This window comes from Photinus pyralis, unplaced genomic scaffold (assembly GCF_008802855.1).
Source record: "Photinus pyralis isolate 1611_PpyrPB1 unplaced genomic scaffold, Ppyr1.3 Ppyr1.4_LG7, whole genome shotgun sequence".
NCBI lineage: Eukaryota > Metazoa > Arthropoda > Insecta > Coleoptera > Lampyridae > Photinus > Photinus pyralis.
The window spans coordinates 27,480,390-27,624,568 of record NW_022170738.1 but is presented as its reverse complement, the minus strand read 5'-3'; the positions used below and the strand labels follow the sequence as shown (position 1 = coordinate 27,624,568).

At 36.3% G+C, this 144,179-nt stretch overlaps 5 protein-coding genes and 1 long non-coding RNA gene across 13 annotated transcripts; 3 read left to right on the top strand and 3 right to left on the bottom strand.

Moving 5' to 3' along the window:
• The first annotated feature begins 7,358 nt into the window (after positions 1 to 7,358).
• On the top strand, positions 7,359 to 9,152 carry LOC116176146. The gene has a single exon (XM_031494620.1). It carries the CDS (start codon positions 7,359 to 7,361, stop codon positions 8,760 to 8,762), a length of 1,404 nt encoding a protein of 467 aa, XP_031350480.1. The 3' UTR covers positions 8,763 to 9,152.
• A 25,489-nt stretch (positions 9,153 to 34,641) lies between these two features.
• Positions 34,642 to 37,854, top strand: LOC116176296 (uncharacterized protein DDB_G0292186-like). The gene is made up of 4 exons (XM_031494789.1): positions 34,642 to 34,733; positions 35,370 to 35,551; positions 35,603 to 35,747; positions 35,801 to 37,854. Exons 1-4 carry the CDS (start codon positions 34,703 to 34,705, stop codon positions 37,669 to 37,671), a joined length of 2,229 nt encoding a protein of 742 aa, XP_031350649.1. The 5' UTR covers positions 34,642 to 34,702; the 3' UTR covers positions 37,672 to 37,854.
• A 10,135-nt stretch (positions 37,855 to 47,989) lies between these two features.
• LOC116176293 lies at positions 47,990 to 112,615 on the bottom strand. 3 transcript variants are annotated; one of them, XM_031494785.1, is made up of 6 exons: positions 112,477 to 112,615; positions 96,780 to 96,826; positions 66,827 to 66,885; positions 51,449 to 51,625; positions 51,012 to 51,120; positions 47,990 to 50,960 (listed from the first exon to the last, which is right to left on the bottom strand). In XM_031494785.1, exons 2-6 carry the CDS (start codon positions 96,796 to 96,798, stop codon positions 48,070 to 48,072), a joined length of 3,255 nt encoding a protein of 1,084 aa, XP_031350645.1. In that variant the 5' UTR covers positions 96,799 to 96,826; positions 112,477 to 112,615; the 3' UTR covers positions 47,990 to 48,069. The 3 variants fall into 3 exon arrangements, with proteins under 3 accessions (XP_031350645.1, XP_031350646.1, XP_031350644.1); XM_031494786.1 differs by lacking the exon at positions 112,477 to 112,615 and adding an exon at positions 102,193 to 102,210; XM_031494784.1 differs by lacking the exon at positions 112,477 to 112,615 and adding an exon at positions 97,920 to 98,035.
• Positions 112,616 to 124,711: 12,096 nt separating this feature from the next.
• Positions 124,712 to 131,088, bottom strand: LOC116176295 (glutamate [NMDA] receptor subunit 1). 2 transcript variants are annotated; one of them, XM_031494788.1, is made up of 13 exons: positions 130,800 to 131,082; positions 130,625 to 130,747; positions 130,448 to 130,576; positions 130,209 to 130,403; positions 129,886 to 130,160; positions 129,580 to 129,841; positions 129,320 to 129,533; positions 126,356 to 126,490; positions 126,152 to 126,312; positions 125,723 to 126,106; positions 125,518 to 125,675; positions 125,045 to 125,471; positions 124,712 to 124,999 (listed from the first exon to the last, which is right to left on the bottom strand). In XM_031494788.1, exons 1-13 carry the CDS (start codon positions 130,941 to 130,943, stop codon positions 124,763 to 124,765), a joined length of 2,844 nt encoding a protein of 947 aa, XP_031350648.1. In that variant the 5' UTR covers positions 130,944 to 131,082; the 3' UTR covers positions 124,712 to 124,762. The 2 variants fall into 2 exon arrangements, with proteins under 2 accessions (XP_031350648.1, XP_031350647.1); XM_031494787.1 differs by having other exon boundaries at positions 124,712 to 125,471; positions 130,800 to 131,088.
• A 63-nt stretch (positions 131,089 to 131,151) lies between these two features.
• Positions 131,152 to 137,376, bottom strand: LOC116176299. 5 transcript variants are annotated; one of them, XM_031494794.1, is made up of 5 exons: positions 137,213 to 137,376; positions 132,245 to 132,528; positions 131,892 to 132,200; positions 131,424 to 131,841; positions 131,152 to 131,377 (listed from the first exon to the last, which is right to left on the bottom strand). In XM_031494794.1, the coding sequence occupies exons 3-5, from the start codon at positions 131,904 to 131,906 to the stop codon at positions 131,208 to 131,210; spliced, it is 603 nt and encodes a 200-aa protein (XP_031350654.1). In that variant the 5' UTR covers positions 131,907 to 132,200; positions 132,245 to 132,528; positions 137,213 to 137,376; the 3' UTR covers positions 131,152 to 131,207. The 5 variants fall into 5 exon arrangements, with proteins under 5 accessions (XP_031350654.1, XP_031350653.1, XP_031350655.1 ...); XM_031494793.1 differs by lacking the exon at positions 137,213 to 137,376 and adding an exon at positions 136,892 to 137,048 and having other exon boundaries at positions 131,892 to 132,528; XM_031494795.1 differs by lacking the exons at positions 131,892 to 132,200; positions 132,245 to 132,528 and having other exon boundaries at positions 137,213 to 137,375.
• Positions 137,377 to 137,505: 129 nt separating this feature from the next.
• Positions 137,506 to 138,238, top strand: LOC116176307. Its single transcript, XR_004146426.1, has 3 exons — positions 137,506 to 137,607; positions 137,923 to 138,044; positions 138,094 to 138,238. It is a non-coding gene; the product is annotated as an uncharacterized LOC116176307 (long non-coding RNA).
• Positions 138,239 to 144,179: the final 5,941 nt, after the last annotated feature.

The window sequence follows — 144,179 nt, the reverse complement described above, 5'->3', positions numbered from 1 at the left end:
ACGGAAGACATGACTCAATAAAAATTACACACGAAAAAATAATGATCAACCTGCTAATATGGTTAATTTTAATTATTCGTGTAATTGGCTAGAACCTTCAAACTAAATCTCGTGCACCTCTTTTACACCGAATTCAAATAGGTTTGGTCTTAACAATGAAATGCCGTCAAAATATTTTAGAAAGTATGGGTCGAATGAAATTTTTTAAGTTGCTTCCAATCGGAAATATTTAATCCATAATTATTTTAAACGAAGGATTTACTTTAGCACTAATAGTCTGTAATGCAAGAGTCTTCGGCATTAAGTAAGACACAAGTCACGACTTCTCAAAACGTGAATAACATCTTACACGATAGAAAAACAAGGTTTGCTACTTGAAATCTAAATTTCCAATTTAAATACCCACATGAAAGCTCTCACAGTTTTACAAATACATACCGGCAAGGTTGCTATTTTTTTTTCCTTTACGATTGCCATGAATTATTCAAATTGATTTCATATGCCTACCGGGATTACTTGTTGGTGTAAACCACTATTGATTTGGCGGAAATGTGTGCGAGTGTTAATATCTGTCGAAATTTGGAGATAATAATAACCATAATTTAAACATTACGCAGGAATAAGTATCCGTGTAGAACTGTTACATCTTTTTTAATGTGTGAAATATGAATAATATAATCTTTGCGTGTAACATTTTTTGCCTTTCCTCGAAATTATATGGTTAGTGGAGAAGAGCGAGTGATTTGTTTGTAACGCATGTACGTTGTTTTGGAGCGTTTCATGCCTGCGACTGTCGGTTTTTTGGGAACACTATGCGGTATCCAAGAATCGAAAATACTGTGCAGTGGAGAGACTAAGTTTGAGTAATATCTGCAAAAAAATTGCATGTAGTAATATTAGGTTCTATATTTAAAATTCAGGGTTAAAACCATATAAAATTAATCATTTTATGCACGTATGTATCATAAGTTACAAACACGGAACGTATAAATATCGGTGTAGTTAGTGGGAGGAGATTCTTTAGTCTGTAGCCGGCAGTCATTGGTACCGTATCTAGGCTGCGTCTCGAACGAAAAGAGTGAAATATCATCTCCATCAAGTTACCGCCGTGCCGCGGACGAAGAAGATATTTCAAATTTTCTACAAGACCAAGTCTATTACGGATTTTATGGGCGGTCCGTGCAGATTAAGCTGACCAGGCTGAATAAGGTGGGGCCAGAATCATTCTCCAGATCGAGGAAACGGTTCAAGCTCATCTTGCTCAAGCTTGCCGGGGGGGAGGGGGGTATGGAATACCGCCCTGAGGAAGGGGGTCCGGGGAGCAAAATTTTAAGCACTTCGAATGACTGTCACGCGGCGAAAGGGAGAGGAGGAGGTCATGCACCGGCGAGCGCGAGGTTCGGGCTCCGTCACCCGTCATCTCGCCACCTCTATCAAACGATGTTTTGCATATGCATTCGTGACTAATGACAATCTCGTTCGAATGAGAATCTCGTTCGCAGGTTTTTAGTTCATCAATAATTGAACATATTGCGCGGGTAATCAGACAGATATCTTAGGCACGTATATCATTTCATTTATTCAACCAAAACTTTTATTTATTTTTTAGTGAAAGGAAAAGGCGTTCCAAGTTAATCGGTGATTGCTAATAAAGAGGCGATTTATGGAAGTTGCGGGAGATATTCCTTCTTCTCTCGACTGTACAAAGCGGTGAATGGTAAGCAGCGTTTCATACGGAAAAGGAGTTCTAAGTTAATCAGTGATCGCTAACAAAGAGGCGATCTATGGAAAGTACGAGAGATATTCCTTCCCTTCTCGATCGTACAAGGCGGTGGATGCTAAGCAGCGATTCATACGGAAAAGGCGTTCAAAGTTAATCGGTAGTCCATACGAACGAATTGGTATATGAAACACGCAGAAAGTGCCCGAGTTTCCTCTTGGTGATCGATACAGAGAACTCGTGCAACATGTAACATTCTTCTTCCCTACAGCATTTATGTTTAGACTGACGCTTCGAAAAGTGGTCTTATTAAAGTGTATCCACATGCGATATGGAAGCTTATTTATATTCAGAAATCGAACAAAAACTAAAATTGTATTGTATTGTATTGTGTACCTGTTATACTACTTTTACTACATTAACTGTTAATATACATATTAAGCCCAGCATAATTCAATGACGAAGAAGTTAACATAACCTCCTACAAAAATTATCTGTCACCTTTGTTTATAAATGAATTTAATGGTTCAAGAAATGGAACCTATCCATTAATTATGATAAATGCGTTACAAAAATATTCACACTACGACGTATTAATAACCCACCAAACATCAACATTAACGGTCACATCATTCAATGGAACGCCAATGAGGAGCCCGTTAAATACTTAGGTATATACCTTGACAGTAAATTCACGTGGAAATACCATATACTCAAAAAACTAAACGAAGGACACACGAGACTAATCCAGCTGTATCCACTTCTAAACCGAAAGTCCGCCTTACTTCCTCAATGCACTATTATCCTGTACAAAGCACTGATACGTCCATTAATCCTCTATGGGTGTGTGGTATGGGGAAACACAGCCAAAACAAATCTTCAAAGACTTCAGATACTCCAGAACAAAATCCTCAGAATTGCATTCAACGCCCCCTGGTTCATCACAAACCAACAACTGCATTACGAACTAGACATCGATACAGTTGAGCAGCATATAGCGAAACTTACTAAAAAATTTCACGCCAACCTCAACAACTGCAGTGGTGCAGCCCACTACACACTGGGACGACGAGGTATCCATGTACGACTCAAGCGTAAACTACCCCAAGATATATTCCTTAGCGACGACAGCGACCAGTGACCAGTTCCAACAAATCCAGTGCTCACAAGTGAACGTAACGTAACATTTAAACATTCTTGCGGTCATACATACCGCTCATGTTAGTTATATACTAAACACATCCTTGTTAACAATGCCTTGTATAACAGTGTAAGTAAATTGTTGAGCAGGCAAAAGCCTAAATAAAAAAAAAAAGAAAGCTGTCACTTAAAATTTTTCAGTTTCGCCAACTTAATATTGACGAAATATAAGTAAAATTACACCAGATTTCGAGGAAATGAAGTGAACTTTTAATTAAAATTGTGGAAAATTTAGGGCTTCTTCCGCAAATTTTTTTATTGAAAACGTTTAATAAGGTGTCTAGCCATTTTTATTAATTTCATGATTGTTTCTGAGGGGCTTATTACCCCTTATCAATTTTGCATACTTATGTAAAGACAAGTTAACCGCTTACTTGCGAGTTTGTATCAAGTTGGTGTTGGTGGATACCAGTTGCCAGTAGAAATTTTAGACTTGCGCCTGAACATACTTCAGATATACTAACCCGTTGCAGTTCGCCCTATTATTTTATTATATAGTGTGTGCAACCCAACAGTTTTGGCACAGACAAGCTCACAGGTCAGTTTAGTGAAGAGCTACAAGCGTGGAAGAATTATGAATCTTCAGCAACATCTGGTCAAGAGTTTTAAATTTGATGAATCCAATAATCGAACGTATGTAATGGTGACGTCGCATTTTACTTATTGGGACATGGGAAACTGTAGCAATCGATAAAGTTCGTACTGGCATTTGCCTATATTTTATTCCTATATACAGAGTGCCCCAATGAGAAGTATACAGAGGGCTTTAGGGTATTAAATTTAGAAATTTCGAAAAATCCTCGAACACGTCAATTTTGTATTCGAGGGGGACAACTTTTGGAATACAAATCCCGAACCCAAGTCTTCACCCCCTCTACGTAGGGAGCTTAACCCCTAAAATTTTAAATGGAATCCTATGGCAAATGGCACATTATTTGAAAGCCAATCTAATCTGCTTTGCTCTTTAAATTGATTCGTTTCAGAGATAAATCGCATTTGAAATGTTTTTTTCTAAAAAAACCAAAGAAATGCGATCTAAGTCATCTTTATTAAAATTTTATTCTGACACTTCAATTTATTTATTATACCTTTCTTGTTCTGGTCCCTCAACAGGCTTGCGCCCAATTACAGAATGACCCGCATAATGCTTTTGTTTGTTTGTTTGTTAAACTTAAGTGAACCTGTCAGTTCTCCGAAACGAATCAATAGAATTTAAAAAGCAAAGCAGATTAGTAATCACGATTAAACTGGCTTTGTAAATAATGCGCCATTTGCCATAGGATTCCATTTAAAATTTTAGGGGTTAAGCTCCCTACGTAGAGGGGTGAAGACTTGGGTTCGTGATTTGTATTCCAAAAGTTGTCCCCCTCGAATACAAAATTGACGTGTTCGAGGATTTTTCGAAATTTCTAAATTTAATACCCTAAAAGCCCTCTGTGTACTTCTCGTTGGGCCACTCTGTATAATAAGCTGATGGATTTGTGTTTGTGTTTGAATTCTCTAAAAATACTGAAGAGGAAAGTCAAGAACCTTGTAACGAGTCCATCAATTTCTTTATTAATTATTAGATTAATACATACTTTAGTAAATGGGTCAAACGTAAGGCCCGTCCATATAATCTTAGCTTTCCTGTTTTGCTGTTCGTGACGCCGCGCTGCCCGCTGGTACCACTCAAACCTGTGACAGTTCGCGAAAGATTGGCATTTTCTGGGAAAATCGTTGTTCGCGGAACAAATTTCCCCCTACGTGAACCGAGCCTGCACAAAGGAAGAAAGGGTACCGATATTATTTTGGTGCCCGGTCTCCGTGTTTGTAAGAAGGGAAAAATTTTTAAATAGTTTGTTTGGACGAAGGAATATACGTTCAATTCCCGGTAAGAGTTACGGCCAGGGTTACGGCGCTTATTTAAAGTTGAACAAATTGTTGTTTATTTATTCCTTTCAGCTACTGTATTTCTTCTCAACGGGCCAACAGTTTCATTAAGCAAATAGTTTTGTTTGATTTACCTTCATATATTATGTCATATATGAGGCGTAGAATTTTATCAAGCACTATCTGGGATATTCAAATACAAAACACGACTCCATTCCCACTACTGTTGCATTTTGTCGCGCAAGAGCGACGCTCGAGTAAAGATACCTGACTATTCCGAGTTAACAATGAAACTATACCTTTACACTTTGACATCCATCTACCTAGCGTTGCAAATTTTGAAATGATTGGTGCACGTCCTAGGAGTACTGAGCAAACTATTGAAACTATTAGGAACGTTTTTCACCAATATTTTAATAGAAATGGTTTGCAAGTAGGTAATCTCAATAGTGGCAACGACTGTTTCCTTCATATAGTAATATAATTGGAATTGATTACTCTTCATATTTCAGCAAACATCAAAATTTTACCGCGGTTAAAAATGTGGCAACATTTGTTTTGCTAAGAAGACATACTTTTCGTCAATTTTTCACCCGTTACGTAGCTCCCCGTTGATCTTGACTTGAGGTACTTCGATTATTAGACATTGCCAATAACCTTTTGAATTCATCATGATATTCCGATCCAAAAGAAATACATGGTAAGACGTCGATGGGAGCCACAAAGTCAAGGTTAAAGGCAATAGATTAGTCATGCACAATTACCGTTGATTAATGAGTGTAGATTAAATAGATTTAAATGTAAAATTTTTTAGTATTAAGAAATAGACCGCTTCTTCATGCGTTAAGCATGCAGGAGCTATGCTTGACCAAGATAAATCTAATGACCGAGAGCTTTTCTACTAATTGCCGTAATTTGTGAACGAAAAAATGAAGGGATGAGTGAAAGTATTTCAAGTTAAAAATCTGACTCCAAGATGTTGTAAAACAAGATTGTTTCACAGTACAATACAGATGTACCATATTTTTTTTAAACTCTAGGACAAACATAAATAAAGAAAGTGAACAATACTCTGTATCAGTAAAAAGGAAAATTGTACTTTTATGTAATTTATATTATTTCAACGAGGTGCGAACCTGCTTTAAATTAGAATTCCGATTGTGAAAATGTCTAAACTGTGTCTATAAAATCTTTGTATTTACATGTCATCGGTTACATCATCAACTTTCTCTTAATACATGTTGATGCGGTGATGCTAACCTAACAAAGGTGAGGAATTCGTAAGTTAACCGCTACCTAAATCTTAAAGAAGTTAAATGTCAACGGTTAATCTTCAACCTTCAGTAGCTATAATTTTAGATTTCAAGTTTAAAATAGTAACTTTACTTGGTTTATTTGCGTACGGTGAGTAATGGTGGCGAAAAACTGACATTTTCGCAATTAAAACCGAGACTTAATTACAGGAAGAAAAGGAAAATTACACTATTAGAATTTATTTGGTGAGAAATTAAAAACGTATAAAAAAGGTGCAATTAACGCGAATTCAGTTTACTTTCTTCAAGCTAAGATGGGAACATCGTTTGCTTTACAACTACTAATTGAACGTTACTTATTAGGTGGTTACGACATTTCTGATTGTTACATGAACTAGGAAATGCTAATTATTTCCTCAACATATAAAGCCCAACGTGTGATGTGCCTTTATTGCCAATTTAACTCGTGGATTATTCATCTCGAGCACTCGACTTTGTCATGCTCGCTGAGTTCTCTCGAAACTAAAATCTAAGGTTAAGTTCTTACATTCAAAGATCGATGTGAAATCTAAATCGTGAACACTTTCTCAAAGAAATTGCACACTTTTTTTCGAATTTCAAGCGGCACGTAATTAATAAGTAGTAATTATTGCCTTAGGCTAATCCGGAAAAAGAAATGGTGGAATATGGTTAACTGAAGGTGCACGAGCGAAAGATTAAATTCAGTTGAAATTATATGCTTGCAATACAGGAACAGGATAATAGTCTCGGAAGTCTGAAGTGCATACACTGGTATTCCGTATTGTACTACTAAAGCCTATCCTCCAAATTCTTCGACGACAATTCTTCGAAAGAAAATTAGTTCTTCGAATGAAACTCTTCGAAAAGGAAAGTTCTTCGAAAATAAAATTCTTCGAAACAAATGCATCGAAAATAAAATTCTTCGAAACAAATTCATCGAAAATATAATTCTTCGAAACAAATTCATCGAAAATATAATTCTTCGAAACAAATTTTTCGAAAATATAATTCTTCGAAACACATTCATGGAAAAGAAAATTAATGGAGGGCGATTGGAAAGTGTTATTCCTAATTAAATAATGACAGTTAAGAGGCATGGGTCATTTAGGGCAATTAGCCTAAAGAATTACATTTAAAAGGTAATTACATACTTTTCAAATTACGCTTATATTTAATATTAACGGCATGTTTCTCCTTCTAAATTTAATGATCCTTAATTAAATCATTCTGTATAAATTCTCAAACGATAGATAATAGGGTTCTAGTTTAATTGAAAACTTCGATTCGTTAAGATGGCTTTACAGTTCATTGAAAGTGAAAAGCGAAAACCAAAATTGTGTGTAAACAATCATATTTATTATAAATACAAGGTGGTGGATGAAACAACATATTGGAAATGTGAAAAATTCCAAATTACAAAGTGCAAAGCTCGAATGAGCACGCAAGGCGAAAGAATTGTGTCCCATGGGAAGAAAGAACACAATCATGTCGCTGATGTTGCGAAAGTGGAGTGTGACAAGATACTAAATAACATAAAAGACACTGCAAGAAATACTCGAGACTCTCCCCATGTGATTGTGTCAGATGCTTCAGTAGGAGTGAGTTTGGCTATCGCAGGAAGGCTACCATCAGTTGACTGCATGAAGAAAACCATTAGAAACGTAAGAGCAAAGGAAAATCCAGGTCCTGTGCTTCCTTTACATCGAAGGGATATTGTTTTTCCTGAATTGTACACTCTGACAGAAAACCAAGAAATATTTTTAATGTTCGATTCCGGTCCTCAGGACGATCGAATTTTGATTTTTTCTACCAGACGAAACTTACAGCTATTGGCACGTTCTAGTCACTGGTATGCTGACGGCACATTTAAGGTATCTCCACCGCTTTTCGCGCAACTATATACCATACATGGACTTAGACACAGCAACAGCATACCTTTAGTATACGCTCTCTTGCCTGATAAAACTCACAATACCTATGTGCGACTTCTTGGACAAATTAAGCAGCTCGAGGCAACTGTTAACCCAGAAACGATATTAATAGACTACGAAAGTGCAATAATCGGTGCCATTGAAAGCGAATTTCCTGGAGTTGTTGTGCGTGGATGCTTTTTTCACTTTTGCCAGTGTATTTTTCGTTCTATCCAGTCAAATGGGTTACAGCAACGATACGAAACTGATGCTGATTTTGCACTCACTATGCGCTACCTGTCAGCACTAGCATTTGTTCCTCTTAACGAGTTAGTGCAATCCTTTGATCTGTTATTGGATAACAACGTCTTTCCACCAGAAGCCCAGCCAGTAATTGATTATTTCGAAGACACCTGGATTGGCCGCCCTGACAGACGACTGCGTCGTCGTGCACCACGATTTGCGCATGTCATGTGGAACTGCTACAACAGTGTACTGGAAAACTTGCCAAAGACTAACAACGCTCTAGAGGGATGGCATCGCGGCTTCCAGGAGATGGTAGGCGGAAATCATCCAAACATATGGAAGTTTGTTAATGCGCTTAAGAAAGAACAGAGCCTCAATGAGTTGAGAATTGAGCAATACCATAGTGGGCAGCAACCGCCAGCTAGCCGAAAGAAGTATCGCGATTGTGCGGAACGAATACGACGTTTAATATTAGATTTTGATCCAGCCAATGACGTAGTGCCATACCTTCGAGGAATTGCCCACAACATTACCTATTAGAATACGTATTTAGTTTGTGAAATGAAAAAAAATATAGAACCAAAAAAGTGTTGTCAACCGCACATAGTGCACGAACTGCCCCAAAACATTGTAAATATTGTAAACAAAAAGCAAAAAAACAACAAAAAAGTATTGACAACCGCACATAGTGCACGAACTGCCCCAAAACATTGTAAATATTGTAAACAAAAAGCAAAAAAACAACAAAAAAGTATTGACAACCGCACATAGTGCACGAACTGCCTGCCCCAAAACATTGTAAATATTGTAAACAAAAAGCAAAAAAACAACAAAAAAGTATTGACAACCGCACATAGTGCACGAACTGCCCCAAAACATTGTAAATATTGTAAACAAAAAGCAAAAAAACAACAACAAAAAAGTATTGACAAGCAAAATTATGGAAGACAGTAGAGCCAACCTCCTCGTGGTGTCTTCTGGGTAACGCCGATAGGCTCTAATGGGTAAATGTTTATTTAAAAAATTAGCCGAAATGAATCATTTTTTTAAGAATGATATTTATGGTTCAAAAAATTTATTTCGAATAATTATATTTTTGGGGAACTTTCCGGTGCAAATAATTTTATTCGAAGAATTTATTTCGAAGAGTTGCATATTCAAAGAACTTTCCGAATCGAAGAACTGTATTCGAAGAATTGTTTTCGAAGAATTTACTTCCGAAGAACTTTCCGAATCGAAGAACTGTATTCGAAGAATTGTTTTCGAAGAATTTACTTCCGAAGAACTTTCCGAATCGAAGAACTGTATTCGAAGAATTGTTTTCGAAGAATTTACTTCCGAAGAACTTTCCGAATCGAAGAACTGTATTCGAAGAATTGTTTTCGAAGAATTTACTTTCGAAGAATCGTTTTCGAAGAATTTTCCTGGGAGAGGTTTGCATGTTTAAACTGCGTGAACATTTTTGTGTCTCAATTTTCGAGACCGTGAGATACCGGCATAAAATATGTATGTCACGCCGTCTTCTAAATAGGTTAACGACGATTGCTATTTAACGGAGGCGGGCAGAAAGCACGGATAAGAATTTGAGTGATTCGCGCATTGTTTAGCGTCGAGCAACCTAAAATGATTATTTGTTTCATAAGTACGAAAAATGCCCGTTTTCGGGACGGAAAAAGGTTTTCTGGACGATGCATATTTTGTACGGATCAAATGCAATTCCTTTCCTTCTACCTCTTTCACATATTATGAAATACCGCCACAGTGCGTGTTTCCTGTATGACAGTTCCATATTTTTTAAGTTAACGTTTATATAGATAATTATTTAACGTAAGATTGAATTTTGAAATCATACATCCGGTGTGAAGACTTTAGAATGAAAGTTTACATCAAGATATTTACTTCATCCTGTTATCTGAACGTGAGGATTTGATTGCATATACACTGTGTCCAAGATAAAGATGTCTATCATGGGGATCTCCGAAACCATAGAACTTTACTTCATCGTGTTCCTATCGGAAAAATTTTCCATCTTCCAGGAAATGAATGCGATAGATATTATCGCACGATTTACTCACGCATTGTGCACGAGTGCACCATTCTGTCGAAACCAACAGTTTCCACCTTCTGTTTTTTTTGTGGCCATATATCGTTGTTCGGATCGTCGAGAGACCAGCTTCAGTGTTACCTCATTATCATATGCAAATCCCCTTCCAGCAAGTTTGTTTGGAAATGGAAACCATAACCCGAGCATGGTCATATTGGACTTTGTAAAGCGTTTTGGCCAACCAGAAGTAGGACGCCACAGTCAATGTGTCTTTTAACCTTCTTCAAAGATGCATTCAAGATATATGCCCGTGAGTTGTATATGTTACAGCCAATCTGTATGATTCAGGTATTCTATACAATTCCTAGGAAATGTATGCAATTCCGAGTCTGTTTAGGAAATGTTTATAATGCCTGCTAATTGTGATAAATTTAGGGTGCATTTTCTTTTAAATCTTAGGGGAAAGGAAACTACTTCTGTCATCAGGGGGCCTGTATAAAAATTGTTCCTCCCCTCAATTATAGACATTTCGTACGACAACATAAAATATGCAAATATACAAAAAATGGAGAAATGTGATTCAATATTTGGAATACTGATGAAATCTAGCATGCCGTGTGCAGTCAGGATGCGCGATGTCTGTTACATGGGTAGGTCGTATCGCCCAAAGTAAACCTTCAAAACGAAACATTAAACAAGTTGATGTAGGTCATAAGTTTTTCTAGTCACACATTTCTTCATTTTACCAACCATATGCATATTTTATGTTATCGTAAAGAAAATCGAATACTATTTTAAAATAGATTGAAAAAACATAGGCATTGCATTCGAAAAACAAAAGTTGCATCGATTTCCGGTTATACCGGAAGTAGCGCCGGTAGTTTCAATTTGCGATCGGATAGATCGTAATGTTACATATCCAATTATATTTAACAATTTTTTTGTATCTCGCCAAATAAAAGAGATATTCAGGTGACTCTCTCATCTAGAACGCGCTGTATACTCCTAAAACTCAGTTGATTTTCATTGAGTAGAATTAACCGACCGAGTCTCTTGTCAAGAGCTTTCTCAATGATGCGGCGCAGAACGGAGCAGATGGATAGTGGACAATAATTTTTGGGATCTTCCTTCGGTCCTTTCTCACGCACCAAACAGACCAAATTCCAATTTGATTGAGAAAACAGTTAAATAAGGGATAAAAAAATTGGTTTTGTTTGCGACCGTGATTATTAAGGATCCTCAGATCCTTTATAGTTTTGTATTGTCGTCCGTCCGTCCGTCCGTCCGTCCGTCCGTCCGTCCGTCCGTCCGTCCGTGTGCGCTCTAACTCTTTTTAAAAGTGGCCGATTGTGTTGAAATTTGGTAAACGGGTACGTTGGACATTAAGAACGGACGCTATTGATTTTCAGGAAGCTGGTTCAACAGGAACAAAAGTTATACGACTTCGAGTGAATCGGGAACAGGAAAAACTGCGAACTCAATATAATAAAAATTAACATATTTCATTCCCTAGGTCATGTATCGAGTTCGGACTTTCGCTAGATTTATTCCCTATGACTCTTAGATGTGTAACAATTCAATATAACTCTTCTCTGTGGTCTCGGTCAAAAGTTTTAGAGCAAAATGTACCCAAAATTATTTTTTACACATGAATTTAGAGTTGTAAAAGCTTTCAAACGCATTATCTTGATGCTGAAAGAGTTGATAACGTGCACGTTTGATAACCGCATGTGTGTGATTCAAAAATGTTAAATTATTTTTCTGAGGCCACATGGATTTTGATCAAAATATGTAAAAATCGTTAATTATGCACCAAGATCGTTGGGAAAAAGACTACGCGCATTATCTCAATGCCCAAGACATGAATTTGTGCATTTTTGGCGACCACGTGGATTTTGATCAAAACATGTCAAAATCGTTATTTATGCACCAAGATCGTTGGGAAAAGACTAGGCGCATTATCTCAATACCCAAGACATGAATTTGATGCATTTTTGGCGACCACGTGGATTTTGATCAAAACATGTCAAAATCGTTATTTATGCACCAAGAGCGTTAGGAAAAAGACTAGGCGCATTATCTCAATGCGCAAGACATGAATTTGATGAATTTTTGGCGAAAACGTGGATTTTGATCAAAACATGTCAAAATCGTTATTTATGCACCAAGATCGTTGGGAAAAAGATCAAGAGCATTATCTCAATGATCTAAACATGAATTTGATCTATTTTTATGGACCACATGGATTTTGATCAAAACATGTCAAAATCGTTATTTATGCACCAAGATCGTTGAGAAAAAAACCAAGAGCATTATCTCAAAGCCCAAGACATGAATTTCATGCATTTTTGTTAACTATAAAATGTATTTTGTAAGATTAAAATAAATTGTCGTTAAAAGTGATTGTAATACTGAGGATCCTTCGATATTTCGTTGTATCGGTTTATTTCTTTAGGCCATTATCAATATGCTCGTGTTAAAAAACAGATTGCCCATGCGCAGACCCAACTTTCTTATTTATGAATGGATTTTTCAAAACTTTTAAGGAAAGACGTACAAAAAATGCGCCGACGTAATTTCATGTTTGTGAACCATAAAATGAATGTGGTAGAAACCTGGAATCAAACAGACATTTTTTCGAAGAACGTTTAAAAGCTTCAATGTTATTGAAGTACTTAAAAAATACACTCCTTCTATAGATATTATGTGGCCAATGTATAATTGTTCCTTGTATGGCACGTGCAGACTTAAATAATACTACATTGATCTCTTCCTCTTCACGGAAAACTAGACTTCGGGACGCACCCCTGTGAAATACCCCAGGTACGAAAATAACGCGAAAGTATGCTTGTATTCCTACATATCCTACATATTAACCTTCGCATCGTAACTAATTATTTAAATAATAAATAAACGAGACCTAGGTCCAGAGTTTACACCAGCTGTAAATACACCGTCACTCATCACCGTGTACCCGAACACTAAGGGCGAAATAAAACCCGTGGACAGTGGAAGATGCTAGCCGTCGGGTCGCCGTTTGTTTACTTGTTGTATCTGCCGCGCAGGTGGCCCGGGTTCGATTCTCGGTCGATGCAGATTTTTTTGTATTTTAGCATTTCTAGAATTCTAGGGGTGGAGGGAAACTTAATCCAGGAATGAAATTCGTATGCTGTCCATGACCCCTTATCTTATCATAGTATATTATACGATTTCAGGTGGAATTTCATTCAATTCACGACGAAATTTTGTAGGACAAGTGGAGTGCGCATCTCCAAACAATATACCAAAGTTTCAGAAACGTTGCATTTTTTACAAGTTCCAACTCACATACCGAAAGGACTTAAAATACGAATTTTGCTAAAACTTACTGGCGCGAATCTATCGGAGGTGAATCTTACGGGGGCATTCTTCCAAGGGCGAATTTTGCGGTACGAATATTCCCGGTACGAATCTTCCGAAGGCAAATTTACCTGGGGGCGAGTTTTTACAAGCTGAATTTTTGGTGTCAAATTTATCGAGTTTAACTTGAACCGTTATACCTGTATTAGCGATGGAACACTCTGTAATGGATTTCATTTTTTTGTTTTTAGGCGTAAATGCTAATTTTTAGGCTAAACGTAAATCCAATCATATTATTTGAATTCGAGGTGGATTTTATTTTGTATCAGAATTACTTATGTAAATATTGTTTAAATAATAGCCTTTTTTTGTTTTGATTGATGTTGTGTTACTCGTTAAGGAAGGAACCCCTGGAAATATTTGTGTATTATTTGTAATTGTTATCTCCGGACGTAGATAAGCAGTTTCGTTATAGCTGTGTAGCTAATTAGTTCCAAAATAAGCACGTGGTATCACCGTTAAGAAAACACAGGTGGAGTTTAATATTCAATATCAACACAGATTGGTTTGATACAAGAAAGTAGAGGGGAAAGGAGAGGGAAGTAAGTTTTTAAATAAGCGAACCGGACGTTAATCAGGGCCCTTTGTCTTTTTTGTGTGGTGGACGTTGGAAGCGTAGCTGTTTGTTTGGTGTATTTATTTTATTTATTTATTTATTTATTATCCCTCTCTTGTTCTGGGCCCTCAACAGGCTTGCGCCCAATTACAGAGTGACCCGCATAATGCTTTTTAGAGGTGCCTCTGCAGAAGGTCTTAAGTTGTTCTATACTACTCCGGTATTTACCTTACGAATTAGGAAAACCTAATTCGGAGTAGCCGGCAGAATGCTCGAAACTGTTCTAAGTTAATTCCCATCTCTGCCATAGATGAAAAATTCACCTCAACCCAGGTTCGAACACCCGACCTCCGGATTTATAGTACAACGTACAGTACAGTCTGTCTTGTTTAATTGTAAAGTTGTGTAGAAGACAGCTAGAGAGTGTTTAAAGAATTTTCTTTACGTGAACCGATTTAAATAGAGTTAAACGAAGGCGTATTTTTTCACGTATACGAAGCGAAGTTTAGTCGAAGTAAACAGTTAAAGGGAGTTTTTTCACCATCTAAGGACCAATACTATAATTGTAATTACAACGAAATCTGTGTCGTCTCAATCATGTTTTAAGTGAAGTAGTGTGTTAGTGAGTCTCTTTGCTGAAAAGTGCAATTATGACCGGATGATAAGGGATTTAAACTTTTATTTAAATATAATTTGTTTAAACGATCCCTTGTTGCGTGGTATGTGTTATTCTAGCCATGAGTGCCATTATTAATCCATCGATGTTCAATAACTTTGTTTCATCTGTAAATTAGTTTTGCGTTTAATCGAGCCCATGTTTCGACCTAGATAAGGGTTTTCATGCGAAAATTTTTTATTTCGTATCTGGAATTACAATCAGGTGCTAATTAAAAATCTGTAAATTACTTCTTTGAACCTTTGGAGGGTGTTAAGGCTGCTGAATTGACTTATTCCTACTTAAGTAACGCGCATTTCATTATCAAGGGAAGGTTTTTCATTTTGAAGAAAAGAATGATATAGAGGAAAATAAAGCCATAATGAGGTGACAGCCGTGATATAGTTTGACTGGGTTGTTTAAAAAGCATAAGAAAATGTTTTGCTAGGAAAAATAACCCCCTTACCTTTTTTACCGAACTAATACATAGTGGTCATTTTAAGCGTGAAAAATATAATCAAAAGGGATTTGAAAACAACAAAATTTATAAAACCTAAAACTTTATAACGAGTGCGAATCATTACCAATCCATCGGGTTAGAGAACTAGACAGTGTTGTCCAACCTAGACTCATTTTGGTTTCGCAACTTTGGATACTTGATGGAAGTAGGGGGAGAGGACGCAAAATTGTTTAAGATTATAAATGCGCTGAGTATGCAAGTGAAAACCGCTGATCAATGCAGAGGTATTGAGATTTGAGACTGTAATGAGTAAACGTTTGAATTTTAGGAAACGTAGCACCCAAGTGCAATTTGTTAAATTTTGGACTTACGTTATGTATTTATATTGTCCGTAGTCATATTGCATGTTTAACCATGGATTTTATTAGTTACTTTTTCGGTGTATGTTTGCTGTATTTTTAGGGTTGCAAGTTTTGTAATTATCTTCCGAAATATGTTCTATTTATCCCTGTATTTATCGAAAAATTACTTTGGGTAGGTAGACTAAATGGTTGTGCACCTTTTAATTGACATCATGTCATCTCAATGATTCTTCAAAAAGTGTAACGAAATTCAGTAGAACTTTCCCCAAAAATGAAGATCAATGAAGTTGTTCCGATTAGAGAGGTACGAATTTACCATCATGCCGGTAACAGTCCCAAGAATCTGCAGAAGTGCAGTTCTTCACCTACCACCATAATATATCACAAACCACGCTACCAGACACTTCCGAATCCACAAATTTTAAACATTTTCGATTTTGGCTTGTGAATAGCAAATGCCAACTAATGTTACTAATGGCATTAAAATTAATTCAGCACGCGACCGCGGTCAACATATTCAGTGCTTCTCTAATTTTCACAAGCGTATGTAAATCATCTCGACCAAAATGGTACAATAAATCTTGCCACACATGGCGTTTTAGATATAAAAAAGTGAAAATTGGCTTCCATTTTAAATAATTACTTCCTAATCCAACCCATCTTATATAAACGGTACGTAATTGATAAACCTGTTGAAGGTAACTGTAATTGTTGTGGGAAGTAATTGGCATATTGTTGATGGTCTTTGAATGTTTGTGAAGCGATGCTGGGTTTCATTTAACAAGTGCGCCGTTGGTATGGGATTTTAGGTCATTAGTTTAATGGGTGTCGTAGGTTGCGTAAGAATGCAATTATGCGAAACGATTTATCTTTGTTTATTAACAATTTAGTGTTTAAAGATCTTCGTTCTAGTTTCTTAAGAGGAAGTAAAATTCCCATTTCCTTAATTAAAAGTCTCTCAAGGTCCTTGGCGGATTATACGTTTACGCTCTCTGCGTTCGTTCTAAAGAAAGGTGAATCTTCAGTTCATGGGAACAACGATTGAATAATTTATTGGTCTATAGGACTTCTTGAATATTTGGAGGGTTGATTGCCAAAAATCTGTAGGCCACAGTCTGATACCAGTCTAGAACATCTGAGCGAGTGATCATGCAGTACCGATACATGAAAGGTCAAAACGAAAAAAGTGTCACTTTAACAGCGATGAATGTAAGTATGCGTCCGGTGGCCTGGGAAAGGAATAGAAGGTTTGGGGAACGCTTTAATTTCTCCAAACACGATGCGCGTTATACTGCATGACCGCCTGTAGAACCGGCGACGATTCAAAATTGCGCCTTTAAATCTGAACTCGGCTCTACCGGGCCACCCCCTGGCTTCGGGTCTGGGAGAGGGTAACAAAAAGCTCTAGCATAGTCGGTTGCAGTATGTAGGAATGGATTATGTTGATTGTGCGAACACTGAGTGTCAAAACTTACATAATAATTATCCAGCATTTTGTTATCTCCGATACTATACCCGTCGTATAGGCAATACAATTTTTGACATGTGTTATCAATTCGTTTTTATAAGACGCATCTTCTGTTTCAGAAGAAGTAGTCCTCAAATAAGAAAGTTAAGTCGGTGAATGCGCAATTCATTTTTTGGTAGGTACCTACGAAATTTCAATTTGCTTTTATTGGAAGCGTTTTCCGCGAAAATGTCAGAAGAATTGAGTCACAAATAAGAAATGACAGTCTACTCAGGTGTAATAACTTTCCGGCATCTTTTAGTTTGGGGATTGCGGTTTACCAACATTTCAGAAAAATCCGATCTCAACTAAGAAAGGTGTTTTCTGCGCATTTAGCAGTTTCCTCAACGAAATTGGGATTTGGATTAGGATTTTGGGTCTGCCTGGTCCAAAATGGTCGGTAAAACTGAGCAAACATTGACATAGCCGTATAGGGACGTACGGACAAAGGAACAGACTAACGGACGAACAAAATGGTAATATCGCCTGTTGTTATTTTTGTGCTAAAGGTGTATTTAACGGCTATATCATTTTCATGTTGTCTTACTTTCTCCAAAAACCGTTCAGTTTTGATATAGGGCTGTAATTGGAAGCTACCATTATTTTTCAGTGTAAACAAGCCTCAGATGATGAACAATCGTTCCTTTTCTTGACTTTTTTAAGTCGACAGTGTTTGCCGGCATCGCTACTTCATTGTTGGTCCATGCAAAATGTAGAAGTTGGGAACTTTTCACTGCATCTGCGCAGAAAGTTAACAAGTATAAATTGTGCACTTGTGCAGATAAAGCCCATTTTTTTTAACCGAAATAGCTTTTGTTTTGACATCACCAATTGATATATTTCTTACAGACGTCTCAATCGCCCTTTGTGATTACCCTCTTCCGACAATCCGCTTGAGGTATAAGGGAATATACCCGATCACGATAAGAGGTCGAGGAGGAGGGGTATGGTTGGTAGAAATTAATTTCTTTCGATGAGATCTTTCATTAGACTACCATGAAGGAGAAAACTAGTTCCACTCCCCTCCCCTCCCCCTCCACTCCGTACTTTGATAAAAGGACAGAAAGAAGGGCAGTAGTTGGTAGAAAACGGTTCCTTTCGTTGAGACCTTTAATTAGAATACAGTGAGAGATAAAATTAATTTTTAACACCCCCCCCCCCCCCGGGGTCGGAGTCGCGCGGGAAAGTTATAGTTCATACAAACCAATTTATTTCGATGAGACCTTTCATTAGAATACCATGAAGGGTAGAACATGTGTTTAGCCCATTTTCTTTCATTCTTAAAAAATGCGCTGAAAATATTAGTCACTTCTTATTGCCTAAAGATCGCCATCAAAAGAAACATTAAATGTTTAACTTTTTTATGACAGCAATTAGACAATTTTCAAATGCTAATAATATGTTAAATTGAATTATTAAATATAAATTGACTACCATTTTTATTATAATAAAGTACAAGGGATGATGAGCGGAGGTGTAAAATGTTACGTGATTAACCCACACATGAAAACAATCACGAAACGTAATAATTTTCCGGGAAAAGCGGGAAAATTGAAGGTAACAGTTCTCTGGGATTCTGTCGATTGAGAACATAAAAAAAGGCACTACAATTAAAGGCGATGTTTGTACAGATAAATCTTAAAGTTGCCATTCAGGAGAAACGCCTTCAGATTTTTTCCGACATTGCCATTTAAAGGTACGCAAAAAGTTCGATGATTGAGACTTTCAGGACTTAAGACATCCGCCAGATATTCCTAAATTGGCACTTTTCTTCAAGTTGAAAATACACGAGACGAAAGATCGGCTTCTTATGAGGACCTAACAATTGCTGTTGGTGACTATTTTCAAAAGCTACTAAAAGATTTTTTTGTGGTGCTTAAATAAGTGTTTAGAGATTGAAGGTACATATTTCGGAAAATAAATGTTGGTAGATTACATGAAAATGTCCCCTCGTGTGAGGGATTTTCAAGGTGGTTCTAGTGACGACAAATTGCCAAACAAAATTAAAAGTCTTTTATTTGATACCAAATTCACTCTTCCTTTTCTGTCTAAGAATGTGTATTAAATTTGGTTTCATTCGGTGCAGCTGGAAATGGAAGTACAGACCGACAGACCGACAGATGGACGGACACCATCGAGATTTTGTTTGATTTGGATTCCTGGTGCATCAAAACGTGCATTTACGTAAATAAAAGTGGGGAGTCAATCTCCCTTTAGTATTGATTATATGAACATTGACAATTTTATATTTTTCCATATTAGAGTAAAACATAAAGAAATGTACATCATATCTCAAAACCCACAAGGTTGGTTGGCAAACTTAAGACTCACCCCTAAGAAATAAAACTACAAAAATTCCAAACCACACCAAAATTTCAAGGTAACATGGGGAAAAGTGTCTCTGGTAACTGTAATTGAACACCGTAACAAAAAATATTGGTTTTTGTAACGTTTTCAGTGGACCTGTATGAAAATGAATTCTTTATGAGTTTATGACAAAGCTGCAAACGCTCAGGAGTGGAGCGCACATTATGACCATCATCTGCCTTTATGCGTTTAAAAAGTGAACAGTTTGATATATTGGATTCTTTTTCACTGCAAAGGCATTATGATCTGTAATTCTCAGGGAAAGTAGAGAAAGTTATTTATATCAATTACTCACACTTCCATTTTATGTGGGTACATAATAAACCTATTACAATAGAGCACAAAGTCTGTACGCCATGTGCATGGAATGTAGACCGATGGCCCGATCAAAAGGCACGATAAAAAATAGCGAAATTAATAAAAGTCGACCTTAATTGAATAGGAAATCCAACATCAATAAATACACACAAGATGCGTTCACATAGTATAAAGTATACTCATGTGTGCTAACGGAAGCACAGGCAGGAAGCATAAAAATGTTGCCCCTTAGTTAGGACACAGAAACTCGCGCAACTTAAAAATATCGCCCACCGTACACAATTCGAAACATCAACTTTCAATTAATGTACTTATCAAAACACTTTCGCCCATAAAGGTTCGCATGACCCCGAAGTTGGCAAGGCTTTTGACCTTTTTTGAGCTTTTCAATGGTGCTTCTCAATTGTTTAAATCTATCAGTTAGTGCACATATCAATTTTGAACACATGGGCTGCGAATTACTTTTCAAGTATTGTTTATCGTTTCAAAAACGTAATTTCGAATTTTTCAGTTCGAGCTTTATAAGTTTCTGTAATGGTGCAATAAAGCCCTCAAGAAAAAGATTATATTTACACCAACAAATAATTGATTTTTTAATATATTTGTATTTATATGGGTCACGGAGCAAGACCAAAAATACAATTGTTAGGTTTCTGCGTCAAAGCAGTGTGCGAAGAAAAAAATTAAATTTAATTGTGGCTCAATGGTAGGTATTCTAAAATATACGAGTACCTAATCAACAAACCTCTAGAAGTAGTCACCTTAAAAGGCCCCATACACGGTACGATCGATCTGTCCGATCCGTCGTTTCAGACCGATCGAAACGACGAATCGATAGTGTATGTCAAGATCGTTAACGATTTACTTCATCGAATTGAATATCGGACATCGCAACAAAAACGCATGCAATCGTGAATATCGTAACGATAAATCGACAGTGTATGGCTCATTGCGATCAACGATTCGACAGGGCACGTATGACTTCTTAAATTATTTAATCACGATCGCTCGGTTGTAAGCGATCGATCGTAACGACCAATCGTTTCGTGTGTGAGTGGTAAGCTTTGGGCGATCTATTCTCACGATATCGCTTCAGATCGATCGTGACGACGGATCGTTCCGTGTATGGGGCCCTTTAGACCACATTTTCATTAACGATTTATCATATGTGCGTTTAAACGAAGTTTCTGTTAAAAATTTGCACGTTCTAACGACACTGTTGAAGTGTCTTTTGTTGCATATTTAAATTCGTAACTCAAAACCTTCCTTCTAGCGTAATAGCATTGAATTCAATGGTAATAGTTATTTACATAACAGTCAGGACAATGACACACTACTGGCGAGGGAATGGGGCCCAGTAATTTAATTTCCGAGCCAAGTAATGTTATTTTCCAAACGAGTTTTGTATTAAATTTTTACTCGAAATTGTAATTTAATATAAAATTTCAATTTTTGATAAACTGTTGATAAATGTCAATCTGTCAGTGATGACAGGTGGAACCGCTAAAGTGACCGTGCGGCCGGTAAAGTGACAGGTGGCAGGAAACGTAGTCTGGGCTGCCTCTGTCACCGAAACTAAAATTCCCTGACATAAAGTAGGCATGAAAATAAAAGTTTGATGCCGATTTTGGGTAAAATTTATTTAGTTTATTTATTTATTGTTGCCTTTATTTTTGAGTGGGCGGGGTTTCAGTCAAGGCTGCTCTACCAACCAAACCCACTATACATTTACAAATATCCATGCCCGAACCCGGATTCGAACCAGGTACCCTTAGCACCACAGTCCAGCTTTAACTGAACTGCGCCACACGGGCCGGCAAAATAATATACTCGCACAAGTAATGGATTTGTTCTCGTCCTCATGAAAACGGAAATGTTACGAATCACCGCTAAAATTTCTTCTATTTTGGTGCATACAAAAATTGACACGTTGTAATTAAACTACTTCTCTATCTTTATTATCACAAATCACACTGGCCGCTTTTTAATATGGAAACCAATTTATCCGAATGAAATCAATCAAGCAATTAATTGCAAATCAAAATAAGAGTATAGAAATAGTTATTTACATAAAAGTCAGGAAAATGATACATTACTGGCGAGGAAATATTGAAGTGCGAAGCCCCTTTGGGGCCGAGTACTTTAATTTCCGTTTTGGGTAAAACCATTTTTGCGATAAGTGCTTTGAAAATGCTAAAATCCAATATGGCTGTCATAAGAAATAAAAAAGGTATCTACTGTAACTTCCATTTCTAGATTGCCTTGAATTTTTCGATATATTTGGATTCCTCATAAAAAGTGCTTTATTAATGTTTACCCAAAATCGTCCTTAAACCTTCATTTTCATGCTTTTTTCTGTCAGGAAATTTTAGTTTCCATGACAGAGGCAGACCAGCCTACGTTTCCTGCCGCATGTATCACTTTACTGGCCGCACCTGTCACTTTACTGGCCGCATCGTCACTTCACCGGCCGCATCTGTGACATTGCTAAATGTCTATAATGACTCCTGTCATCACTGACACTGACAGATTGACAATAATCAAAAGTTGAAATTTTATAATAAAATACAATTTCGGGTAAAATTTAATACAAAACTCGTCAGTAAAATGACATTACTTGACTCGGAAATTAAAGTACTCGGCCCCAAAGGGGCCTCGCACTTCAATATTTCCTCGCCAGTAATATGTCATGTTCCGGACTTTTGTGTAAATAACTATTTAGCTGAAAACATCCACTTTTTGTCGTTTTCGAAATAAAAGTGAAAATCGAAAATCTCGGCGACCTCCGAAGACACCCGAATTTTCGTAATGGTATATTATTGGGCACCAAAATACGCAAATTGACCCTAATTTAAACTACATTGCATCTCTTCAAATAACCGAGATTCCCATGTTGGAGCTCGAAAAACCGGCCACCCTGTATATATGTAACCCAATTATTTATTAAGCTATTTCGGTTTAAAAAATGCGCTTTATCTGCACAAGAGTTGTGCTAATTACTAGCTTAATTAAGTCGCCCATGTTTTTAATTGTATCAATTAAAATAGTTATATTCATGAAAACTCAAGAAAAAGACTCCGGTGACTTGTGAGCCGTAAAGGTAACATTTGATTTTAGACCAGGGGGTTACCGCCCAGAGCAACAACTTGGAGTCAAGATGATAAACCTGGAAAGAGTTTATAATTGCGTAAGCAGTACCCCCAGGCCCAGCCAGCTGCAAGACATCAAACATCACGTGGATTTTCGATCTGGTTAAATTTTAACCACAGATACTTCTAGTAAAGGCCGGCATATCGCATATTGTAAAAATCAGATGTGCGCATGTGCAGAGTGTACAATGCCAGTTTTCTTACTTATGGAGATATTTCTTTGAAATTTTAACCAAAGATGCAGTAAAAGCAAACTTGTTTAAATTTCTCATTAGAAAAAGTAAAACACTCCGAGGCACTCTGGTTTCGATAGCTACATTCTATTTTGTGAACAAATTTGTTTCTATTAAACTACCTGCGTACAACCTGTGTGGTCATGAAAAACTAGGTAAATGATGCAGAATTTGTGTACCGAAAATTTAAAGCGACAAATATTCTTCTCTTGCCAGTGGGCGTTTTAGATCAAATTCGTTTTAGATGTCAGGTGGTGCAAACTTAAAGGAGAAATTAAACCTGTGTAGACAAAGAGATCTATTCCTAATACCGTTACTTTGGCAGAGACACAATATTGTCGAGCATAGGCTTTCCTCCAACTGTTGATGAATAATTTATCGCGGACGAGGCGAGAATGTCAACCTCCATTGATTTTAGACAAAGCATCTCTGTTATTTCATAAAACAGTTTAAGCAAATCCGTAACCGTAAATCCTAATTCGAGAGAATTTCTAATTAAAAACTCATTAGAACGCTAATTCGTAACACTTAAATCGGAAACATCTCGTTCGTTCAAGGTAAAAAAGCTCGCCTCCCCCACAGTACAGGCTACCAAAATAATTACCATTGTCATGATGGCCATGGAATTAAAATAATGCAAAGTGGAAGCGCTTCGGATGATTTAAATCGATATTTTCAGGTAACTTGAGGTACAAAACCAAAAGACATCCTTGAATTAAAATCCGCATTCTAACCTCCAGTGGATTGCTATTTAGCGAACGTCCGTACGTAATTCACACGGGAATTATCGTTTATTCATCAACCCGGTTCGTCTTCAGCCTAGAAAAACTCACGATTGTTGCGACCTTACCTTTGCACTTTCACTTTCGTTCGGGATTCTATTAAATTAACGACAGTATTCTATGATGAACTATGAAATATTCTAATAGGTACATTGTTCGCGTAACACTGACATTTGATTAGGATTTTATTTAATAACGGTAAAGATTATTAAAAATCTACACAGAATGAGTAATTTCGTAAATGCCGTTTACCGTGAATCAACCTTTCGCAGTACGGTGCATGTGTACCTGATTATTAATTAGTGAAAGCCTAGTAGCTTAACGAATCGATTAACAAACAAGAATATTGCGCATTCTACATACAACCATTTGTTGCATGTATCAAATTTAGAGCCATGCTATTGGGCTTGTAACTCTGTAAAATTTGGCGAAGAAACGTTTTTTGGGAACGTAGTCTACCCAAAATCGTCCTGAAACCTTCATTTTCATGCCTACTTTCTGTCAGGAAATTTTAGTTTCCATGACAGAGACAGAGCAGACTACGTTTCCTGCCGCTTGTCACTTTACCGGCCGCACTGTCACTTTACCGGCCTCATTTTGAAATTTGTAAATGTCTATAATGACTCCTGTCATCACTGACAGATTGACATTAATCAAAAGTTCTATATAAAAATTGAAATTTTATATTAAAATACGATTTCGGGTAAAATTTAATACAAAACTCATCACTAAAATGCCACTACTTGACTCGGAAATTAAAGTACTCGGCCTCAAAGGGGCCTTGTCCTTCAATATTTCCTCGGGAGTAACGTACTTTTATGTAAATAAATTTGCTATGACGGATGACAATAGACTATACTATACAGTAGGAACCCAAAGAATCAGAGGAAGTAGGTAAAGTGCGACGAAGGCATACGGTTAGCTCCTAGGCTAGCTCGCTTCTAGGACTGATGAATCTGGTAAAAGTTAAAAAGATGGTCTTCAAATTTGATTGTTGCCCCTATTTTTCACCATCGATATGGGGCGGCCAAGTAATGCCCCACTACAGTTCTAACGAGAGCTGATGTGGCATCTATTATAGTGACATTACTTCGGAAGTATGAGACGTTATGGGTATGTTCCCGGAAGCGAGTTTTCTTTGAGAGGGAAAATCGGTAAATTTTATGGGGCCATTCTCCTGGGAGAAATTATTCCAGAAGTGAGTTTTTTCTTCTGCGGGAGAATTTTTTTCTGAGGGCGAATCTTTGAAGACAATTATTCTGGGGATGAATCTCGTTGGCAAATTTCCCAAGGACGAATCTTATGGGAGCGAATATTACGGGGTGAATCTTCTTGGGGACGAGCCCTCCGGGGGAGAAATTACCGGGACGAATATTCCGACTTCCGAAGCTAATTTAATAATTTGGAGTTTCAATTATGATATTTCTCCATTATTGATAAATCATGATAATTACAAAGATGAATCTATCTGTCTTAAGACTAATGAGAGAATGAACGCTTAATGCAAGTGTTATTTTGTTTAATTTTTCAATCGCCAAACATATTTTCCAGGCCCACACTCCTTTTAATTTTTATACTACGAAAAATATCTTCCATACGGTTCTTATCAGGAACTGGTCATCAGAAGTGGGATAATTCTATTCATATTCGCAGATTCAGAAAATAAGTACCGAGAGATTTCTAATTTTCTTACTGTAATGAAAAAAATTAGAAACAATTAGATATTGTGGGAACTTCAAAAGAACTTTGAGAGAAAATGAACAAGAAATTGAGGGGAACTTGAGATAAATTTGTGAAGAGCATGAGAACAAGTGAGTAATCTAGACAGCGGGCGGAGGAAACTATAGGGAATCTTGACAGGAACAATGAATTTTAATGAAATGGAGTAAGCTGTGGAAGAATTTAAGAAAAACTCAAGAGGAACTTGAGAATAACTTGGGCGTGATTCACGAAGAAATTCAGGACTATGACGGGAGTTTGGGAAGAACTTGAGAAGGGTTTTAGAGCAGCTTTAGGGGACTTACGCATAAGTTGAGTTATCTTTTGATAAGGAGAAATCGGGGAAAAGTTAAACAGGAACAGGAGAGTGAGGAGATCGTTAATACAACTTAGAATGAACTTGAGAATAAGCAAGAGTCACTTGAAAAGAATTTCATAGAAACTTGTGAGACAATTGATAGCGGCTTATTCATAAGAAAAAATTGAGAAAATGTTTACAAGAACTTGTGATAACGTTTAGAGAGATTTTGAATTTAGGAAAAAGGATTGGTGTATGCTCACACGGTCTTAGGACACGTATCGTTTCTACTGCCTCCTTGTTATTAGAGTTCTTTCCCCCAATGTTATGGACCAAGAGGAGTTACAGCCTAGCCCATATACGTAAGTTTTTTCTCGCCAGGCTACAAGATGGTGTTTTAATGCTCTCTCTTGCATAAGGTTTTGAGATCACCTTGACTAGCGTATCGCTTTTTCATTTCCTTTTATACCAAAGTGCTCCTTAATCCATACAATCTGAAGGATGTGGCTATATCACATTACTTCTAGTATATAGCTTGAGAGGAACATTGGAAGGAATTTGACGAACGCATAAGGGTAAGGTTGGAGGGACTTGAGACGACCTTTAGTTGCAGTAGAAATTGAAGAAGAATTGTCAAGTCAACGTGAACAGAATTTAAGGAAAACATAAAACACGAAAAAAAGTCAAGCGGCTGAAAATGTGAATTGTGTTTGTGGTACTGATATTAATTATATCAGTCAATCATGAGCAATGTTGGTTTCGCTCCTAGCTGCTCTTTTACGGCCAAACCATCTCATAGTTCGGACCTACTACCAAGCGGGTACAACCTGTTCCTGCTAGGAACTTCCCCAGTCAAGAACACGAGACGAAGGTTCTTATGAGAATTATTATCCTCAAAATGGCTACAAGTTATCGAACAATACGATGTTTCATCTACCTCGGATGACTGGAGCCACTAGAGGCCATGAGAATGGTATAGATTTCTTATTACAATAGTTCTTTGTTTTGCCGATGGAGGTCGTGCAGATGTTCTATCCTTTTTTTAAATTTAGTCTTGCGTATAAGCTGTACTTCTTCCTTTTCAGTGAAGATTCTGCCTTTGTATTTGATTACAAATTAATTTCTTCGGTCGGCCATTACTTTTTTACTGGCTTCGTGTCTACCTGGATAAGGTCTTAATAGTTTTGGCTGTCTTTGGAGTGAAATTTTCTTTCTCTCTGATGTATGTGGCTGGGCTCCATGGAAGCGCTCTACGCGGATTTGTATTTGCACATATTCAGTATGAGGTATCTAAATCTATGACATTTTTTTTGAAATTGAATAATGCAATCTAATTAATTCAAAATTTAACCAAATTGAATTATTGATTCTAGTTGAATATTAATTACGGTTTAATTCAAGCATTTTATTTCATTAGCTTGTCAAGACAACGATCTCTTAGTTCACATTTTTACCCTTTTGGTAAGTATTCTCTTTTCTCTTTTGAAATTTACTGAAGGCTAGGTGATGCCTATGCGGTTTACTGTTACCACTTCTCTCTTTTGTTTCGTTTTGCTAGTGTACAAGAACCCCGATATTCACCCCGACCCCGCCTCTATTTTGCCTGAGCTTACCGTGTGCTTATCTCAAGGTAATTTTGTTACTTTTGCCTAAACTGAACGCAACTTGATCTGCTTAGCCCGTAAAATTGGGCTTCTGGAGTTTACATTGGGGCAAAAGGCGACTATAATTCCCGAGATAATTCCGATTACTTTCGAAGATGCAAGAAAAACCGAAGTTTGCCGATTTGGTTTTTATTTTTTCTGATGTTATTTGAACCATGATAAAAGTATCTACCATCGACCACCAAAAATTGGAAACACATAAATCCTTTGATGCACCCACTACTTCAAGATATCCCAAACGAAGATTAAAAAGACAGTGGCCACAGTGGCGTAACTACAATGCCCCAAAGGTACGCAATGAGGACGAGCCCCGACTTAAAAGGCGCCCCGGCAAAAATATACAAAAAATTTAATTGGGAAATACGGAAGGAAAATAACACACTTAGTGAATTTGAATAGCAAAAGAAAGTTTATTTAAAAACGTGAAATGAATCAAAATGCCGAAAGAGCTCCTACAAATTTAGAGAGAATGCATTTAAAGCCAAAAAGACAAAAGAACCGAGCCGAAGAAACTTCCGAATCGTTATTCAAAGGGGGTAAATATAGGGGAAGAATTTGGGGCAATATCTACAATGTAGAAACATTAACAATCCGAGGAAGTAATTTGAATAGTTGAAATCTGACTTTAATCTAATACAAAATTTGATATGCTCAAAAGTAGCCAGCTCAAATATATTTAAAAGCAACTCCACTCCTTTCCCATTTGTGAAAAATAATATTCCGAAGACTTCTTCAATCCAGAAGGTATCTGAAGGTCCTGGATACGATAACTTTAGACTGAAGTATTTCGAGATGAATGTCGCTAAGTAATTTTAACACTCCAGGATTTAGCACGGCAAAAAACGCAGATTCATACACAAAGAATTCAAGTCGCTAATCAAACTAAACGAGCTTAAAGATCTTTAACAACTCGCCAATCTTAAAGAAATCAAAATAAGAATAACATTTAAAGTGAAACAAGCAAATAGCAAATAAATTCTTGGGTTACCTGCCGCTAGTTACAAGTAGGTGAAGGCAATACAATTCACAATCAAACGAAGAATTACAATTAAAATTAAGTGCATTACCTTTTGTAATGGCACAAATATTACACAAAACTTGAAAATTAAAGTTCGAACAAAATCAAATTTCCTACATATACAGACTAACATTGTTTAAAAATTGTTGATTTGTTGAAATTTTGAAATCAGACGTCTCAGAGTAGACGAAAATGGGACTAGTTCTAGTGAACTTTCATTTATATTAGTGAGGTGGTTGTTATTAGAAATCCAAGGGGTTAAATTAGGCGTAAGGGTAAGGGCCCCAAATATTTTTGAAGACGGCCCCTAAAATGAGGTTGCGCCACTGAGTGGCCAGTTCTCTTATAAAACATTCGCTGGATGAAAACTCATTATGTTCTTTAACCGATATCAACCCCAATTTCAGATTGTAGGCTAACAAATTAGCTAATAGAATACTGTGTATTTAGATTGCTAATTAAATAAACATTAAAATTTTTTTTAATTTGTTGTGAATAATTTAAGTACCTACTTACTCACCGATCAACTTCACGGACCTGCTACGCCCGAAGACCAAATAAAACCTAGAGGGAGAGGGTGGAGTGTACATAAAAATAAATAGATCAATAAAGTAGCACAACTAGACAAATTTTTTACATCTTTTAAAGGCATTCCTGAAGAGTTTTGATGTCACTAATAAACATATACTCACAACTCACTATTCAGAACTACTTCACAAATGCAAGAAATGCACAAAATTCGTAAAAAAAAGCAAATGTATATTCAGAATTCGCTCGCAACATTTGCATTTTTCATAGTAAGGATGCCTAACATTTTTGTACCATCCTCGAATGAAGGTGAAAGTGTCTGGGCGCGAGTAGGTACAACAAACTTAATTGAATAATGGTATGCAAACGGGTCACTGGCACGAAAACTTGCACTCCTTAATTTTAAAAAATATTGTATTGCACGAACATTTTTCATTCGTACCTAGCAATGTAGTACAACAAATCCTATTGTTTTTAACCTCGTTTAATTAAATTAAGTAGGTACATGCTATTATTATAAGAATAAACAAAGCGCGCTTACAAAATGCAACACCTTTTCATTGTTGGTGAACAAATATTAGGACAATGGCGTTAATTGCACGCATTACTTGTATTGAAAATATACAAGCTTAATTAACATTCATCATAGTTTCATAGTATATCTAAAAGGAAATTGGCAAGGAAATCATGTAAATAACGGGCGGGATGCATATAAAAATAAAAAGTAAAAATATTCATATAATTTCCTCTTCTCAAAATGCATAGGTACGTGCTTTATTCGCCATGAAATTGGGGAAATAAAACTTTCTACGTTTTCTACGAATTAACCTCTTTTAGGTCGGATTATGCTCAAAATACGCTTCTGAAGTTTGTTAACTGTTCAGCAAAAATGTTGCACTTCCTTTAAATCAATCACTCGTTCGCAGATCCACGATCCGTTGCCCGATCCGAGGTTTATCGCTTAAAGCAATTTCGAAGCAATCAAATGCCTTAGGTAATTAAATATAAGTCAAAGTTAAAATTTCATTAGCGAATGAATTAATTACTTAAGATTGACTCTTGAAAGTTTGAGATTGTGTAGGTACTAAATTCGAAATTTATTGGATACCTTTAGACTTGTCAGCTTCGCCATTTTCAAAAATAGTTTATATCAAAATGTCGACAATAAATCAGGGATCTATATCCTTTTGAAACCAACGAAGTCGTAAATTACGGGAATCGAGAAAATCGACAGGAAGAAAATGTTGACGGGAAAGGAACCGTGTGTAATTAACTGATTTATGAAACAATTTGGATTAGCATTTATTTACTAACTGCTATTATTAACATTCTGAATTAATCAAAACAGTAGATGTGGCTTGCGTTCATAAACTGCTTTTTACGATTTTTATAAAGAGTTATAAATCCGCAGTTTTGCATAGATTGTGAATTCACGGCCCAAGCTTCTGGTCAATTTTCTGATTTTGGTTGCCATTTCTCTGTTTCTTACAATTTGTCTGCACAAGCTGGCGGTGTAGCACAAGGGCATCAGACAGTTCTACAGTTTTTACTATGAATACAAGATGCGGCTTGTAAATCTGGCGGTGAGAATGAAGGTGACTTTTGCGTACCTATCTAGCTTGTATCCAACGTGTTTGTTCATTTGTTTAGTTGTAAAAAAGATTAGTTCCTAACATGAAATTGTTTATCAATTTGTTTTGTTAATTCATTTGTGACGGTTCAGATTTGATTTATTGGGTTTTCGTTTATTTTTATAAATGATTAATGTAATCGTCCGAAGTTAAGGATGCCTTTTGTTCGTTCGCAGCCCTCATGACGACATTGGAATGAGGCACTAAAGGTCAATAAAGTCGTTACGAATGATGTCCTCCCAAAGTGCAACTTTAAGAAGACAGTTTTAATTGCCAACAGTTAAACGCCCCCTGTGGTTATTTTCTGAGCGTTTGGTTGGTCTGGCACTAATTGATTCTCGTGTCAGCGACAACACCAAAATTGAAATGGTTAAAAACCGACAGAATCCACCAAAGGCTAATGCTAAGGTAAATTGATTAAGCATGGGAGTCCTTTGGAGCCACATCACACAGCGAACGACAGAACATTTTGACATCCTTCTTAAAAACAGAAAAGAAAACGCTACTTCCTAAGAAACGAATCCCATCCTTAAAGATAACAACAAACAAGTAACTATCGTTGCATTATGACATCCATCAGGTCGAATAAGAAAACCAAAAATCGTTTCATTTTGCGGCCTAACAGCGATGCTAGATCGAATAACACTGAATAACCTTAGCAATAATCATTACACAAAGGAAAAATAGCAAAAATTTCAATGGAAGGGAGGGAACAATTTCTGGAAAACAAGGTTTTATGGGATCGACACAAAAAATTCGTTAATAATTATTATTTAAAAAATGTTACGAGTGCCACAACAATTTTAATAATTGATTCAAAAAAGGTGTCTGGAATCTGCAAAAAAGAGAAAAAAGAACAATTTATAACTTACAGGACTAGAATTTTATTCCAGTGCTAGAATTATCAAGGTTCCTGGCGACTCGTTTTTTGGAAACTCAATAACGCAGAAAACGTGCTCTTTTCAATAGTATACAGATTATCCGTGTAAAGGAAATTATATTATGAATAAAAAAACTGCGCATCAGTCGTTTATAAGAAAAAATCATGATTGACTAAACAAATGAAAAGGACCAAGTGAAGTAAGGGGGATAGAATATCGTTTTGAAACAGTAATTTTTTATTAATTGGGGTCAAATGTAGCTGAAGGATACGTTTATGCTTATGTAGAGTACATGGAGAGGACTGTCATATCTTTCACAGACAAAGAAAAGGCGAGGGGGCCAAAGAGTTCTATCGATCGAGAAATTGTTTTCTATGAATATTAAAGTTTACTTTTAAAAAAACCTAACGTTATTAAAATAAGTCGTCTACAAAAAAGTAGCCAACGAAAATATTGATAGAAAGATGAGTGTGTATATTGCATAGAATTCAATAACTTGAGTGTCACACAGTAAGGAATGGATAAAATAAAAATAAACTGCATCAATATAGACAACGAGCCACAAGGTCACTTCCGGTCGACGAGTATTGACCAAAATTGTCCCTTGACCATTGTCTATCTGTTACTGAAAACAGTACTGGAAAATTGGAAACCGTTCGCAAGTTATCATGTACGACGGGCGGACGGTCTGACGAACAGAAAGTTCAAAATCATGCACTCGCTTTTTCAATAGTAAGCCCTAATGTGAAAAGAAAGTTTTTCGGCAATAGCAGTACAAATACTTTAACAACGTTCGGCTCCCTCGCCATACTTTTGTGATTTCAAACTGTATTTTGGATACATTCCATGCATCTGTGTGGATTATACCCAGAAATTAAGATCTCTTTTGAATTAGAATGTGAGAAATCAAAAATCGTCCGAAAAACCTTTTTTATGATAAAAGTGAAAAATAAAAATTCAGAACAGCAAAAATAAAGTACGGAAGCGCTGAAGGACCATCAAACCTTATTTTATCTCAACCGGTCGACTTTGTATCTCGACCGATCGATTATTTATCTCGACCGATCGATTATTTATCTCGACCGGTCGACATTTTATCTCGACCGTTCGACTTTTTATCTCGAACGGTCGGCTTTAGACTGCTAAAGCGTTTTCTCTTTGCTAAAAAATAACACCTTAAAAGAGCAAAATACAAGAAAACAATACTTCCTTCTTCTAAAATCAGTTTGGTACAAAAAGAACGTAATGGAAGTTAAACGAATGACGCCGTGTAGGCAAAAATGTAAGCGCAACAATAATTGAAAAAAGAATCCAAGGAAGAGGGACAGAAGTTGCTAAAAGATTTCTATCAACTAAAAAATTGCTATCCCTAAGAAAGACTGTAACGAACAAAACTAGTCGTCAGATAAATGTAGGGAGAAATGGCTAAATAGCACAAACTAACAAATGGAGGAATCTTGAAAATTACTTGTTCAAAGAGGGGAAGGGTCGAAAGTTACTAGGAATGTTATAACTTTGCTGATCTCAATCGTGTACAACATACTGGATCTTGCTTGGAATTCTTTGAAAATACGGAAGGGGCCGGAGGGATCGAAAATTATGGGAGTGACCGTTGCATATCAATAAAAATTAAAAAATAAGGGTGCGTAGAATCAAAAATTTTTGAAGGAATCACATCGTTCTCAAAAAAGTTACGCGCAACAAAAACTAAAAAAGCAAGAGACAGGGTGAAACATTGCTAATAGAATTGCTTTTCTAAGTGGGATGCGTTCTATCTGAAATAACCTTTTTGGAAAGTAGATCTAGATAACAGTAAATAGCGAAAATTTGAGAAAATGTGAAAACAGGAGAAAAAAAGTCCAATAAAATATGCCGTTAAATGGTCGAAAGTTGCATGGAAAAGAAATAATTTTTGCCAATTTGAGTGCGACTGGTCAACAAAAACTTAGGTATGAATAATAAATAAAGAAAATTGAAGACCAATTTCGCCTGAAAGGTTGCATGATATATACCAAATGACTTTTTGTATGAGAGTTGCATGTTGTATGAGAATGTAAAATTAGAGGGTTGCCCAGAATCCGAAAGCGCGCGACAAAAATTGAAAAAGAAGCAAGAAATTTGCGATCGAAAATCATTTAAAAGAATCACCTCTAAAACCGTTTCCTATACCGATTAGATATGTAAAGTATGTGGGGGTGGAAAATTCATTTTCGGCTCAATCCTGTGCACACTATATAAAACTGAGCATCCCTGGTGATGCATTTCCTGATTTGGTAAACAGTTCTCTTTTTACATGTTTAATAAGATTTGCATATGGCATGGTGTCCTAAGGGTGCCGGCGATTTTAATAAACAAGGCAATCGGCCAAAGAAGTGCGTTACAATCCTTACAGTGCGATCTTGCTCTATTATGCACATCCTTTGAGGCGGAAAGAAGAGACGAATAAAATGAAAGCAAAACCTTGTATATGACAAGAAATTATTATCCCGCTCTCGCAAACAGAAAATGTATTTTATGTGCGACGTTAGTCTTCGCAGGCAAAAAATAAATTCGGAACTTTATGAGGATACGGGAGAGATATCCGAACCACGCCTAAATTTTGCAAATAGCCACCTATACATAAATCACACGCTGCTGGACATCAAATTTCGGAAGTTTACAGTCCCCTAATTTATTAAACAGCAAAACGAGGTGAACTGTAAAATTATGTCTCGCATTATTACCGTTCACCTCACAATAAGGTAATTGCATAACGCTTGTTCAATTGCATAGGTACTGTATAACATTCTTTTAAGAATCCCCAGTTATGGAATCTGTAGCCTCAAGCAACGTCTTGTTGAGGATAATCCTTTCACTAACATGGTTTGAAGATGCGCTCTTAGGCTTCAGTCAGCGTCCGACCTGCAATCATGATAGGTGTTAGTGTATTTATTATAATAGGTGAGTACAAAAAAGAATTCGCTCGCCCGAGGCGTACGAGGATTCTCCCATTTAGTGCAGTGATTTAATTTTGTGCGTTTTTTTTCCCGCCAAAATCCGACGAATTTTGTGCGCGATTTTAAGGGGTATGTAATTAAATTTAGAGGTATTCTCAACTAGTGGAATGTATGTCAAATGCGAATTGGGATTTGCGAGGGTGCTCTTTTGCCTGCGTGAAATCTGTTATATAATTATTTGATACAGCGCTCTCTCAAGTGAAACAATAATGCAATTATCTTTAGTTCTCAGGCTTGAACCGTGCCTGAACCTAATCAAGTTGCAAAATTGTATTTTTTCCAGTTGCCTCCGTAATTCCGTTAGGATAAAAACGAAATCGAACTGTTTTCGCTTAATTCGCTCCCTCCGCTGGTACAGTTAAGATAAATTAGAAATTTTACGACGTTCATGTGAATACCATTAATTACTTATTTGGCATCGCAATCACGAACTAAGTTTCTCCATACTTGTAATACAACAAAGGGGTTTTAATTAACGATAACTTGTAAAGGCATTGTGCAAAGCTGCCTTGGATTACTATCAGTTCGTCGCTAATTTTAATTTTAAAACGCTTTATAACAATAAAATTTAATATTTCAGCGGTGTGCGCGGAATGGAGTTCCGCTCAATTTCTCAATCACCGGCCGTATCCAACTTACAGCTTAGAGAACATGCCGGATACGGGTTTCTCATGTAGGGATAAAATTTTAGGAGGCTATTACGCTGATCCTGAAACGCAGTGCCAAATGTTCCATGTCTGCGTAAAAGTCTCGGGTGTTGGTGTAAGTTTTATTGCGCTAACTATGGCTGTGTTTCACGGAATTATTGTGTAGGTACAAGATTTTCGTTTCCTTTGCTCAAATGGCACCGCTTTTGATCAGGATCATCAGATCTGTGCAGATTGGCAGGACGTGGATTGCGATGCTACAACGCTTTACTATTCGAGCGACAACTTCGACCTTTACCGTATCGGTTCAGGTACTTTCACTTTCGCAATCTTGGCATCGTTTAATATTTACGTTTTCGTTTAGGTTTTGAATCGAAAGCTGTGAAATACGGTGAAGATGAAGAACCGTTCTCGCTGCAGCGCGCTGAGACGGGTGACGTAAGGATAAACCGCGAGCATCAAGCGCAGAGAATTAATCAACAGCGCGAGAACTACAATTATAGGCCCTCTAACAATCAGCAACATAATACTAATCGTAACTCCTATAATAGCAATAATAGCGAAAAGGATATCTTTAAGAGCTCCAGCAGCTCGAATTTCTTTAACAACAGAAATGGTGGTAAAGAAACCGATGATGACGATTATGAATCTGGCGGAAACCAAAATCAGGATAATGACCAATACCAAAGGCGAAAATTATCCGGACGCAAGCAGAATCGGCGGCCTATTAACGAAAATTCGACTGAGAGACCTCGACCGAATGGCTTCTCAAACAATTTTGCCGGTAGTAGTTATTTGCCATCTAGCACAACTGTTCGTTCAACCCCCGTTGTCACTGAAAACCCCCAGTATAACCCAAGAACTCGCCCACGCGCTCGAGTTAGCCCCCAATACAACAACGCCGATAACTTCCGCCAATCGACAGGTAAAGGGTACGAAGATGATGGTAGATACCGCGGAGAGAATAATAATAATAATAATGGGCAGTATAATCGTAATTTCCCAACTACCCAATACGCAGTGAGTACCCCCACGCCATTTAAACAGTATAATGGAGAAAATAGTACACCCAGATATAATTTTAATCCCTCGACTTCATCGGCTCCACAAACTCAGGCGCGATCGACGGAAAACTACCCCTCAGCATTCAGTCAACCCCAACAAAGATACCAGAATGCTCAAAGGGTAACTGAAAATTACCCCTCAACTAACTTAAATAAACAAGAAAACTACCAGACAGCTTCTGTGCAAACGCAAACGCAGACTAGAGAAGCAGAAATCTACCGCAATACGGCTCAGCAGCAACAACAGCAGCAATATTACAAGGATCAATACGAAACGACGAAAGTGAAACCGTATGAAAGTTATCCCACCGCGTATAATACTCAAACGAAAAAACCAACAACCCCATTTAAACAAGCAGAGAATTATCCAACAACGTACTCGCCAAAACAAACCAAAGATTTTAAGAACGTACCTTATACGCAACAATCGAGCACATACTCTCCGGAAACCAACCCTACCTACACCCAAGGAAATCAGCAGCCAACAACCTACAATAGGCCAAGTGTTTCTATCCAACACACCCCTCCGGTAACTAACCATCAGCAGCAGGACACAGTAAAAACAACATTCAACACAAGTCCGCCCAGTAGTCAACCAACAATTAATCAACACCCGACTTTCAAACAAACACCAATCTACAACTCGGCACCAATTCAGCGTCAAACACCCCAATACACCCAATACACACCGACCGTTCCGCGCATCACAACCCCATACCACTCATCAACCACCCCCGCAATTCCTCGCCGGTCGAATCGCTTCGACGAAACGCAATACGACGACGGATCCTACAACTCCAAATACGACAACGAGGACGACAAGCGCGACGAGGAATTCCTGAAGGCGGCCCACAGCATAAACATCGCGAGCAGCCGAAACGAGTACAACCAAAACAGCAGGAACGCGCCGTCGACGACGCAAAAACCGCGACCGTTCTCCGTCACGCCCGCCCCCTACAAACCGACCGAGAACCTAACGACCCACAGGCCGAACGTCAGCAAACAATCGCCGCCGCCACCGGCGACGAACAATTACAGAAGTACAGCGCCCGCGAAAAAGGTTAAGGATGTCAGTTACGATTACGCCTATTACGACACGAACGTCGGCAGCGATCACGAGTACGATATAGCGGTGGATATCGAAAAATCAGTTAAAAGTAAAAAACAATAGATTTAGTATTATTAGTATAGTGATATCTTTAATTTCATGCATCTCTCTATTTAAAAATGTTTTACCTTGAAACTGTTTCAACTGTGAGTTTTTTTCCTTTTTTTCGTTAATTTAATTACTTTGTCCTAATTATTGTACATATTGTATTATTTTATTATAAAAAGTTTTTTTTACGTTGTGTTACGCAAGGGTCCACGTTTTTTTGAGTGTAATGTGTTTCGTTGGTACTTGCAAATGATCTTTCACACTCTACCCCTGATTGAATTTGGAATCAGTACATAATTAGAACATTTTGATAAAAAAATACACTACGGTTGTTGTAAGACATTCTTTCAGATCACATACTTTTTCAAAAGCTTAAAAGAAAACGGCTTGTTCAGATTATCTCTTGTCTTTCTTGGGGGGTCCAAGAACCTTTGACACGCGTACCTCTTTTATAATAATCAAGAAGCCCGCAGTTCTTTAGTGGAGTGTGTATAGTCTATCATTTGTTCCTTACTCTATTAATCTAATAACTCGTTTTCAAATTTCATGTTAATCAGGATACTTTTACTAAATGAACTGGTCTTTATGCGCCGTAATAAAGAGCACCAGGGTAGTGTCTTCCTTGTCTTCGCGAGAGAAGCAGTGCATTTTACAATTTCTCCAATGCGGTGAATAAGTCTCTGACGAAACTATACGTCTACTAGTAGAAAAACAGTCGCAAATAGCCGCTCACTGTAAAACATATGTTTTTTTCTTCACATGGGGTTGATAGAGATGAAGATATAATAGAATAATTTGTGGACACCTCACAGGCCACCAGTTTTGCAATGGGCGGCTGCATGCGATAATTTGCGTGACTGTTTTTCTATTAGAAGAGCAATAGTCACCCAAAGTTCAAGAGATTAAGAAGGATTGGGATATGCATCACGCAATTGCAATTGGATCTTTCGGAATATTTCATAGTATATGCAACTTGCATACCTCTTTACCTGTACTATCTCATTAAATGTCAAATACTATCCTAATGATGGCATATTTTTTATAGAATCTCTGCCAACCGACTGTTTATGAAAATTCCTATAATTTCACGCGTCGTTACCTAAACAGACAAGGTACCTACCTACTAGTCTAATATTTCCTCTGTGGTAACCGACTCTATGAAAGTGCCTTCTTATTAGGTATTTATTTGTTTCAAAAACATTTAACAAAATCGACGTTTTCTCCAATCGACAGTTGACTGTCACCTTTGGAGGATTTGGAAAATTGCATGGTGGAACGTCTTGTACACTACAATCGGACCGTTTGTACCGCCAGGTAAAGAGTTGGTTACTTGCTGAAAGTGAATCTCGAAAGATGGCTGAGAATTTGAATCCAGAACAAACCGGGCTTCAGGTTTCTCGCAACTTATTAGTTCCAATTTGGTTTATTTACTGGAAATAATTACCATTGTACCGCAGTGTCCAAAACTACCCTTATAACTTAGGGTTTTGATAGCTAACAAAAGCACAAATTAATTGTTTTTGACCTTTTTACTATCCACTCCAAGCATAGCGCAATGAAACGTTTTGCACCTTGGACCTCAACACTTCCGTGGTAACAATTTGTTTAAATATGAGCACGCTAATCTGATAATACTACGAAACGAAATTGTTCGCTTACGCTTTAAGAGGTTCGCACCATTCACGGTCGTCGCCGTCCATTAGTTTTCACTACACGACTAAGTTTCCTTGTTGCATACAAAAGTCTCCTATTATTGGTTGTGTGTTTCAAAAATGAAAAATTTGTTCTAGGGTTTCATAATAAACTAAAAATATCCTACACATAAAGTATCCGAATCTATAAAATTACCTACGCCGACAACAGTGAAGGGTGACGGGCTTTGACAGCTACTGTTTTTTACACAAAGAGCTTGAACAAAGACTGAGAGACGACACATGATATCAATAGTCGGAACACTATTGTGTCATAAAATAAAATAAGTTTAACTATGTGGTTAAAGAATTAGCAAAACCCACATGCAAGTGCTGAATATTGACGACAACGCCTAGTAATCGAGATTCTATTTAAGACACAAATTAATCCTAGGCATCTGGGGCGATAAATTAGACAGGCTTGTAAATATTGAAAAGTATAAATTGTGGAGATAAAGCGCATTTTTTAAATTCTTCACCAGTAGATGTGTCTCGTCTAGACGATCTTTCCACCTCTTCAGACAATCCGCTCTTGAGATATAGGGAATTAATTATCACAGGAGGATTATTGTATGGTAGAAATTAATTTAGACGTTAAGTTCAACAAAATTTGATAACCTTCATATAAATTGTAACAAATTCCATTTTTACCGAATTAATTTGTAAAGTAACTATTGGGGCCAAAAATTTGAGGATGATGCCAGAAAAGTTCGAAAAAGCTCATAAATATTGATCGCCTTATACTTTTTGTTTTCTTACTTGTCAAACTGACGTGAAGTTGTCAGGTGATTTAACAAATCTGATTTGTCAAACTCAATACCAATACATAGGGGTCTGTAAGATCCATTATGTTGCCTATAATTGAGCCGTTTTCAAACGTTGTTATAGGCAATTATGTCGCAACATGAAGATCCATTGTTGTATACAATATCTGACCATTAGTATAATAAAAATCGTCATGAAAGGTCAATGATTACCTTATAAAGGGTAGGTAGAGTTGGCGCTGCTTTCCTCAAACCCGCCGCATAAACGGCCATCTGTCTCAGAGTAAAACACAGAATAAGAGCTTAAGAATCTTCCACAGCGGTAGTTCGATCTGGGTAAACTTATATTCTTAACTTTGGTACACTTATCAAGGGTTGAGCGCCACACAACTTCTAATTTAACTCTCCCCGCATAAAATTGAGTACAAACGGGAGTAAAATCAATTCAAGCACCAAAATAGATGATGGCTTATTGTCATTAACTGGCAAAATAAAAATTGTCTCCCCAATGGGATAGCGTAACATGCAAATATTCTACTGTTCAAAATTATAACTTACGTCACACACACAAATTTAGATGAGAGAGAGAGAGAGAGAGAGAGAGAGAGCATTTATTTCAACCACGAATGTGGTGTAACTGTCACACAATAACAACATAAATAAAAAACACAATAAAGTACAATAAATAATATAAATATATCTATAAAAAAGAAATGTAAATAGGTATATATATTAAAATTTATTTATATTTTTTTTTTTTTAAATATGACTAGCATTTTTGATATTCGTAAAGAAATCATCCAGTGTGTATAGCACCATTGATTGAAGAATTTTTCTAATTTGGTTTTTAAAAGGAGCCAACATTGTAATACATTTGACATGTGCCGGAAGGACATTATAAAATCTCACCCCCATCTGTAGGTAGGACGAGTTATGCACCTTACTTTTTGATCTCATTATAGAAAAGTTATTTTTCGTTCTCGTATTATATGAGTGGTTATCACAATTTAATGAAAATAATTTTTTGTTTTTGAACACGAAACATAAACATTCAAGCACATATAATGAATAGACGGTTGCAATCTGAAAGTTTTTAAAATACGGTTTGCAGGATTCCCGTTTCTGTAGCGAAAACATTACCCTGATTGCTCTTTTTTGAACCTTAAATATGCTAGCAATTCTATAACTAGTAGCATTTCCCCATAATGAGATACCGTACCGCACCTTACTTTCAAATATTGAATAGTAGATTTGCAAAAGGGTTTTATGGTCACATAAATTTTTACAACGGGACAATGCGAAAATCGATGAATGTAATTTTGCTCTCAGATGGTCAATGTGATCTTTCCAACTAAGTTCTGTGTCTATAATAACTCCTAAGAAGGTACAGGATTGACACCTTTCTAATTGAACTGACTGGTAACGCAGTGGAGCGATATCCAAACCCATATTTTTCTTATAAAGAAGAATTTTTGTTTTTTCCAAATTGAGCAAAAGTTTATTTGCATTAAACCAATTAATAAGAGTTGATAACGCACGTTTTAAATTAATTTCTAACTCTTCTTCAACACAAGCCACACTCACACTAGTGTCATCTGCATATGTGGTGATATCACATGAAGATGGATCGAAGCAGTTAAATAGGTCATTAATAAAGATTATAAATAATATAGGACCAAGGATAGATCCTTGGGGTACACCATACTTGATTGGTTTTAATTCGGATGCAACTTCAATAATTTGTCCCGAGGAAGCAATTTGCTCAACTGCAACATATTGTGACCTATCACTAATAAAGGATCTCAATAAATTTAGCGTCACGCCTCTAATGCCATATGAGTATAGCTTGTCCAGTAACAAGTCATGATCAACCAGATCGAAAGCCTTCGACAAATCACAACTTATCGATGCTACAACCTTGCCATTATTATGCGCAGTGCGTATGTAGTGTAACATACTTTGTAAAGCTGTGGTAGTTGATTTATTTACTCTATAGCCATGTTGTGAACTATTAAACAATTTATGGGTTTCCAAAAAGGCAATTAATCTAACTTTTATGAGAGATTCTAGTATTTTCGATACGGAATTTAAGATCGAAATTGGTCTATAATTTTGTGGTTCTGATTTAGATTTTGATTTGTGAAGTGGGTTAATTTTTGCAATTTTACCATGGCTTGGAAAAGTCCCAGAAGAGAAAGAAAGGTTAATTAAGTAAATCAAAGGTTGATATATTTCATCAAACACTTCTTTATATATTTTTATAGGAATACCATCGTGACCGCAAGCTAACGTATTATTTAAATTATTTACAATATTGAACAATTCAGTTTTTGTGACAGGCAGCAAATAGAAAGAATTTGGTGATGATGGGATAACTTTTGTAGTTTCGTATGTTGGAGGTATGTTTTTTCTACATTCATGCGCAACGGAAGCAAAATAGTCATTGAAAATATTAGCAACGTGTTCAGAATTAGTAATAACCTTGCCATTTTGGTTTAAAGAAATAGATGTAGTTTTTTTGTTTGTTTATTTAGGTTTTTATTTATAATTTGCCACGTGGATTTTATTTTGTTTCTCGAATTCATTATAATTCTTTTAGTTTGCATTTTTTTTGCTTGTGCAATAACTTTTTTAAATATTTTATTGTAGCGCTTGAAGTGATCAGTGAAATTTGATTGAGGATTATTTCGCATATTTATGTAAAGCTTCCGCTTTACCTTACTAGAAGTTCGGATTCCTTTTGTCACCCAATTCCGGGTTTTCTTTCCAAGGTAATGTTTCCTTAAGGGAAAACAATTAAAAAATATAGGTTGAATAATTTTAAAGAAATGACTGGTGAACTGATCTACGTTGTGTATGGTGTATAAACGGCTCCAGTCAATCCTTTGTAGGTGGTGTTTAAATGAATTTAAATTAGTTTGATTGATAACACGTCTCCACAAGTATAGACTAGGTTTTATTCTATTAGTTTTCATAATGAATATTTGGGCGTTATGATCCGAGAAATCTACAGAAAAATTGAAGGTGCGGTAAAAAGTACTTGGAAGGTTAGTAATAATATTGTCGATACAGCTACTGGAGTTAAATGCAATCCTGGTTGGTGTTGAGATAGTAGTAGTGAAACCATATGTATTTAATATATTTAAAGTATTATTTAGTAACGGCGAAGGTTTTAGAAAATTAACATTAAAATCTCCGCATAAAATTAAAGTTTTATGCTTTTGAACAATATGTAGGGCTTCTTCTAAATTTTCTAGAAAAATGCATTGATTACGATCCGGCCTGTATAAAGATAATATTGTTATTGAATGATTCGTTAATTGAATTCCACATATTTCAAAATTCATTTCCACCGACAAGTCTCGTATTTCGCCAATGGTTTCAAACTGAATGTCCTTCTTTATGAATATCACTGTACCGCCATGATTATTATGGGATCGACAAAAATAATCCGCAATTACATAGTTGTCGTTGTCGATCGTTAATTGCAACAACTGTTCCTCTCTCAGCCAATGCTCGTCAATACATAATATGTCAACATCACCAAAATCTTGAAGTAGTAGCAGAAGGCTGTCCGTTTTATTCTTTATACTTTGAATATTTAAGTGCATGACTGAGACGGAAGAGTTGCTTATCTTTCTGTACTTAAGGAATGAGCTGACTGAAAAGAATAAGATAACACATTTTCTTCATCTTCGCCTTCATCACTGACACAAAGCTGGTTCTCATTTTCAAGATCACCAGTTGAGATAGTAGAGTCTGAGTACCTTGAAACAGTTTGTTCTTTAACAGCGTCCGCTTTGCCTTTACAAAAACTTATATTTTCACTTGGGTTTATGGTAATGTTATTATTTTTAAAACAGTTGGTGTTATAAATATTAGTGGTGATAAAACTGATGATATTACTTGCTAAGTTTCTCTTGCCTATTATATTGTAATGCAAGCCGTGTCGAGTATACATCGCACGTTTGTGATTATGATTAGTATCTATTAACGCCACCGACCCAGTGGCAACTCTATTAATTACATGATATAATTTTTGATTAAGCTTGTAAATGATTCCGTTTACTGACTGTGTATCATAGCGATACGGAATCGTGCAAAATAACAATTTAGTATGTTGGCATTTATTAATGATGCTTAGAATCTCGTTGACACTAGGATACAGACCGGAGTTGTCTACGTTATTTGAACCTGCTAGTATTACAACAAAATCGTTTTTAGTGTATGTTTTTGTTAGCGCCAGAATGTCTTGCGTTACATGGTGAAGCTTTCCATTTGGTTTGAAAATTGATTCTATGGTAAAATGTTTATTTAGTGAACTTATCTACCAACAATTTTGCTAAATTCCTGCCATGGCTGTCCGCTAACAGTAGAATTTTATTTTTAGGATTAGTATATTTAGTATTTGATACTGTTAATTTAGATTTGCCCGTTTTTGGAGCTGCTTGATGCTTTACGTTAATTTTTATGCTTGTGTTTAGCTCTTGCATCTCATCAAACAAAGATTTATTTAAAAAATTATTTTCAGTATGTTTTACTTTTTTGTTGCTGTCATTATTCGAGGTAGAATTTTGTTTTAGGTTATGGTTTTTTAATTTAGTTTTTTGGACTAAGTCGTCCTCGTCACGGGAATGTGCAATCGATTGTGATTGTTTGTCTGATGAAGTTACCCTTTTTTTACTTAATTTAGGTGATACAGTTTGGGTGGTTTTTGAAGAAGTTGTGAATGGAGTTTGAACAATCGCATCTTGAACTGTTTTGTTTGAAGTTTGAACAATCGCATCTTGAACTGTTTTTAGGTTTTTAGAAGAGGGAATAAGAACAATTTGCTGTTTAAGGTCAAGATTTTCTCTTGATAGATTTTTATTCTCAATTTTTAGCTGGTATATAAGTGTAACCATTTGAGAATTTTCCTCGCTGAGTTTACTCTCCATAGTTGTACTCTCATTTAAATTATCGTCGATTTGTTTTCTTAATAGATTATTTTGCTTAGTGAGTAGAGTTAATTCTGATTGCAAGCTAGTAATAAATTGTTTTAGTTGTTGCACTTCTATTTTAGATGCTTCCAGTTGACTTTCAAAGTCAACGTTTTTTCGATTTGACATTTTCAAAAAATGTAAGAGGTAACTTTAAAATATAATTTGCTTTTAATCGCGTGATAGCACTAGAAATATTTCAAGGTTCAGAAAACAGTTTGTTTAACTTACACACGTATTAGTTCGATTGATTGTAATAATCCATGCAGCTATCTATCCACCGTACTCCCGACGAAACGATAACACGATTTTCACATTTTAGTAAAAGTAACTTAAACTTTACGTCATACAGTATATTTTCATAAAAAATTTAAGGTCTACACAGTAAAGACTTGTCACAATTTACGGAGCCAAAAACGTACGTACGTGTTGGGTCGTGCAAATTCAAGAGCTTGTGATATCAGATATCATCCAAAGATGTGAATTCAGTACTCGGATCCATAATAAACCTGCAAACAAAAGAAAACTCTCAAGCGGCAGAGCTCGGAATGCAATGAACTCATCAATGCCTGACGGGCCTCGCCTTACTTATAATTAACTTCTATCAAGTACGATACTGATCCGGCCAACCTCTCCAGAAGGAAGTGGCCGGCAACCAGAACATAACTTAACATAACTTAAATAAAAACACCCTATTATAAACTAAGTAGGTCTAAAAATAACAGTCTAAGGGTCGACTTATACAATATCGTTCCTGATTGTATCAAACCTTACAATTTTTTTAAATTTAAAAGAATCGTTAAGGCGCACTTATTAAGTCATTCCTTTTATAACGTTAGTGAATATTTACATACGCCTTGGAGATCTATTCAATAATTTTAATATTTATTTATTTCATTGTTTGTTTACTTGAATTTTTTGTACCTGTGTAGTAGTATTTTCTTTAGTCATTTTTACGTTTACTTGTTTATATTTTATCTCTGTCTTGTCTCCCTTTTTAACTAAAATTTTAAACTGTTTATAATCTTTATTCGGTTTTAGCCACATGGTCTGTCTAGCTTTTATTTATTTGAAGTTTTAAACTGTTTTATAATTCTTTTTATATATAATGCATTGTACTAATTTAATATTTACTATATTTTCTGACGTGTCAAAACCTATTTATGGTATACGGGCAAATAAAGATTGATTAACAGTGTTCGCGAAGATAATAAACTGCACCAGTATTGAATTAATTGGTAGCTATCCATCTTATAAATCTTATAAATATTATAAATACCTGAAATAATTAAAAGAAGTATGGGGAAGGTTTAGTGTCTTTATCAATCCACTTAACCAGTATTGAATATTGACCAAAATTGAATCACTTAGTCCGTTGACCATTGTCTACCTATTACTGAAAACAGAACTGGAAAATTCGAAACCATTCGTGAGTTATCATGTACACAGATGGCCGGAGGGACGGGCAGAAAGTCCAAGATCATAAACTCCCTTTTTGTCGCTCGTTAATAAATAGGTAGACAACAATGGAATGCGGATAGCTTATAAGCCTGGAGGGGCAAAATAATGATAATAATTAGCGATCGAATCCGTATTATCAGATCTGCTGCATGACCCCGTGCCCTAATTTTAGCAAATGGCGGCTTCTTATCAGCAGATGGAAAGGTTGACAGAATGGTAGGTAAAGCGGCACCCAACCCAAGCTGGTCCGTTAAACTGGTAACAATTAAAACTGGACTTGAACTTGAAATTAGAATTTGAAATTAAAACTAGAATCCAAAATTAGCACTGGAAATTAAAACCCTAAAAGAAAATCAAAGGTAACTTTCTTCGTTGTTAACCTTAAAATGTACATACCTCTTTAAATAATAGGGCTAATTATAGATAAATGTGCAACAATCGTCGATGGAGAATTGTATAGCAAATATCAGCCAACCTAAAGAAAAATACACTTCAAGTAGATGTAAATGCAAATGGCGTACTTACAAAGAAGAAGCAAAAACTCCTTACTATTGGGGTTAGGGCGAATCCGTTCACTCAATAATGCGGAATCCCCAGTTAAATGAATTTAATCGCCAAACATTAATAACATATGGGTGGCGACAATTAAAATTCCATGCGTTTTCACTAATGCCTCAGCAAAAGTGCACTCCGTTACGGCTTGCAATCGAAAGAGGAAAATGAATGTTAACCATCGATATCGACTAATCGCAGCGCGGTAAAAATTTCCCGCTAAACATTGTGTGTTTAAAATTCCAAGGTTACGACTGTTACGAGGATCATTCAGCAAAATATACTGGGAACAACAACAATACCTGTAATTAATAAAATAAACCGTTACAACCTACATGGCCGCACTATTTCAAAAGAACGTTTCTACAATGCACAAGCAGTTTTTAAATCCTTGCCTAAAGATGTAGATGACTTTTCAAGTAAATATATATTTTAACCGCATTTATAAAAAATCCTATACGATTCTTATATTGAAAACTGTTTTTTGGCTTTAATGTAGTAGGGGAAAATTTTAATAATTTTATCTATAAAACTTAATTTTTAACATTTTAACTACATGTGAATTTAATTTTTATGTAAGTATTCCTTATTGTGTGTATTTACGGTTATTTTGTATGCCTGGATTTGTAAGTGCGGAGACACAAAATAACTTGAGTTGAGAAGAAACCATCAAATGTCAAAGCAATACAGTCTTAACCCTGTGGCGTGAACTGCGATTTATAATAAAATCAACTCTTTATGTATTTCGATTGTTGGATAAATTTTCTAGTAGACTAATGAGCATCAAGTAAAATGCTAATATGTACAATTTATTATCTAAAATATACATAACACAAATATTAATTTATAAGTATTTTAACAATCAAAGTAGTAGAATTTTCTTCATCAGTACATTAAATAACTATAATAAATATTCGTAGATACAAAAATAAAAAAAAATAATTATATACCCTATACAAGTTCATTTTAAAGACATCTGGCAGGTTTTTCTTTAGTACATATAAATTTCTCTTCGTTATAATACGTCCCTAAATCACAAACAAACTTCATATCCACTAATTGATTTTTGGTGTAACCTACAGTACAGTAATGGAAAAGTCTACAGTCTCGAGGATCCGAATAGAAACGATGTATGTGTTTATTAAAGCAGTTAAACGAATACCTAAGTTGATTGAAGTCTTTTTTTAAATCGACCCTCACGATTTTCGTTAGAGGGGTTGTCGATAGGACGATTCGTGTTATTCGTCCCTTGGTGGGATTTGCACTTTTTAATAGGGGCGCGTCGGTTAGGGGTGTTTCCGTGGTGAAATAGTCGGCGGTTTCCATTTTTCGTTGCGTCGCGAGTGTGGTGGTGACTTCCGGTACTGCAGCAACCGGTGAGGTACTAACCACGGATTCTGCTTGTGTCTCGAACTTTGCCTGTTCATTTCCTCCCTTCCGATTCTTAGAAGCAAATCTGTGCTTGGAGTGGTTTGAGGCGCCCTCTTTCACTTGAGAGGTTACGAGTTGAAGCGGTTCGGTAACCGTCGAATGGACACCACTGACTGTTGGAACTTCAGTAATTATCTCCGTGGTTAGGGTGGTTTGCGTGGGGACTTCAGTAATTATCTCAGTTTTTAGGGTGGTTTGCGTGGGTCCTTCCGTAACTATGGTTGTTTCAGGACTGAGCGTTGTTGGCACTGTTGTGGGAGTTTCGGTTACGCTCTTTGGCAAATCGATAATGACTACCTTTTCCAATTCCGTCGACGGTTCCATTTCTTTAAAGTTACTGGTTAAGGAATCATATTGCGGCGTGGTTAGCTGGATATCCTCATTTGCACTATTTACTTGATACGATAGCGGCTCATAATTGTCGTCAACGTAATCATTTATAGCGAACATTGACTCTTTGCTTTTAGGTTCTTGTCCAACGACTGAGTAGGCTTCCTCCACTTTACCCCCACTTTTGGTATCACTCGGCAGATCGACTGCGTTTTCTTTTGCGGTACTGTACTTCATTTGCTGCGTATTTTCAGTAACATTTTGAATGTCCTGAACTGTTGTTGGGACCGGCAACGTAGTCACATCTACCTCTGTGGAAACTGTTGTAGTCGTTACTAAATCCAAATCATCATAAACGCTTTCATTGCCATACGGCTCAAAGTACTCTGAAACATTCACCGCCACCTGATTTGTGACCAATTCACTTGGCTCGGTACTGTTATTGCTTTCGGTTTCCACTTCTGCATTAAGATCATCGTAATAGTAGTCACTGTAGTTGTAGTCGGAGGTGGGAACGGTTGTTGACGCAATCGGCTGATCAATTAGAGTAGTGAGATTTTGATCGGCATTACTTTCGTTTTGCAGGAAAGTGAAATGTGAGACGACAGTTGTATTTTCCGTCTCCGTCTGTGGAGCGTCAGGTTTGGGAATTTCTTTCGGAATACTCTGAGAGGACACAGCTTGCTGCTCTAAGTGATCATTATTCAGTCCACTGCGTCTTGTATGATTTTTTGAAGTGAGTTGCACTTCGCTACCGTCACGAGTTAAATTTCTAAATGCCGGCGGAGTAGCAACTGTACTCAAATCGACACTCCTACCTCGAGTCTCTAAAATTTGCCTAAACATTTCGTCAACTTCGTCGCTACCTTCCGCAGGCGCAACTGGTGCAAGTTGCTGATTGATGTTCGTTATATCTTCGGCGGATACCGGTATAGATATACCCTTCAACTTTTCACGTCTTTTGTACCAGTCGAACAGGTATCGTAGTAGATCCTCCGCTTCTTGATCGTCCCGTATAACGTCGTCATTATCGATACTTCTTCTCCGTCGCGTTTTCTTAAGTTTAGGAACATCGTGATAAAATGGATCTAGAATTACGTCCTCCTCCTTATAGTCGTCGTATGACGCCGGAGATGACCCTAAAAAGTGACTCGCACCGATCGTGCCCAAAGAGTAGTTCAATCGACGCCCGTTATTGTCACTAACACTAGCACTTGCACTGATTATAATTCTTGGCGGTGCCTGGTGATCCTTCGTGTAACGTTTGGTTTCGATGTGGTGTCCTAAACTAAACGGGGACGGCGAGCTGAATGGGAGTGGAGGTAACGTAGGTAAGAGCGGCAGGGGTAGTTGTAAATTTTGAACCTTTTCCGTATGGGATTGGTACGATGGTGACTTAGGGGAGGATGTGAAGGCGGGATGGTTTCTGTACGTTGTAGCCGGAAAATTCGATTTTTGCTGCCGTTTGTTCCCGTTTCTGTAGGAAGAGTGGTACGGATGGCCCTGAGCCGAAGGTGGTCTGAAGTTGTTCAAACTCAGTTGATATTGATAAGGATGCGGTGGAACTTCTGTGTGGTACTCGACGCTTTCCTCAGTTTGGGGAAAGGCGAACCCGTAATTGATTTCAGTCGGATTGGATCCCTTTAGGTGAGTTAGGCCGTAACTAACGACGGATTTTGGCGAAAGAGTAGATTCAGTGTTTTCAGTTATGGAATGAACTGGAGGATTTGTTGTTGACAGTATGGGAGCACGATTTTGCTTCTCGCTCTTGTATATGGTCGTATGAGTGGTTACAGTGACCCTTGTGTTCTTTTCGCTGAAACTTTGCTGCTGGTATGATATGGGCACTTGTGATCTGGTGATATCGGGCGGCGCGCCGGCTTTCAAACTGATATTGATTTCTTCAGGATTAAACCGTATATCGGGGGAATTGACCGGAAAATGGTGCGAAGTTATTACTTTTGAAATGTCGCGATTTGTTGTTGGAGGAGTGTTTGGAAAGAACGGTGCGAAAGTCGATGTTGCCGTCGATGACGTGGGTGGAAGTGTCGTTGAACTTTTACGATTATCTGAGGAATACTCGACTTCCGGAGATTCTGCAACAAACCAAAAGTAAAATTTGATTGCAACAAACCACCTGTATCTACCTTCTAAAATTGGAGGCTGCGTATTGCCATACAATTCCAAATTAAGGCTGTAAAACTGTTCAGATTTTGAGCAATCCACTTCATCAATTCGTTCGCATACGCGAGTTTCCTGCAATAAAAAACCATCTAGTTATATAAATCAGAAACTTGCATCATTTAAAGCTACCGTATAAAACTTATTTGCATATACTTAATTGAAAAGTGAATGCATTTATTGCTAGGAAAGATCGATAATTACATTTTTAAATTAATTCCATTATCCTTACCCGTACTACAATTTGAAATTAAGCACAATGTTGAAGTTATGCGCCATTCTTATCGGGTTCCCATACATTAAACTTGTAGGTTAAATAAGACATATTAATCAGAATAATTGAGTGAAAGTTGACATGTTTCACAAAATTTGCAATAACTCAGCTGGTAGAAATTCACAATACCTGATCAAAAACGGTGCCATTAAGACATAGAAATCGAATGTCCATCGGTTCGTCGAGTTGACCTATGGTGCAAACGTGAAACATTTGGCAATTCGTCTCCAGATCGGCATAATAGCCTCCGATGACCTTTCCGACGCATGAAAAATTTGTATCTGGCAAATTATCGAAATCCAAAAACTGAAACAAATCACAAACTTAGCAAGATAAGGCAATGACCTAACGGTGACTTTAATTATTGTACTTCATCGACGAGACTACAAAATGTGTAAATAATAAGATTTAATAGCGTCAAATTGCCCACTTATGACTCATTTAAGGCTAAGAGCTTTTCATTCATAAATGTTAAACGCTACCACCAAGATAGGAAGACGCAACCGGTTTTTTTAAATATTCTTTGTCTTCCTACACCAAAATTGTTCTTTCTGATTAAGGAAACAATAAACGCACTTGGCTACATAACTTCCTACTTTACATCTATATTTAAATTAATCCTCTGTCATTACGTAGATGAGTCACTGCATTTAAAATCAGTACGTAAGTGGTTAATTAGCCGAACGGTCTTCCTGAGATAAGCCAAGGCGGAAACTGGAATCTTGTAGGGTTCCTCCACAGTCCACATTTCGTGCAGTGCCACGAAATGAGACATGGTGTAAATGTAAAGCAAAGGCGACTTTCAAATCTCATGTTAAACACGTCGGTTTAGGCATAATTTGTAATTGGTGCGAAATTATTACAATTTGAGGAATGTGAAAGCATAAACTCGATCTGTAATATTACAAGCACGCACGCAGGTAACGTAGACCTCGTGTACAAAAGTTACGAGTTAATTTGTGGATCTCACAAAAAGTCTTGATTACATAATTAATGCTAAAAACAGGAGAAGACCAAAAGAAGTGATTTAGTCATGTCAGTAGAATGAATTTATTACCTGTATTATTAGAATTAATTTAAATAAGTAACTGGATGTTATGCATGGAATTAAATTGTACCTGTGCATAAATACCAAGGTCTCTTTAGCATTAGCTTTGGTATAATCAACAGTAATTCTGATTCGTGAAGATACTACAAAAAGAAAGTAGGTAGTATTTACAGCTTTACTTTGCCACAAAGTGCTACAAATCATGTTTTACTATAATTGCTTATTTTCACGTAAAAAATGTTTTTAAGGCCCAAACCACTTTTTTACCATTTTCTTTTTGTAAATTGTTATTACCTGTTGTTTACAACCGAACCTTTGAATAAATACGAAAATGCTTTGATCTCGTCTCGTCACGATGTTGATAAGTTCAATATCAAACTCCAATTTAGCATATAAACTGATGCTGTAAAATTGGAAATCCTCCATTTTGTGTAACTAGTTTGCTAGTTTGTGGTTCTCTAATCGTAGTGGAGTATTTGAGCTACTGAAAGGTTTAGATCGAAATTCTATCTTCGCTTTGGTGGGAAAACCACGTTTTAGTTACTGTTTCCCACCAAATGTGTTAAAAAATGAAAACAGGTTTTCGCCTTAAGACGAGTAACTTTGTCATTATCGCTCCTATTTCCAGACATATTTTTTTTCACATTCGCTATGAAGCGATGTATGTGCACATTTTCCTATGATGAATAAAACACAAATTCGAAAAAATATTTTTGAAAACGGCTAAACGACCACCCGTTACACTGTTTCGGTCTATGTGAATAGAGGAATCTGTTTTCTATTAAAAAATAAGATAAAATGAAATTCTTATCGTAAACATAAAGCGCTCTGAAATTTTTAAAACTGCATTCGACCTAGCACCATGGAGTATCGATACACCTAAAATAAATCTCACCCTAACTCACCCCCCAAGGAAAACCACCCTACCTCAAGAATACCAACGGAAATTCCAAGAAATTCTTAGCACATTTCACATTGCTACACTGATTGTAGCAAAATTGGAAACAACGCTGGTTGTGCTTACAACAAGAGCTACTAATTACCTCAGTGTGCGACGAGGAAGAACTAATGTTAATTAATCCTGTTCCTATTATAGGAGTTAAAATGTTCAATAGTCTGCCAATGACCATTAAAACGACCAACAACTTCCATACTGTAACGTGATTTATAAATTCGGGTTCGATTTATGTCAATATTTATTAAACAGAACTAAAACACTATAAAATCCGTACAATTTATATCGATTATTTATATCACTCACACTTCGCAATTTATATCAGATTTTCGCGCTCGATGTTTACGTACTCGTTCGGTAGTAGACTCCCGCGATGTTCGGTCCGCAACCATTTATACACGCAAGCAATGTAAGTCCCGAACATTCTCGAATACGCGTAGAAAATTCCAGAGCGCCAAAGGCGACGTCATGTCTGGAGCATTTCCGTTACAATACGTTCAGACGTAATCTATAGTGTATTCATTTTAAGAAGGTAGCGGTAGAAAAGCATAGGGAAGCTTTGACCTTCACTGTGATTGGTTAAAACATGAGTCAGTATTACAATGAAACATAAAATGACTGGTGAATTTTGTAAGGTGGTAGTTTATGTTGCCAACTAAACTGCCGAAGTGTCATTAGCTGTTATTGTCAAAGGTTTATTTCTGTTCGCAGTGCTGAATATTTCTACTTTACAATAATTTGGTGCCGTTTTATATTTTTCCTGTGTGTGTTTATGTGCAAACACAGCGCCATCTACTACCTTCTTATAATGAATGTAGTATAGTCAATTTTCTTTTACATAATATGTTCCATAACATTGAAGAACTCTTAAATGATCCTGGTGCACCACGGTTCGTAGCAAATCTCATAACTATATTTCTGTTCTTGTTTCATTGTTTCAATGTTTGTTTGTATTCACACTTGACTTTATCCTATACATTTTTATGTCGTAAAGCTCTTTGTAGCGAATTTTCTAAGAGCGATATCAAGGCGCCATCAAGTCGATAAAGGGTTAGTCATCGGCGATAAGGAATGAAAAAAGATAATCAATAATTAATTACATATCCACCGCTACAAATAAATGGAGGGTGGAAGAGATTGAAACATTCCCAATAGTTGCGTTATGTGGAGATACGGCTCCAGAAAGCTTTGTTGAGCAACAAGATTTGAAACTTGCGCGACATGAGAACTGGGAGTTTGGCACACTTGCCCATGCGCGGTTTAGTCCAAAAGCTTTTCAGCTCTTCCATTTATGTCTAAGACTATGTGTACCAAATTTGGTTCCAATCGGTTCAGCCGTTTATCCGAAAATGAGATTACAGATGGACCGACAAACCTACAGACAGACAGACCGACCCGAGATTTTGTTTGATTCGGCTTCCTGGTGCTTCAAGATCTGAAATAGTACGGCTTTAAGAAGAATTTGGTTTCGAATTTAAACATTTACCAGTATAGGACATTTTATACTTGTTGTACCGCTCCACAGTGAAAGAGAGCGGAACTAAAATGAAGGAGAATGAAGCGTCTTCGGATAAGCAGCGAGGGTACAAGCAGATAAAGAGTCAAAACACCTGCGTTGTCGGTTCTAAAGACTGCTGTGACGGGGCAGGGAGAAAGAAAATTTAAAGACAATTAATTAGTGCTTTTTATCTGTTAAAACCGTAAGTACGCAAAGGGTACATTGAGATTTCCATAATGCGGTATATTGGTAAAGTATACCAGTGAGTAAACATATTTCAACTACTAAATATCGAGAAACCCAAAGCACAGTTTGTTCCTGGTTTGAGTCGTCAACCATCTCCCAAAATTAACCTTCAACGAGGAGTCAAATTTATCAGGCGATGTAGGAAGCCTCATTGTATTGCGCAAGGTGTTGCACAATGCAATTTTTCGAATTGCTGCTACCTTTCATAAAGAGAAAACCGCGTGTAACTTGGAGAACTCATCGATAGATGTAACTTATTTGAAATTTTCGCATTGTATAAAAATTGGAGTCAATCCTTTTGGGGATTATGTATAAAAAATTCATGCTCAATGTATTTTAGCGTCACTTTGCTTTCTGCATCCAGTAAGTTTAGTTCAACTTGTTCCAACTGTCAATTTTCGTCTAAAATTTTTGCCATTTCAAAAAGGTAGTGTACTTAGTTTTAATAGAAATTGCTTATCGTTAAATTATGTTGCATTCAGCTATTTGTAACTCAGGTGTAAGGGATTCTTGAATTTGGTTTTATTTGCTATCAATGTAAATATTATTCCTATTTTGATTTGTTTGAGATTGGCCAGTTATTAATTTTTTTAAAATTATTTACTTAAACTCATTTGCATTGATTAGCGAGTTCAATTATTTGTGTACGAATCTACCTTTTTTGAATGTAATTAACTGTTTCTCTCGTGCAGATGCCGGAGTGATAAAGATACTCTCGAAATACAACTTTAGTCTAAGGTTACCGTATCCAAGACCTTCACATACCTTCTGGACTGGAGGAAGAAACCGTAAAAACCCTTTTTAACTGATTCTTATCTCCCAGATTCAAATAGAAGCAACATGATCCTTGCCTTTTCTTAGATTCAAGCCCATCCATCATATTTTAATAATATAAACTCCCAAGAAACCAACTAGATGAAGTTGAATCTGTACTTCGTTAGTACGAACTTTAGACGAATGTCTTGCCACGAACGCGTTTGCTTATAAAATGCTTACATAACACCATTTTTCAATATAACGAGACAGACATGAATATACAAGTGGACCAAATGTTAATGGATGTGTACATAAAAAGATAATCCTGACACTAATGGAATCAAAGGGGTTACAGTTACATTTGAAGGTCAATCCGCAGATTTACTAAACTATGGATGAGCACTGCGTTTGATGTTTTTAAAATAGCAAAAAGAATGGTTTATACAGGATGCAATTTGTTTCAAAGATTATCCTTGGAAAAATGTCAAGACATCTTTCATCTGTCATTAGTTATTTTTGGATATACTCCTAATTGCATTCGCGTGTTGTATTATAATGATCCCTATTCAAAATTCATAAAATTTAATTAAATAACAAGTTAGGTTAGATTTATTAGAAACCCGATTGTTTCTAATTGTATTTATGCTAATTATAAGACCATTTTTTACACCAGGTAAACCCGTCCTGTTTCGTAGGAAGTAATTACACAAAAGTTATCCGCGTTAAAAACATTCCGAACCAACACACATGTGAATTTAATAATTTTAGCAGGAAGATGATGCAAAATTGTGCATTCTGGAAGTAGGTGCACCAAGTAACCTAGTGCCGAATGCTTCATCTCGCGGAGTTTGCACCATAATCATCAACAGCTCGGCATACAAGTCAAGCTCGTTTACAAGATTTATGTAATGATTAATTATTAATAACTGTAACATACGGTCGGCAACGCTTTCCCATAAGGTGTTGTGTACGCAATTGCAGCAAGACATCATGTTGAGAAAGGAAATGCAAATTTAAATTGCCGTACCTACTAATGAGCCTGACATATTGATATAATAACATATTAATAAATATAAAATTGAATTCCTTTCCTACATTGTTATTGTTTACGCAACATACTGAAGCCAAATTAAAAGGATATTAATAAGCATTGGGGATTGCAAATTGCATTTTTGTAATGGCATAGCATATGCACCAACTGTTGGTATAAAAATTAATTAACTTCGAAGTGCATTTTCCGCGTTTCAACAGCCCACTGTTGCATTTAACCAAGCTATTAATAAATAATTCATAGATCTGATGAATATATGATTGGAAAACACAATTTCACTAATGGTTGGTGAGTGTCCCATATTTTGAATGGAAAAGTCGATTTCCCACACCATCAATTATTATTTAAATAGAAAAAATAGATAAACCTCTAAATTCTCCTAATGGACCGCTCGCAAATTTGTAGATGAAAGGATTATAATTACATTCCAACTTTAAATTGATAATCTGTAATTTACATTTATATTGCTTTATAGCGTCGAGTGAATCAGCCTAACATTTACATTATACAAAAATGTCAATGTGGACCCGTAGAAACGTTCATGGGGAAGAAAATCATATTCATCTCACTTAGTTTTTCCCTTCAAACAATACCATTGTTCAGCAGATAGTACAACTTTATTTACAGATCTTCCAAGTAGATTATATTCGTCGGAGGAATACGCCTCGGTTTCTCGCCTGTAAATCCACAATTAGTTTCATTTCCGTTTCGACAAAGGAATTGGCGAATAAATAAGCGTCTAGGTCCTAAATGATGGGCAAAAACTGCAAAGTAGATATTTGCTCATTGTAAAACTCCTGTTGTGTCAAGCTAAGAAACAGACCTGCTAGAAAGCAAAGTCCCAAAACTAGAATGTATGTCCTTATTGCATGTACAGTAAGTCGGAATAAGGACAATAAATTATGAGTTCGAAAAAATTGATCCAGGATTGAATCGGTAAGAAAAATGTGGCATTTGGGTAGTGCCGACATAAGTGACTACTTCTTATCGTCATAAAAACTTCCCTCTCGCCTCAAATATCCGCTTACCGCTAATTGTGACGTTATAGCTATCGGACCGCCCTATTTGTCATCGCTTCCACTGTTATAAATGCGACAAAGTAACACGGATAATCAACAATAATTTTAAGTGCATTTCATTCACTCCGAAACTATTAAATACGTTTTAAATAATGCGTATTGTTGTGTCAACGTCATGTAGACGATATTCTAATCTAATCGATAATCTAAATACCAAAAATTATGACGGGACACCTTGTATATGAAAATATTTCAATGTATTAAGTGTAAATCTGGGGGAGATTATTTATAAATAAGCACAATGTTGGTTTACTGTACTTTTATTTGTTATCCAAGTGTCTATTTTTCCTTTTAGAATTGTTTGTGGTTGCGTATTCTTGTTTAAGTTTGGTCGCTTTTGTAAATTATTTATTTAGATTTGTGTATTTAATTGTCAAACGGAAAATTGCGTGTGAAAATGTAGACACATCTGGTCGCGATAGCGATAGCACTAAAGAGTTTTTATCGGACGAAATTTAGTTAACGTACGTACTTTTATCTCTGTTAGGAGATGCAGATGTTTACAATGTGCGCGTTATTTCGGCGTCAATGGGGACGTTTGGCGCAGCGTCTAATTATGATTGGCTGTTGATTTGAAAAATCCCAAAGGGGATTATTTTATAGTGGAAGTGGTGTCCCCTTAAATACTGGAGGCAACGTAAAAACGAGGCTGCTCTTAGTTTCCGAAACGGTTAAAGAGCGTGTAAACTTGTCTGCGCCAATTTCTCGGTCAGTTAAATTGAAGACGCAGTTTGTCGGTTTCGAAATAAAGTGCGCCGAAGAAGTTAAGCAAGCTTAATAAAATAATTAAGGGAAGTAGTAAAAGTTTGCCGGCAATTTGAAAAACGGTTTATCCGCATTCAGAAAAAGCTAACTTTTGTGAATGTGAGTAAACAAAAGAGTTGTCAGCTTAGTGAAACCTTTCTTTTATTAAAAGTTAAAAGTGTCTATGTCCGAGCAGCCACAAAGAAAATTTTCATCCTATTTATCCAAGCCAGTCCGTGTCATTGCTTTCAATTTATTGAAGGAGAAGCCAAGTTTCCTGAAGCTGTCAGTGAGTGTTTTTGTGTGCGCTTGAACCTTTCGCCACCAGGTTATTTAGATTTTTAAAAAACTGTAAGTAATTTTAAGATTTTTTTTTCTTTTATTTATCGACCACCTGAGTGCGGGATATTATGTCCAAAGAACCTTTGTAAGCTTCTCTTTCTTTCAGAGATTTTGTTTTAATTGTTTCATGTGTAAGGGGATAATTTTTTGTCATCAATTAATTATGTGTTTTTTCGAATGCTTTGTGCGATCCAAACAGAGTTTTCATGTCAGTGTTTTCTATTCCTGCCCAAGAGTGCAGGTGTTGGTTAACAGTTGTTTAATGAATTCTTTGGAATTTTCGGAAGTCGAGTCTCTAAAATTGAGTTTAAGGGTTAGCAGATGGCGAATGTGTACGAGGAGTGTCGTTTTCTCCATTCAGCGATTGCAGTTCTTTTCTTACCATACACGGAGCTATATAAAAGTACGACTTGCAATCGAAAAAGCGCAGTCGTGTTCTTAACGCCGCTGCTCTTCAATCTGCAAATTCCGCGCATTGATTTACATTTACAAAAAGAGGTTAGCAGTGCTACGATTAATCTCCAAAAAAAACAGGTTTGGCATCAGACCGCTTTAGAAACCCTTATTACTTATTATTCGGAAAACAATCAACCAATTGCGAGCTACGCCACGCCTTTTGCGCATCATAAAGAATCTCAATACACGAGAAATCCACAGCTTCTCCAGACAAATTTTCATTTACGTGGACAGCGTCTGAGGAAAGTGATTTACCTCCTCTTCGCGCCGTTAATTTTTGAATTATGTTCCCTTAAATTTTGCGATGTATGTTTCCGCCTGATGTAGTCATCGCGTAGGTGATAAATTTTGTTTCATAGAAGCTGAGGAAGATTTATGCAATCGGACTTGGACAAAGTTCATGTTTCCTTTTAGTCCTTTTAGCATTGAATTTCATGGTCTATTTCTTTTGGTTTCAAGTTTCTGGTTTTTATCCATTTGGGTCCATCGTTTGTTACCAAATTTAACTGTGTATGATTGGAAAGTGTAACCCTACCCCAGAGGCACCGCGTATTCCAGAACGTGACTAACCAACGGAGGGTCCATTATTGCCGTAAGAGAGTGAATGAAGAAGGTTGTTCAATTTCTGTGAACGTCGGACATACTAAATTAAGGGGTGTGCAGAGCACATAAACAACTTCGCTGTGTTACGCTCAAAATCCTTTGAAGTGGCCACCTTTAAGGAAACTCTCAGGTACCTACCTTCAGTCAGCGTTTTTCTTTACACACATTTGCTCGTAGCGAGGTTCAAGCACTCTGACTATTAATATTTTTAGAACCTGCACTGCGATTATAACTTCAATTGTAAGTTTACCCCCACTGTTAAATTAGTACTGTATTAGTGATAATCACTACGTAGTCTTAGAATGTTTATTTAAATTTAGATTTTACTTTTTTGAGAATAATTGGTGTAGTAAAAAAAATTAACTGAATTCTTTCCTATCCTTATTCCTTTTATCTGAGCTAGCCTGGGAAGTAAAGTACAAAATATAGGTCTCAAGGTACTATCCACGAAAGAAGAAGAAAATTGTAAGAAGCGTTTAATAAATCTGGACACAATCTAATGTCACGCAAGAGCTAAGGTGAATGATGTTTGTTCGAATGAATTACCGGTAACTTTCATATTATACAAATTAATTACGAAGTCTTACTTTTATAGGATTTATGTGTAAGCTGACAATTAGTCGAATTATTAAAAATAATTATATTAACAAAGAAGGAATGTTACCAAATCCTTAAAATGCCAACTCCTAATTGCTGATTAAAAACAGACGACCTTTCGAATAAAGTACGTCCTACAGCACTAAAACTACTACTGGAAGTGTTAAAGGTTAAACAGTATCTGTCTGAATGAGATATTAATTATATTTCTGACCTGTCTTTTACGGATGAGTTGATAACAAATTATTGTTATTATACGGCAACCGTCAGGATTTTCGTTGTTTTTAATTAATTATGGCGAAATGATGTAGGTATATAAATTTGTACATCAAAGACTGTGGCTTCTTGCGGCATGGAGAAATTCGTTTATGTATAGCAAATTTTTCACATTTAAGTCTATGGATTTAATTAATGTGAGAAAAGTTATGGTATTAGATAATGGATGCGCCATTATTGATTTCAGAGAGCAATTTGTAAGCTGTTGTTGTTGCATAATTTCGTTTATGACCGATGCCTTCCCACGTTTGTTGTCGAGTCGCTCGAAAATCTCTATGATCGCACATGATTCTCGTGTGTCATAATTTTATGTTATTTTCGGAGAGAATGTAGAGCGCTCACGTAACTATTCCCATTAAGTAGATGTACGTAAATCACAACTTTCGTTACAATTTGCTGATTTGAAATCAGTTTCCATTCAACTTCTAGTGATTTTTGTATTCAGATTCTTCAAATTCTTCCCCTTTTCGGGATTCTTCCTGTTCTTCGCAAATTTTGAGATTCTTCTATTCTTCAGGCGATTCATTTTCAGATTCTGTTGAGTTTTCAAATTTCTTTCAAATTTACCGATTCTTTAGATTCCTTAGGTTCTTCGAATTATTCCAATGCATTCTTCAAATTACTCAAACAATTGAAATCCATAGTTTCTTTAGATTTTTCTGTTATACACCGTGTACATAAACTCATTAACTTATTTTGTAGTGCAAGAACTGAAAATTGTACAGACATCATATCAGTGATATTTATTAAGAAGTAGACATAGGGATTTACGAGTGTCGTTTTTCCCTATGTCTACTTTTAGATGACAAAATTCTTCTGCAGAACGCCTACTAATATTACTTATTAATAAAATAGTAGGAATGCACTCAAAAAGCATATAATATTTTTTTACAAAAAAATTAGTTACCGGGCGAAACCGGGTTTTTCAGGCAGTGAAATGAATAGAAATTGGGGAAAAATAATTAAAACAGCTGAATTTTTTTAGTTAAAACATATTTATCTTTTTTCTGCATTTTTACCGCAAAAAAGCAATTCGAAATAAAATCGGATTATCTTGCTTCCTGATTCTTGAACAATTTCTTTTTGTTCACTTACTTCTTCCTGCCTGTTATATAGCTGATGCAATTGCGCATGGCCTGTTGATAAACTTGCAAAATCTGCAATAAGAACGTTAGTTTTACCAGCCAAAGCAAATGATTTGAGATGTAAAACCTGGAATAAACTTTATGAGGATTAATATTCATAATTCCTGTAAATTAACAATCAAGAGATCCACCTTAATCCCATCAGCTGTAAAACATGCAGGAAGAAGAGTTAGTGAACAAAAACAAATTGTTATGGAAGCAAAATAATTTTACTTCGAATTGCTTTTATTGCGGTAAAAATGCAGAAAAGAAATATTAAAGATGTTTTAAATGAAATGAAAAAAAAATAGATTTTTCATCCCCTTTAAAAAGAGGTGGGTTTTTTCAGAAATCGTAAGATCTTGGAAACAGTTCAACTTTAAGGGCCCAAAAAATTATCTTATCATAAAACAAGCTATGTTTCCTCCAAATTTCAAACACCTACGACTTTTTTTCGCAAAAATAAGAATTAAAAACGAAAAAAACAGTTTTTCCGGTTTTTCTAGGAAAATTGGAGGTTATGTGAAAATAGTGCAGATACAAAAGTTGCTCATTATTTTAATCTCTATAACTTTTACATTAAACATTTTCGTCTAAAATTAATTGTTTTGCCACAATTTGCAAAACACCACTTTCCACCCCTTTCAACCCCCGGGATTTCACCCGCGGAAAAATTCAGCTGTTTTAATTATTTTTTCCCTTTTTCGATTCATTTCACCTGCCTAAAAAACCCGGTTTCGCCCGGTAACTAATTTTTTTTTAAATAAATTATTTTAGAGCTATTTAGCCTGGACCAGAAACAAAATGGCTTACGCTTTGGTCGTTCCTCTGTCAAGAATGGTGTTGAGAGGATGAACACCGAGACCACCTTATTTCTTCAAACAATTTTTGCTTGTGGTGTCAATTAAAGTTCACGTCGACAAAATCTCAGTAAAAATCTGAGCTTAGGTGAATATACTTCATTTGGAAGAATGTAAGACACTGCAATATATATAAGAGATACTTTTTTATTTGAAGACACTGTAAAAAACGTTTGAAAAAGATGTCACATGATGTGACTCAAGGAGGCCCTCAGACAATTTTTGGATTTCCTAAAATTTTAACAGAAAATCCAAAGAATTTTAAGAATGTTTAGAAAAGCAAAGATGGTGCTTCCAGTGACTCCCAAAAAAGTATCCAAGAAGATACTTTGAACGTTCACGTAAGGTAGCTTAAAAAAATGCGATTCTGATCAAATCCAAAAATGTAAGGAAGTTTCCTAGAAATTTCAGGATTATAGAAACATTTCTGTAATTTCGTAAAAATATTAGAAATGCTTTAAATTCCTTGTTGTAAGGGGTACTGTGTGACAAAATGCCTCCCTGGTGCACCTTCCTTGTTATGACTCTGTAACGTTATTCTCTCACCATTTGATATTCTTAATTTAAATTTCATTTTAATAACCCTCGATTTGTGCACTTATTTAAATTCTTGCTCAAATGTATAGGTATTTTAAAGTCACTAGATATAGAAAGTACCGCAATCGTCCGCCATCTTTGGGCAAATTTGCTGCCAACTTAAAAAAATTGACAAATAAAATCTGAATAGCTGTAATTTTTTTATAACCTAACTACATAGTACGGTCATGTTTTATAAAAATATATACAGATATCTCCAAACAGGTGGAACAATCCCTAACATTAAAGTTACTAGAATCTGGTAACTTCCGTCATTTTTGGGCAAAAATCATGCGTTCCCTCTCTAACACACGAGCCCAATCGATTGCGGTACTTTCTATATTTAGTGACTTTAAGGTATTTGATTGTCTAACGCCATCTAGGAATTTACACCACCAGTTACCATATAAATTATTCTTGTAGTAGATTTCTTATTGCAATAGTTCTTTGTTTTGCAGGTCGAGGTGTGTAGCATTTTTCTTAATATATTTTTTAGGGCTTTATCTTCCTCACATCTTCCCTCAACCTGCAAACTTTAGTTATAATTATCTCTTAAGTCCTCGTCGTTCTTTCTTTTGGATCAATTTATGTACGCATTTACACTTTTACACAACCTAAATTCTTTCTGCGTGTTTGTGATGTTCATAAATGTGGAAAAAGCGTTAGAGCAAATGCACAGTTTTGATTATAGTCCGAGAGCTAGTGACAAAAATTTAGAGAAGGTGTTTTTACCATGCTGAAATAATAAGAAAAAACAATATTATTATTACCTATAGGGGCGTGAGGAATGGTGCACAGCCTATTAGATTTGCAAAAAAATATGCCTAAAATATCTCTTGGGCATGTTAAAATCTTTTTATCGAGTAGCTTTAGTAGTTGTATAATACATAAATAACACTCCCAGACTAATTTTTGAGTTTCAAGTGCGAGAGAGATAGTTTATCCATACCTGCCGGCAGCTGACGAGGCCCCTGGCTCCTTGGCCTCTCATTGGTCGCCGTAAGACCAGGTGACCATTGCTTACCATGAAGTTCGCACTCAACGCATACACAGCAGTTATGTCGCGTTTACATGAGGTCAGTCAGTAGGTCAATAACTGGACTCCATTAACTGACTCCGTGCAAACACTAGTGGAGGCCAGCTACGATCTAGTCCGGTCCAAAAATGTTGCGCCAGTCCACTGGCTTCAAGAGTATCTAGTGAGCCAGTATCAGGCGCCCCTCACCACTCAAAGGAGGACTGGCGCCACCCGACTGCGTCATGTCTTTGAATATAAAACGCCCGACAAGACTGTACCTGCCAATCTACTTGGGTTTAACATTAGTTTAGTGCACTGCTGTGCAACAATGGTATCCCAGAAGTGCGGTACAGCTATGAGTATGGAATTCGTCGAATAGTATCAAGGCAAAAAGTGTATGCAGCCAATCCAACTGAACAACTGAGATGATGCACCGCCTGAAGTCTTTTCAACATCCATTTTCAGGGATAAAATCGTGACATAATTGGTAAAACACTGTAGGTATGGGCCGATTGAACATTCTGACTGGTCCCAATGAACTGGCTTCGTGTAAACGTCGGAGGCGTATTTAGACGTATCCAGTAGCTGGCCTGCCAATTCTTGGCTGGCAAAGCCCTGGACCCAGGTCGTTTACACGAGTCCAGCCAATCGTGGGTTTTGATTGCTGCATTATCACTTAAAAAATTAATTCGAGAAAAATTCGAAAAAGAAAATTGTAAAAAAGTGTATGTTACTAAAAGAAGGGCTAAGAAAGAAGAATTATTTTAACTATATACATCGATATTTGGTCCATTTATACGAGGCATGTTTTTAGCGTAACACAACGAAGTTGGGATAAAGCTTTGTGCTCTATTTTCCGTTGTCTGTCCGTTTGTCTGTCTGTTCCACCGAGATCTCGGCCCCCGGGACCACCTAGAGACTTGGGGTTTTCGCTAATTGATTGATTAATTCACATCAGGGGGTTGTAAAAAAACCATTTTTCGTCGACCTCTCGATAACAACATAAATTACACCTTAGTTACAGGTGTAACAATGAAGCTCATTAATGGTTAGAAACCATTATACGTTAGCAACCATTAATCGTTAGCAACCACTTATATATAACCATTATGCATTAGCAACCATTAATCGTTGGCAACAACTTATACATATCAACTATTTTATTAAAGGGAATGACATTTATATAACAATTCACTTTCGGCATCAGCTGAGAACTTCCATCCACCTAACCATTTTAATCTCGCTTTTGTAGTGAGGTCAGTAGCCAGTATGGTCGCCAACGATCTCAGCAAAGCATATCCTGATGTGTAGCTTCTCGGATAAGGTATTGTTAAGGTAAGTTACTTATTTATCTTCAACATTGAGTACGTCGACCACAGGGATGAACATTTCCATATCTTTCACTGTTAATACACGTACCTACTTTAGTACAGTTGCAAAAGAATTAATTACATTCTAATTTCACATACCTTTTCAAGGTAAAATGTCAACATGACATTTTCGAAAATATCTCCTTTCAAATTCATTGTATTCCATCAATTGCCGAACTGATCGAAACCGTTTCAATAAGTTTCTTTTGATTTGAGCGGATATACTGTTAAAATCGCCTCCGCAGCAGAGCAAGCAACATAATCTTTCACTGAGATTACGAGGACTGACGGTACAGCATAAACAACACATTACTATAGCAACGACAATAGCTGTAATTTAGAAAAATCGTCGGAGCTTATAATTCCGTTTGTAATTTCTTATATTTTAAAATTACCTACCCCAGTGAAATCGACGAAAAAACGTTGTATGCAATTCATGTATAAATCGGCGATTATTGGTTCGTTCGAATTTAGTCCACTCGCTGCGCTCGTGGACTAAACATCTCACTCACCAATAAAACGCCTCATTTATACACTCATTGCATAAATAACTATTAAATCGTCTGGCAATTGACATGTATTTTTAAAATTGGTTATTGAATATGCCACAAAATTGTAGGATGCCTAAGGTATATTTTTTGAGTATATTAATTAAATAAATTCAGGGGGTCAGGGTATATGTACTTTATGTTATTTATCTATTATACAGGTAGGTACTAAAGGTACTAGATGAAAATATTTCAACTTGCCAGACATTGCACCATTCCACATGCACCTATAGTAATAATGTTTTTTTATTATTTTAGCGTCACCAGCTGTACGACTATTATGGAACGGCAATTCCATAATAAAAAGTAAAATTTGATACCTTATTAATTAATTAATCCAAAATGTTATGGTCTACTTACTCCAGGTTCAAGTGACATCACCAGTAAAGCAAATTCCAAAAGAAACAGCCACAACAGGCCTGAAAAGAAACAAAAAGTAAATTAATTAGTTCATTTTGAATCGTTTTTAATTATACCTACCATGAATTCCGAATAAAAAATCAAACAAAATAATTAAATGCCAATGGAGTCAAGTTCGCATATACCTAAATGTCACCATCCCGTCGAAACTAGGGCAGCGGGTAACGATCGGTAAGTAAATTTATAGGATTTGTATTTCTAAAAGTCGAATTCAGCTGGCATTTTAAATAATTAGTTAAACCATGCTGTGTATTTGTCCAGGTCATCAATTTGTTACCAAAGCATCGAAGACTAATGAGTAATGACGATCGAAAGTGAAAATTAAATTAATATAACATAACCTTTAAATTATCCTCGTGATCTTTTGAACGGTGTCTTCAAAATTTCTCTTTCTGCTTTCTCGGTAAACCAAAAAAAGAGACCTTCTTCCATGTTGGTGTCATTAAACATCTTCATGTAATTACAAACTTATAAAAGATTTTGGTTAACTTATTGCACAATAACAGCAGTAATACCATTACTTAATGATTGACCCTTTGGAATTCAAGAAGAATTAATTACAGCACGAAAGGTCAAACGTGAAGACCTAAAATTTTTTTGTCGGTTTGAGGAACATGAAACAACATAAATTACATAGGCACTTCCTATACAACTTCCATGTTTTATTTCGAACGGAATGACTATTATTGTTATGCCGACTACTTCGGATGACATTATGTAACAGCTTCGATTATGAGACGGTCATCAATCATCAGAAGTATATGGGAATGTCAACGCCTTCGTCGAGAGAAAAAGAATCGTGTAAATTAGGAGGACCGTTTTCTATATGATTTCTTTATTATTACTTTAATGATTATTTATTACATAACGTAATTAAATTTGATGCTAGAAAAGTCACGTACGAGAATATCTACCGTGACGGTTCTATTGTTCGAAATTGTTCTTATTTGGGGCATAATTTATAATATTTCCGAATATTTAAGGGAAAGTTTACGTAATCAGAACGTGCGGATGAGTTCTGGTTTTGTTTACATCAAAGCATTAATTACACACGTATTACCTTTTACGCATTTCCTCACTCGATTAAGCACACGTAAAGAAATATCTTACCGTTTTAGTAACTAACTCGTACTTTAGTAATTGGAGTGATGTATAACTATAAATAAATTATTATGTGACTGTGTAAATGAGAACAACGTTACCAGAAAATTGGACACGTAGGATTGAGGGTAGGTTATTGACAGGCAGGAACTGCAGTTTAAATTAATATGACGTCAATGGTTCAATTAAGCCACTGTAAAGTTCAATGGTAATTTTATGTCCTTGAAAATATGTTCATATTAGACTTGCTCAAAGATCTGTTTTTGTATTTTTTTTGGCAACAGACTCTTTTGGATTAAGAACGCTCAGCACGAATCTGCTTGTCGTCAAGCGGGAGTCCATGGGGCGTCACTGCCATGGTTTTAATATCCAAATGCCCAAATCGAGATAGTGAGGAAATAGGAGACATTTCTAATGGGATGAAGTAGGTTTTGTCTCTATGGTGTTGAGGGTGAACATGTACACTGAAAGTGTTCGTAGCAACCGGAAGTCGGTCAGATCGATATGATGAAGTTTCCAAAGTCAATTTATTGCAGCAGATTTGTGCAACATTCGGAACTCTTTCCGTGTATAACATTTTATTTAATTTTCCCAACTCCGTCGGTATTAAGTACCAACTTACCATAGAAACAAAAACCGAAGACACAAATCGTCTTCCCGTCTTGCCAGAGAGTCGCTCATTAGAAATAGTAAGGTCTTCACACAAACTTCTACAGCTATTGCCAGTTACCTTGGCTTTGCAGCGACTTACAGTATGTAATGCTCCAAGTCAACAAACCTACAATATTTCACAATGGTTATTAGCTCCGAAAGCGGCTCCTTTGTCTCTACGAAATATAACACTAAATTAATTAATGTTATACGAAAGTCGAAAAAAGAAACCGACCAGAAAACATAATAATTTAAGAATGACATTAAGAATCATGAAAGGTTAGGTGTGAATGGCGAATTGAGACGTGGTAGTATTAATTTGCATTTTGTCGTAGGTCTAACGCGAAAAATTTGATGTAAATATATATTTTAAATGTACATACATATACATTTGTTTCTCTCTTTTAATTTTTTGTCAGCATATACTTGAATGAATTGCTCGGTTTAACGAGGGTTGTGGGTTTACCTGTAGCAATTTTGCAAAAGTATCTAAAATGACTATACCACACGATGTCGTACTCCTAAACGGAGGCGCGAAAATATTCTGTTCTCGATAGAATTTAGTATAGGTGGTTTTTCAATGTGATTATAAAAAATTATCAAAGGCCTCGTGTGAGATCTAAAGGACTTCAGTGCATTTATGTGTGACAGATGAGTATTCTACCAGCCAGTTTTGACTCCACCATAAGATCTTGTCGGGTGCTAGAGACTAAAAGCATATATTTTTTACATGGAATTACGTTTCCGATTATCATTTTGCCTGTATGATGTTGTTGCAGTGCGTTTGTATTATGATCACAAAGGCCAATCCGTTCTTTTGTACTTGAATAAAATGTAAAACAGCTGTGAACAGTTCAAACATGCAGTAACGAATGCCAACATTTTTGGATTAGATAGTACATTCGTACCAAGATTGGTTTCTGCACAATCATCTTTTAGTTTTGGAATGATCTCTACCACATTCCATTTGTCGGTACCCTCCTCCGACGTACCGTTCACCTGGAATGCGCGTTTATTTGACCATTAGTACCATCTTGTTGGGGGCTACCACATTCCCTTTGTCGGTACCCACTTCCGACGTCCCGTTCACCCGCAATTCGCATTTTGGTGGATTTCGCTAAAAAACCCCCGACAAAATAGTTCTGAATTTTTGAGGCACTTCTCATAGCTCGAGCTTCCATTGGCGATCGAGAAAAAGAGACCACGGATTCGGGTTTTAAGAAACTTTAAACAAAATTCGTAGCAGAAGATCGGAACAATCGGACCAAAACTGTAGAAGATAGGAAAAAACTGAAAAATCACATGCTCGGGGATGGTTTCCAGATGTTGCCGACCACACGTCATGTAGCCCCCTCTTCTTCGTCTTTCTACAAGCGTTCTCCCCCCGGCCCGCATTTTCTGCCAGCCAGTCAGCCGGCCGAAGTGAGATTAAAAGCTACCTTTTTACAAATAAATTTGCAAAAATGCACTAAAAATTCAATATTACTTCGGACGGGATAGTCGGCAGAGGCATACACAAAAACCCGACCTAACCTGTTAATTTTATCTTTCGATGTGTCCTGCTACAGTTACTCAATTTGGAAATTCATATATATTACACCATGTAGATAGATTAAATCAGAAAGGTTTCAAATGAAAACAGCCAGAATATCAAACCACACCCATAATGTTTCAGCGAAATTTCTTTATAGATCAACCTCTAACAACCCATTCTGTCTATCCAGGTTTCGTGACTGCTAAATTTGTCTTTTAGTACACTAAGCACCATTTCTCATCTGCTTAGTAAATTAAATTGAACGGGCCCATAACACACACTCGCACAAAGCCAAATTCGTCCTTGAAAGATATACTGTAACGGGAGCCCTTTAACGAGGTTGTTTTTTTTTTTAATTTTTGCTGGGTAGCTTAGTTTCAGTGGTAAAGTATTATAAGTGATAATTTTCCTGTGAAAGGGTTCAAATTTATTCTTCGTAAGGTGCATACTATTGTGAGGAAATTTAAGCCTATTATTTACCTATTTTTCATGGTTACTGGAAGTAAGGAAAGAGCTTGGCCGTGATATAGAATTTTTTTGATGAGAATTCACAGTTATCAATAGAAAAATTATAAAGTAAAGAGGAGATTTGTTTTTATTAATATATCTATTCTACTTTTCATTGTCTACGACTGAGGAAATCACAGGTAATTTTCAAGTGAAAATGGAAAAGGATAATTCTCATTCAAACTGCTACTACAAAAAATCACGTAGCCGTTTGCAGAAAAAATTTAAGGAATGTATCGAGGGCATTTAAAATTGAAATCGATTTTGATCCATTTAAATTATTGTGGTGAAGATTGGGAGTCTTATTTAATTTTATAATTTGGATTAAATTTTTTGAATTTTTTTGCATAAATAAGTAAAATGGTATATTTCAGCTGTAAAAAATGTCCAGGTTTAAGTGTCTTCCAAAACAAATTTTGTTCGTGATGATGTAGGGAATTTGTCGGTCAACGAAATATGTCCTTTCTACCTATTCATTTTGTATGGACTTTTTGTTACTTCATTGCAATTGAGGCGTCAAGATAGCGGCGATCGGGTGCAAATTTAGTCTTTCTTCATGGAAATATAGTATTAAATTAGTGAACTTACCATGAGATAAACCTGCACCTTGAAAACTGCTGGTTGTGTTGTTTTCAGAGTAACTAATTTTAAGACCACCTGAGATTGGTAGTAAAAAAGACACTAACCACTGAAAATTTAGACATTCCTTTGAGTAATAATCCGCCATTGCGGGCGCTCAAAATGTTAGGAAGTAATTAAGAGGAAGATTGGTTTTCGAGAACTTAAAGGCATTCTAGTTTTTGCATTAAAAGCGACCATTTGGCCCCAATAATAGAGCATTAGTGTCTTGGTCGTTGAGGTTACCGTGAACAATTTCCGGGGGACAGGTTAAAAAATACACGCATCGTTCTTGAGAAGAAACATTTTCCATGAAATTTAAGAATACGGTGTAGAAACGAAAACGTCCCATTTTCTAAACATAAATAAAATTAAGTGAATGGTTTCCACTGTAAACACTAAATTCTGTACTATACTGCATTCATTATAAGAAGGTAGTAGATGGCGCTGTGTTTGAAGATAGTCACACACAGGAAAAATATAAAACGGCACAAAATTTGAAAAATATAAATATAAATCAAACGATATCACGCTTGGATCTATGAAATTGACAGCTAATTACAGTTCGACAGTTTAGTTCGTAACTGAAACTTCTAACAGACAGAATTCGTCAGTCGTTCTATTTATTAGTGTAATACTGACTCGTGTTTTAACCAATCACAGTGAAGATCAAACTGTCCCTATGCTTTCTACCGTTACCTTCTTAAAATGAATAGAGTATAGTTAAAAAGTTGCACTCAGTAAAGAAACGTTCCTGGTCATCCCCAACGCTTCGGTATCTTCCGAATTTTATCCGGCGGCGTCTACAATTTTCAAGCAACCGCTCTCAAGATTAAATAAGGACCTACTGACAATGAAGTAATTTTCTTTTGCGTCATTATTTTTCATTTAATAAAAAACTTGCTTGGGAAAATGTCGTAATAAGGTAAAAAGGTATTAATGGCAACAGGTACTTATAATTGTGAAAATTAAGGATATTTTGAATGTTTATTTCATTGTTAGAAAGTAAACAGAGTTAGGAATCAGGAAGATGATCACGGATTTAACATTTGTAAAAAAGAGTTAGATTTGGAGAGGTTCAATTGAGTTAATCTTAAGGAGAAAATTTGTAAGGAATGGAGATAGATTTGCTTGATTTTTATTAAACAATTAAACATTAAACAATTTAAGTTTCAGGTAATGCATTTTTTATTGTCCCAGTGTTACTATTCAGTGGAAGAGTATTTGTCAGATTCGTGTACTTCATTACATTTGGTATCGTTAGACTTGATCAATATCATGTTACATTGTCTAATGGTCTAATAAACATTATTATTAATATCTATTGTTGTGTTAATGCACTTAACGAACTCCCCGGAATTTCTGCGTGGAGTTTGCCGTTTGCAAGGACCACCCTGTATAGTAACCATTGGTTTGGGCTTCGTTACATTAGTCAGATGATTTAATATAAATAAACTCCCTTAATATTGCAACCCTCGTTGCATCAGCCTGAGAATGGAAATGTAGAGTAGGGTTCTGATTCTGTGTTAAAATTATAAATAAATAAAGCCATAATACTAGGAAGAATTCAAAATGTTCACCAACAGACTATAATCGACGTTACGAACCGTGTCAGAAGGAATTATTTCAATATTTACATTACTTAACTAATCTTCAATTAACATTATTCGCAAATTGGGTTATTACTCATTCGGGTAATGGCTCCCATCATTCAAAAGTATCTCTACTAACTATGAACTTTTTAAGAACCTAGTAAGTATAGGTAACTAATTGATGTACTATTGAGATGTCACTAGTCCAACACTAAGAGTCTCATTGCGTTTATATACAGGGTCATTCTTGACGAGCGTCAGTTAGAAAGATATGGAAAACCTTTGAAAATGAAGATAAACTGATAAGTTCTTTAAGGGTTTTGGCACATGATGAATTGAGCTAAAATATTTTCAAAATGGCGTCACTTCCGGAAATACCGGAAGTAGCGATCAACTTTGTTATTTTAAATAGGGACCCCCTATTTTTTCTACATTTTCGGATTCTACGTCGAATTTGGAGTACAACGATACCCATAGTTGACCCTTTGCTCCAAGGGCTTCGCCGATATTCAAGTTTTTGTGTCAAAAATTGAATTTGCAGGGGTAATTTTAAAAATTTATTATTCGAAAACGGTGAGAGATATTGCAAAACAGTTTTTAATGCTTTATTAAGGAAAGATCGAATTTTCTTATGGTATGCGTAACAGTCTAAAAAAGTGAGACTACGTCACTTTTTCAAAGCTCTCAACTTTTAAACTTTTAAATATCCGTAACTCCATTTTTTCAAATGGCACCCCCCATTTTGTTCTTCACCCTTGTTTTCCTTTTTCCCAGACCTTTAATTTGATGCAAAATGTCAAAAGCTGCTTCAAACGGTTTCCGAGATATTCCATGTTTTAGTTACTTCTTGTGGAAAATTGATAAAAAAATTAAGTCGCTTGATGTTATTCTTTTGTTTTTATTATGATAATGTTTAAACGTCAAATTTTTCGCTGTTTGAACTTATACTTCTGGTCAATAATGGCTCGTTTGGGTTACACTAATGAAGATTTTGTGAATTTAATATTAATACACGGTGATTGTAATCGAATAGCTGCCAGGACTTGTCGTCTTTTTTCCGAAAGATACCCTGACAAGGCGCAACCCACATAGGCTACAATTCGCAAATTACTACAAAATTTCAGGAATAACGGTACAGTTGTACTCCAAATTCGACGTAGAATCCGAAAAATTAAAAAAATAGGAGGTCCCTATTTAGAATAACAAAGTTGATGGCTACTTCCGGTATTTGCGGAAGTGGCGCCATTCTTTGTGCACTCGTGTCTGATATGTCAATTTCTCTTTGGATATCATTAAGCGATGCAGTTGGATTTGCAGCAAAATACACCAGTACAGTTATTTCCTGTTCTTCAGAGTCTACCACAGGCTTCCTTTTTTTGTATTTTTGTTTGAAAGATACCGTTATTCGTGAAATGTTGTAGTAATTTGCGAATTGCGAATAAAAACAAAAGAATAACATCAAGCGACTTAATTTTTTTATCAATTTTCCACAAGAAGCAACTAAAACATGGAATATCTCGGAAACCGTTTGAAGCAGCTTTTGACATTTTTGCATCAAATTAAAGGTCTAGGAAAAAGGAAAACAAGGGTGAAGAACAAAATGGGGGGTGCCATTTGAAAAAATGGAGTTACGGATATTTAAAAGTTTAAAAGTTGAGAGCTTTGAAAAAGTGACGTAGTCTCACTTTTTTAGACTGTTACGCATACCATAAGAAAATTCGATCTTTCCTTAATAAAGCATTGAAAACTGTTTTGCAATATCTCTCACCGTTTTCGAATAATAAATTTTTAAAATTACCCCTGCAAATTCAATTTTTGACATAAAAACTTGAATATCGGCGAAAGCCCTTGGAGCAAAGGGTCAACTATGGGGTATCGTTGTACTCCAAATTCGACGTAGAATCCGAAAATGTAGAAAAAATAGGGGGTCCCTATTTAAAATAACAAAGTTGATGGCTACTTCCGGTATTTCCGGAAGTGGCGCCATTTTGAAAATATTTTAGTTCAATTCATCATGTGCCAAAACCCTTAAAGGACTTATCAGTTTAGCTTAATTTTCAAAGGTTTTCCATATCTTTCTAACTGACGCTCGTCAAGAATGACCCTGTATAGCGTATAGTCATTAGTGGATTGTGTTGGGAGAGCGAGTCATAGACACTTGCATTTGTAAAATGCTCGTAATACTCTCAAAGGAGATGTGCCAGAATTGTAGATTGAAGTTTACAAAACGATTGAGCACTAAGTAAATATACCGTATCGACGATATCGGCGACTTTTCCTTTACCTACCGATCACGGTCCAGTACGATACAATCATCACTTGATGCGAAACCGTTGTCTTCTCGCAGCTTGAACGAAACTCATAGACATATCCACCGCACCTTTCGACATCCAAACGTATAAATTTCCCTATCTCTTTGACATCCGTTGACGTTTCGACATCCGATTTCGGATGTCGAAACGTTTTCCCGTGTTATTTCACTCTAGAGCCCCTAAGGGTGAGGGGGAAGCAATTTCAGGAAGATGTCGAAAAGATATGGTTGTAAAATTAATAAGTATATTTTAGTTCCGCGCTTTGCTGTGAAGAGCGCGCGCAGGAGCTTTGGTGTGTATATTGAATATACAAACGCAATGTCATAACTGCGACTGAATGACATCCAGCGTATAATTGAAAAAATGTACGATTCTACTCATAGCCCCTAACTACATCCGAAATTTGGCAATCGCGCTTTCTATAAATAAACTCCACGATATCTGCTTTTGCACCTATTTAGCAAAATAAACGGAAGAAGAATTACATTAACGTTTGGTGTATAATTAAAAGTTTATACTCTGCGAACTCTTTAACATCATCTATTTTATAGTCAATTAATACTTCTAAATGGGAAGAAATTAAGTTAGGTTCCACTCGCTGTTCTAATCCAAATTTCACTTTTGAATGTTATACGTTGTTGATATTCAGGCGATCCCCTATTTGTTATAAATATTGATTCAGAGATAAAGAGAGAGTCAGTAAATTGAATTGTAGCCATCTGAATAGAATTAGTACTATATTTTGAAAATCTCCTTTGAATTAAAAATTAAAAATAATTAAAATTGAAACCTATTTGCACCATTTTTGGTCAAAATGTTGCATCGTATTAACCATACACGAAATTTCGTTTTTGAATATTTCTGGTTATTGAACCACTTATTTGTTCTAAATACTGCTACAGACAAAATTATTTGAACCCTGACTTTTCTAATATTACTTGTACCATTTTAAAAGGAATTTTTCCAGTAAACATCCACTATTAGGTTTTTGTATCACTCTGCAACTATGAAGAGACCCCCGTTAAAATTAAAATTCACAAAAATCTATTTTGCACCTTTATTTAACATAAAAGGTTGCATCCGATTAACCTTAAACAAAATTTCGTTTTTGAATATTTCTGGTTATTGACCCCCTCCTATTTGTTCTAAATACTGGTACAGACAAATTCAATTGAACCCGAACTTTTCTAATATAATTTGTACCATTTTAAAACGAATTTTTAAAATAAACTTCCACTACTAGGTTTTTGTATCACACTGCAGCTATGACGGGACCCCCAATAAAATTAAAATTCATAAAAACCCATTTTGCACCTTTATTTAACTTAAAAGGTTGCATCCGAATAACCTTCAACGAAATTTCGTTTTTGAATATTTCTGGTTATTGACCCCCTCTGATTGGTTCTAAATACTGGTATAGACAAGATTATTTGAACCCTGACTTTTCTAATATTACTTGTACCATTTTAAAAGGAATTTTTCCAGTAAACATCCACTATTAGGTTTTTGTATCACTTAGCAACTAGGAAGAGACCCCCGTTAAAATTAAAATTCACAAAAATCTATTTTGCACCTTTATTTAACTTAAAAGGTTGCATCCGATTGACCTTAAACGAAATTTCGTTTTTGAATATTTCTGATTATTGACCCCCTCTGATTGGTTCTAAATACTGGTATAGACAAAATTATTTAAACCCTGACTTTTCTAATATTACTTGTACCATTTTAAAAGGAATTTTTCCAGTAAACATCCACTATTAGGATTTTGTATCACTTAGCAACTAGGAAGAGACCCCGTTAAAATTAAAATTCACAAAAATCTATTTTGCACCTTTATTTAACTTAAAAGGTTGCATCCGATTAACCTTAAACAAAATTTCGTTTTTGAATATTTCTGGTTATTGACCCCCCCCTATTTGTTCTAAATACTGAACCCGAACTTTTCTAATATAATTTGTACCATTTTAAAAGGAATTTTTAAAATAAACTTCCACTACTAGGTTTTTGTATCACTCTGCAACTAGGAAGACTCCCGTTAAAATTAAAATTCACAAAAATCTATTTTGCACCTTTATTTAACTTAAAAGGTTGCATCCGATTAACTTTAAACGAAATTTCGTTTTTGAATATTCTGGTTATTCACCCCCTCTGATTGGTTCTAAATACTGGTATAGACAAGATTATTTGAACCCTGACTTTTCTAATATTACTTGTACCGTTTTAAAAGGAATTTTTCCAGTAAACATCCACTATTAGGTTTTTGTATTACTCTGCAACTAGGAAGACTCCCGTTAAAATTAAAATTCACAAAAATCTATTTTGCACCTTTATTTAACTTAAAAGGTTGCATCCGATTAACCTTAAACGAAATTTCGTTTTTGAATATTTCTGGTTATTGACCCCCTCCTATTTGTTCTAAATACTGGTACAGACAAATTCAATTGAACCCGAACTTTTCTAATATAATTTGTACCATTTTAAAAGGAATTTTTAAAATAAACTTCCACTACTAGGTTTTTGTATCACACTGCAGCTATGACGGGACCCCCAATAATATTAAAATTCATAAAAACCCATTTTGCACCTTTATTTAACTTAAAAGGTTGCATCCGATTAACCTTCAATGAAATTTCGTTTTTGAATATTTCTGGTTATTGACCCCCTCTGATTGGTTCTAAATACTGGTATAGACAAGATTATTTGAACCCTGACTTTTCTAATATTACTTGTACCATTTTAAAAGGAATTTTTCCAGTAAACATCCACTATTAGGTTTTTGTATCACACTGCAACTAGGAAGACCCCGTTAAAATTAAAATTCACAAAAATCTATTTTGCACCTTTATTTAACTTAAAAGGTTGCATCCGATTGACCTTAAACGAAATTTCGTTTTTGAATATTTCTGATTATTCACCCCCTCTGATTGGTTCTAAATACTGGTATAGACAAGATTATTTGAACCCTGACTTTTCTAATATTACTTGTACCGTTTTAAAAGGAATTTTTCCAGTAAACATCCACTATTAGGTTTTTGTATTACTCTGCAACTAGGAAGACTCCCGTTAAAATTAAAATTCACAAAAATCTATTTTGCACCTTTATTTAACTTAAAAGGTTGCATCCGATTAACCTTAAACGAAATGTCGTTTTTTAATATTTCTGGTTATTGACCCCCTCCTATTTGTTCCTTCTAAATAGTGGTACAGACAAACTCAATTGTACCCTGACTTTTCTAATATTATTTGTACCATTTCGATAGGAATTATATTAAACTAAACATTCGCTATTCGATTTTTTGTCACTTGCAACTATGAAGCGACCCCCGATAAAATTCACAAAATCCTATTCTGTACCATTATTTAATTCAAAAGGTTGCACCCGATTAAATTTAAACGAAATTTGGTCTTTTGCATATTTTTGGTTGTTTGTCCCTCATTTATTTGTTCTAAATACTGGTACAAGCATCCATTTTTAGATCTTTGTACCACTCCGCAACCATAAGTTAGCTGTTACTATTAGTTTAGTGTGAAACTAGCATGTTAGATGAAATTCCTAAAAATTTCGACATTAATTACTGCGTACCCTATCGGAGCAAAGGCAAACGATGAAAAGTTAATAGATTAATATCCGACTTCATAAACTATGATTAGACAGACATATATAATCACCAACACCTAGACTTATAATCGAGGGGTGGCTAACATTTCAATATTTTTAATCATTGGCATAGAGTAAATTTTACTCTGTCATTGTTTATGAAACCGGCCGTTTTGTTAAAAACAAAGCATAGAAAAAGTACCTATAATCTATTTTACTATAAAACATTGCTATTTGATCTCTGTCTTCCATAGTAAACCGTGCGATAACACTTTTAACGCCCTTGACACAGTTACCTTTGGTTTGAACCTACCATCCGTATTTGCTAGCCAGTAATCATGGCAACGTTGCAAGGATGTTATAAGGTATGTAAAATTTTTAATGATCTCACAAGATACACGGAGTAAAAATTTATATACAGTATACACTGGAGTGCAAAGAGATAGGGAGAGAATTTTTTTTAAAATGTGTATGGTTTATTTTTTAAGGGCGCAATAGCCTCATATTGCAATTCAAAAAATATACTCTCATGGCCGCAAACTGATAACTGTATCGGAAAGGGTGGATGTCATATCGTCAAAATTTTTGCCGGATGTCGTAAAGTGCGTTGGTCGACTATATATAACTTTGTACCCATATACGCAAACACTCGTGAAAGCATCAACATTCCGAATGTTAAAATCCTGAAGAAATCGACATTTAACACAGTTTCGTAAGTCGTAAGCATTTTTAACTTCCATCCCGTCGTGTAAGTAGCTTCACAATGCTTGCTTTGGCAACATTTTAAATGCCTGTATTCTATAACAAAGTAAGTGCAGTCATCTTCTTTACTACATTACTTCTTTGGAATCGTGTTGGATATTTGGAACACCAGCAGGCTATTATCCATTACTTTACTCTGTAATGAAACTAAACAAATTTACCTAATATAAACATAGCCCCCGTGCTTTATCAAATAGAGTCCTGCCACTCAAGCGTTACATACCGGATTTTAATAAAGAACTGATTTAAGCGATAATGTTAACCTTTAAGTGTATTACACAAACACTTTTTTCTCCAACCACCTGAATAAGACGCTATTTTGTGACAGTGTTCGGTACCTAAAATTGACGTTTTGCGGATTAATCGCTTTCACCATGGCAACTGTACAAAAAGTGGATACTTTTGGTCCTAGTACCAAAAAGAAATTGACCTTGAAAGTTGGCCAATTAAAAAATTACAATCACGGAGATATGTCACATTGACATCGTTTTACATTGCAGGTTGTAAGATATTTCTATACATACAAATCAAATATTTTTGCAGTTCAATGCAAATAATGATGTTACCTATACGTATGTACATGTATTGAAAATGATTTACGCTCGCTATTTTTATTTAAACCATGTGTAACGTAATTTACATATTCCGTGAACGTAATTTTAATACGTATACAACCCGCCGTCGCGCGTAACGCCATCTACTTCAGACCCATTGCACTATTATCTGTCATTTTGAATTCAAAATTTGAAAAAGTTAATTGCAATTAATTTTAATTAAAAAACTGTATGGTAAGTTTTTTATTTCAATACAAAATATAACAATATTAATTGTGTATACAATAAAATGACTGAAACTGATAGCGACATGGATTGCACTCCGCCAGAGATTATAGAAACGGCAGAACATGCTACCTCAAGATTTGCTCCCTACAAAGTCGCGAGAGGTGAGAAGTAAGAGGTAAAAACGAATAGGTTATAAGTTAACCTAAAAACTAGAGTGGCATGACACGTGAGGACAAGAAAGCAGAAGTTCTTATACTATAGTAGTGAAACTGTAACTGAATCTAAATTGGAATATAATTTGAAGTAAAGGGGGTTGGAGAAAAAATTTTATGTTTTATTCGTACAAAAAATGCGTTTTCGGGTCTCGGAAGGTTGCTGGACTCCGCTAACGCGTCGTCCAGCAACTATCTTCCTCGTCCCGAAAACTGACATTTTTTGTACTAATGAAACAAATAACTATTTTACTACAATTCCATTCATCGTACGGAATGTACCTAGCGATTGCAAGCAGTACAAACTTTTTTTGACACAACAGCAAGTTTACATACAAATCTATAATTACCGATAACCTTCGCCGATTTGAGACCTTAGACGTGACATAGTTCCTTTCTTCTTCAACAATAATTTTGAGTCACGATCGCGACGTTACCATTCAAAGCATTAAAAAATGCCAAAACTCCCCACATGTAATTAGAGAAAAGCAATTTGAGAAAAAATACACCGTACTTTTCTAAGGTTGCATATGAGGTAAAGGAACCTTGAATTGAATAAAATTAACCCACGATATTAACTTCCCAAAATTGCTATTGTTTTCGTTGTATGCTTAGGATAAATTGGTTACAATTACCACGCTTCGGGCATAGTAATAGAGCTCCACCTTCAACATTCCTCGAATTCCTAATCTATAATCTGCATTGAAACAAAAAGTCCCGAAATACACTTATCTTGTTTCTCATACTGGGATCTAAGCTCGAAACGGTCAACAACATCGTTTCCAAAAAAAACTGAATATAGTCACATTTAAATTCAGCACACTGAGCTTGGGGGTTATTTTATAGGTTTGGACTGATTGCTTGAGTTCGAGGTCAGTGAGTGCAAATGCTACCAGTAGAAGTATGTAAACTTTGTCCTTATCGTAAGTGGCAATCAAGAATGTGCAAGGTCGGTGTGTTTATGGTAAATTAGGTACCTATACCAGGAATATTTCAGGCGCAATATCTTCAGACGAGCAGGTCGTGATAGGGTACCTGTTACCACGTTGATGCGACCCAGAATGCGGATTCGAATTCGATATTGATTTTGTCGATTTCATCATATGGTATTGCAGACCATAAGCAATGTACATAATGTATTCATTCAAACTGTGACTAAGCGAGGTTCATTTAATTTGTAAATTATCCCATATTTCAAGATCGTTACTACCAAATTTGGTAACAGATTCGCCATCTCTCATGCGATAAGCTTATTGGGTTTTGTAATCACATAGATCTGAATGACAATTTCAAACATTAGCAACTTCCATATAATTAACCACACATTAACCACTCACGCTGATTAAAAAAAACACTCAATTAACATCAATTAATTAAATTTGTTTATTTACAACAAATAACCAACAAGACAGGTGCATATGTATCGAGCTTTTTCAAACAGACATCTAATCACACCGTCTTTCTTGTAAACGCAAAGATTCTCATTTTAAATCGTTTTTCAATATTGAGCTCGAATAGGAAAGTTGGAAATTATTACAAAAGTAAAACAAAAACACCAATAAACCACAATAACATATTAAAATATAGAAAACGTTTCAACAGCAAAGCGGTGATCATCAGCGAGCAAGTTCAAGTGGAAGGGATTTTTATTGTTTACAATACTTGCTTTAGCCCTTTGGTTTTTTCTGCGGAAAATGAGTTTTAAAATTACGAGTGGACAGCCAAATTTGCGATTACTGAAATCCGATCGATTTTTGCACGACTATGGCGGTAATCAGATTGGTGTTTGTACCAATATCGTGCAGATTTTTCTCCTAAGGAGAGAACGAATGTTAAAAAAATTTGCTGTGGATAGCACAAATGAGACACTTGCCCATGCGCGATTCTCCCTAATTCAGCTATTCCTTTTATGTCTAAGAATATGCGTACCAAATTTGGTTTAAATCGGTTCGGCGGTTTAGCCGGAAATGAGAGTACAGGCAGACAGACCGATCGACATCATCGAGATTTTGGTTGATTCGGATTCCTGATGCTTAAAAACGTAAAAAAAGGGGTGGGGGGTTGATTTTTTTTACCCCACTGCAATACCTCTCTCACTATAACGTGCGGGTGGTAAAGAGAGCAATTTCGATAGGCCACTCGTGGGAGATTAGTTGGTTTCGATAAGACCGTGATATTTGTACCACTAGACCAGATACAATTCTACTTCCGCTTGTACTAGAGCATTTTTGGCAACTTCATTTACAACAACCAATATTTGGTTATGTGTATCTAACTGAAGGTTTTTTCCAGGGTCCGACTGGACAGGAGAAACATTGCTGGGAGTTCTTTTCTAAGCATCTCATCTCATAAAGATGAAAGCCATTCGCAGACTCTGGTTTTATTTTCAGGGCAGCATCCCCAGAAACAGTCTTAGGCATTACAATCGAGTCCGCGATCGATTTCCCTAATAGGAAACAAAATTTCACAGCCGTTCGTTGCTCTCGACAATCTGCTATATCGTTTCCTACAAAATGGAAAAATTTGTTTTACTAAAAAAAAAACTGTTGACCCGATTCAGTCACAACGACACAACTACGCACACTAACCTGGGACACATGACCCTCACGGACCCTTCATCAAACAATGCGTTCCCCCACTGTCCCTCGCCGATACAACCCAATTCCCGTTTCTTTTGGGTACCTCCTCCTATATACAGCAATTGTTCTGCTCAGCTGCCGAAGAATAGGAATTTACACAACGAACTACGACGCATGGGATCACTCTTACGTTTCGATTTAACCATTCCTTGGAGGGAGTACCGCATGTAATTCTTATCTCCGCTACATATGCGACTCCTTCATCTCGTGGGAACTGCAACTCTTGGTCTTAGCATATACAAGAAGGGGGGTCCTCTAATTTGATGTTTCTTTGTATGAGTGGTTTAACTAGTACTTAATACATCCGGATTCTTCGCCGTATCTGTTACTTTCTTTCTCGTGCTCGATGCGTAAGCAATACAAGAAGGGGGCTTAGGTGGTATGAATACTTACTATTGGTATTGTCACTTGTGCTTTTCGGGTTAATTAATGAAGTCGGTGCTGGAGTAGAGCTATGGTTTTGATGTGTTCTCTTTTGCCCATGCAATTGATCATTTTACTAGTTGTTTTATCGAAGTTGAACCGTAGATGAGTTTGACGTGTTTTGTACTTGATTTGATCTATCGGGTTTTCTACTTTCATTTATGATGTTTCTTGTGTTTGTTTTTATGAATTGTGTGACTATACCTGATTTTTTTTAATTGTACGATTTGAGATTTTTGATTTGTGTATTTCTCTTGCATTTTGTTGTCGTAACTTATTTCTTGTATGTATGTGTGTTATGCCAGGTTTTTGTCCAACAAAGGAGGTTTTTTCCTGTGCGCTTTTCTATGTCCGTAATATATTTTATATGTTCTTGTCTTTTCGTACGCACAAAATTCTGCATTTTGTTCAATTCCCTTCCTGATTATGTCTCACGTCCCAGCACACAAAACAATCGGTAGTATATATACACACAACGTAGGACCTGTTCGTGCCAACCGGTCCTAGCCTACTGCTATCGAAATTCGAAAGTGTCCGTCGTTTTGATTTGAAAGAAAAATGGCTTTGCTCGCAGTTTTTCCCCCCAGAGTTGCCAACTTATAAATTTAGGGTAAGTCACTTCTATCTTTTACGAACTTAAAGGGACTGTTTAGGGTTTCAAAGTCATCAATAGCCTTTACGAGTCGTCGCTTTACAAAATACGTCAGGGGTTGGGGGTATACGACATGTAAAAGCATTTGAATGTTTCATTGTTTTTTAGATCCTTTGAAAGTCCTTTAAAGCCTTGTGCCAAAGCTTCCATACGTCGCGTCGTCAAAAGTCTTTAGCGATGCTGTAGAGATTTAAGTGAGCTAGGGCCACCAAAGGGGGTTAGAGATGGGTGTTTTATGTAGTACTTTTAGAGGGATCTGGGTAACCCCGCTGAAAAATATCAGTCCCAGCTCGAGGGTATACCAACTACAAGGGCATGCTCCCGGCCAAAATACAAGCGTAATTAGAAGCTGTACTGCTTGCTCCTATCAGTTAGATAACTTGTAGGGCAGCCATTTCCTCGATTCCATTTGCTATTTGGACGCTAGATAAGAATTGGGACAACAGGAATTAATCCGAGGCACATAACCACAAGGGGGTACCTTTCTTTTCTTTTTTGTAAAGGAGGATAAATACTCGAAGCGTACTTCTTATCTATTAACGTCATTGTTTGCAATTCATTAGTGTTACCCGACCGATGAAGGATCGATTTTTGATCGCGTTAGCAATGGTTGGTGAATGCTGTTTTCCTTCCGAAGTGGTGTACCAATTAAATATCGTACTCGATCTAGAAGCAGATTACGAGTAGAGCGCTGGCAGTCAGGCATTAGTCAACTAATGAAAAAGTCAAGCTCTGTAGTTTAGGAAATTGTTTGATTAGAGGGGGGGGGGGGGGTTAATTGGACGTTTAATTTGCTACGAGTTTTGAGTCAGTTTTTGTAGAATTATTATCCTTGAGTTATTCCTTTGAAAGTTCCGCCAAAGAAAATATCCTAGCGCATCCTATTTATAGCTATTTCGTCTGCCCCTGTATATATTCCCAGTTGTTAAGGGTGGCACATGAGGCACCGAAGATTAAACCTGCATTTGCGCATTCTTCGAACAACAACCGAACAGGAAAGAATCGAAGTAACAAGATGGCGTACACCATCAATAATAATGAACGTGTTTGTTAAGAAGCAGTACGTCATTTCTTCGTTATAATGGCGTTCGTGGAAGCTGTCGTTTAACCAGGTAAGAATCTACGCCGCCGCTTCCCCAAAAAACAACGCGAACCGCTCTCGCCATCTTAGCTTTGCTTGTCGCCTTCGTTTGTATTGTCCTACTTTGAAACAACAAGTAATTCACATTCATTTCGTCATTATTCCAATTTCTAGTACATATAGCCAACCAAGATTTCGAATCAATTTATTTTATTTGTATTTTTTAGTCAATAAACACGTTAATCATTCCTGGATTTTTGTCGAGACTAGCCTTAATTGGGCGTGAATGTTAAAAATCTGTTTAAGTGTAATTATCAGCGTGCGGTAATTCCATTCTATTCTTGTCTGGAGAAACTGTGCAACCAGTGCAACCATTGCAAGTTCATACATTAATACATGCAGTGTCGAAAATTTAAAAATGGAAAAGAAGGGAAATTTCATAAAATGTTGGAGTGAGTGTAGGGTCTACCCATAACATCGTACATAAACTAAAGTTTGTGCACAGTGGATTTCCCGTCTGTTGTGTGTCCAAAAATTCTTGCGAATATCAGGACCCCCCCCCCAACGCCAACATCATATTTCATCAGGAGAAATTAATTTTAAAGTTTCAACCTTGACAAGGCCATATCTCTTCCTATATTATTTAGTTTACTAATTACAAGTGCTCGCATAAGTAGCAAATGTAAGTCTAACTACCGTGACGATATTTTTTCAGGCGGAAGTAAAAGTTTCAAGTAAAAACAAGCTAAATATTTTATTATTATGCTGATCAAATAAGTGCATTAAAGAAATGTAAATTGCTTTCATAATCCGCACGGTCCGAGCACTACAGTAGGTTATTTCACAGAAAATGGGTGCTAAAAACGTTCACTTTCAATAGCGAACCGACTGGACACTACGGGAATATGCATGCACGTTAAAATTTACAATCACCGCTTTAGGCGTAGGCATGTAAGATATTGAGCTGTCTTTAAACGCTCTATTTCAGAAGTTATTGACCACCTTTTTAAATTGATATATAATTATAATTACTGTGCGTACGTTACATAAACGCATGGAATGCTCAAAATTCAAGCGCAATTTCCGTTTATCGTTTGGATTTCCATTAGTTCGAAGGACTTCGTGTCGGTAAAACATAAATTCATCCAAGAAGGTTATTCAAATTTTTATCTTAAGGTAATAAGTTAATTAAGAGAAAAAACGCTAATCTTTATGTGAGAAATGCAATTAGCCGGTTATTGTTCTGACAAGCACGCGAATATTATAATACAAAATTTAGTGTGGAAGAGACGTTTTTAGTTGCCCTTGTCTATAGCTAGCTTTCATATTACACGGTGCTTTATTGACCATAGAAAATTCAAAAAATGTGGCTATTGACTAATTAAGAAGAATTCACTTTAACAATCTACATGGAAAGTGTGTGTTTAGCAAGGAATTTATTTCTTTAAATTCGTTCTTATTACAACGTAATTGGTGCGATAGCACGTATAGTCGGCGAGCTTCCTGGTGAATGTCGAAAAAGAAATTACGTTTCCACTTCTTTGTTGATATCCGTGTTAAATCATCTGTCGCCGCATAATTTGAATAAATTAGAAAATCAGTCAGTCACAGCACCTGAAGAAGTCACAAGATAGAAGTGGGACTGTGCAAGCGTTTAAAGAATCGGTCGAAAGTGAAGAATCGGATCTGGAAAAACTGTCCAAATAGTTTCTCACCAAGACCGCATAGTGTGGGGGCGAACCATCTTGCTGCAGCCCCAGATTTCTAGTCACATCTTTTTCAAAAAGAACGTAATACAGAAATGGTCCGATAATTATCAGTGTCGTTATATCTTCTGACTTAAATAAATGTGTAAGCAAATACGACGTGCTGCTGGATATGGCATTGCGTATTATACAGTAAAAGCTATGCTCATTTTGAATGTCATGCAATTCGGAGATGTCAAAAGAGTCTTCCGTATTGTTTGGCCTACATTCCCAATTGACCTGTTGAATTTCATCGTAATCATCCATTCGTTTTCGAGATGTCGTGGTAACGGACATACAGACGGACATACAGACATCCCAAAATTATTTCTCATGCTTCAGGTACATAAACTTCTTGAAAATGCAATTGAACGTTTGGATTATAGCTTATCTTACACATATCCTGGCACTGGCATGTCTTATATTGCCCCCCCCCCCCCAAAATGTAATAAAATTCCTCCTTGGACCAAGAGGAACCTATATGTTTATTTATTTATTTATTTATTATGCCTCTCTTGTTCTATGCCCAGAACAGGCTTGCGCCCAATTACATAGTGACCCGCATAATGCTTTTTAAAGGTGCCTCTGCAGAAGGAGTTGTTCTATACTACTCCGGTATTTACCTTACGAATCAGGAAAACTGCAGGAAAACCTAATTCGGAGTAGCCGGCAGAATACTCGAAACTGGTCTAAGGTAAATCCCATCTTCACAATGAAAAATTCACCTCAACCCAGGTTCGAACACCCGACCTCCGGATTTATAGTCAAACGCTCTACCACTAAACCATAAAGCCATAGCACGCGCACGGACAGCAAAAGTACGATTTCAAGAAAGCCTTGTTGGGTTCTTAAAGTTATAGTTTTGGAAATATACCTATTAATTCCTGTAACGGAAACCTTTAATGGGATTAATTTTTTATCACTTTTGTAGGGTTGACAGCTGAATGACGTTACCGTAGCTAGGTGTTTAGCAGGGTAGTTCTATTAGATACTTAGTTGGTTTTCCGAAATTTATTATTCTAAATTTACTTTAAATCAAAAATTTCCAAATGAATTAAGCGCACCTTATTCTGGAAGATTAAGGCAGGATGCGTCATGAAATTTTTTGTTTTGTAATGGCTCCTTTTTGATGCGTTTAGCTGTATTTCGCTTGAAATGCCTTAGAATGTTGATTGTATGGATCGGCATTTGTTTCAGTGTAACGAAGCACCCGTTTTCCGCTCTGAAGTTTCATACCCGAAGTTATGACCACACCGTATATTTGTGAAGTCGACTAGTATTGCTGTACACCCGGTATTTAGTAGCTTTTTAAGGTGGCCGCTTCGTTACAAAAAATAGTTTCGGAATTTACTTATTTTCTCTAGGAGACGAGGTATGAGATCTGTATCTTCATTTTTGTTTAATTGTTTATTTTAACGCCGATAACGCACGTAAGTTTTATCAGTTTTCCAACCGTTCCAGTAGAAATATTTAAATTGTTTTTACAGCCGTCGAAACCTATCTTGCCAGAGAAGAAGGCAAATTAATATGTCAGAATTTCAGACATGATACGCCATTATTAGCAGGTTTTGTTTTCTATCGCGAATTTAAAACGAGCATTAAAAGCTGCAAGATCGTGCAGTTATCGTAGATGTCAGGTGATATCTTGGGTGTAGATTAGAGTTCCGTTTTCCGAAACTTCCTTCCGGCAAATCAAGGGAGTATAATTAATGACTAATGAATAATTTTAATGAGTTGCAGTGAACGTTATCAGTAGTCGAGAGAGGTATCGCTGGATGCGCTCTCGAGATGTTTGCAAGATATCGCATATGTTTCCGATATCGGGGAAAGGGGTACTTATTAAAAAACCGTTTAATTTAGTTGAAAGTATTTACGTTACAAGCGAAATTCCGGATCGAGTTCCAGATACTCCCTCCTCGAAATGAACGTTTCGATAAAGAGGAAACGCGCTATGAATTTGGATCTTTTTACTTTTTGGCGTTTAACCGAATAGTAAGTTAGTAGATCTTTTTGCCCTCTGCATCTTGGTAAGCTACGTTTTGTAAGTACCGAAATTTGGAGCTTTACTTTTGCAACCGTAACATATTTAGATCTTTTTCTGCTTTTGCTTTTTTGCTTTTTATAGTTTGCTCTATACTTCTGGAGAAAAAATCTACACGATATTGGTACAAAGATCCATTTGGTTTGTCCAAAAGCTTAAAGTAAATCGTGTATAAATTAACCGGATTTCCGTGGGTGTTAGTTCGTGCGGTGTTAAAAGCGACATTGTGTAATATGGATAATCGTTTTAAAATTGAATTTCTACACTAAAAAAACCATACCAAATACTCACCAAAAATTAATTTATGCGTTAAGTTATCACGCTTCGAAAAACAAAATTGACTCTGCCATTAAACTACGCAACGCCGTGCATTCTGTAGGAGTTTGCAATCAAAGAAGGCCCCATCTGCTACGATCTAGAGTGTAACCTCAGCCAACGAATTACCATTTCCACGAATCATAAATTAAAGGGTGATCCAACTTTCCAAGATTGAACTGCTCAGAAGGGCAGATTTAGACACCGTAAAAATAAGGTAAATTGTATTCTTATTTATTTATTTACCTTTATTATTGAGTTGGCGGGGTTTCTACTAACCCAACCCACTATACATTTACAAATATCCATGCCCGAACCCGAATTCAAACCAGGGACCCTTAGCACCACAGTCCAGCTTTAACTGAACTGCGCCAGACGGGCCGACAAATATTTTTTTCTACAATCGATATCCAAAGTAGGCATTTGCGCTCGTATTTGACAACGCAAACGTCATCTTTTTCGAGGAATGTCACTTTGTCGCTTATCAGCGACAAAATAGAAAAAACGCTCGCTCTCCCAATTATTAACTATAAATCAAATATGCATTGCTCAGAGTATCCAATGACAACGCGTAAATGACATCTTTCATTTGGGCATAAGATTAAAATGATTTGAGTGAAAAATTTAAGTTTTTGGAAATATGTGAACTGCTCGATTGTAGAAAAAACCTTGTGTGTAATTCGAGCGCAAATTGATTGTCGATTTCAAGAGATTGCCGCGCTCCTTCGTCGCGCGTCAACTGTCTCTTTCAATCGACAATATATCATTTTGCGCTCTTAATACACAAATAGCTATTGTATGTGTATTTCAATATGGGCCATGTTCTAGAAATTTGATGAGTATAATTTTGAAGTTTAAACCTGAAATAAAAACATTCTGCAAAGACACGGTCCATTCACTCTGTAACGGTGTGAACCGTTGAAAAGGACTTTACCATTGTAATTAATATTTGTGTATGAAATCGGTTAAAAGAAGGTAAAAAGTTTTTCATCTCAAACCCGTAGTGCCAAAAATCCTCTAATATATAATATAAAATGTTAGGTTTTAGATTTGTGTGCAAAAAAACCAGATATATCGTACTTTTCACTTGTCGACTTAAAGGGTTGTTTAAAGTATATAGTAAAGTAGGCCACATATACATACATAGTAAAAAGTTTGGAAATTGGATTGGTCAATGAACATGGAATTGAGTTTTTGTAGGGCTGTAGGAGAAGGTAGTAATTGATTGATTTAAATTACAATATATATACTTCGATATTTTGATTGTTGTGTATTTATTTGCCAACAAAGTGGTGGAAGGCGGAAGAGATCCGGTTTTGAATTTGCAGGTAAAAAGGAAGTAAGTCCATTTACACTGAGGGAATTATAACAAGGTAATTTTAATAAAGTGAGCTAGCCGGAGATACATACATTTTGGGGCAAAAATTTATCTTTACAGTAAATCACAGATCTAAGCATACACAGATTGCTAACCTTATGCATTTTTTGGGAAACAAATTTAGGTATACTTAAAGGCGCCCTCTATTGTGGAGCAGTATAAACATGTATCGTTTAAAACTGTAATAAGACGCTTATGGATTTACGCGGTAGATGTCACTGAAGCAAAATTAAAGCGCTAAAGTTTGCACAATTCGAATTCCTTAATATTCGTATTTTTACAGTGATATGATATGATAGGAGGTACGCTGAGCCATAATTGTTTAATTTAACACTGGAGCTACTCATTCGTCGTAAAGGAGTTATTAAAAGCGGGTACCTGTGGTCACAGATACACACGAACATAGGGCACCTTCTTAAAGAATCGTGAAGGTTTTTTGAAGTGGGCGGAAATTATTTGCAGCTTTAAAGGTCTTGACAGATTGCTAACCGCAAAGGTATACTTAAAAACTATATGTATATCTCTGCCATAATTAACGTTACACTCTCTACCACGCCGATAAGATTTGGAATACGTATGTAGGTGTACATATATGATCTCTTGAATACGTGTCTATAAACAAATCACAAAATAAATTCACCGATTATAAATATCAAATGCCAAAAATAACGAATTCGAATTTACGCTTTAAATTTTTTGCAGCGACATTAGCATAAATCCCTAAGCGTCATATTACAGTTTTAAACGGTACATGTTTGTACTGCTCCGCAATAGAGGGCGCTTTTAAGTATACCTAAATTTGTTTCTCAAAAAATGCATAAGGTTAGCAATCTGTGTATGTGTAGATCTGTGCAGTAAATAGTCAGAATTTAAATATTACGTTCAGGAATGCACCATCCTGAAATGTAACCCCTGGTTTTGCTTAAGCAATAAACAAGAGAATAATGACAAGCAATGTTTTTCGAAGTTATACAAAGTCAATAAACACAATGCAACAACTGCACCAACGAATAACATTAATAATTTTAATGCATCGACCGCACCACTTCCAATACCCTTTTGTTTAATACAGGGTGTTCTGCGACTGTCACTTATACATTTACTTACTTACCGGAGTCATTATGATTAACAAGCAAAAAGGTTTTCGCCCTAAGGCGAGAAACTTTAGTGCATTTTTATTCATTGATCAGTACTTCCCACGGTATAATAAAAAGTATTCACCAAAAAGTCATAGTTATGGGCGCTGTTTAAATGTCCCCATAAATAAGAAACCTGGTATTGCGCAATCTGATTTTTAAAATATGCGATATGTTTGCCTTTACTTGAAGCGTCTCTGGTTAAAGTTTCATATCTCCATAAATAAGACAGCTGCCCATGCGCACACCTGCTGTTTATAATATGCGATGTGTTTGCCTTTACTAAAAACATCTGTGGTTAAAATTTCAAAATTATCTCTCAATAACAAATTAATAAAGATGACATTACGCAGTATGCGTACATTAATCGTCAAGATTTGTCTTGACTCAGGTGCCGTAATTAAATTGGTGCAAACATCGTTCTCTCACATAAACAACTAATAACAAATTTTATGCGCATATGCGATTTTGCCCTTTTATGTTTAACAATACGTGTACCAAATTTGGTTCCAATTGATTCAGCCGTTTAGCCGGAAATGAGAGTACAGCCAGATAGACCGATTGACATCATCGAGATTTTGTTTGATATTTTGTTTTGTATTTCCGTCAAAAAAGTTATGGGGTCATTGTTCACCCCAGTGCAATACTCGCCTTACTAACGTGCGGGTGGTAAAAATGGGATTTCAGATGGAAAATTTATTATGTGGGTTCGACGCCAGGCATATGTCAACGTTTCAAGTTTCAATTGCAATAGAATAGCAACCACATGTACTCTACGTCTATGGTTTCCAAGTGGGCCGATCCTATAAGGAGGTAGATAGGTATAAAATGAATCTTTTCAAATTGATTTGGATATAGAGGTTGGACAACTTTTCGCACTAGTTAAGCTTATATTCGCTTTCCCAAAACGTACGTTGGCTCAACCAAAACACACCGGATTTGGCATAAGAACCTGAGATTTGAGAATTAAAAAATGTACCGATAACGTTGAGAAACTTGGTAGATCAAAGGTTTAGGGATCATTAGAATTGAAAATAATTTGTGTACTTGTGTGTGAAAATTGCGTACTGAACCATCACTTCTCGGATTAAGCACGAGTGGCTTGATTCGTTCTGATTACAATTTACCAACATCACGAACCAAGGAAACCGTCGATCTTCGACGCATGTAGCAATTAAAGTCGTCGTCCGACAAAAACAAAATTTAAATAAAATCCTGAGATCACCGTCATAAATTATGATTAAAAGCCGTTACCCGAATGCATTCCAAAATCGAACTGGATTTATTTTTTTTTGTCCGCCGACAGTTTTCTCTATCATTGTAATTAATTTTTTCTACGTTACAGCGTTCCTTCACACTTTCTATATCTTTTTACGATTTTACCGAAACGAATAAGTGAGTGTATTTAGTGGTCATATTTGTTTACTTTATAGTACCTTGAAGAGTTACCTTTTGATTTCTGATGCGTAAAAAATTTAAACAATGGGATAGAATAAATTTAGTAGGCTGATTTCTTGGTCGATAATGATTTGCATTTAAGAAATTATGCAACATCTGCTGCAATGAAGATTAAATTGTAATTTATTAGCATGTTGCGTCATTGCATACACGCGGTACGTGTAGAGAAATTGTTAGGTGATCGAGCACTCAACAATAGTCATATAAATTTTTCCCTTAAAAGGTGGCTTTTAGCAACTCCAAAATGTTTCACCTACGCTAACGACCAACAAATCTACAGAAAAATAAGAGAGAGTTTTATCATCGTACTGAACTCACGAAGAAATGTCCGAAATATCGAGCTTTAACAACAGGAACAAATTTATTATAGGGACTGTCAGAAAAGGAAGTGACAGCCTGTGCCAGCCACGTCCTTCAAATTCTATCGCTTTTGGTTCCAAATCTTTTTTTTTATCGTCACTTCAGCTGAACTCAAAAATCAATCGTCGAAGCTACTCTTCTGGAATGCAGGTTCCAAAACCTTTTTTCAAGAAATGATTTCCTTGGTGATTTTTATTGGATCATTTGTACAATCATCAATTGGCAATGATCTGCATCATCATCTACCGGTATTTCTGAGAGAAATAGTCATATTGGTGACATGGGATGGCACTAAACTTTGCTATTGTGAATTTCTGCGTGCGTTATACTAGGGTATACTTCTACGCACAATACAATGGTATTGCTATTATTATATATATTATTATATAGGCTGGTGGCTATTCGCTAAAATCGATCTCGTCTTCTGTATCGTAATTCGTAAGAGTAATTCTTGCAACCCTTTTTTCAAGAAATGATTTCCACCCGAAACAAAATTGCAGAATAAAGAATTAGAAACGATAGATGGTTTACCGAACAATCCAAGCAAGAGAAAAACTGAATTACAGCTTTAAAATAAGCCAAGAAACGAAAAAGTCTTGTAATATAATAACAGTCTTAAGAATGCAAATAAAAAATCTTAGCAAATTATGCATAAGTAGGTACAATTATATGGAGATTATTGGAGATATCGCTGCATAATTAATGATATACGTTGAAGTGCAATATTCTGCATGCAAGGCAATTGATATTGAATAAATATCCATCTTTAATATCAGTTTCTACTGTCTTTCACTTTTTTTATTTACATTCATATTTTAGGTGTGTATAATTTATAAATATCGAGGAGCCAAAGAGCCTACGATTATTTCACCATTGTAAAGAAGTGTTTGGTGCAGTGATAAAACTGCATACTAACGTACTGGCCCGTTCCGATTCTGCATTTTAATTATCACTTTAGAAGCTTCCCCCTCGATTACCTTATGATACAGATAATCAGGGTAGGTAACAGGTTTTTCACCTTCGGTAACGAGAATAGGTTTAGGAATTTTTTAATAAACATACGTTGCAATTTGTTTTGGTCACAATTGTTAGTTTTGGTATAAAGTCAAAATAGTGAATCGCGATTACTCATCCGTCCATTTTGTGCACGTGGTAATAATTGGCCACTCTGAAGTGCACTTAATTTAAATCAATGTCATCTTCAAACAGTAATGAGGGAGAGCTTCAGGCAATTTAATTGTAATAGCCAAGGTTGATGCGACGATATTTGTATTATTACTGTCTGCTTAATGTGTCCTAATTTGCAATTATAATCAAAATATTTCAGAGAGGTACCAGACATGGGCCACGATTAGTATAAAAATGTTCCTCCGTCCCGCAAAATGGCCACTTAATGATCAATTCAATGTTTACAGGGGCAGTTCGATAAGCTATTTTGATTCTAAGCAGTAATGACAATCTACGTTATTCACAATAACTATGGCCGCATCAATAGTTGGACTTGCACTAAAGGTGTAAATTACCTTATTCTCATTCCGACATTTCGCTTCTTGAGGATTTCAATGCCAAGACCATTTCGAAATAACATACTTAGTTCGCGGGGAATTTGCATTCGGGTGACCTACAAAAAGTATTGTTATGTAAACAATGCCATGTAGATTGTAGACGTTATTACGATCTTTTGAACACCCTGTATATGACAATATTTCAATTTTATTAGGTGTAAATCTAGGAGATTATTTACGAATAAGCACAACGTTGGTTTATTGTATTTGAATTTGTGTCTCAGTGTGGTTTTTCCATTTTGAAGTTTTGTAATTCCGTACTTCATGTTTAAATTTTATCGCTTTTGCAAATTGTTTTTGTGTATTTAATTGTAAAACGTGAAATGTAGGGGCGTTTGCGATAAGAAGCTTTTAATTGGACGAAATTTAATTAATGCATTTGGTCTTTTACCAAGGTGTGCGCGTAATTTCGGTGTAAGTGGGGACGCGTTTTTTCAAAGTTGACGTTACCAAGTCTAATTGTGATTGGCAATTGATTTGATAAATCCTGAAGAAGGAGTTGATCTTATAGTGGAAGTAGTGTTTCCTTAAATACTCGAATCAACGTAAAAAGCGTAAGTAAAAGTTTTTAAAACTGTTTGTCAGTTTTCAGAAAAAGTTAGTTCGAGTGTTAGTAAACAAAGTAGTTGCCTGATTAGACAAAGCTAAAAGTTTCAACTGTTCGAGCAGCCCGTCCAAAATTTTTCATCTTGTTTACCAAGCCAGTTTGAGCCATCAGGTTCAGTTTAATAAAGAAAAGGTAAAGTTTCCTGAAGCTGACATCGATAAGTGCAAACCTTTCATGACCAAATTATATGGATTATAAGAAAAAAAGATTTTTATTTTTAATCATCGACAGCCTGCGTGCGAGGAATTATGTCCAAACAAGTTTTGTAAGATTGTCTTTTTTGCAGGAATTTTGTATTAATTGTTTCGTGTGTTTCAGAATAATTTTTTTTATTGTCAATCAATTAATTGTGTGTGTACTCGAATCCCTTGTGCGACCCAGATGGAGTCTTCAGTGTCAGATTTTTCTAATAAAATTTTTGGAAAAATTGTCGGAAGTTGACCTATAGTAAAGACTTGAAGGTAAAGAGACAAAATCACTATACAGCAAGTACAAATAAGAAAAATCGGACAATTATAATTTATAGGTATTAAAGTGACATTTGAGAAAATGGAGGTGAAAAGGACCTCTACCACCCCTGGTTTAAAACCAAACTAGAACGAGTCTCTCGATACAATTATGAATTGAGCAACATTGTTTTACGGTTAAGTTAACGTTTAGTAATCGAAAGAGTATGAGAACACGGAATAAAATATATCGCTTTACAGTAACCGATACTCTTACTTAATAACATTTATATTGGCAAAGAAAGTAAAACTTAGATATTATGCAATTACATTCCAGATCGATTATGTGAAATAATGGAGATTTTAAGTATACATTACCTTGCATCTTCCTTTTCATTTTGGTGTGGCATGGAATTGCGAGGCCTCTGTAACAAAAACGCATCCACATTAATTATTTAACGTATATTATCCTAGAATCGGTAGGAATGTGTATGCTAATGCAGAATTTACTAAAAGTAAAAGCATAAAAGTAAGGGAACTGGTTTATAAACTTCTTTCACTTTCTTAATGATTACTCTACATACGCAACTTGTATATGTCGGAAGTTACTCCCTAATATGGTAAGGCCATAAGTATTGGAACAATTAGTGGTAAAAGTAGGTCTCCAAAAAACGTATCGAGTTTATATCTGAGGACAATTACAAAATCAAGATATACACATGGATGTAATAAGACAATCACTATTTCGAAATCGCTCTCAGCCACAACATTGTACAAAAAGTACGATTACCTGATCGAAAATTCGTCACCATTTGACCCTGCCACCGAAAAAAAAAGTTTAATTTATCGCTTCTTTAGTATCCTTTCCAATATTCAAGGCCGTCAACAGCTGCAGTTAAATTATGGCGTATCCGCAAATCTGTATGGTTACGTGGCCCAAATTGTCAATTTTTGTTCTCCTAATCTCGGTCATATGTGAGTGTAATAATTAAACAGTAACTGTATCACCCACACCGACGGAATGTTAAGTAACCATTATCTAAAATTATTGGCACAATAATTTCGCGTCAGGCTCCGATACAATTACCTAAGGTGACCGTTCCAGTTTGGGATAATGACCTTTAAATTTTCACAGTAGATGTTTTCCCTTAAAAATACGTGTTTCTAATTTCAATTCGATCAGACTTTCACCTCCTTCACTTCATTTCACTTTAATTGTAATTTTTATTAAATTGCGTGATTTTACTTACGCGGATTGTGTTATGTTAATGAGAGGAATTTGAATTACACACATACGTTCGCGTGTAACGTGTAATTAAGTATTGCAGTTCATTTCACTACTTGAAGTTTTAATTGGTAGCTTCCGCCAAGGTGCGTCCAAGTTTGTGGTCCGTAATCATTCTAGACTGTTTTTTGTATCCACTTTTTTAGAACAATTTCACATGTGATGGGTATCAGTCGATATTTTCAAGGAATCGAATTGTCTTAACCCAGAACCCATGATAAATTTACACTTACCCCATTATATGAGCGGAAATTCACTTTGCTTCACTTGGTACACTACTTGATCACACCAGTCAACAGTTCAAGTGCTTGGTACAAACCATAAGGAAAATGATTGTGGAGAAGCAACATTTGTATGGATAAAAAACGGAAGTTCTTATAATTTGTCATCTACTGCACTGAGCTTATCAAGTGGAAGTTTTTCCATTGACGTCATTAAGAAATATATCGTAGGATTTTCCATCACTTTTAAATGACCAAAGACAGGACCATCACTAACGTGACGAATTAATGACCTTTCAGAGCAATGAGGATGTGGGACCAGATGTTTGTTTCGAAAATGTAAACACTACCAAAGAGTAACCAGAAGTAGTCGGTGTGGTTCAAGAGACAAGAGTTGAAGTTTCGAGATGAGCTTTTTCTCCGACACCACTTAATGAAGAATTTCTCAAATGAATAATAATTTATTTAATTAACAGTAATTAGCCCTATTCAATTTCAAGGTCGACATTGAAAAAAGGATTAAGGAAATAACACAAAACCGCATTGAACGAAATGGTGCTTTCGCGACAGAAAACGGAATGTTCAGAAAAGTTTGATACAATTCTCATACCGCGTGACCATTATTGCTGACTGATGAGCATTTTCCGGTATAAAAACACTGACACGTGATCAGCGTAATTCAGACTCAGACTTGTCTTCTAGTACACCGTTTGAAATTAAAACACAGTCTCACACCACTTAGTAAAAAGAAGATTTGCTATCTTCAGTACAGGACCAACTGTATAAGGCATTTCCTGTTGACGAAGAAACCAGAAGATAGATACCATTAACCAGAAGACCGTCAATCGTCTCTCCTACGTATCAACGAGAGAATATCATTAAACGACTGTTAAGGATATATGCTTTAAATGTTCTATATTTAGTGTAAACTGAATGACTGAATTGTTTAATACATTTTTTATATTATTTTACTAATTGACGTTTTAACATTGTCATTGTTATAATAGAGCCAGGGTGATTACATTAGGAAAACGTTCAATCACGATGTTCGCGGGGCAAATCTCCATCTACGTGGACCGATCGGTGTAGTTAGTTTTGTTGAGAAAGTTATTCAAATCTGCCTTTTTGTATTTTCCGTCTCTTTTCCTTAATCATTGACGTGCGCGTTGCTGTTCGTTTAGAGAAGGTCAAGCTCTCCCGGTGTTGTAAATTTGTAAATTTGAATACGCCTTTACTTTACTTGACCTATGTCCACCTGAAAAGGGATTTATCGGGTATTATAATATTTTCATTTTACTTTTTCTCTTTCTGGTTAGTGATTGGCTAACTTGTAACGATTTATTCTCAATTTTAGCTTTTGTTTGAGGTTTGCTCTCTTAGCGCCAGCGCGTGCAAGTCGGCAGCGGGCATAGTTTCAAATTGGTTTCTTTGGATTACCTTTTACGTTGTATCTACCTGGACATTACCTATGCCGTACGTGGATGACTGTGAATTTTTATTTGGACTCGCCATGTTATTAAGGATTTGTTTTGGCGGGTCAATTGGTAAATGAGTTTCTACATTACCGGCTGATTTCACCGCCATTCCAGTGTAATTGATCCCGGGATACCGCCTCTACCTGTAACCTTGTTACATCGGAGTTTATATCTGGAGATAGTAACTGCAAGTATCAACGAAACCCCTTTGCAGATTAACGACCCTGTAAATAGCTCCGTTATACCTGTTGTTTTTGTTGCTACCGAAGATTTTATTTTACCGAAACCGAGAACCGCTTTTGTCCACGTTACTACGAAGATTCATTTCTGTTAGTTTGTTTACATTATATCCCCCAGGATAGCTGTGTTATACGAGATATTAGCTACCGATTGCGATTCTTTGTCAATTAGTTTTTGAAGTTACCGAAACACTGTCCGAAGCTGCAAGATTTAGTTACGTTATTTGTTTTACTCCAAAGAAGCGGCTAATACTGTCTTGGTTGTTTTGATGAATTGAAATTTAGTTAGCATCGAGTACTTTTCTTGAATTTAACGTCACATGCATGCTTTTATACCACGAGATTATATGGATAATTCGTGGTCGACAAAAATTTTACTTTTGCTAGTGCAAATTCATTCGAATTATTGATTTGTATTGATTACTAATTACAGTTTTAATATCCGATTGCTTCCGTGCCAGACGTTAGCATTGCTGTTTCGCAATATTTTATGTGGCGCGCTATTCACTACTCCTCTTGTTTGTTTGTCGTGTTTTTTTCTGTTACAGAAAAGCGGAACGCGCCCTCTTGAGCTCAAAAGGTTGCCACTCCAAGTTCACTTGACGATTATAGCTCCGTTGTTTTTTGCGGAAGCCTGTTTTGACGGTAATATTTTCTCTGACTACGTGTTGATCCCATTTTGTTAAAAGTCAAGTTAAATTCAAACATTGACATCAATATATTAGCGCAACCTATTTGTAGATAGTTGAGGTTATTGATTAAATTGCAATCGATTGTGACGTCAATTATTGTATATGTTCTATCCCTATCAAGTATTTTCTTCATTTCAAGAGCAGAACAAACCTGCCTGCCTTGTTTCCCCTTTTGGAAAGTATCCTCTCCTTTCTTTTTGACATTTATTAAAGACTAAGTGGCGCCTATCCGGTTGACTATTACTACATTTCCCTTTTTTTACAAGAACCCCGATATTCTCCCCGACCCACCTCTACTTTGCCTGAGCATAGCGTGTGCTTATCTTAAGGTAATTTTGTACTATTTGTCCAAAGTGAACGTAACGACATTATTATTTAACCTCAAAGCGGAGTCAAGTGTATGAAAAATGCCGTTAACCTTTGTTGTTTGAAAACGTTTTCATTTTTGGTGTAAATGTTTGCTCAATTTACGATTATGTTTTGGTTACATGGTCTTGACCCGAAGTTTAAATTTATACATTTGGTCATTTATTTAAATATGTCGAAGTTATCGAATTGTATGATGTGACTGACTTGTTTGCAAACTAACACTTTTCGCCCTGAAGAGACAGTCACACACTGTAACCAAACTTGTTACGACATCTAAGGCTGTGGAATTCTTGCACTAGTTTCAAAGTGACCCGTCCCAGTGACGAGACCCTGCTAATAAAAACTCTTCGGTTTACAATCTGTGTGCTATATGAGTTGCAATTCACTAATTTCCACATTTCTGCTTGTTGACATAGAATTTGCCATCCAAAGCCATGTAATTTTTGCTTATAACAAAAGGATTTTATTGTACAAAAGATGAGTCACCTGTTGTACAGATATTTTGTTTTGTTATCTGCGTGTACCCCAACCACTTCTTGCGTCCGAAAACTCTGTCCACCTAGAAGACGAATTAATGTTTTAGAATTTCGGCCCGTTAAGTAATTATTAGCAGGTTTTTGTTTCCTATGGTAATTTAAAAGGAGCCGTTTTTTGTTTTACATTAAGTTTACGGCACCGCATCTACAGCTTTTGCTTTTTCTTGCACAGTAATTTCTATGGCTCAGTTTAATTGCAAGGTAAACTTTCTGCTACTTTCCGTTTCATGAATTATAAGGGAGAGATATTGTTTCGCTTTCCTGCATTTGCTTTCCCGTAGACACCACTAATTAATTTTTGTTTTGCTGTTTTGATGCTGCTATTTGCTGAACTCGTCCAATTCCCGGAGTTACCGTTTGCTCAGATCGAGTTTATCAGAAATCAATAATCGAGTGGTCAATTCAAAAACAAGAAGTGTTAAACAATAGAAGTAGGAAATTTTTCGACGAGTAGATACTGTGACAAAATTCAAAAAACAAAATGGAAAAAAATACTGAAAAAGAAATGATTTTATATGCAGACGTGGCTAGGGATTGACAACGAAGTCTAGGTAACCCTTAAATAGCTTTAAATGAAATAATAATTCTAGATTCGTCTGCATTGCAAAATAAAAATAAAAACGCTAAAAAAATAAAATAAAACACTGAATAGCCTGATGATTGGGAACGTATAATAACAAAACATTTATAACAGCATCTAAAAATAAAAGATAATAAAACTTTAAAATAATCGAAAATGGCGGTGCTTAACAGCGACTAAAAATATCACTAAGCAAAGTAATTAAGAAGTACACAGTCAGTTATCTTTTATATAACTACTAGCTTGCTTGGATCATCAAATGCCCCAGCAAAACTTTGCCCTGACTGCTAATAATATTAATAAGTTTTGCAAACAACCGCATAAATACAAAAAAAACGACTTTGGGATAATGATGGCTCAATACTCAATAGTCTCTCCATTATCACCTACTCACCGCTTGCTCCTTTGTGCAACCTCTCTGAACACATATAGAACAGAAGTTTGAGCGAGACTAAATTTGGGAATTAAAATTAAATCGCTCCCACTTAATTGTAATTAAGTCAATAACTTAGCTTAAATGTCGGACAAGCAAAAAAATGTGATAAAGAATCCGAAACCACTACTATGACGCCATAAAAAGACCAGGTAATTGGCATTAAAATCGCGGAATTTGGAAAATGAAATTTCCGACCTTAGAAGAACTCACTCACACACACTCGCGGGTGAAAGGCAACTTTACATCACTACAATGACTATTAATAATCAGTTTTTTCAAACGCAAGAGAGTGCAATGTCATCCCAGCCATCAAACGCTAATTGTAACAAATTTAAAACCGACGACGCTCTCATTCAAATGTCAGCGGCTACGTCTGGTAAAAATGCGAAGCACTAACAAAAAAAATGTTGCGCCCTCTCAACAATGGATATAAATAACAGTTGTTAAAATAACTGTAGGTTTTTTATGTACATATTAACAACATTTATCTTACTATTGTTTAAATGTCACAAGTTGCGCGATACAGGAACGTTACTTTATAGTGTGAACGGCATAACCGCACAACATTTTTATCTGCGTCATGTTCGGTTATTAAATCAAGGATAATCGATTTTATAATTATGCGAAGAATGTGTAACGAACCTCTCCTTAATATTTAGCACGGTCCTTATCGTTACGTACATTAGCGATGAGTCTGGGGTGTGCTAATATTACGGTTAAATTTCGATCGATTTCGTTTTCATCATCGACGATGAGTCTCCAAGTGTTACGGAATAATTATATAGGCAATTAGGGCAATTTCTCTTCTGCAAAACCTTGCATAATATTCTAAGTCATCCGGTTGAGTTTTGTATCAAGGAGAATATGAGTATAAATAACGATTTCAAGCAGCTTCATCTACCTATCTGAAAGGCATCGCCGCACAATTATTAATTTTTAAAAAGTCGCAATTCATGATGTTTGTTTCTTTTGTCGAGATCAGTAACTGTAAAATATTCTATAATTGATCTCATTAGACTAACACGTCTGAAAAATATAGAAAACTGGTTACGGTTAATTTAACAAGAAAGAGCGATACGTGAATAGGCTTGCAATAGTTTAAACTTTCCTTCGTGAACCATTAGCTACCGTTTTGTTTATTAATTGCTCCACAAATTTGAAGGGGTAAAGCATGAGGAGCACTAGGAGCTGCAAGAAAGTTGTGTGCCGACATCATAAACGCCACATTTCACTTTTAACAAAATTTCTTGTTGGCACCACTTTCTCAGTTTTGCAAAATACGTCCAACAAAAGAATGTGGTCAAGTCCTTGTCAAAACTGAAAGATGTGATCGCTATAATTAATAAGAGCCTTGGTAAATCGCGATGAGAAATAACGAAAAAAGTTTCTGAAAGCACGTTGCGTAACAATTAACAGCCGGAAAATTGCAAATATCTGGTTACTTGCGCGTATTTTTTATTTCCACCCCGTGTAATTTCCATCGCGTTTAACCTTGATTGTCTTTAAATACCACAACATTAAACCGTTTTATTGAAACTCGAGCCGAGAAGAAATTTTCTTAACAATTATCGTACCCATACAACAGAAAGGAAGTGCATATTTTTTATGTACGTTTCCTGCATAAAACCCAACGAATGTCAATGGCAAGATAATCCTTAAATCGAAATCACTTTCACAACTTTTAATTTAGTTACCAAATGCTTTCGTTTCTAATTAACGGAAACTTTATGTGTGATTAATGCTTCTAATTCGTTAACCGACTGGGAAATTAAATTAAGCACCCACTATATCCTCATTAGTTACAAAAGAATTGGGTAGAAAGCTTACGATTACATTACATAAGCAAATCCTATAAGTACGCTGACATGATTTAGACTTGAAATTACGTAAAACGAAGATTATTTATACACCAAAGTCGCGAAATTTATTGGTGAAAAGTGCAAGTCCAACACTCCCACAACAACAACAAAAAGTCACACGTGTCCCATATTTTAATTTTCATGCTAAAAGGTTAAGGCTGTTAAGACAGCGCGCGTTAAAGTTATTGCTCGATTTCCTAAGATCTGATTACAGTACTTTTCAGTACCTTCATCAAAAAGCTGTAAATAACTTTCGTCACAGCAAGGTAATTATATTGTTATGGCGTTTTTGCAATCTTAATTTAAATTAACATACAAAATTGAACTGTATTTTTCATGTACGGAGATATTATGAAATTCAGTTCTGCGGTAGGAGATTTTAACGATGAGTTAGAAAATGGACCGCGCGTAACATCGGATAATCGAGAGTGAAATTGTGATCGACCTACTCTTACAAGCACTACTTTTTCGATGGACATCGATATTTTCGTATGCAAAGGCTGTGAGAAAATTATTTTGATGTTTGGCTAATGTATTCATACGAAAGTTCAGTCAATATCTACGAGTATAAATCATACGAAATATGTTAATCCGATCTGGAGTTAAGTAATAAAAATCTGATGGAATTGTCGTTACTTTGCCCAATTACGAGTAAGTGTATTGCATGTGTAAGGGCGATAAAAGTAGATCTAGCACAATTCATACTGGCCAATGTGAACTACTTACCTTCTAAAAGGCCAATAACATTTAATGTATTAAAGATATCTTTCAAGTTAAGTTCATCGTATTTCTGTGGAATGTCACATTTATAACCAAACAATCCAGAAAACTAGTTTGGGTCCAACTCTGTTAATATTGGCGACTGTGACACTAAATTTATTACATGAGGAATAAAACCATTTGCTTTAAATGTGGTTAAATTCCCAAATGTAATAACCTTTAGCTTAGGTCACTTGCAAATCTGCGAGAATCACGCTCAGATCCAGACATTCAAGTTATGCATCATATCTATAGTCAGCTCATGTAGTATATTCAATCCCGTGGGTGTGACGTTAGGTCTCTCAGTATACATTATTTAATTTTTTGTTAGGGTCTCTATTCTATTCTCTATTCTATTCGCAGGGGAGCACTTAGGCACCACCACTTACCCCGTTTCTTTCGCAACTGAGTTCAGAGCCCGTTCCTCTCAATGAAGGATAGGACCCTGTTTAGCCTAAGTTGCTTCACCCTCCCCGGTTCCAGATAGCTGTTTCCAAGGAGTTGATGTCTGTCCCTGATCAAAGCGCCACAGTGACAGACCACATGCTCGGTAGTTTCATCTACCTCGCCACAGAACCTACACGTGAGCTCCTCCGCCGATGATCTTCATAATTTGAGTTCTATTCAGTTTACGAAGCTTAGAAGACCCTGATTTGCCAGGGGGGCCTGTTAAAAAGGCATTGGACTGTCTGGTTACTTGTTGCCACTGAGACTGGAATTGACTGGTGACCAAGTCTTTAATCTTAGCCCTGACAACGGAGGGAGCAATCTCTAGGGTAGGCTCGGGCCCTACGAAGACCCCACCACTGCCTTCACGTGTCCGGAACAAAGATCACAAAACCTTCTTCATAAATTTCATTTATTATACAAAGGTTAATAAAATAAACTACCTAGACAGTATAAATCTAGATTCGCAACCCTCAGAAACGTGAGCTAGGCGATGTATAGAATGAAAGTCGAGAAAATGTTGGACTTTTTCCGTTTTTCAAAGAAGTAAAGGAGGGTTCTGAGGAGGAAATGTGTTATTACCACTTTTAAAGTAGAGAAAATGACCTAGAAGACGATGTATGCGCGGGCTCTGTAACCCAATTACTTCCAGAGATACAACTCTGTGAATATTGACAAGTTTATTTATATATAAATTTTCAAGAATAATATCCCTTACGTAAATTACTGTCACAATTATTTTCTGGCGATCTTTGGGGGGACGAAGAGGCATCGCATGAACTTGAACTTCCTCGTCCGATATTTTCAGGTTGAAGAGAGCAGACGCTATCAAGGTTGTCTGGAGGTGACTCCACGTTTTCGTAGATGACCTCTTCATCTAACTAACTCGTCATCACATGCCAGCCTTCGTACAAGAACACAAACCAGAGCAGAGCAGCCGTTTTTACCTCGGTTTTTCCGCCTGCAGAACAGATTCTTCAGAAGAAGCGAAGGAGTTGGGTTCGGCATCATGAAGATAGGAAGTAGGTCCTGATCCGTGGCTGTCCATCCCCATAGTATTGGATTCTTTTTGACCCCCAGCCACTTCTATACCTGGTGGTACACCGGAAATGAATGACATTTGGTTGCATCTTTCGTGGGTGGAAAACGTGCTAGATTGATCTTAGCATTTGCAGAAAGAGATGAAGTTTTGGTATATTGAACTGCTAGCTACAGGAAAAATAGTCGTAACTAAGTTGTTGTATGGTGAAGGGGCTGATCTTCTAGGTACGTAGGTAGAGGGCCATTATATTGAACTCGCATGCTTTCTCTACTTTTTCATGGCTTGTGTCCGGCTGCAAAAACACGTCCAAGCCTTGCTTTTGTGATAATCAAACAGCTAATCAGATAAACAATTGACCCACCAGATATTATCAATATTATTTATTTAGTATGTTTAAAATAACTATGCTATAAAACTCCTGAAATTATTATAATTAACTATTAATGGATACTTAACACTAATATTAATTACATATTTTCGTTTTTGAAGAATATTTTACCATATAATTAACATTGACAATATTTCAAAAACATTTTGCTATATTGTTTATCTTTTAGCAGCACATAGGTTATAGAGCCCGCACATAACTCGTCTTGTACGTAATTTTATCTATGTACTTTAAAAGTGATAATAACACATTTCCTCCTCAGAATACTCCTTCACTTCTGCTTTTGCGAAAAATTGAAAAAAGTCCAAATTTTTTTCGATTTTCACCCTGTACATCGGTTGCCTTACGTTTCTGATTGTTGCAAATCTAAATTTATACTGTATTCATTCAATTCAATTCATTCAAATTCATTATTAACGAGTTCCTAGCGAGTTTATAATTTTGCGGTGTCTGCCCGTCTCTCCGTTAGCACGATATCTCGAAAACGAATCGACCGATTACGATGATATTTTGCCGGTGGATTTTTTATCGAATTTGTAGATCGAAGTTCGTGAATTGGAAATGTAGTCCAGGAAGGAAGACTCTCTTGACATCTCTCCGTTAATTATGAACCGAATTGCATGAAATTCAATATGGGCATAGCTTTAGGCATATAATGCACAATGCCAAAAGTTATGCCTAATTGATTCACATTTACTCTTTTCGCATTTCGACCATTTCTGAACCGAATCGCATTTTTTTTATTTATGAAGGTATTTAAATGAAATGTGATACATAGGTGCTTGAAATAAAAGCAAATGTAACTCTAGTTTTAAAATTTGGTTTTTGGTTTTGTTTATGGAAGCATTTTAATGAAATTGTATACATATGCACTTGGAAGAAAAGCAAATCTAACACCAGGTTCAAAATTTCGTTTTGCTCATGCTATATCCATACCCAGGAGCTCGTTCGCTGTATTTGTTTACACGTTTATTTATTCTTCGGACACACGTGTGATAAACTTTTTGAAAGTTTTTTTCTAAAACAATCATGACCGTTTAAAAAACCAATCAATAAGAAAAATCCCCCAACCGTTCATTGGACAACCACCACAAAATTGTTTAATCTTCTCCAACGGAAACGAAAGGTGAAGGGTTTTGGGGAGGTATACATTTTGAGTTTTGATGCTGTCGTAGAACTTTAGCGATTGTTTAAATTAAAAACTAAATGAAGAAAAAATGATAAAATACGGCACTGTATAATTTTTTATTAAACGAGTACACCGGCTTGATTTCAATACGTGGTGCAAGTGAAATGTTTTACTTATGTTATTATTTATTATTATTATTATATTATTAATTATGTTATGTGTTAGCACAATCCAAAACGATAACCACGTTTAGGTACATATTGATATACCTTTGCATTCTATACATACTATTCCAGGGGGGAGGGAGGGCTATAGCACCGGGACCCAGGCATTTTAAGGTCTACAAACACAACACATATATTTATGAGATGGGTTTCAGTTATTGTTTTTAGCGCATTTGATTCTCAAAAAGGAGCTTATAGGTAAGCTGTTCTGGTGGCTTTAAGCTTTTTATGAATCGATGAAGGTCTCGGCAACGGAATAACGTACAACTTTCGGGTTTTCGGCATTATATTCGTACTATCGTGTTATTCCTGAATCGCTCAGTCTAATCGCTACCGGTCTGTCAGGCGACACGGAGCGGCCGTTTGCCCATTCGTTGGGCGGCTTTTATCAATGTACCGATATCTAGATAATGGAATAGCGTAGGGGGTTTTCAGCATTAGTTTCGTACTGTCGAGTTATTCCTACATCATTTAGTTTGAAAGCTGAAAGTTGATAATTTATGAATTTCCTTTAAATGTCTCCTTTTATAAATCGATCGAGTTATCGACAACGAAATACCATACAGTCTTGGGGTTTTCAGCATTAGGTTCGTATTATGGAGGTATTCCTGCATTAGCAGACACACAGCGCCTTTTATGAATAGATCGTGAAAATCTTCATTATGAAATCCCACCCGTGTGTCTCGGAATGTTAACAGAACAAGTAAAAAGAGCACAGATTGTATTCATTCATTTCAGCAACCTATAACGTGCCTGGCATTTAGATGAATTCGTGGATAAACAAAATCTTTCCGCACAAGCAACTTCAAAAGCGTTACTAACGCAAGAAAAACATTAAAACACAAGATATACGAGTACAACAACATGCACCAAAATATTGCTATGATATCAGTTTGCGTAATTATTTTATGTTTATTAGAAAGACTGATTAGGCGTGTTTTTTTATTTAAAGATTTATTAGGCAATTAATAGATGAAAATGCTAAATTATTGCTTTTACTTAAAGTGATAGAATATTGTAAAATGACTAAAGTGTAGGTAAGTGTTTTTTGTATAAAATTCGAGACATAGAGTTTCAAATTATCACAACTTTATATTCAGAGTTTTTAAAATTAAGTTACAGTCTTTTTAATTGTCGTTTGTGCTGTTTGATTACCATTTGGTTAGATTTAATTTTGCTAGTATTGGGGAAAGATAGATTTTAAGGTGTCGCGTGTGTTTATGAACGCAATAAATTTAGAGTCATGTGTAATTTGGGCAAAAGTCAAGTGTGTGATTTAAAAATTGTTTGTGAAAATAAATGAAATTAAATTTTGTTTGTAAATCTAGTTTGTAGCCGTTTTCAGTGAAGAGTAGTGGGGAGACAGTCTGGTGCTTTATACAGCAAGACATACCTATACATGTTTGTGGGGGGCTGCAATCCCTGGCACAGTGTTAAAGTTATACATATTATTTTTGATTAAAAGTTACCTTTCGATATACTAATCAACTACTTTTTGGATGTTTGTCGAAACATTTGTATTCCCGAGTTTTACAGGACACACATGTTCGTTGTTCAAGTACAAGTCATGTGTTTGGGGTGTCCAAAATAAGCATGTCTATCATGGGGATCTCGAAAACCATATAAGATACGAAGATAGTCAAATTAAGGAAGAGTTGTGTAATTAAAGAGTAGTTTATTATATGCCGCAAAAAAAAACCAGAAGGTTCCGATTACTTCAGAAGATATTCTAGAAAAAACGAAATTTGCCGATTTTGTTTCCATTTTTTTCTGATCTTATTTGAACAACAGAACAAAAAAAATAAAAACACATTCTCATTGCCACTATTTGAGCTCTACAAGACAGCGGTGAGAGACTTTCAATAGAACGGTTTATTTCGAGGAAATCATCAACAACTCTATTTCTTATACAGAGTGGTTAATGGAGATGGAGTTCTGGTGTGAAAAATACGGTTTAAACATGGTGGCGCACCCGCACACGTCCGAGAATACCTATCGGAAAATTTCCTGGAACAATGGAAAATATGTCCGATAGTTGAGAATTACTTTAAACGTAGTACTGTTTCATTCCGTAGGATCCCCAACAACTGTATCAAAGACAAAATTGCTCAACGGCCATTTTGTTCTATACTACATAGCTATGTAATACTCCTCAAATCTTGTTTTTTAACCAGGACGTAGCAATGTTGGACTGTTTCTACCTACTCAAAATCGTTTTTGTTCAATATCTCGGAAACGATTGCTAGAGTTAAACGCACAAAGGGCAATCAAAGAGTATGATATTACCCAAAAAGTGATTGAAATGCGTTTTTCGTTTATTTCCTTCTAAGGCTTGATATCTCTGTACCAAAAAATTCAAGCGACTCCATTTTCTTCATGGTAGACTGTGCTCAACCATTTGCTCTCCTAGTGCATGTAAAAATCTAGTAAACCTCACTTTTATTTTAGAATAACGTGACTGTGGGGCTCCATTAATCATTTTCTTACTGAATGAGTGAGAATTGGACAAATGAACATGCCAAATTTGGCGATAATCGGAAATATTCATTCTTGGCATGAGGATAAATCCAAGTCTATAAATTTCCCCTTCTTCATCATCTTCCAGAAAACGAATTTGTTTTCATTACACTCCGATTAAAGTCAAAATAAAAAATTAAGATCTTAGAACTTTTCAAAAGGGTTGAAGCGATCGTAAATAGTAAAATTGTATAAATCTATTATTATCTTTTTAATTGGTAGCTATCCATCTTATAAAGGCTCAAAACAGGGTGATATTGACTAAGTGGATTGATAAAGACACTAAACCTTCCCCATACTTCTTTTAATACCTGAAATAATTAAAAGAAGTATGGGGAAGGTTTAGTGTCTTTATCAATCCACTTAGTTATTATCTTTTTGCCAAGGATATTGTGCGATCTGCGGGACAGTGTTGTTCCGGAATGGCCTATAATTTAGAAGAAGAAACAACCAAAAACCCAAGAGGCATACTATGGAAATCAACATACGATGAAATTAGGAATCTTTTCAGACTGCTGTAAGCAGTAGTTTCTAATGTATATGCACATGATAATTATGAGAGAGACATGTACATTTTTTCATTATAATTACCTATACTCGGCTATTAATGTTATTAATTTGCTATGTAAATATTGTATAAATGTATGTGAGATACGACCCCATTTGGTTTTTTCTATTATATATTTATTGCCCGTGTAACCTTGATACATTTATTTACACCTGTAAGTATCAGTTGTCTACATCATCTTCTGGGAATAAAACCACAAGCACGACAAGCAAATTTCACTTTCCGCACATTCCCTTGTTCGCCCACTTAATTGTTCATATTTCGACAAAAGTCGCGCATTAGGTTAATAGGAAGAATTTCCCTTTTTTAATGTAGACATTCACTTTTCACAGATAAAAATTTATCCTTGACTTTTGGGGTCCTTTCCACCTATCCTAATTACGGATTACAAAATATTCACTAACTTACAACAATAGAAATTGTCAAAAAACGAGTCTAATTACCCAGTTTTATTATTCTACAAATTTCTTTTATTTATACACCCGATAACGATCGAAGTGTGTTCACTTTCATTGCTAAATGCCGTTTAAAAGTTCATTACCGATGCTAAACCTGGTTTACCAACTTTTTTTTTCATTTACGGGTGCTAGATAACAAAGGGGTATTAGGTGTAGGAAGTAATTAAATACAGTGTGTAATTGAATATTTGCAGTGTTTAGGTTAAACGAGCAGCGTTAAGGTAAAAGTCGTGTAATAGGAACGGGTTTTCATTTTGTTTATTTTATGAACTGTTGAGCGTAAAGTATATTAATATACCTACTTTAAATATCACTTGCAAGACAAGTTGGATTGTTAATCCTCAGCTGAAAGTGAAAAGGCAAGTCAGGTGGCTACTGAAAAAATTTTGATGCTCGGTTGTGGCCGCCACAATTTTCAAAAGCGCTACTTTCCACTACATTTTTTACTCAGCTTTGCTCGCAATACCAGAAATTAGTAGCGCGTGTAGCAAAATTGTGACATTCAATTGTCGGCGAAAATTTCCAGTTTTACTCAAATGTTCTTTGATGGGTACCCAATTACTTTCTTGACCTTTCCAAAAAACGTACCAAATTCCAGTATGTATTCTATGGCATGACGGACCACCAATGTCGTAAAGTAATGATTAATTGTTGGGACCGTTCAATGGTTATTACTAGATTATCGCATAACGATAATATCCATTAAAACAAGCACTAGAAAGTAGCAATAAAATGCAGAAATGTACGTGTTTTGGTAACGTCCCGGATCTTCCCGATTTCGAAACGTCGCCTACACTTGCGAAATCGAATTGGCCAGCGCACCCCAAAAATATTTTCCAAAATTTACTTACAGGGGGTAATTCGATCGTCGTCGACTTCCATTATCCTTATTAAAAAATAGCAATCACTTCATTAAACACCACCGAAACTATTTAAACACATCGCGCGAAATATTCCAGCGGGAGGCCTTCTTTGGCCCGTTAAGTGTTGACGCGAGTAGTAGTATGTTGTTAACAAATAAAAAGATATATGAAAGTGTGTTCCGAATTAAAACTCGGATTACATCGGTGACTTTCGCGTCGCAAATTTTTTAAAAATCATATTTTGGTCATTACGGGGACACGTTACCATTCGTAAATATTTTTAATTGAACATTATGTAATAAAGAGACATCTTGTTCCAACGCCCACCGTTACGCTTACAGACACGTTGCTTACATCAATTAAAAAGTTTATTAATCTTTAATGAACATTAAATTTCAATGTCCCTATACCTTTTTGTAATTTATTTTCTCTTGACTTTCGAATTCGCGTTCGCCGTTTTTCGTTGAAAAGTTTCAAAATTAAGTGATTATAGTAATCAATGGGTACTTTTTGTACTCGTACGTTTAAATTGCAATTGTGAACGTAAAAACTATATACATAAATTACCGTGTAATAAACATTATTTCGTTTTAAAGATTAATGGCGTTTTAACGGCGGGGTGGAGACGTGTCGCTTTCTTTAACTTTTTCTAATTCTTTTTAGGCCCTTTTGTTGCAACGTACGTAAAATCTCTATCTCCTTTAAGTTTGTGACTTATTCAAGAACAGAAAGGCTCGTGATGATACGACATTTTGGATTTATTTAAATCACATTTTGAGTAGGTGCCAGTGCAGGTAAATAAATATGGCAAAATAATTGAATGATGGGGATCAAAAAAGCATTTTTAAACACTGAACGCGCCCCTTTCCAAGCCCACTGATCACAGTGAATTTATAACGTTACGGGGTCCTAAAGTTTCTTGTAGCGAAAACAAATCAATAAAATGGACACCGGAAAGAGGTTTAATGAAAAAGGAAGGAATATGCACAGGATAGCTAAAACATTTGTTCACAGCTCTCACTCGGCAGTTGTCTTCCCCCAAACTGGAACATTGACGTACTCGCCTTCCAACTTCCAAACAAACACAGAAAAATAATTACCTCCAACTTGAATTTTAAAACTTAATTTAACTTAAACATTTACAAACTATACAGTGAACACTTTTCCCCTTTTTTGGGCACGTTTCAGCCTTAGCTATTCTTGCAAAGAAGCAGCATTTCGTGTCCCCATCTGAAACATCTTTTTCTTCCATTCCTGTAGGATAGGTATTTCACATCATCTGATAAGGTCGCGAGGTGCTCGATGGGCTAGAAAGTTTCTGTCCTACAACGCAAACATGTCTTGGTTCTTCTCCGCAGTCACACCAAACGAGTGCTTTTCTGGTTGCGCTATAACTTTTCGAACTGCTCAAATGTCGGTTTTTCGCTACTCAGTATGCGAGTTTGCGGTAGTTGGTTGCTGTCTACAGTCTGCAGTCTGTTAAAATGCACCACTTTGGATTTACCACTGGGCCTCTTCTTTGTACCCACGTCGTTGATTCTTTTAACAACTTTGTATGAACCCTCCCATTCTTTTTTGGTGTTTGGTGTAAAACCATTTTGTCTGTTCAACCATACCAAATCATCGACATTGTGTCGTCCTTGAAATGGGTGGTCGCTTAGCCGTTTTCAAAAATTTGGTTTTGAATTTGTATTTTGTTCAACATTGGAAAATTTATACATTAACCGCTTCATAGCGAACGTGAACGAAAGTATGTCTAGAAATAAAAGCGATATAACAGTCAGTATGAGTTTATCCAAACCAGCAGTTAGCACGAACCCTTTATTGGTACGCTAAAATTATTTTTCGTTTTAGCTTCAGTAGCGATCGCGTAAAGATATTGGTGCGAAAAAACTAAGACGATGATTTTAAAACTTCAAAGAGATAGCACGAATTATTATTTGTGTGTGAGACTTTTATTTTCGCATAATTGTGCGATAAATATGATTTTGAATATAACGGCATACGGCAGGGAATTTAAAGCCGATTAATTGATGCATTTGCCCGCAACAAAACCTAGTTAATAAATTGGACACAATTAATATCAACACAACGGACATTGGCATTTTATTCCTGTGGGTAAGCACGATCTCCAGTATTACTTTCCAGAATTTGTAGCCGATTTGTTTGGATTCGCAATTCATACAAGTTTTCCTTCTTTTGCATTCATCACAAAGATAACGTTACCGAGGCGCTGCAGAAAGTCTGTGTTCATTTTCAATGGGAAATTAGATCAATTTGTTACCAGAAAAGCATATTACCGACGTCAATAATTGTAAGTTATTTGAAAATTTTTGATTTGTATAAGATAGTGATCGTTTATCTTTAGGAATTCACAGATGCTTCAATTGCATCTCAACAACAGCTCCAGTCGTTGTCCTCAGCTTCCAGTCAGTGGCTGCTAATTGTTCTAACCAAATGCGGGGACCGTTATCGTTTTTATCGTGATTTAGTAAAGAGATAGTGGCTTCTGGGGCCTCAACACAGAAGGTCGATGCTTAGTCATTTTCAACAACTTTTTTTTACTTTTCCTGCTTCTGTTGTTTGCTCCCTTCGGCAAGTCCTCTACCAGCCTTTCGACATCTTTTCTGGAAATGCCCAGTTTTCTTGCAGTTCCAACAACGGAACTGTTCGTTTGTGACCATACCCTTGACAGCCCGAACTTCAGTTGTCAGTTATCAAAAACTGTAGGTACCTTGAACTGCTTCTATTAGAAATCAAGAGGATAACGTGTCAGTCAATTTTTAGCTGCTACTAAACAAATATGTTTTCGGGATGTAATCATGAAGTTTCATGCGCATAGGGTAACCGAACATTTTTTTATTGGAGCATAGATAGTGTAAATGTCTTCGTTTTTAGGTGAGCGTGTGGGAAAATGCCCACCTTCCACTTCCCTACCTTCCTGGCCCATATAGACTGTAGCTCAAAGGTGGAGTGTTCCTCTGCCAATGACGCTGAGCATTATGAGAAAAGTAGCAACACTTGGCGCCCTTTTCAGCCTAAATATGAAAAATCGCGATTTTCCACTTCCGATCACAATTTTGACCATTCTATTGTGTTCCTTGACCCTAAAAACCTGCACCAACATATAAAAAGCTTGATTGTAAATTTAATGTATTCTGGAAAAAGTTAGAAAAATTCAAACATTTGGCGCCATGTCATCAGAACTATGAGAAAAAATGTTTCTACCATATTATCCCATCTCATTTTTCTCCATTCCATTGTGTTCGTTGATCCCAAAAACATGGGTCCAGCTGCAAACCCTTGAACTGTAAAAATTGGACATTTTAGATGGAGAATACGACAGAACCACCATATTGGACGCCATCTTGAATATTTCCTTTCCGGTCTATTTTCAGACTTGGCAACAGGCAGAATCGTTTTCAGCAAAGGAAAACCACTTGTAACTCATTGACACCTCCACGAGATCTAATACCTAAATGACCTAAGTTGATAAAATTCAGAACTGCCTCTGAGAAAATGTTCTTGGTCGCCTTAAAAATGTAGGTACTGCGTGCATATCCTTTACTTGTTCAAATACGTTTTCAGAAATAATGAGAAAAATAGCTCTTTTCTGGTTTTATGGTAAATCACGCCGTGGCCTTTACTATAGTTCGAAAACAACTTCCTTCTTCAAGATTATTGCGCTGCTATGATCACTGTTAATCTAGAGACACAGAACGTTCCTTCAATTACATGTAGTGTTAAGATGTTAACATATCCCAAGCGCTTCTCAAAGAAGTTGTTTTACAGGATACTTGAAAGCTTAGACAATTTCTCAAATAAATCCATCTATAAGTAGCTGTTTTGCAGAATTTTAAATGTCTCTTTCAATTGTTGCGAAATTATAACCAATGTCCTATAATGAACCAGTTCAATAAGTCCTCGAGCTTTATTTAGCACTATATGGGAATCTTGTTTTGCACTCAACACGACCTACATAAAACGGGCTTATTACTTAATTACAGCTTCTGCATTCTTATAATGTTAATTGCTGAAATTTTACTTTCCTATCATTTATATAAGTAAACAGTCGAGTCGGTGTTTGAAAGTTGGTAATTGAATTTCATTTTTAGTCATAGTTACTTAATAGACTACACCCAACCATATAATATACAACAATTTTTAAATACTTGCAACTCAATTTTATTTGCATTAATTTGCATTTATGGCTTGTTGCAGAAACGGCAACCAAATAATAACATCATCAAGTGTTGAGATTTATCACGTACGTGAAAGTAAGGCGTTAGGAACCTCTCATTTGAATAGAACATTTTGTGTTTTGCCTCACACCTTGGGTGCAATACTCGACCTCTTTAGTCAGTCGAATGTGTTTAATTTAGACTTTTATGATTAATAATACTTTAAAGTGCAAAATTTATTGTCTATATTAGCGTCTTGGATCAGTTGAGATAATAATTGGCTTGTGAACAAGCGATCGATCTAAAGACCTTGTACAGTAATATTTCACATGAAAATCGTTTCTTTTTAGAAAGTTCCCTCTGAATAATGATTTTAGATTCTCCAGAATAGTAGGTGAACTACATCTATAGCAGGAATATGGGATAGATTCCCATTAGACTTCAACTAAATTTAACTGACAAGTAGTTTCCAAGGGACCATAGTTAATACAATTGTTTCAGGTAGAACTTAGATAAACTTATTAACAATAAAATAGGTTTTCATTTCAGGTAGAGCATGAGCACGTACTTACCTAAGACTTAGAGATCTGCAAGAAAAGTCCGTATCTGAGAGAATCCTAAATTGCCTCCCTTAAAGTGCGTTGATTTGTCGGATACATTTATAATATTATAAACACGTTAGTGATTTTCGTTGGTGAGTAACGAACTATTGTAACATTTATCACTTAGTTGTTCCTCATGTTTCGCAATTAGGTATGTTTGTGTTTATAGTAACTTACTTTTGTCCATTACGAGCGTAGCATCTCTCAATTTATCTTTATTTTCGTGTTCAAACTCCATTCACTTAAGAGGATCAGACTGTATTGTTCCATATCGAAGCTACGTCCTAATTTCCGTACGTTTTTAACAACAAAATAGCTTCCTTATTAAAATTTTATAACGGCTGTCATCCCATTATAGCTTTATTTCCGTAGTTTGAAAAGTTCACGATGGAAACCTGTTTTACTGAGCCTACATCTCTTTAAGATCAAACCAATTATTTCTTTGAAATTAATAACCGTCTTATGGTAAACACGACCACGCTAATTAAATGGGGATATGTCATTTTTAAACTACAGTAGAGGACTCGTCTCTACTTTGGGCCGTAAAGGGAGTAAGAGGGTAGTTACGTAAAATAATAAAGGATGAACACTGTAGTTGTCTTGGCGACTAAATATCGTACTAAATAAAGAGAGAATAGCGTTTGTGGTTTTATGGTAAATGACGTTGCCGTTATAATTCTATTGAGGTGACATATATCCCTACGGTTAGGTAACGCAACTGTAACAGGTTTTCGCTTTGCTGGTTTTGAATGCGTATTTTGTTAAACATAGGGAAATTTAGACATATACCGCTTCATAGCGAACGTGAACAGAAGTATGTCTGGCGATAACAAGAGACGTATTGGGGAAAGCAATCGCGGTTATCACGATCTCTTGGGACCTAAAAGTTTCGTGCCCTTCTGTTTAAATTCGAGCACATGACAAAAATACTGGTTTTCTTTTGATTGTTAAGGCAGTCGAGGTCATTTGCGATCAGAAATAAGTCCCGTTTCGGTTTCTCTCGGGGGCGAAAGAAGTGGGAGAGCAGGGATTCGAAGAAGAGCGATCACGTACACTGTTTGGGCTTGAATTTTTCTATCGTTGAAAATGGTTTCTAGACTGGCTTTCGCGGGCGGCCACGTACTACGTTAGGTACGCGAAATTTAATTCTTAGAGAAGTTACGAGTAGGTACGAGCCAGTACCAATTTGGGTACGCTCATTTATTATTACTGTTAGATTATTTCGTGTAAATACAAAAGAACTTCGTTTAACCTCAGAAGCGACCACGTTTAAACATTGTTTCGCGGTTGTCATTTTTAGGTGGGTTGCAAGAAATATCCTCGCGTATGTGGTTTGATTTCAAGATCCAGAACGCGGAATTAGTTGATCATTGACACGTGATGACGAGATTGCATTTGTTTTTGTCAATCCTTTAATAAATCTAACATAATTTTACAAACAGGAACGTGTAAAAAGTGGAATTTGATTCGCTTAATATATTCAATCAATTCAAGTCATATGCGTATTTATTAGAGTTCAATCAAACCAGAGCATTAGAATTTGAATTTCAGATTTTGAGAGGGGCCAAACTTCCGCAAGGTAAGCGGTATGAAAAGATTCTTATTACTGAGCTAGCCGCGGGCAAATAAAAATTAATTGTCACATTTTTTCCAGTGCCGTAAATTTAACTAAGCCGTTACAACTTACAGCAGAAAGAATGCACGATGTCAAAAAATACAAAACGCTTTGTATGCAGTAATCGTGATAAGGTTTTAACCATTGTGTGTAGATGCCAGGAACGGGGAATATTTTGGGTACGAAGCTTTGCAAAAAGCTGACGTGGGTTGTTGTTTTTTGGGCCCGCGAATAATGTGCAAAAGATTATTGTTTCATTTATTGACCATGTCATGTAACGGCTTAGTTATATTCACAAGGTTAGAAAACCTCACTTGGGTAAAATAAAATTGCACCTCTACGCTACGGCACTGGCAAAAACTTTAATATGAGAATTAATTTTCAATTTAGCCACGGGTAGCCCAGTAATAAGAATCTTATTTATACCTCTTACCTTGCGGAAGTTTGGTTTCTTATCTCTTTTCAAAACTGAAATTCAAAATCTAATGCTCTGGTTTGAACTCCAAAAACAATTCCCGGCGCTTCAATTTCGTGACAGTAACACTCGAGATTGTGCACGGGAATAATAGGTCAATGTCCCGCTGTGTTGATATTAATTTTACCCAATTTATTCACTAGGTTTTGCTGCGAGTAAATGCACCAATTGATTATCTTTATATTCCCTGCCGTGTGCCGTTGTGTACAAAATTCTATTACCCGCACAGTACTTTTAACTTGCCGTTACTATTAGCAATCAGAAAAAAAGGAAATTGTATGTTTATCACAATGAGTTTCAAGCTCAGTTTATTTAATCCCGTTTTTTATTTGAAAACCGGTTCTCTGACTCGAACAAATTCCTTCGCGTACATTTTAACACTCGTAAATAAAAAGACTTTGCTACGAATCAGGCTACTAAAAAGTTTTTCCTCGTCCCGCAATCCATTGCATTGTTTCTATAGTTCGGCGCCATTTACTTTTAGGTCAATCATCATAAAACAAAGAATTGATACGCGGATACTTCCCTTGGCTCATTGGATCTTAGATATACTCATAGTATACCGTTGGCGAATACCTGCTATGACAGAAACAGGTACAATTACACCTAAAAGTTACTTTTGACTTTTCGAAATGATTGTTGAATACGCAAATTTACTATTCCTAACAAGTCAATTTTGTTATTGTAACACTTTCGCGGACAACTGCACCACAAAAAGTAATTTTTACTTCTTACTTCAGGTGGTATTTTAATTTTACTCATGTATTCAAGATTTATTAGGCATTCTCTTATAAATTCTAAATAATTTTCTTTCAAACCGCAAGAATAGACGCTATGCGTCGGTATAAAGAAGTTAACCAACTTTATAATATCGTTCCACAGAATGGTTGCAATCGTCCATTTCGACCTTTCGTATATGTAGTTCTCTCAAAATGGTATTCACATTCTCGTCTATCGTTGGATGATAGTGCTCATTTGGTGTTACTTGCTCCATTTCCCAAAATGTCTTTATCGTATTATCCACGAAATGTAATGTATATTACCAGATACGTAATTCGATTTATTACTAAACATTCCATCGATGCCTTGTACTTTGAACACAAGAAGTGCACCTTTCGCTTAAGTAAATTGTTTATCTTTAGACAAATTATTTTCCGTTTGGATTAACTTTATAATTTGTTTGCTAATCTGTTTGACATTGTAACTGCAAATTAGTGTAGGTACCAATGTTTGCGTTTACCTGTTGAAATCTCGGGGCTAATACATGGACTTATTTGTTGCACTGCAATCATATTTAGCTACTGTTATGTTTTAAGCAATTTCTCCAGAAATGATTAGTTAGAATAAAACGAATCTAGATATCAGTATACGGCATTATGGGAAATATTCATTACATTTCAGTTAATTCGTAAAAACATGTTGAAAACTTTCCATATATCGATATCTGTAATTTCCCCAAAATCGTCCTGCTCCTGAATCCTACATTTTCATGCCTACTTTCTGTCAGGAAATTTTAGTTTTCATGACAGAGGCAGAGCAGACTACGTTTCCTGTCGCTTGTCACTTTACTAGCCGCACCTGTCACTTTACCGGCCGCACCGTCACTTTACCGGCCGCATTTTTGACATTTCCTTGTGTTTATAATGACTCCTGTCATCACTGACAGATTGACATTAATCAAAAGTTATATATAAAAATTGAAATGTTGTATTAAACGACGATTTCGGGTAAAGTGTAATACAAAACTCGTCAGTAAAATGTCATTACCTGACTCGGAAATTAAAGTACTCGGCCCCAAACAAAGGGGCCTCGTACTTAAATATTTCCTCGCCAGTAATGCATCATTTTCCTGAATTTTATATTGTTAAAAATTAAACATTTTAAAATGTTGATATGACTGTTATTATAGCACGAATAATTTTATTGTCGTCTGATGGACTGCCAAATTTGTTCGATGGTAACCGCATTAGTTACCAGGTTACCACTATACTACTTTGATTAGAATAATATGCGCGATACCAGTTCTTATATAATGTGATTGGGCGCGAAAGAAAATGAGATTAGATTGTGGAAAATGTGACATGAAATCTCTATCTCGATCGCACTTTGGATTAGAATAAACACACTTAATTAAATGATTGACAATAACAATAAATTTATTCCGAAACCTATGAAAGAGATAACACTCAACTCCTGAAAGAAAGCTCGTTTGGACCAATTATCTCACACGCAGGCGATCGACAGTTAATATTTTAAATCGTAAATTACTTACAGTTTTTTTCTTAATAATCCAAATAATCTGGTCGTACACGGTTTGAGCAAGTTATTTTGCGCATTTGACTGATTTTAACTTGGCTTCGCCTCGTCAAAATACCTTCAGTCTCAATGCGCGAAATTGAACTTCGCGCTTTTGTTATATAAATAACTATTATGAAATTTCTAATAAATCGCCAATCACAATAGATTTCAACTACGCCAGCTGCGACAGGATGCGTCTCACGTCAGACGGCCGTTACGACCAGAGTTCAAAGATAATATTTTTATTTTCGAATTCTCTATTTGTGTGAATAGTCATTTTTTAATTATAGCTCTATTGTTTTCTGAGAAAGCCTGTTTTGATGGTACTTTTCCAGATTACGAGTTGATCCCTTTTTGCTAAAAACTACTAGTTAAATTTAAACGTTGACATTTCAGATCTAGATATTACAGTTTCCTGTGTGCAATATTTTGAGACCATCAATTAAATCACCCTCGATTTTGACCACAATTATTAATGTTTATATTCTACTCTTTCAAATAATAATTCTTTAGCTAATCAAGACCAAAACAAGGATCTCTTAGTCTGCATTGTTCCCCTTTTAGGTAAGTATTGTCTTTTCTCTTTTGAAACTTACTAAAGACTAAGTGGCACCTATCCGTTCAGCTCTCAGAATAAGTGGAAACGTCAGTAAACCATCGCACAATGGACCTAATTGATTAAAAAGATGGTAAAACTGAAAAAAATTATTATTATATATTATCCTGTGAAACAAAAAATTCCAACTCATGTTGGCAGACGCTGTTATGCCCAGTTTCTCCGACCGTCCGTCCGAGGCCTTAACTACATTTTTCAAGATATATGCGTTGAAGCTACTCGCCTTAAAGCGAAAACCATTTTCCATTTTTTAATATTTTGGAGCATGCGTGACTCATTTCTGATGATAATTACTTCCAATAACCGTGCGGTACCTTTTAAAAACCATTATATTTAGAAATTCTTCTGTGCTTCCACTTTCAACAAAGTTTAACGGAAAGAGCCATGAATCTTGTGCATCAAGATGTGTTAGTGCAAGAAAAAAATGTAAGAGCGGAGCAACAAAGGATGAAGACGAATATTAGCCCTAGACTATTTTGTGGCAGCTTTTTGAAACCGTGACTTGTGAGAAAACATCTTACAGTGCAAGAATAGCACTAGAATTCCGAATAAAGTCATACATTTCTCAGAAAAATTGAAAATTGGTGAGAATATTTGTATAATTTCGTAAAAAACCCAAGTTACGAAATAAAAGCTTTAACCAAGAAAAACCACTTGCATTCTCCAAAAAAATCATTAAACTATATTATCCAAATTAAATTTCAGAGGGTTTAAGAAAGAACCCATAAAATGATAAAAGCTCCCTGAAAAATCGGAATTGTAATGAAACCTTCATTTTCATGCCCACTTTGTTTTCATGACAGTACCACTATTCCTGATTACAGGACCTCCTGTCACTTTACTAGACTCCTGTGAAAACTGACACGGTAATATTAATCAATAGTTCTGTATGATTAAAAATTTTATATTAAAAAGACGATTTCGGGAAAAATGTAGTACAAAATTCCTCAGTAAGAGATGATACTACTTCACTCGGATATTAAAGTACTCGGTCCCAAAGGGGCCTCGTACTTCAGTATTTCCTCGCCAATCATTTTATTTTCCTACATGCAAAACCTCCGAAACATTCTGGGGGTAAGAGAAAATCAGGATTCCTCACAAAAATATTACACACACTCAAAACTTTTACGGTTACTAGAAACACAGTTTTCAAGAAAAACATTCCGACAAATATCGGAATTTAACAAAAAGTTATGTTTTACTTACCTAGCTAGCTGTTTAGAAGGATGATTATGTTACCATATAATCAATCCTTTATATATTTTCCTGATTGATTTGCTGGTGATAATAAACTGTAATAATTATTATCAAAAAAAAATTCTGGGAAAAATATTACAAGACGTTCTGATTCAACTAATTCCAGGAAACCATCTGGAATTCTAAAAAAAGGTGCCCAAATATCAAGAAAATATCTTAAACTTCTGATAAAGATTTTAGAATTCTCAAAAACATCAAACATTTTAGTAAGAATTTTGAACAACTCCGAAGTTTCTAGACAAGAACTAGAACTAGAATTTAATAAATGATTTAGCCATAGTAATGATTCTGTTTTTTGTCAATCTTCGGTTTTATCTGCAGAGTCGGGAGTCTTCATATTTGCGTAATTGAAGTAAGCTGATTATCTTGATAGGAACTCATCTGAAGAACAATACATAAAGTGTAACGGTCACGATTCGGGTATAGATTTCCCCAAGTTCCGGCAAAATTAGTAGGTAACCATTTTGGTGATTTTTTGATAATTATTTTGTATGCGTTTGTGGCTTATTGCTTATTACTGTTGCTTTTATGGCAATTTTTCCACTCTTTGTGGGGAGACACGTTTGTATGTACTAATTAGTTAGATTGATACACCTAATACATAAATACAACGTTAATCACCACATTTTGAAAGTATTAGCTGTTATTAGATAATTACCCATGTTGACTTAGAAGCACTTTTTGCTCGTGTTACCCAATTTTGCTAGTTTTAAAACGTCTTTTTTTTACATAATTAGGAATTATATCATTTGGCAGTTTGTTATAGCCTTGATAAAAATTACAGTCGACATTAATCGGCAAATTGGTAATTAAATAAATTTTTAAACCAATATTTATGACTTCTCCTTTGTTAATCGGATGAAAAATCTCAATTTACATAAATTCTTTGGAACTCATTATAATTTCACGGTGGGTAATTTTTACCACATTAAATTAAGTTGCTTACTATAGGGGTATCAGTTCAGATGTCTTTACATTTCTTACTCTGAGGTCTTTACTGTCGTAACTAGAATCCAGTAAACCCAATACAAAAATGCATTTTGTTACTAGTAATTTTCTATTACTTATGCAACCGATGTAACACTTTGCTAATGTAAATTGCCTATATTGCAGCACATGAAAATTAAATTTTGGGGTATCTCAAAATGTAATTTTGTCAAACAAATGAAGACACCATGATAAACTCTTAGGGATTTATTAATTAGCAGCTATTAGGTACATCAATTCTTTTTAAACAATTAAATGAGAAACATCAGTAGTATAAGCTGGTAAATAACGCGGCACAGGTTGAACACCACCAGACTCTTCGATTCTTCGTTGTCTGATATCAGAATCGCCGGGCCAAGCACGTTCTGGGGCACCAGTCCTTTGGTACTTGTCAACGGCCAATGAAATAGTAGCAGTATCATTAACCCCGTTTGATTTTATCCGTCTCTGAGTGGTTGTCAGACGTAAAGACTTCCGTTTCTGCAAAAAGTACAATAGAACACAATATGTTGCAGAATCATATACCTCAACACATCCTCTCCATTTATCCGCAGCGTGTCTTGCCAATTCCATCCTTTTCTGTTTTTTAATCTGATGCTTCTTGTAGGCCATTTCGATCACAATTAAACCCACGCCACCAACAATTCCGGCCGCTACCAAAATAAACACTCCTGCCATGTTTTTCAGACCCAACGTGTTGGGCGTTTTCTCGAATTGCTCGCATTGCTGCAAATTTCCCTGCAAAATCCATTTGTTATCCAAGCTCTCCATGAACCCACTCTCGTGTAAGTCTAAAATGGCCAACGTCACATCATCGGCCCACGGCGATCCCTTCTGAAGGCCTATGCCATATCCGGACCTTCCAAATAATTCCCCTGCAGTCACCAGCTCGCAATCTTGCGCTGCCTCAAATTCCAAACGAGAACTATCCCAGATGAAAGCCATTAACTTCCTGCAAGATTGTGAGTGAATCGCACGTACTTCTAAAGTCTTCTTACCCTATTTTCACATCGGCAATCGCGGCTTCTGCGGTCGCATAGTTGTTTGCCTCCATTGTCCTGTACATATTCGACAGCTCTACTTGCCTCCTGAAGTACATATCGACAGCAGAACCTTTCACTGTAGCGCAAGTTAAATTTTCCATGGTGTTGCGTAACTACAACAAGTTAGGTCAGACAGTGAGGACTAGCATGGTAAGTTTACTCGCGCATCGTTTATTCCAGATAGTTTGGTTTTGGGCCTTTCCAAGACGAGAAATGCGGCCAAGTTGGCAGTGTAAGAAGCTACAATTATCATAGCAAAACCCGCCCAGACCATACCTAAAACTCTGGCTGAAAAACTTCGCGGAGTACCTTCTCCAATTCCGCTATTTAGCAGCACACCCCATGCGAACCAAATTGCGCTCGACAAATTCAACGCGTCCTCTTCCGTACCGTCCGTGTTGGCCAACTTAAACCGACCAAACGGAGAGAATCGGTCTAAAAGGTAAAGCACTAGAGCGACAACATGTACGGAAACCATCACCAGAATCCACAACGTATTGCTAAAGGGTTGCAAGAACGAGACGAGTGTCGAAGACCTCGATGGCTGAAATATGCGAGTGAAAACGTAACGATAGCAAAAAACGATTACCTTCTTCTCTAATATTGTGATACCTTGATACTTGAAAGGCTTGCTAAACTCGATGAATTCAGCTCGCTCAGGATTGATCGTTAGTGGCGCCACAATCATATCTGCTCTTTCCGTTACCAACTCGCCAATTAACCCGGTCCATTCCTTCTTCATCCCGATTGCTACACTAATAGTTAACGAAAGCGCTGGGCCTTTAAGCCTTACCTGATGTGTTCTTAATGACGTAGTTACCAAACTGGCCATCCGGCGAAAGAGCCAAGCTGTACGTGAAGTTAATCTTCTTGGACAATTCCTTGAGAAGGTCCATGCAGAATCCCTTACAGCAGTATTTCGCTGTCTCTATAAAGTAATACAGGAGAATTAACTCGAACAAAAAGCTAAGGTAGGAAACTGTTCAGTGGCAACTTGAAATTAAAAACATGGCCAGAATATCTTTCCAAAGATTTCGCGAGATTAAAATATGGCGAGAAATTTTAAAATGTAAATGGGGATGGGTGGTTAGAAAAGAAGAGAAGTGGAAGCGAGACGTAAAGGAATCAAATGATATGTAACTAAGAGAGAAGGATTCGTGACGCAGCAGTGAAAGAGGCGTGAAGGAAAATAACTTTGAAGCAAGCATGAAGTGTAGAGATGTGAAGGGAGGAAACATTAATCACAAAAAAAGGAAAGCATGACGGAAAAGAAAAAAATAATGAAGCAACCGTTGGAAGAAATGAGAAATGAAATGAGAAAAAGCGTGAGTTAAATAGGCGGGAATGGAGATGGCAAGTAAGATCAAGAAGGCGTGAAAGGGACATGCATAGCGCTCACGTATGAAAATTTCATTTTAATATTGGTACATTGATAAAACGGCTTTTACTTAAGGACTTTAAAATTCCCGAACAGCCCACTTTCTTACACAAGGGAGAATTTTTTCAGCATAAAGGTCTTCTTATCTATCTGGTAAGAGGAAAATCTCAATAAAGAGTAAAAACCTAACATAATCCTTGGCACGAATAGAAAATGTATCTTGAGACCTCTTATGTCCTGGGTGGTTATTTGGGGTCCATTAAACACCAAGCTGATCGCTTGCAGATGAAAAAAATTTATTCGACATAAATCAATTAATAAAGCTGTAAAAGAGAGAAACGCACCCAAGGTCAACAAACAAAGTGCCACGCACATGCGATCGATTGAAACAAATTAGTTAAATAAAGTTTTAATTAACTTAAAGTTAATAATCTTAAAATCCGGTCATAACTGGGAACACAAACACAAACTGATATACCTTCAGAATCTCCACTTTAATTTCACATGATTCCTGATTTACACAAACTGGTTATCGTGCGTTAGGAAAAGCCTTAGAACCTAGAAACTTGAAACTAGAAAATTAAACACTACGCATTTATTTCCAGATGTCCCTAATATTTTTTAAAACACGTAATATAACTGAACAATAAGATAAATAATCCAAAGTAATTATTTAAACAAATTAAGCTTATAAAATTCAAAAACAAATCAACATTGACCTCGATTCAAATGATATGATGGAAATTGTGTTCAATCTAAATTAGCGACCACATTTAACTTAAAAAGAATTGAAATTTAACTCATACCGATCATTACATTGTTGATACCAATAAAATCGTCCACATGGCGTAGTTTACACAACAATATACATACAAAAGAAAATTATAGACCATTTCCTAAAATTTACGTCAGAAAGCACGTGCATGCAGAAAAGTTGGATTAAAACGCTCGTTTTTCCTCCAGAGTTGCCCACTGTAAATATAGGGCAAGTAAACAATGGCATTGCTAGATCTGGAACTCCACAGATCGATACATTATCAGAAGTCTTCTTATCGAAGTGAGCGTCTTTCCCGTAAAGTTTATTGAAATTATAAACTCGCTAGAAGCTCGTTAATAATGCTAGAAAACGTAAAAAAACCTTTTGGGAATCTTAGAAAGCCCCTTAGAAATAGTAAACATCTCTGGAAGTGGACAAACTTACTACTGCCGTAAAATTACCAATAGCGTCACCACCTCTAGAACTGTACAAGTTTTAGAATCGCAGGTAGGTACAGAATTTCAGCAATGGATTTCAGTTTGCATCATATTTGGTTGAAATCCGAAGCGCAAACTACTGTGGAATTCTGGTGGATAACCTCTTGGAATTCATTTGGAATTCATGGAATTGATGTAGAATTCTGTCCTTTTAAAAGCTATAGTTTAGGTAGTGGCTTCCTTTTTATTGATTACTGACATGACGTGTTGTACATAAAATATCGTCAGTTTTCAAAATTATATCGTGGTGCAAATCATAGATCATATTAAAAAAATGTGGTGTGGCCAACACAGATAGGTACCACCCATACACCTGCGCATTTCTTCCTTGTGCTCTTCTTTTTATGTCTACGAAACTGCGTACCAAATTTGGTTCCAATAAGTTCTGTCGTTTCGCCAGACAGTAGAGTATAGTACAGACAGACAGGCACACACACCGACATCGAGATTTTGTTTGATTCGGATTCCTAGTGTTCCAAACGTGTATTTCCGTAAAAAAAAGTGGGGGGTTATTTTTTACAATGCTCCCTTAGTAACGTGCAACTACCATGGGATTTATTTGGCATGTGCGATCGCTGTTTGGATTGGCATGATGAAAAACCCTCCGATACCTACCGAATTTTTGCAACCTCGCTTAGAAACCTCGGGATTTTTGTGAAAATGTCTTCATGTGAAACCTGTTATGGAGAAAAAGAATTAAGGAAAAAACCTAAATTTTGAAAAAATTGATATATGAATTGCAAACAGCTCATGTTAGACTCCAGGCTTATTTAAAAAAAATTGCTGTGGCTAGTACAGATTCCACCCATACGCTTGCGCTTGCGTGATTCTGCCCTTTTATGTCTTAGAAATAGCACCAAATGTGGTTCTAATCGGTGCAGCCATTTAGCCGGAAATGAGAGTACCTACAGCAGACAGGCCGATCGACATCATCAAGATTTTATTTGATTCAGATTCCTGGTGTCTCAAAACGTGCATTTCCAAAAAAAGTGAGGGGGGGTCATTTTTTACACCAATGCAATACCTCCCTTACTCACTTGCGGGTGGTAAAAATTATCAACGTAATTTTTGGCATTAATAGTACTGTCACTAAAAGGGAAATTTGGATTGAGTCAAGTTACTTACCATCTTGGGTTGAGTTGAAGTGAGGGCATAGGATTTCATCGGCGAGGCACGCTTCCTGATCCTCACCTAATTTACGGGTGTATACAAAGGGCTTTTCTTCAATTGTAAGCACCTTTAGATGTGTTGGTATCATAAAGCCTTCAGGTTTCACTAGCTTGCGCCCAGGCCACAGTATGCGTTTTTCTTCAACGGTTAATTGCATCTTGGTACTTTCCTGGAGAGCGTCGTGTAAGTGCGAGAGGTGGCTGAGCGCAGCTTACCTTGTGGAAGTAGTATTTGCCAACGACAACCTGACTTTTCCGTCGCTGAATATTGACAATGTTGTATTCCGCATGAATGCGGTCACCTTGATCATCGAATGCGACTTTCCCAGTTTCGCCGTTTAACAGAATCTGTTTCCGGATAAAATTGAAGAGCTCACGCCCAGTTTCCCAAATCGACCCGGAATTGTCACAGTCCTTCGGCGCTTCCGTGATTTCTTTGGTCTGGTTCATGTCGCGTAGAGCCGATGCTAAAACATAACTGAAACACACCGTATAGTCCTCTCTGCACATGTAGCTACTTACATGCTGTCACGAATGTGAGCCTTTTCATTGGTTGCGTTAACAAGTTTGAGACCTAGAATGCCTTCGGGTACGTTATCGGCCTTTAGAGCCTGTTCGGTGACAATCCACGCATAACCCGACTCGGTCATGTTGTACAGGGCGGCGTCTCTAAAAATGATCTTCGCGTCCACTTTGCTGGCGTAAAGTAGATAGACTCTCGATTGGGCATTCTTCATTTCGATGAGTTGATCGATGAAATTCTCCAGCCCAGGTTCGAACTCTATAACGGATTCGACCTACAAATCTCGGTGAGCGGTTCTAGTTTATGGAAACAAGGCACTAACCTGAACTTTAATTTCAATATCGTCCTCCAAATTCTGCGAAGTGGTTTGGAACCGTCCCAGAAGCGCTCGGCCATCACTATCCGAGCTGTGTATGAAAATGACCTTCTTATAATTGAAATGCTTCAACATCTCCACCCAAACATCCGCTTGGTGCGAGTAGGGTGGCACAGTGCGAAGGAAGGATACGTGGATGTTCTTAAATTTAACTTACAATTGAATAACATTTCGCTTTGCTTTACCTTATCTGAAAACGCTGAGTCACGTGATGATATGCCTATCACTGGGATGTGGTAAAATCCGCAGGTGTAAGAAACAGCGGCCGGTGAAAGATCTCCTGTTAGGGGATGAGAAACGACTACGGCGTATACCTGAAGCCAATAGGAATATTATGAGACGGGGATTAATTAACAACTTACTCTTCGTGAAATAACTGATTTGCAAACATTTAAGGCGGTGCGTATCGGATTTGGGTCCATTAAAATTGCCTTGTCATAGTAAGTGACTCCTTTAGGAACGTACTGCTGGTCAAAGTTCAAATGCTACGAGTTTTACGGCATAAATGATGAGTGCCCCATTTACTAGTCAACTTACCAGAATAGTTTCCTTGAAATAATGTGCACTTTCATTATTGCTCAAAACCCCACCGATATTAAACACTGTTGGATTTGCGGAGGACCATTGGTCAGCCGCGGCTTTGTAAAGGAAAAGCAAAAATGCGACTGTTTTTACTAACATATCGCTTAATTAGTGGCACCCCGTTGTATTTGTAAACATCGCGACTGGCACAGTGAATGGGAAGCAGTACAGGACCGCACCCGTTCCTATGGCAACGAATCTCGGGATGATATTGATTTTTCTGGTACTCTAGGAAATTAACGCTAAAATCGCTAAAAATTAGTTATTGCCCTTCAACTGAAGGGGTGGTGATTTTAATATGCAAGGAGAATAAAATAAAGTTTTATTTAGAAACCCATAAACCACAATTTGGTATTAAGTTAGTTAACCCCAAAGGGGTAAATGAACTACATTCTGTGACAAATGCCAAGGATCGACATTTGCTTGAATGGCAGCGGAAGTTGCGGCTAGTGTGGTATCCTTTGCTGTGGCGATGTGGTTGAAAGCGTTTGTTGCAACAGAGTTCAGCGCGGCGATTTTAGCATTGGTGTTCTCTACAAGAAATCGGTTATCCCGGTATACAAAATGTTGATTACGTACCATTCTTCTTAATCTGGTAGGCGGCAATGTTGGCAGCATGATGAATGGCGGCTGCTGCAGCCGCCTCCTTCTCGGATGCGATACGCTGATGTTCCGCCACAACTGCCTTAGCATGTGCCAAACGCTGCTGAGCTAAAACAAGAGCGTTTGCTGCAGCGTTAGCACGCTGCCTCTGCACGGCTACGGCCACCTCCGTATGCTGTACAGCGAGTGCTGCTGCAGCTTGTTTCTCGCTGGCAATCTTTTGTCGAGCCAGCACCTCCTCTTTGGCCAGATGTACGCGGTGCTGGGCCGAATGTACATTAGCCGAGGCGTCCTTCGCTGCTGAAACCGCGGCCGCTATCTCAGCTGCCGACAGCCCGTTGTAACCGTTGTAGAAGACCTCAGCTCGCACACCACAAATCGCCAAAATCATCACCTGCAATAAACTGACATGCACATTGCATATGTACAGAGTTGATTACTTACAAGCAAGGAACTCATTGTAACTCACAACTGACTTACCACCGAGGAAATTTCGCTTTATATACCATCCAAAGAAAGTAACTTCACTTTTTGCCAGACTAAAGATTATTATTATCCTTAGGTAATTTTAATAGCCCTTCAGATACTTTCCTTGTTAATAATTGTCACGATTTGTTTTAATAGTGATTAGATTTGATTGGAATAATATTGTTTTCGTATAATTATTGTGCATTTCCGCATTATGCAACTAATTGATTAAACAGCGTCGACTGAATGTTATTAATCCAATTCCGCAATTAGAAGGACCCTTATCTGTAGCGAAATAAGAATCCCTAGGAATCGATAAATCAACTCACTTTCCGGCGAGGCGAAGTCACTATTTTCACACCAAATACGGCGTTGTTAAATTTTCCTACAACGACGCCATAGATGTTCCATTGCTATAGATGCATTTTAGAATTTCTTTAAAAACGGGGCGAGAAGCAAATTCTTTTCCGTTGTTGCCTTGGATCCCCCATATCTTGACCTTGTTGGGCTGCCTCAGGGTTTTAGGTCGACGAATTCTTTAGCGGGCTCAATGTAAGAAGCTCATTGTCCGATTGTTTTGAAGGATCTTCGGTAAAATATAGGCACTTCTCGTCTTGTGTACATAATAGATATTCAAATCAATTTTTGTATTACTTTAACCTCTTTATACAGGGTGGTGCCTAGCGCAACGCAGCATAGGGATTTCAATGGTAATTTCTTTATAGTCAATTACTAGCTCCCCTAGAGCAAAAGTATAAATACGTTTTTTTAGAGAAAAAAATACTGCATCTGTTCATGGTTTTAGTTATAATTTTCCATTTTTCAAAACCATAGAAATCGACAAAATAAAAAATTACATTTTTATAAATCAGTGATGCTTTGGAATCTTTTAACAAACTGCAAGCGCATCGCATCTAACTTATCGTTGTTTGACGTCGAACGATTTCCATATTTAATTCTGTTTCAACTAACCGACGCAATAAAAGGCATCTTAGGGTAATGTTTTTTTAGAGAATGTATGCTGCATCTGCATCAGATACTATTTGTTTATCATTTTCCGGAATCAGAGTACCTACCTACATAATCTAAGAAAAAAAACTGATTTGAAGAAGATTTGTTCCTAAACTTATATTTTGATTTTCCGCTACTGCAGCCAAAACGTTGAATGTATTGTCGTTTTCCTGATGGTTTTGACGGACATTTTGAACGTTATTGCACTTGTAGTTCTTTAACTAATTTATAAACAATAAATTTAATATACGTCAAAGGCAAATAATGAAATGTGATCGCTGTTTTTTTAGGTAATTCCAAGGCATATTTGATTTATTGTAAAATGAACCTTTTTATTTTGTCAATTTCTACGGTTTTGAAAAACGGAAAATTATAATTAAAAGTATGAGCAGATGCAGTATTTTTTTCTCTAAAAGAAACATATTTAGACTTTTGCTCTAAAATAATTAGGGGAGCTAGTAATTGACTATGAAGAAATTACCATTGAAATCCCTATGCTGCGTCGCTCTAGGCACCACCCGGTATAGTGAAACAGGTCACGAAATGTTTTGCCTCTATGGGTTCCTAATATTTATCACAAGTACAACCTTTGATAGCTCTTTTAAGAGCTTTGAGGTTCCTTAAAAGAGGTTTTAGTCATCTTTAGGAGTATTTATTATATGATTATTGAAGAGCCTTTAAGAACGTTTAATAGTCGTCAACAGTCTCTAAGGACTTTGAAAACCCTACAAGAGTCTATAATAGAGTTCCCAAAAAGCCTTCACGGGTCTTCTAGAGGGTTTGAGAACCTTTAATGGCCTCTTAGGTTTTTAAGAGCTTTAAAAAATCCTTATGTACGTCCTAAGAGTGTAGCAGCGAGAAGGCTACAATACTCAATGGAGGAGGACTTTATTAGTGAGTTAATTAATATTTAAAGAAGTGCACATAGAATAAAACCAGTGTATTTTTTGGTCTTATTGTTAATTTTTGCAAAATTTTACAATGTAAACTGTTGCAAGAGTAATTAATAGATTTTGCCTTGAAGAGCTTTTTGGGTATTTGAAAGTTTTTAAGAGCCGTTAAGGGCCACAAACCATTTCCAAGATCTTACAAAAGTCTCAAAGAAGCTTTCAGACCCCTATCCCTAAACCGCTCGAGAAAAATCGGTGAATGTGTGACTCACTCAATCCCCCAATTTTTATTCTTAACACTAAAAGCACTCGAGTTTGTTAACTTGGCAGTGCTGTATTTTATTTTTACTCAAGCCATCTCGTTTAGATCTCTTTTGGGATCGTATAACATAAAAATATTTCAATGCTGGCGGCGAAAATGCTTTATTGTGATGTAGTTTTTTAGTGGCGACGCAATCCGGGGATGAGGGAGGGGAGTGGTACAAAAAGTTGCATAGACGTAGACTAACATTCCAAAGGGCCATATTTTTAGTAAAAATCAATGTTAGATATACGTGTACATACCTACTTTCATATATTTGCTGAATAACAATTTTTAAGATTTTAGCAAAATCCATGCCGTTGGTCGGCTTCCCAAGTGGTCGACCAATGGCAAATGAGAATTGATGGCGCGATATCTGCTACTGATACGAAAAGCATGATAATATAATATAAGTGAAGAAGGAAGTCCATTTGAAAGTAACTGTTTAACTTCAATCGGTAGTCCAAAGTGCCCAAAAAGAATCCGTCAGGATGATGGAGAACGCCCATTCAATTGAGTTAAAGCAGTATGACGAATATATTGAATATATTGAACGCCTCCTTAACAGAACCGAGTTGTGTATACATGATGTCCTTAAACAAAATATTGAAAGTTGCTTCAAAATCAAAAACAAGAATTGCTGATCTCCGACACGATTCCAGCTTCTTGCAATTATACGTAACTTTTCAAAATCGAGAAAAAGATTTTGCTCAAGAGAATCAATCTTCTATCGCTGAAAGCGGAAGATTGAGAAAGGATATTATTCTTTGTTTGGGGAGCAGTGTTGGAAAAGAAACCAAGGTGAGAAATATTTTTCTGCCGCAGTACAGCGATTATTGCCCTCGATCCAAGAAATGAATAAATGTTTTCGGAATACTGTAAGTAGGTAATTATTTCCATTATTCCAAAATATACAGCGAATTGAGTTAATGTGTTATAGATATAGCAATGAATCATTAAACGCTGACGTGCCAATCAAGAGGAACAGGAGTGCACATGCGAATTACACCTTCCACAATAATTGCACAGATCTTTTAGGAATAGTGGAATAGATGAAGGCAAAAAGCGCTTGGTTACATTCTTGGCATAATAGTTAATGAGAGAGCATATTCACTTTGGATTAATTTCGGAACTAAGAAAAATCGTACGCTAATAGGCATCTACGGCCTATGTTCTCATTTCATGCGATATCGTGTCATTATTTTGTGAAGCAGCCAAGAAAGGAGCTTAGAAGTATGGATGGCGTATCTGAATATTATTAATTTCTTTTTTGAGCAGGGGGAATGGAAAGACTCCAAGATGAAGATGTCATGCAAAACCGTGCAAAGATTTGTGATTCTTTTGTATGATGCAACACCTCCCTGAAACACAGTTAATGAGTTAGGCGGTTCCTTTTCATGAAAGAAATGTAGAGTAATTGCGAATACACCTCCAACTCTTCAAGCTCTTCTATGGAAAAACTGTCTGGAAAAAGACTATCAACCTCCTCCCCACCCCATACTTGGAGATGGGAAAAAAACGAATGACGTGTTTCAGCCGTTGTAGTCTATGTGAAGACATTGTTCTGAGAATTATTAACTGAATTTGATTTGTATTGCAGGTGTAAAACATTTTTTATTCAAAAGCTTTACCTACGCCAAACAAATCTTCACTAGATTTTTTTTCCACAAATGTTTGACATTCAAATGGCATATTGGCCACGATATTAAAAAATAATGCTACTACCCAGTTAGACCTACAGTTTTTAACCAAAATAAAAAACTGTGTGACAGAGAAAACATCCCCTAATTTTACGAATAATGATATACAAGAGAAGTGGGACGCATCAGTTACTTGGAATAGCACTGGAAGCCCTTACAAAGATTGGGCCTCGGAAATATATGATTACCGGGCCCTCTGATCATCGCTCTCTTTTATTTAGGAGTTAAAATAGGGGTCACTATTCGCAAAAAATTGTTGGTAAAGGTTGCCTTGGGTGAGGTCCCCAAGTTAACGCCCCAGCCCCTAGGCATTCACCTCCAATGAAATGGATTTATTTATTTATTTAATATTTGTTTGATTTATTGCTTGCACAGTGGGCGTGTTTATAGGTACAATGTACCCCTATTGGGTGGGTATAAATATTAAATATTATTGTCCAACCTAGAATACAAAACCATGTCAAAAGAAAGTAGGGGCATCATCCATCTCTTTTGTTACAATTTCCCAACTCGACCATTAGCTAAACATAGGTATAAAGAAAAATGCATTGATTTCAAATTGGCACAGTCTGCCACTGCAAAAAAATGTTAGACGTAAGTACGTACGCAAAATTAGAAGAGTTGAATCAAAGGTGTAAAGTGGGTTGCTTGACCGCAGGCTGATTTTCCAATGCGCATCATCAAAGCATTGAATTTATAACTATAATTCAATGATCAAAACACAGTAGGTATATCAAGTAAGTTGGGATTTAATCAACTAATGAATTTCAATCAAGTTTCAACTTTTCGTTAAAGTGTTACGATTATTTCACGATCAAATGGGCAAATCATCTTAATCTTTAAGTCATCGCTTTCGTTCGGGAACCAAACTGTCTTTTTTATTCTGTCGATCAAATTTTTCACTATTAAAAAAGCCTAAAACCGTTTCTAACTATTGATATTTAATATTAAATCAGTTAACAAATATTTATTATTTTGAATTCGTTCAGTGTTTTTTCATTACTTAAAGTTTTAAATTTTTTAAGCGCCATTTTAGTTAGCACATAAAGCTACAATATGCATTAAGAAACTTACCCATGGAATTTCAAACAGTTTGGTACACCCCGTATAACGCTGTTATTTGACAGTAACTTTAAATTCACAACTCCCACTGCATATAACGTTGAAATAATAGCAAAAAGGAGAATAAGATGCTTTAATTCTTCTAATACCTACTTGTAGATACGCAAAAGCGCCCTGCTGTCGTGATAATTTTCGGAATAAAGTTTTTAAAAAAACCCCACGTAAACGTTTTGACATAGGTAATCAGAATTTGTTCAAGGATATATTGATAAATTATATAGTAAAAGTCAAACAAAGAAACATAAATATAGAAGTTTTTTATACAGTACGTACCTAATGCCTCAATTTATCTTCTATACATTTTATTCTATTTAGTTTGCCCTGCATCTTCAAATAGATGCGCGCGATCTTGATTTTCGCAAGGCACCATTGTGTATAATCACTGAACCTCAAACCCCGCAGAAATCGTTATATCGTTGGTACGGAACCGAGTCAATAAGTGGACAGATACTAAAACCTTAGTGGTTGGTTTCATCATTAATAGTCGAGCACGATATGTACTTGGACTTCAAATTTACGTTGCCCATACCCCATTAATTTTAATGTGAAGTAATGATTGATGCATTATTGTATGACGCATTGGTTACGATTTTGCATAATCATCTACGGGGGTGATCTTGCGACAACTTTCGAAGACAAGTGTTTAACACCATTCAACCGGAAATCAGGTTGGTTTTTACGCCGTTTCCAGTGACCAGTAACCATATCACAAATAGTACTCAAAACATCATGTTTTTTATGATCTACCCGGTAATTCATATAAATTACCGTAAAAAAAGAAAATCAATCAGTGACAGGATTTTTGCAACTTAATCCACATTTATGCAAGAACATGGTAATTCTTCCATCCGAATAAGATACAATAAATAAGCAGACTAAGAAACCAGAACGGTTTTGTCTATTATCGCCTCATTTAAAAACCACAAAGACCTTTCCACTGTAGGTATGTCGTTTCGAATAACTATTAGTTACTTCATTTCCAGAAATATGAAGCCACGAGATTTTAAATTTGCAATCAGATAATCCAGGGCCAGTCGCGCTATTGTGACAAAAGTGCGACATAGGTACGACTTAATTAAAATAATTAATCAAGAAGAACGTAAAAGTATTAAGCTACCACTTCATTGAGCACGCAATTAAGTAACTTTTTTCAGATACGTAAACAAATTATGCATGGTTTGTAAATTTGGTAAACAAAATTTCAATGTTGGCTAACAAATTCTGCAACCAAGAAATGTGCCAATTTATGGACCCAAAAATCAAATGTAGTACATACATGGATTTATTTATATATATTTAAAGAATGGTATGTAGTTATAATTTAAAAAATGATCAAAGTCCTCGTGTGAGATCGAAGGGACTTCAGCGCATTTTTGTGTGGCAGATCAGTGTTTTATTAGCGAATATTGACTCCACCATCAATAAGATCTTGCCGAAAGCTACCACGTTCACTTTGTCGGTACCATTTTCTCACTTACCGTGCACTCGCAATTCGCGTTTGAAGTTTTGACTCCACCATCATTAAAATCCTTTGGGGGTTACCATATTCCCTTTGTCGACACCCACTTCTGATCACCCGCAACAATTCGGATTTGAAGTTTCGACTCCACCATCAGTAAGATCTCGTCGGGGTTTACCACATTCCCTTTGTCGATACACAGTTCCGACGTCCCGTTCATTCGTAATTCACATTTTGGTAGATTTCGCTAAAATCCCGGCATAAAATCGTATTCAACTTTTGGGTACTTCACATAGCTCGACCTTCTATTAGTGACACGAGAAAGAGAGGCCGCGATTCGCGCTGTAAGAAACTTTTGGGCGCCCAAAGTCGACTACCCCTCGAAGCGCGCCGCGCAAAAGGTGGTTTATTTCGCCCCTAGGAAAAAAAAACAAAATTCCGCCACGCAGGAGTTGTGCGCGTTGACAAGATCTTCTCGACGACACCAATTTGAAAACAATCGGAGAAAAACTGTAGAAGAAGATAGATAAAAACTGAAAAATCTCCAGGTTAGTATAATACGCTCGGGGATGGCGTCCAGATGTCGTCGACTCCAAATCTTGTAGCCCCATCCCTAACGTTCTTAATTACACGGCCCCGATAGTTACATGTACACTCCTTGTCTTTTTACAAGCGTTTTTCTACGGGCGCGCATTTACTGCCAGTCAGCCAGCCAGCCGACCAGCCAGCCAGCCAGCCAGCCAGCCAAAGTGAGATTAAAAGCTACTTTTTACCAAAAAAAATTTTTGCAAAAATGCGCTAAAAATGATCGTATACGGTGTGTGTTTATGTAATATAAATTGATTTGATTGCAGCTTGAATATGGTTTAGTAATCAGTATTAATAAAAACTGGCTGAATTTCGCTTATTTCTTCCAGTTTTCGGGAACGTTCTACTTCCTTGTTTTGTAGTCCCGCTGGTATCCGTTATATTACAGTAGTTTGTAGGGTTATTAATTACTTTTTAATTATAGTTGATTTCTTAAGGGAGCGTTTTCTATTTTCAGAATATTTTACTGTGGGGATTCGTCACTGTTTCAATATTTTCATTCCATCAATCTATTTCGTGATTATAATGATAGTCATTAATACCAAAAATGAAAGATACCTATATGATTTTAAGGGAGGGTTAGATATTAATCATATACTCGTTTCCTTATATTGTTTCAATTGAGTATATTTAAACAGTGTCGTATTCATATGACCACAGGTTCGTTGTATAGGCGCAATAATTTATTATGTACATATTAGTTCTGCTATTACACTCTAACTAAAGAGTTTCAATACATATTCAGTAACTGTAAGACGCAAATATCACTTCCAACCAAAACTTACCAAGCGTACTAGCATGTTATATTATGGTACTAGGCTAGTCAAAATAGGTGGTTGAAGTAGAAAAAATTAGTAACAAAGTGATCTCTGCGGAAATGAGTAATCAATAGGGTGTTGTGGTAATAGGTACTAGAACTCCATTTTCGTCAGTTTTCCAACCATATTTGAGGGGGTCGAGGGAGTTTCCCAGCCATTCTTGGATCTAGGAAAATATACAACGTAAGCGTAATGAGAAATGTACCTTATACTTAAAAAATTATCAAAGTCCTCGTTTGAGATCGAAGGGACTTCAGCGCATTTTTGTGTGGCAGATCAGTATTCTATTAGCCACTTTCGATTGAACCATCAATAACAGATCTTGTCGAAGGCTACTACATTCACTAACCGCTTCCCACTTTCCTCGTGCACCCGCAATTCGCTTTTAAAGATTTGACTCCACCATCAGGAAGATCGTGTCGGGGGCTACCACATTCCCTTTGACGGTACCCACTTCCGACGTTCGGTTCACCCGCAATTCGCGTTTGAAGATTTGACTCCACCATCAGGAAGATCGTGTCGGGGGCTACCACATTTCCTTTGACGGTACCCCCTTCCGACGTCCCGTTCACCCGCAATTCGCGATTGAAGATTTGACTCCACCATCAGTGAGATCGTGTCGCGGGCTACCACATTCCCTTTTACGGTACCCACTTCCGACGTCCCGTTCACCCGCAATTCGCGTTTGAAGATTTGACTCCACCATCAGGAAGATCGTGTCGGGGGCTACCACATTCCCTTTGACGGTACCTCCTTCCGACGTCCCGTTCACCAGCAATTCGCGTTTGAAGATTTGACTCCACCATCAGGAAGATCGTGTCGGGGGCTACCACATTTCCTTTGACGGTACCCCCTTCCGACGTCCCGTTCACCCGCAATTCGCGTTTGAAGATTTGACTCCACCATCAGGAAGATCGTGTCGGGGGCTACCACATTTCCTTTGACGGTACCCCCTTCCGACGTCCCGTTCACCAGCAATTCGCGTTTGAAGATTTGACTCCACCATNTTCCCTTTTACGGTACCCACTTCCGACGTCCCGTTCACTCGCAATTCACTTCTATTGGCGACACGAGAAAGAGAGACAGCGATTCGAGATTCACGAAACGTTAAACCGCGTGAGTTCGCAACGGAAGGTAAAAGGCGCCTGACTACTTCTCGAAGACGCGCGCGCCGCCTCGCAAAAGGTCGTTAATTTCGCCCCTATGACAAAAAACAAAATTCCGCCACGCAGGAGTTGTGCGCGTTTACAACATCTTTCCGACGACACCAATTTCAAAAGAATCGGACCAAAACTGTAGTAGAAGATAGGAAAAAACTGAAAAACCTTCACGTTAGTATACTACGCTCGAGGATGACGCCCAGATGTCGCCAACCCCACATCATGTAGCCATGTCCCTAAGGTTGACAAATTTCACGGCCCTGTAGATACACGTACACCCGTTGCCTTTCTACAAGAGTTCTTCTACGCGCCCACATTTGCTGCCACCCAGCCAGCCAGACAGCCAGCCAGCCAGCCAGCCAGCCAGCCAAAGTGAGATTAAAAGCTACTTTTTACAAAAAAAATTTTTTGCAAAAATGCGCTAAAAAATTACCTGAAAATACGTCCTAAGAATGTGCCGTTGCTATATCTGCATCTACAAGTTCTTGAAATACATCTAAGTCTCGACACAGATCTTTGTTCTCTTGTAGCAATTTGAAGAAGCACTTTTTTGATTTATTGGGCATACAAAACAGGTTTAACTAAGTAATTCAGATATTTACCAAATTTTTAAAAAATCCATATCATAAATTTCAATAACTTTTTTGTTTTTTGATCAATAGACTTAAACTTTTTTTTATTATAGGTAACTTTTGATTCTCCATAAAAAAGTCTCTTGAGTTTTGATATAATGTATACTTTACGAAATATTTAATAAATTCGAAAAAAATCAAGATGGCGGCTATTTTTTTCCAAGTTCCACCAATGCGACAAAGTGCGATTTTTGAGGGATTAATAAGGACCCCATTGAGTACTCATTTCCGCAGAGATCACTTTGTTACTAATTTTTTCTACCTCACTTGTATAAACCTGCCTAGATTGACCTGGCTATACGGTTTATGTATTTTTCTCATTTCTATTGATCATAATCTCACAATTTTGTTCCATTTTGAAATGAGGGCATCGTGGATTGTGTCTACAGCTTTACCCTTTTTCATCTGACGATCTCGTTTAACCTTCCTATCGGTAACAGTAAGTTGGAGCAATTCGAATGCTTTTTAGGGTTTCTTTATGAAAATTAAAATAAGTATTGCTGACGCTGTGATATCAGTTTGCGTAATTATCTTATGTTTAACAGAAAGACTGATTACGGTATACATGGTTCGTCTTTTATTGAAATTATTTCTTTTAACTCAATTGATCAGACATTGTAAAATGATAAAGGTGCATGGGTTTCTTTGCTCCGAATTTCCTTATTCTTAGAAATTATTTGTTTAACTTTTATTTTTCGTATACGTTTGACACATGTGTTAAAAGTAAATAGACAACCTAGATGAGAAAATAATTGATAACTTTGGTTTATGCGATAGGACAATTAGTGTTTTGATAGTTCTTAAAAATGAAGCGGATGTGGTTTGCGAGAACACTTTTTTATAAAAGGAGTCTTGGAAGAAAAGTATGAAATTCTTTGGCACTAGAAAACTATTTGCGCTTGCGTAAAGTCAATGGAGAAGATACGAGGGTAATAATAACAGTACAGTCAAGTTAACGAAAAAAATACTGGTTTATTCAATCACCAAAATCTCAAAATAAAATTGTCTCCAAAATTAGACCTCGTATCCTACAAATACAAAATATTCACCAAATATTCAAAATTATTAATTACTTGACTCAACACTGCGACTAGATTAAATGTGCAAATAAAATTCGCCAATTATTAAACAAATTAAAATTAAAAAATCGAGAATGATCTCAAGGTTCTCAAAAACAAAATGAAATACGATCGATAATTGCTTCGATAATGAAAGTACAACTATTCACATGTATGATCGTAACAATCTTACCTTAAATAAACTCGATAAATTACTGACCAAGTTACGTTAACAGTTACAATTCAAAGGTTATTTTTAGATTCTTCAGATCCACAATATTCTCCAGATTAATGATATTCTTCAGTCTCAGTTTCTTCGAAGATCATTGCGTAGGATTCTTCAGTTTATATTGTCTAATCCTTTTTTCTTTTTTCTGGTGTTTTTTTGTCTGGTTAGATTTCCGATTCCATTCTTCTTAGTATTTGCTTCAGATTCTTTGGACGGTTCAAATGTTTCAAATCCATGGTGCTTCTTCACTGCTCCAATTTTTCAGATGTTTGGATTGTACAGATTTTTCCAGTTTTAAACATGTTTGAAATTCAAATCTTGAAATTAGATGTTCAAATTCTTCAAAAGTACACTCCTATTCCTACAAATTCTTCAGTTCGTATTCATTGCCTTCTTTAGAACATTGACACTTCAAATTTCCCAAGCTTTTAAAATTGTTTAAGATCTTTCCAGTCTACTTCTTCAGATTCTTTATTTCTTAGACCGGTTAGGCCCCTCAAATACTTTGGATGTACTATATATTTCTTTACTTTTCTATACCATATTTCTTTTTTCTTTTTAAAATTCTTACATATACTATGCGATCAAAAATGAGTGGCTGTCGAGTTACCTTTGGAATTTTTGTTTACATGGGAAATCGTACTTAACTTGAACTTCCAAAGGCGACTCGACAGCAACTCATTTTTGATCGCCCGTTAGCGCTCCATGGTTCCTCATTGCCATGTGTTTTTATGAATTTCCTTTTCTTAGCCTTTCTAATCATTTTTGTGTTACTTTCTCTTTTCATTTTGATATAATTTCCTCAGTTTCATAATTTCTTTTCTTTTGCTTGTTAAGGGCCCGAGTATACGGAGTATAGTGTCTACTAAGGTACTGACAAAAAAACACTCTTAATTAATTCAGTATTTAGCTCTGAATTTTTTGAAATTTCTTTTTTGATTCTATTCTATTTATATAAGAGGAGCTCGGTAAGGCAGCATTTGGGCACACCCAAGGCCCATTCTGCCTACCCCCTTTTTTGTAAGTTGGTATTGTTAATTATTTTCGTTATATTTTTTTATAACGTCCCAATTAGTATCCCATTGTCTTTCCATTTTTTTAAATTTTTTGGGATTAAATGACTGGTTTAATTTACTTTCAACCTGGCATGTTTGACTTACTGGTGCTGAGAGAACGCAAAATATCAACTTTAGATAGTTAAGCATATCAACATTAATTTTAGCTAGGTGTAAAACAGACGCAGCACTCCTAGTTAAATGAGCTAGTATAGATTGTGAGGTGGGTGGAAATGCTACC

What these genes read in the sequence shown, in the direction of transcription:
- LOC116176146 (XM_031494620.1), top strand. Translation starts at nt 7,359, where the DNA reads ATGGCTTTACAGTTCATTGAAAGTGAAAAGCGAAAACCAAAATTGTGT.
- LOC116176296 (XM_031494789.1), top strand. Translation starts at nt 34,703, where the DNA reads ATGATAGGTGTTAGTGTATTTATTATAATAG. An exon ending in TAGTGTATTTATTATAATAG is followed by an intron (nt 34,734 to 35,369) that starts GTGAGTACAAAA and finishes TTAATATTTCAG; the next exon opens with CGGTGTGCGCGGAATGGAGT. An exon ending in CCTTTACCGTATCGGTTCAG is followed by an intron (nt 35,748 to 35,800) that starts GTACTTTCACTT and finishes GTTTTCGTTTAG; the next exon opens with GTTTTGAATCGAAAGCTGTG.
- LOC116176293 (XM_031494784.1), bottom strand. An exon ending in ATGGCACCGTTTTTGATCAG is followed by an intron (nt 51,121 to 51,448) that starts GTATTGTGAATT and finishes TTTTTATTGCAG; the next exon opens with GAAACTCGCGTATGCGAACG. An exon ending in GCAGCCTCCAATTTTAGAAG is followed by an intron (nt 50,961 to 51,011) that starts GTAGATACAGGT and finishes GGTTTGTTGCAG; the next exon opens with AATCTCCGGAAGTCGAGTAT.
- LOC116176295 (XM_031494787.1), bottom strand. Translation starts at nt 130,943, where the DNA reads ATGTTAGTAAAAACAGTCGCATTTTTGCTTTTCCTTTACAAAGCCGCG. An exon ending in AATCAGTTATTTCACGAAGA is followed by an intron (nt 130,577 to 130,624) that starts GTAAGTTGTTAA and finishes TATTGGCTTCAG; the next exon opens with GTATACGCCGTAGTCGTTTC. An exon ending in CGTCATTAAGAACACATCAG is followed by an intron (nt 126,313 to 126,355) that starts GTAAGGCTTAAA and finishes CTATTAGTGTAG; the next exon opens with CAATCGGGATGAAGAAGGAA.
- LOC116176299 (XM_031494794.1), bottom strand. An exon ending in CTACCAGATTAAGAAGAATG is followed by an intron (nt 131,378 to 131,423) that starts GTACGTAATCAA and finishes GATTTCTTGTAG; the next exon opens with AGAACACCAATGCTAAAATC.